We start from the raw sequence: 144,179 nt of genomic DNA on the forward strand, positions 1-144,179 counted from the left end.
AGTCATAAATCATGCAAATGTGGCAAAAGTGTGGGACAGAAGGGAAAGCAAAACACTATCATGGGATACAGAAAAGGATATCAAATGATTGCCTCGTTATCAAGCCCTTGACAAGACTCCCTACTCCTGTGTTAGGTTATTTAGGACTAGGATTAGTCTTCAGGACATGCGTACTGCGGCATCTAGTGGTGGAGCAAGCAGCACCGGGCAAGCATCTACTGCTGAGTATGTGCCGATGGGAAGTTCGTTTAGTAAACCGTGAACACAGCGAAAGTTAATGTCTCAACCTAAATGACATACTATTACACTGGTCTTCATACTGCCATTCCCGAAATCAAAGCCAGTGTAAATGGTTAAAAAAGAATCTGTAAAACATGTCATTACTTTTGTCGTTCTCCCATTACATGAAGCTTTTTACAGTGACGTTCAGCAGCACTGTTTGCTGCGCTCGTTTTTTCCTTTTCTTTTTATGAGCATTAGTTAGAAAGACATTGGGGAATATTCTACAAAACAAGATGTGTAACCAACGACAGAATTGAATTTGTTCTAATCAAACTAAAGCTTAATTTTTGGAGTAAACTGCTCCGTTTCAGCTGTCAGATTTCTACATTGGGTTCTGCAAAGTCATAAGCAGGCTTTATGTTCTTTATAGCACATACTTGTTTAGACAAAAGCAGCCTTTTCCAGTGCAAGCACAACTCGTTGCATTTTGTAAGGCTCAATTTTGTTACTGGGATCTTGTTTAATGTATTTAATATTGTGTGATTGCGGGTCCCCCCTGTGGTGCCATGATGTTTAACTCTGTACCCAACAATCATCATTATAGCCTAGTTCACTAAGAAACATTATAACCCATTACTTACAGTTCAAAACTTTGAGCTTACAGCTTGTTCTTCTTCTTGTAAGTGATTCAAGGGACACTAAAATAATCCAGTTGTTTATCCACTGTAAATATTTTACTTCAGAGATCAAGGTTTTACATTAGTGCCTATCAAAAAGTGTTGATTTCCGAATTAATTTGAAACATTTAATGCATTTAAAAAATGAATTACTGTCTTTCAGACGCTGTGGAGGGCTCAGTTTCAGGACTAGGGGCCAAAGTCAGGCTAAAATTTGGCGAGGAAAAAGGGTCCCTTTGAACTCTTTGTGTGTGAATCAGAATCTTTCCGTGTTCCTTTTTCATATTTGCATGGACTATTGTGGACCTTGTTAAAATTCAACTGGCACTTGAACATAGAACACATGTATTGTTGTTAATTATCATTTACATGAGTGCATATAAGAAATTATTGCCTTCTAAGCTGATATCTAATTTTTATGGTGTGGATGGTTTTGAAATTCAGCTGGCACTTTGGGCCTGGGTTTTGTTATTATTTCTGTTACTTCTGTGGTGTTGATTCTACATTAATTCAGTGATTTTACATTTTAATATCCATTTTCACAAGCTTCAATATTAAGAAGAATATAGCGATTAATCGTGATTAATTTTCTTTTTGACAGCCCTATTTTATATGCAAAATCTATTTTCAGTTTACAGAATATGATGCAATCTTAAAGATAGCCTAGACTGTAAAAGTAGCCTAGTTAAAAATAGCTTTTCTTTAACCAGCCACAACATAAATGTTGCATATACAATAATGCATTTGTAATAATAATCTAGTAATGTGACACTAACAGGGGTCATTCTGCTGCCAATTGAGTAATTTTACTTTAGATATTTTAAGTATATTTTAAGTATATTTTGCTGCTAATACTTCTGTACTTTAACTATTTTGAACGCAGGACTTTAACTTATTGTAATTGTACCTAAAGGTATTGGTAGTTTAACTTAAGTAAAAGGCCTGAATATGTATTCCACCACTGCTCTGTACATACAAAAAAATTGTTACACTTATTTAAATATAAACTCTGAAAGTTGATTTTGTAGTGAACTGTAATCATACAGTAATTAACTATGGAAAAAAAATAAAAATGTGCCTCCTTTTAACTCCTTTCATCTTTGTTTCTTATTCCCCTCCTCCATTCTCTTGTCACATTTAGACTCACAGGAAAGTGTTCTTCTATGCCATGTAAGTAATTAGAATTTAATGTTTTACCATGTGCGAGTTTCCCCCAGGATATTGCAATCAGATGGGCCGTGACACATCTTATCTCATTACTAATGTAGAACTTTGCAGTGTTTGAGGATTGTCTGAGGGGTCAGGTGGGCTCAGTAGTACTTCTCGAGGGGTTCACTGCTCCATAAACGGCGGACAACAAACAATACTGTGAAAACTGTACACCTTAGTATGCTGTGGGATGTAGCGCCACTGCTTGTTTTAGGGCTGAAACTATATTAGAATTATATTCATCATTTATTTATCTGCTGTTTATTTTCATGCTGGCCCACCGCGTCATCATTACCAACAGCGTTTAGGCTACTTTTAGTTTTTTCATGCCGTTCTAGTCATAGAAAGAGTTGTCCCATGAAACACGCACTTGCTGTCTTTGTGTCTGTGTGTTTTTTTTTTTTTTTGGGGTTGCGTGCTACTCCCTGCTAATCAAAAATCACTGTCCCAAAATACAACGCGGTGATTGGACTGCTAAATGAAGCACTGCTCATGGTCACCACTGCTGACCATGCTGACTAGTTCTGTGGTCTCCTCTGTGTATTTTAGTGAAATGGATTACCTTCATGGCAATCCACGTACAAAGAGGAGGAGAATCAAAGCCAGAGTGCAGCAGCATTTAATGAGCCTCGCCATGGAGGCTGTGGAACGAGCAGATCAGGCTATCAGAATCAGAATCAGAATCAGAAATACTTTATTGATCCCCGAAGGGAAACTCTTTGTTACAGCAGCTCGCCTTTACGTCAGTGCACACAGGGATGGGACCAGGCAGTGCAAAATATCGAGGAAGATAGTGATGACCCTGATGAAGATCCTAGCTGTGATCTTGCTGAAGAGCAACCCCATTCTGACACTAAGAGGAAACTGGCTGAATGGGCAGCTAACCAAAATGTGTCTCATTCTGCGCTGTCAGAGCTATTAAGTATACTTTTGGAACTAGGTCTGGATTTACCTAAGGATACCAGAACGCTCCTCAGTACATTGAAAGACTGTGAGGTCAAAGATATGGGACAAGGAAGCTACTACCATTTTGGGCTTGCAAGAGCAATCATTTCAGAATTGAAAATGAAAAATGAGCATGAAATGACAACAGATACATTGACTGTTCGCGTGAATGTTGATGGATTGCCTCTCTCTAGGAGCTCTAATATGCAGCTGTGGCCTATTTTATGTCAAATAGTTGAGCTACCAAAATCAAATGTGTTTATCATAGGTGTGTATGCAGGTCCCTGTAAGCCTGAATCAGTAAACGACTACATGTATGATTTTATAGAAGAAAGTCATCACAACAATCGGTGTCATTTTTAATGGCAAACAGTACAATGTACCACTTCCAGATGCTTTTATTTGTGACAGTCCAGCAAGAGCTTTTTTAAAATGTAGCAAAGGTCACAGTGGCCGCAGTTCTTGTGAGCGCTGCACACAGTATGGCATTTTTGTTGATGGTAGAGTTGTGTTTCCAGACATGCATTCCAGCCTAAGGACAGATACTCAGTTTGAACAAATGTCTAATGAAGACCACCATCACTCTAAATCACCTCTCCAGGTGCTAAGCATTGGCATGGTTTCCGCTTTTCCTCTGGACTATATGCATTTAGTTTGCTCAGGCATTGTCCGTAAATTGATTGCTCTGTGGTTTAAGGGACCATTGCAGTGTCGGGTTCCATCTTCTGTTCTAACCGCCATCTCTGATCACTTGAAACTGTGTAGAAACTTACCACAGAGCTTCTCCAGAAAGCCACAGTCTTTGACCGAGTACAGCCAATGGAAGGCTTCAGAATTCAGGTAGTTTTTATTACATACAGGGCCAGTTATGCTCTTTCAAAGATTGCTCCATCAACAGTACAAAAACTTCCTGGTTTTGTCACTTTTGTCTCCTATGTGAGTACTGTGGTTATGCTCAAAAATTGTTAAGATGCTTTGTTACCAACTTTGCTAAGATATATGGGGCAAAATTTCTGGTTAACAATACACACAATCTTTTACGTTTAGCAGACGATGCTGAAAAGTATGGCCCTCTGGATTCAGTTTCATGTTTGCCATTTGAGAACTATATGGGACAGATGAAAACAATGGTGAGAAGACCAGTGTTCTGTGCAACAAATTGTCAGGCATGTCTATGAAAGGCAATTATTTCCTCGCATGTCTCAAGAAATGCCTGAAGGTGTTGAACTGAAACAGCCCCATGCATTTGGACCAATGGTGACAGAATTTCCCATTCATCAGTATTTTCAATAGAAGATATATAAACACAAAGACAAAAAAATCTCAAACTCCTGTTTTGAACTTGAGAGCAGAGTTGTGATTGTGCAGAACATTGTGCATTCCACTGGAGGAACACATGTAGTGTAGGAACAGTTTGAGATGGGGGAATGAACTACCCCATTGATTCGACATCTCTGGGAGTCCGTATGCTATCAAAACTGTCTGGTCAGCTTGCCAGTGCTCCAGTAACAGACTTCACAAAACCTCTTCTTTTATTGCGTCTTCGGAATATGTTTGTGGCTTTGCCTCAGCTACACAACACATAAACAGTGAAGAAAATGACCAGCCGGGTCACCAGCCCCAGTGTCCAGCGAGTTGCCAGCCCTACTGTCCAGCCGGGTCACCAGCCCCAGTGTCCAGCGAGTTGCCAGCCCTACTATCCAGCCGGGTCACCAGCCCCACTGTCCAGAAAGTTGCCAGCCCTACTGTGCAGCGAGTTGCCAGCCCCAGTGTCCAGCGTCCAGCCGGGTCACCAGCCCCAGTGTCCAGCGAGCCCCCTACTGTCCAGCCGGGTCACCAGCCCCACTGTCCAGAAAGTTGCCAGCCCTACTGTGCAGCGAGTTGCCAGCCCTACTGTGCAGCGAGTTGCCAGCCCCACCGTCCAGAGGGTTGCCAGCCCCACTTGTGAAGCCATGTTCTATAAACTTCTTACAATTGTAGAGTAAGTGAAGGAAACCCAATGGTCTCATGGTAAGATGTTAAATGCCCTGCTGAAGAAGCATGGATTGGCAGTAGAGGTCCCTGAAGGAGTGGTCTTCCCTCTGAAAACCCAAGTTGACGTTGAGACTCTCGATGAGAAGAGGGGGGACCATAGTCTCATTTCTGCTGTTGTACATTTATTTATTTATTTAGCACACACTTTTATCCGAAGCGACTTGCACATAGCCTAAAAAGATTTGATCATATACAAATACTGTATGTATTGCATACATTACTCTAAAATACATAAAGGTTACAACTTCAAATGTTTAGTCAATCATTACCAAATTTTTCAACTGAGTCATGACCCTAGATTGTACAAACCGAATTTTGTACAAATCTATGTAGCCGATTACGAGATATAATGTTTTGCATTTGTAGCACCACGTAGTGGCCGATTTGTGCCAAATTAGCCTCTGTAGGGTGTGGGAAAGTACTGGCCCAAGTTTTGTGTTAATCGGACAATCCGTTGTGGAGATATGACATCATTATAGCGCCAAAGAAATAACAATCTGAACCCAAATTTGTTTTACAGAGGTTCTTAAGAATAACACACTGATGTCAAAGGTCAACCAGCAAGAAGCTGAGAGGGCTCTGTCAAAGTGGTTCACTGGGGCAAGAGACAGAGGAGGACACAGGGCATCTAGAATGCACCAAAGGCTGTCTGAAGTGTAAGCAGTATTGAGGAAATTATAGCTGAAGTTGCTGCTTCTAACTGTCCACAATGTATTTCCTATTCAAAGGCTTTCAAAGCTTTCCAAAACAGGATTTTCACTGCTAAGTTGTGTATATCTCCCATTGTTATGTTAAAAAATAATTGCTTATAGACATATTTTTTCACAGTAAAAACTTCCGTCACACCATCACTAAGAGTCTTTTCTGATTCGCTTCGATCTATTCGATCTACAGGCACAATCCGTAATCCGTACATCATTAACTACATTAAAGTGATGAAGTGTTTGCCACACAGTTACACGTATCGAATGGCTGGGTGCCGCGGTTTACCATTTTCATCTTCTCTGTGGATGGCCTAAAGCTACAGATCTCTTCTTTTACTGTCCTTCACTCTTTGGAGGAAAAGATTTATTGTAAACTGGGTTTGTGTTGTTTTGTTTGACGTACAAAACACGACGCAGCAGCTTTTACGCATGGTGCCACTAGTTTTTTCAATTTGGCGCTGGCACTTTTACAGCGCTTGTTTTTACCCAAAAGGGGGCGTGGTCTTTCTGAAGACAGGAAAGTGACGTGTGCCTGTTCTCATCTATGAAACCAACGTCTACAGAGTGACTCTACAGAGTATGGGGGCGTGACGTCACGGCTCTAGCGCCGCGATGGCTGATGGGAAAAATCGCCATATTGTGAGGCCACCTGTTCTGAAGCGCCGACGAAGTTTTAGTCATGGGAAGAACCTGCTGTGTTGTTGGATGTCCGTTCACACGATCGACGTGGGAGAAAAATAGACAATGGTCTTTCTTTTTATTGTTTTCCGGCCTGGAAACAAAATGAAGGGAGTGATGTGTCTGATGTAACAAAGCAGAGACGGATGGCCTGGATATCCGCCATAAGACGTACGGAAATACATTTCACAGACATCCCAAGATCACTTAAAGTGTGTTCCAGGCATTTTCATTCAGGTAAGTGTATAAACCTCACTTAGCAAACAATTGTGTTCTCATTTTGTTCTGTTACCGAGAGGAGTAGTCATAGGTCCCTCTACATTTTGTAACTAAACACTAGAACAAGAGCAAGCTAAGTTAGGCTAGTTCAAATAAATGCATGTGATCAAAACAGAGCACTCAGCTGAGCCACTCAGATATTACCAGGTGTAACCCAGCCACATCACTGTGACTGAAGCACGAGAAATTCTCTTAATAACACTTAAATATGTTGCCACGAGTTCAGTTGGAACTGAAGGCATAGTATCTAGTACGTAATTTATTTATACATATATATATATATATATATATATATACACATATATATGTCTGAAATTTCAGACGGCACTTAGAGGCTTTTGCATCTGAAGTCTTCATATTAAATAAATATAAATAATTACATTAGAACATAATATGTAGTATTGTATAACATTACATTTAGTATTTCCACTGTTGATTGCAATAATTTGTTTCAATGTGGATACTTTTGTCTTCCCAAAGGTAAACCAGCATATGAGATGGACGAGTCTCATCCAGACCGGGCTCCAACCCTGCACCTGGGTCACTGTGAAGTCACGGCCACAGTGTCAGATCGGCATGGCCGCAGACAACATAGACACTGTTTGAGAGAATCTGAGGGAGGAGGCCAAAGTGGACAAAACAACATGAATGAAGATGAGAGAGATGGAGTCCTAGAACATGCAGAAGCTGCAGAAGAAGAGGAATATGTGGATCAAGCAGAGGCAGGAGCTGTGGAAGAGGAGGAATATAGTGAACAGACAGAAACAGACAAACCAGCAGCTAAGAGACTTAGAGTAGAATGCCAGTTCTGTGAGCAAAGCAGTGCAGAACTAACCTGTGTTTTGCAGGAAAATAGGGAGCCTAGGTCTGAGTTGAACAAGTTAAAGATGGATGGAAGGTTTTTCAGAGATAATACAGAGAAGGTACGATATTATACAGGATTTCCATGTTTTGCAATTTTGTTGTCAATGTTTGCTACAGTTAAGCCCTTCCTGCCAGTTTCAAAGAAGCTGTCACAATTTCAAATGGTTTTACTTGCACTCATTCGTCTAAGGCTCGATCTTCCAATCCAGCATCTTTCACACATATTTAATGTGTCACGTAGAACTCTTTCAGCTACCTTTGCCGACACCATCGATGTGCTGTATGCACGCCTTTCTCCGTTGGTGTACTGACCTGAGAGACACTGTTTACAAGCCACAATGCACAATCAATTTTTGGAAGCTTTTGGAAAGCGTGCTGCGATTAGTCGACTGTTTTGAAATACGTACAAAGAGGCCATCACAACAAAGGTACACACACAATGAAATACTTGATCGGAATTACATCCCAAGGCCTAATTTCATTTATTTCAAAGGGATGGGGAGCATCTGACAAGCACATAACTGAGAATTGTGGACTTCTTAACAAACTGTTGCCTGGCGATTTAGTGTTAGCGGACCGAGGCTTTGATTTTAAAGACAGTGTGGGAATGATGTGCGCGGAAGTTAAAACTCCTGCATTCACTAAAAGCAGATGTCAACTCGATGCTAAGGATGTGGAAGACACACGTGCTATAGCACACCTTAGGATACACGTAGAAAGGGTAATAGGTAGCTTGCACAATAAGTACACACTATTACATAACACAGTACCAATTAGTTTGTTGCTTCCCTGTAAGGATGAAGAATTTACCCTTCTTGATAAGATTGTTAATGTTTGCTGTATTCTAGTTAACATGTGTCCAAGTGTTGTAAGGCCAGATGAAACCGAAAAATGTGCATGCTGAACGGTAAAAAGACCCCAGGAGAAATGTTTGTTTTCTATTTGGTGTGTGTGAATGTGTGGTTCCCTCCTGAGATTGAACATGTTTGTATTTTTTGTGGGGGTGTGTGTACCTGCCTTAGAATGAACATGGTATGCTATTTGTACATGAAATACTTCAGATGACAATTTGATAATTAAAAACTTGCAATGTTTAGTTTCTTGTGTTGAACTACTTTGAAACACTAAACTTCAAGTAACAAACTAATACTCTTTGAGTCAAGTATAACACTTTAAAAAAAACCTCTTAACTGAGTAGGCCTAAGGGCAATTCTTTCATAAACAACGTCCACTTCTTTACTACTGCTCTTTTTCATTTGGAACATGAGGCTGCATGTTCTTTGAGTAATGTTTTGCCACAAGTTCTGAGACACACACAGACTAAATATACAAAAATATCTGCAAATGTCAGAGGAGGTAAATCGTCAGGGTCTCGACTACATTCTCTTGCAAGCACCTCATACGGATCCAGATTTCCGATCAATGCCATCTTTTAAAGGTACCGTTTTCTTGCGTCCGGTAGAAGTTTGTCTCTGTATAGTACATTTCGTTCTTTTAATTGACTTTTCAACATATTTTTACAGATATATTCATATTTTAATTCTCGCCTGCTGTGGCCTCACAATATGGCGCGCCCTCTTGTTTACGTCCCAGAATGCACTGCGCAGTGACGTCGGTTGCCAAGCTCTTAACTGTTAGTATTTGATAGCTAGTGGCCAGAATGGTTCGGCACTGTAGCTTTCCCAGCTGCAAAGCTTACTCTATTTTTTGCCAACCCTCTGCTTAGTATTTTTCAATTTTGGCGCAATGGTTCGCACTTGTCCTTTTAATGACTGTAGAAGCACCACTGGACTGCATTCTTTCCCTTGATAAATTTTATAAACAGGAGGGCCACGGATAACTTACGTACTGACACTCCCCCCACAGACACACACTCACCGGAGAGCCTCTCAGAACCACTAACGTTAGCTCAGCTACAACACAGGTACCACACAGAAACTTTTACAAAGGGCTTTGAATGTGCTTCTAGTGACTGTCAAAGCTCCCAACGGACGCTCCAGCGCGGACACGGAGTGGCTGACAGTAGCTGCGGTGGCCAGTCAGTCTGTCTGTCTGTCTGTCACTCTGGTCGGTGTCTCCTTACCTCCCGCGTCACACACTGACCACGCCCCCTACAGCGGTTGAGCCACTTTGCTGCATTTTTTAAATATGCTGGGAGGCAGGGAGCTAGCAAAATTTAGGGGTTTAGTTACACTTTAATATAATACTATAAGGATAATTGCCAGCTGTTTACTTATATGTATATTTTTCTCTAAATAGAAACCACACACTACTTTAGACATGCCCTGGTGAACCTGTACTTGTGATAATGCATCGTTGGGAATAAAATATTGGAATTGGAAGTAAGCTTTGTTTGTCTAATTGGAAATCAGGCCAGCTTGGATTCAACCAGCAAATGGTCATCATCAGTCACCACACTTTCCTTCACAGATGTTGAAGACTAGCCTGCTTCTTGTTATATCTCACACCCTTGATAAATACTATATTTTATGCATTAGGCTTGTATGGTTAATGTTAATGTTAAAGTACAGAAAAGTATCCAACCAGTGTAAAATAACATGGCGCTGTGGGTTGGTTTTCCTCCTGTCCTCAATTTTTTGAGTCACCAGCTCACTGAAACAATACATAGATCTACATCTTCGACATAACGATAATTAAGTTCATTTTTAATGTTTTAAACTTTTATATCTGTTAAATTCTAAAATCCTAAAAGGTTAGGCAAGCTATTACAGAGGAATTGAAAAGGTTCACATAAGTGTGACTGCACTGGGTAACACGATGCAGAATAAAAGGGCTTCAGTATAACCTAATTTAAAGTTACTTGGAACCTGTTTGCTGGTATTCATTTTATCTCGGCCTCTAGTACTACCTGCTGGATAAGTTCGGTACCACATTCGCCACACGGCGCCATATTAGATAGACATTATATTGCTGCAGTCGAAGACAAGGAAGGGGAACAGTACTCCAGATGACGAGGGTACTCATGCCGCAGTAGTCATTTCGCAAAACACTCGCGGTAACTACTATATATGGTTGACAACAACTAATTAGGTCAAACATCTCGGGCAGTGTAGTCCGAGGCGTGTTGTTTTTGTCGTTGTTTAGCTAACTTGCTAGCAGACATGACTTCCTTGACTCTGCGGAGTTCGGGCCTCGTGCAGAGACGGACCGAAGCCTCGCGCAACGCCGCTGACAAAGACTACCCGTCCGGTCAGGAGGACCATGAGCCCCGACGGGGAGACGAGCAGGACGATGACGATACCGGAGACTCCAAAGAAACACGTCTCACCTTGATGGAAGAAGTGCTGTTGTTAGGACTGAAGGATCGAGAGGTAATGGTAGATAAATCCTGGTCTCTAACGCTGTTAAAATTAAGGCAACCGACATAGCTTTAGTTAACGTTAGCATCCTTGTTTGCTATAACGCTAGCTATAGCTAACAACAACAATGGGCCCCATCTCTGCACACCGAGTTGGTTAATGTCTTTTGACGAAACCCGGTTATGTCGAGAAGCGATCTTTTAGGTTCAATCAACGGTGGTGGTCATTGAATTAGATATTGTCTTGTGACAGGTAGTTTTTCTTGTGACTAGTGCACTATCGTTACACTAGTGAGTTAACAGGTTAAGGTACACAGAAAACGATTTCTAATAGAGGTCCTTGATATTCAAACAAATAGGTTAATGATCTGTAGGTAATATATATAAATAGGTAATATTTATTTCTCAGGGACTGTGCATATTAATAAACACTCCTGTAAATATACAGCACAGTAGCACTAATGTAAGTCAAGCAACATGGCAGTTTAGCAGCATACAAGTTGTATAAAATGTAAGTTTCCAGGAATGCTGACTAACGTTGCATTGTGGAACTATTAATCTGCTGCTGTAGGGTCATTCTGTAATGTGACCTTATAACTGATTAAACAGTAGACTACTGAGAGAGAGGAATCAGAAATACTTTATTGATCCCCGAAGGGAAACTCTTAGTTACAGTAGCTCACAAGTACAAGGTACAGGGCCAATTTAGTATTAGCACCCCCCTGTACTGTTTGCTGTCTTTTTTCTTTTTTTTAAACACATCAAATCCAAGTTGAGTTAATTAGGATTTGTAGACATTGATTAAAAAAAATAAATCAACTTTTAAAGCCCAGATGAAAACCAATGTTTGAGTGGAGATCATCTGTGTCTAACCAAGGTGTGACAAGTGATTTTAAGTTATATACACACATGTCTGGAAGTTTCAACAGGTGACTGGTCTATTTTAATTCAAAACAAATATGTGACAAGTTTACTGCAAATTCCCAATCAGGGGAAGAATTGTTTTGATCAATGTCAACATATTGTAATTAATCCTTCTATATTAGATTTTGACTGACACATTTCAAGCTTACAATCAACACTGATACAGTACTCCAGAGAGAAGTCCTGAAGCTAACCAGCATTTCTGCATTTTACACAAAGAAGTATCCACCCCTTCACCACAAATTGACCCAGTAAGGTGATAAAACATTGTTTGATCTATACCAGTAAACGTAAGGTATAGTTTGGGTAGGGTATAGTCCTGGCAGGGAAGCAGAGCAATGCGCTGCTGGGTACGTGGGCCAGAGATAGAGATATATATATATATATATATATATATATATATATATATATATATATATATATATAATATAATATTAAAAATCCTTTACATTCAAGCCCTTGCCAACGAATTCACACAATGCTGATTAAGCCTATCACTGCCAGGTAAATCTCTCTGTATGTGGCAGTATACCAGAGTCTTTAAATCTGGTGTCTGTGGCGACATTCCTGCGCTGGCGCACCAGTAATGATGTGTTTTACGCCAACCAGCAATGACTGGCTTGCCAGAGCGGAAGCAGGGAGCAACCCAGAGCCATGTAGAGAGCTCCGCGATCCACCATTGCTGTAAAAGGGAAAGGAAAAAAAAAAGGTCCATTGGAGAGAATGTTTATTATTGAGTATTGTTTATTTTGTTAATTATGATTGTATAGTTTTTGTTAATATGCTTTGGCAACGTTGTATTGTATACAGTTATGCCAAGCCACTTGAATTGAAATTGAACGGAGATGATGCAACTCTCTCTAGAGAGTAGGCTGTAGCATCTAACGCTAGGAGTAAAACCTAAGAAGCGTCCAAGAAAAGTGTCTGATGCTCCAGATAAAAGAAACTGACGGCGAGGACAAACACAGATAACCATTGGTGCAGCTTTAGCTTTTCCTTGTTGGAGAGCGCTGAGAGACGGGACTGAGGGCAGACGCAGATGTCACGTTACTGCTCTTGGACAGGTTGGTAAAATATTGGAGTAGGCTACCTAATAAATGGATTATTGTCTTGGAACTGTGGAAATTTCTGAACACGAGCTCACTGTAGGCATACGTCATCAGCACGCATCAACAGTGTTTGTGTAATTACTCCCACTGCCAGAAAGACAAAAAGTTCCACACTCCAGCCTTAAGTGTATGCTATATTAAGAATATTGGGGAATTGGGCTTATGCATAGGAGTATGTGAGTTCTATGGCTAGTGCCAAAGAAAAGGGCTGTCTGACAGCAAGGTAAAGCGGTGAAAATATTCTTAATATAGACACTTAAACAGATTTTTTTTAATTCAATTTTTTTTAAAAGGTGGCTAAATAGTTTTTTTGCTGCCCCTGTCCACAGCAGTGCATTGCTCTGCTTCCCTGCTGGCTTTACTGTAGATAATACACTGACTATGGTTAAGTACCTCATACAGCCTCACTTCAAAATACTCAAACTATCCCTTTAAGTTAGCTTGGCTTGCATTTAATAAGTATTTCATTTCTAAACTGACAAACAGCTTGCACAAGGCACAGCACTGCTGGAGGTGAGCGCATGTTTGTTTGCTGCATCAACACAAAACTTATTAGATTAATGCTAGCTACATTCTAGGTTGCTTTCCTATCAACATACAGTGTTCAGAAAGTAACCAGGCCCCTCGACCTCTTCACATTTTATTTAACAGCCTTATGCTGGAATCGTTTAAATACATTTTTTTCCCTCGTCAATCTACACTCAATACCCCATAATGACAAATCGAAAACAGGATTTTAGAAATGTTTGCAAATGTATTAAAAAGGGAAACTGAGGCATCACATTGACACAAGACATTAGACCCTTAACTCAGTACCTGACTGAAGCAGCTTTGCCAGTGATTATAGCCTCGGGTCTTCTTGGGTTTAATGCGATAAGCTTTGCACACCTGGATGTGGGGATTTTCTGCCATTCTTCTCTGCAGAGCTTCTTGAGTTCTGTCAGGTTGGGTGGGTACTGTGGATGGACGGCCATTTGAAAATGGTCTCTCCAGAGATGTTCGATTGGGCTCAAGTCCGGGCTCTGGCTGGACCACTCAAGGACATTAACAGAGTTGTCCCTAAGTCACTCCTGTGGTTTTTGGCTGTGTGCTTAGGGCCACTGTCCTGTTGGAAGGTCAACCTTCGGCCCAGACTGTGGTCCTGAGCTCTGGACCAGGCTTTCATTAAGGAGATCTCTGTACTTTACTCCGTTCAGCTTTCCCTAAACCCTGACCAGTCCCCCAGTCCCTGCCGCTGATAAACAGCCCCACTAGGGTTGTGCCGATGAATGATGCCATCGTGTCTCATAGTAAAACACACTTCATTCAGACTGGACAGAAACAAAACTCACCAAAACCGTCTTTGTTAGTCTTTCCACTGTTCAAACAATCACCAACTCTGGTTTGGTTGAAATAAACTCTTAATTCACAGAGTTAGATGTGAAAATATTCTGGCTCTGTTTGCTCTTTTACCCTGCTGCCTCTCTGTGCCCTTGCTGCCCTCTTTGTGCTACTGGGTTAGCTCGCTGAACTAGATTCTGTCGCTGAGCAGTGGCTCTCACTTGTTGTTCAGAGGCAGACCATTAAATTAGCCGATATATTCGTCCAATCGCCCAACCCTAGTGGCTGCGTAGGATTGTTTCCGACTCATGTGATCCAAACATTTCCAATAACTCCAATCAAAATTGATTGAAAAAAGATAGATGTAATCATTTCCAAAATTCCGTTTTTATCTAACAAAATATTCTGCTTCAGTCCATATTTGTTTGCATTCAGCCTTTCAATTCAATTTTATTTATACAGCGCCAATTCATAACAGAAGTTATCTCATTGCACTTTTCCTACAGAGCAGGTCTAGACCGAACTCTTTATAATATTCACTTTTCTTTCAAAAACAACATTTTCGCTGTGGTCAAACAGCCATTTAAAACTTCATTCGAAAATCTCAATAGAAGCTTTGAATGCAAAAAAATGACATTGGGTACAGCCCTACTAAGTAGGCTAATTTCATTGTAGGCTAGGAAATGTCATACATGCTACAATGACTTCTATCACCAGCAGCTCAGCTTTTTACTGTTTTTTTGTTTGTAAATTTTTTTAAACACAAATACCATCCTATACCGTATACCCCGGTGAAACGGCAAGAAGAAATGAAAAAATAGATACTGCCCAAGTCTACTAACTATTGTCATATAACACTAATTGGCAGTTTGTCAGTATCAAGGATGAGGCAATGTCTGTTTCGGAGTTCAGCTTTTAAGCCATTTGCTAATGGCCATGACTTGCCTTCTGACTTGAAGTAGTGTGTCTCCATTTTATATTCAGTCTGTAGACAGACGCCTGAAGGAACACACACGCATACAAAGGCGATGTTGTCAGAATGTAATGCCAGCTGTAATGTTTGGGCCAGTGAGTACAGATTTGGTGCCACAAGTGTTGTTTTTGATTTACCTGTTTTAATTTTGCATGTTTACTCTGGCCTTACTCACTGGGCCAATCAGCTAGACCATCAGGAATTCTCCTGGTAATCCTGATAGCCAGTCTGGTCCCAGTGAGCCCACTTGTTAGTATATACTGGACTGTTGCAATTGCATGGTAACTTTTTGACAAACCAGGATTCTGATGTGTTTCCATGATGTAGGGCTACACCTCGTTCTGGAATGACTGCATTTCATCAGGTCTGCGAGGGTGCATGCTGATTGAACTGGCCCTGCGAGGACGCCTTCAGCTGGAGGCCTGTGGCATGAGGAGGAAAGGTCTGCTGACCAGAAAGGTAGGACACGTGTTTGTGCTTTTACTACATAAATAGTTCGGAGTAGTTAAATTATTGTTGCTTTTCTCACGCTTGTGGTGTTTTTTTTGTTGTTGGTTTTTTTTGCCACCTCCTTAACTGATGATGTTGTTATTATAATAATAATACATTTTATTTGTGGGCGCCTTTTAAGACACCCAAGGTCGCCTTACAGTGCGTAAAAAGAACCAGGCTCATACAGATAAAAACAGCGAAACATGGCAAAACACCAGCATAGACAAAACAAAACAGGAGGCAAAGTAGGCAGACACGTGTTGGTGGGGGGATAAAACGGTAATTAATCGATGTTGGTTGGGGCATGAGCATGTAGCATTAACCTGTACAGTTATTTGCAAAAGGCAAACTTTTGGACCAACTCCAAGAAACTCATAACAACAACCTCTACACACCTAAACTCTTAACTGTTCCATATTCATCATTATGGGCTACATAAAAGTGAAGTGCAGAGTGAAAGTGAATGAGGGAATTTGCTTTGGGGCAAAGTAGTTTTCCATTTATTTTCATAATGTCCACACATCAACAGAAAATTAATCGACAACAGGTTTTGAATTTTGATCAAGCAAAAAAGGCCCTGCATTCTCTGGTTGCAGCATCTGCAACATGAGGATTTTCTGCTTTTCTCTGTTTCATGTCATTGTAAATTGAATATCTGGGTTTTGGACAGTGGGTTGGACAAAACAAAACATTGAAAGATGCCAGCCTGGGGCTCTGGGAAACTGCTTTTTCTTTTTTCTTAAACTATTTTCTCATGCTTTATAGACCAAACAATTAAATCATAAAAAGTAATTGACAAATTAATCAATAATGAAAGTTAATTTACAGTTAGTCATAATTGAGTGAGTGAACTGCAAAGCACACGATATACAAATTAGCTGTCTGCAGTTTCAGTGTCTGATGTGACAATGAACATCAGTCAGTGAGAGTTGATTGAATTAAAATATAAGGCGACTATTTCAGCGACTGTCCTCTGATAAATACACCTTGTAACGGGCTGTCATCATTCTGAATGAAATTTGCAGGTGATTTGTAAGTCAGATGCTCCAACAGGTGACGTGCTCCTGGATGAAGCCCTAAAACACATCAAAGACACCCAACCACCGGAGACTGTGCAGAGCTGGATTGAACTGCTCAGTGGTGAGTTCAGCTGCTTCATCGGCCCACAGCCGATGGTATATATATGTAAACAGATCTATAAACAAAATGGATCCATGCTGCCTCATTCTGTTTGTACCCAACTTAAAGGTTATATTGATAACATTTTTATGTAGATGAATATTTAAAAAAAAAAAAACGCACACAAACATCCACAGAGCTTTTAGAAAGGTGCAGAATAAAAGTAGCACAAAAATATTATAATTATGAATTAATCAATGCTAAAATGAATGCTTTGTTAATCTCTGTGTGAGATGTCTGATGTTTAGTTCCTGCTTCCAACAAGGCTTGTGAGCCAATAGTATAACGACATTGGTATCATGTGATATAGCTGCCAGTAAGTGTGGAAAAAACTGACACTGACAATAGCACAAATTAGCAATCTTATCTTAATCATCCGAATAACAATAATCCATAAAATTACAGTTCTGCATATTTAAACAAAATAAACAACAAGTACCAACAAGTTATAGTCCTTAAAACCTTAACTGTGTTGTCACCGGTTAGATTGTCAAAATTAGAAAAATAACAGCTTCAATCCCTGAGGAGCTAACAATGTAACGTTATAACGAAGATGCGTATCAGAGGGGATTTAGAAGTGGGCCAGAGACTGACATAACTGCTGGCCCGGGGCCAGTACAAGTTTATGCAGGGCAAGTTGATTGTCACCGGTCCGTCCGGGTCAGTGGCGGACTGGTCCGCTTAAAGACAGTGGCTCTTCTTTAAGAACGTGGGCTAGCAGACTTTTCCTTTACTCATAGCTTAACAAATTACACATTATTTATACTTTTCTTACTCACCGTTAGGTTTAAGGCACTGCATCTCTCAACAGAACACCACGGTTGAATTTCAGCATTATGTAACTTAACAAGTTACATAAGCTCCGAGGCATACGATCGTGATGGATTGGACAATTTCACACCGGTTCTGAACTGGAACTGGTTCTCGATTCCCATCCCTACTTGCCACTGATGGCAACCAAAGGCCAAGAATTGGTTGCCAATTTCTCAGAATGGTTGCCAGTGGCAACCTGGCTACCGTTACTGTTGAGCCCTGCATGGGGTTTGAAAATGCAGACTGTTTACAAGTGTATGTCTACAATTATAGCATAGATGAGCTATGAGTGCTATTTGTATGAATTATGAAATTAAAAGTAGAAAGTTTTGTTTTAAATCTCATCCACAAACCACCTGTCAAACAGAAGCTGATGTCAATATACATTTGGATAACTGGTTTTTGATTAGGTTGACACCCCCTGCATTAAAATAGGAATCTGCTTTCAGACTTTGTGGCGATACTCAACTTGTGGCAACAACAATAAAGCCCTTTGGACCAAATAATACCAGGAATTTAGGAGTCCTAGTCCTCCAAAAACGCAATGATGCCACTCGGTGGGGATGAAAGGTGTGATGTCAGATAAAAAAAGTGACACCAATGGATAACCTCTATAGTGCACAACATGTTAGTCCAGGCCTTCAACTGTAATGTGTGCAGTGTCTGAGTTACTGCTACTGACTCTGTTCTTTCTATTGTCTTTGTCAGTTATGGTTGCAAAATTCCGGGAATATTCAAGGTGGAAACTTTCCATGGGAATTTGTTGGAATTAACGGGAATAAAATGGAAGTATAGGGGTTATTTGCTCAGGCTGTATTTACCATGTCATATGCATCATAATAACAAACCTTTTACCATATCTTAAGCAGACATAATTGTAAACCCATCTAGTAGAAATGAAACAATCAACAATTTAGTTGTGTTGAACTTTAATTAAATGAGTTTACTCATTTAACATTGTATTTAACTTTCATTGAACAACAAAAAATCCCTATGACCCCTCTTCTTTGAAGACAAAAATCCATGAATTTGTTAAATACATACAATGTGAAATGTGCCATGAGTTGAGTTTGCTAGCTAGCAAGTTATCTAATCAGGAAAGGTACTTTGAAAATTAGAGCCGACAATGTGGGCTGTGTGCAAACTTAGAACAACTAATTTATTAAAAGTTTTACAAAACAGAATGGATGAGAACAGATGAATTAAAACTCCTCAATTAGCATGCTCAATCAAGATACATTCCACACGGTAACAGCTAGCTAGCAAAAACTAGCAGAAGGTGTTAACAAGTTATAAACTGTGTACATTGCCCAAACATGCTATAAGACCTAGTATTGCTTTCTTAAGTGTGTTTCCCCCCAAAGAAGTTCACTATTAAATGTTATGACTTTTGTTTTGAAATTGTTCCAAATTCCAGAGCTTAACTTTCCTTCGAAAGATTTACAGACCCTTTCCAACCCCAGTCCCAGAACCTTGTTATAGATGGAGATGAGCACGTCCCTTCTTTGTGACGGCATTAACTGTCTTGTTTTATCGACTCATCTTTAGGAGAGACATGGAACCCCCTGAAGCTTCATTATCAACTGCGGAATGTCCGTGAACGGCTGGCCAAAAACTTAGTGGAAAAAGGTGTCCTCACTACTGAGAAGCAGAACTTCCTGCTTTTCGATATGACCACACATCCTCTGACCAACAACAACATCAAGCAGCGCCTCATCAAGAAGGTCCAGGAGGCCGTACTTGACAAGTGGGTGAATGACCCCCATCGAATGGACAAGCGGCTGCTTGCGCTCATTTTCTTAGCCCATTCCTCCGATGTCCTGGAAAATGCCTTTGCCCCGCTGCTAGACGACCAGTACGACCTGGCCATGAAGAGAGTGCGGCAGCTGCTGGAACTGGAGCCTGAGGGGGAGAGCATGAAGGCCAACACCAACGAGCTGTTATGGGCTGTGGTGGCCGCTTTCACCAAATGAGCCTACCACATAGAGGACAGAAAGCAGTTATGGCGTTCAAGTGGCATTGTACATTGGGGTAGGAATCAGAGTACTGACCCCAACATGGAGACTGAATTACAGTTTACCCCTGCCTGGACTTTTGGAATGGGCTGCCCTCTTTTCTTGTCCCTCATTTTCTTTTCCTTCCAGATAAGTGTTGATTCTTCATGGCTCTGTTTCCCCCCCATGTGTCATTTCACTTTTGCTAAAAATGATAACTCTCATTGAACTTCAAATGAAGTGGTTGGTGATGATATAGGTGAGGCCGCAATTAGGATGTCAATTCATATCCTCTTTCTTTTCTGCTGGGTATATCTTTTGAAAATGTTTCTTCGAGGTACATCATTTATGGCACAGGTTACTCAAGGTACCATCCTGACACACCTGAGAATACAATAACCATGATGTACATGTACAAATCCATGTACAGGGCAGTGATGCTCTGTAGGAATGAAAGGTTAGCTGATGATCCTGACAAGTCTTTAAATGGATAAATGTAAATGGATCTTCTACCAAATGTGGTTGAAGTGTATGGATATGATGTATTGGTGTCACAGCCTTCTTTGACTTTCATATCTAGTACTAGAAGTTATGTGGTCATATCTGAGTCCACTACCTAGTACTGAGTGCTGCCAACATTAAGAACTAATTTCCAAATTTTCACTCAGTTGATGCCTCTTAACCCACCCCATTCCTCTATTATATATTCCCTTTTTATCGTGTGCAGGGATGCAGGGGGCTGGAGACTCTCCCAGCTCACACTGGCCAGGGGGAGGGGTACACCCTGGACCCTGTATATTACAGGGCTGACACATAGAGACAGACAACCATTCACCTGCAGGAAATTTACAATTTCCAGTTCACCTGACGTGTATGTCTTTGGACTATGGGGGGTGGGGGGGGACCCACACAGGCACTTGGAGAAACTCAAGAAAAGCCCCAGCTGCCTACTGGATTCAAACTGAAGATTCTCTTGCTGTGAGGCTACAGCGCTAATCACTGAGCCACCGTGCCGCATGACATTCTATCCTTTCTGGCCTAAAGTTGTGTGGAAGATCATTCATATGTCAGCAGGACAATAAGCCTAGACATGCATGGAAGATATATACAGTTCTGGGAAGATGGAGTGCTGACTTGTATGACTTTCCCTATCAGTTATGTAATCCTCAGCCACATTGAATATTTTGGAAAAACTTTTAAAGTGAAAAGCTAAAACATGATGAACATCATTAGAAAGACTTGTTTAGGGCATTGTGTAAAACTAGTGCTGGAATAGTACACAAATTCCTAAATTCTGCAAACACGTGTAGAATTGATGGGGCTGAAATAAAAGGAAAAATAAATATACTAAATATTAATGAACCTTTCTGACAAATAAGTGAAAACAGGTCAATACTGTTTTTTAAATATCCTCTGGCCAGTAGTTTTTTGTTTGTAATGAAACATGAATTTTGGTGGAGGACTCTGGGATTATATCTCATCTAGGTGCACTGTCAAAATGGTGCATGTCTAATATAAGCCAGGTTACATTCAGGATTCCAGTCTGTAATATCTGAATGGTAAACAAAACTTATCTTAGTCTGGGTCCAATGTCATGATTTTTGCTTGTATCTCCTTGATAAAACAAATGGCTCTAAAAATGTGTTAAATTTGATTTGCTGTACTGACTGGGGTAAACCCCCTCTTTGCTGGAGTGGCTGTTGAGGATCAAACTGAAATATTGTAGTGTCAGGAACTAAAGCAGGCCCAATCAATGCCAGCTACCTTTGTTAGCAAAATTCAAATAAACATAGTTTTTCTTAATAGTGAATTTAAATTTTTATCAAAAATGAAGTAATCCATGGGGCATAATGCAGGATAAATGCATTCATGATGATCTCCTCAGCTTTTGAGTTTGTGTATGCTACCTGGACTTTATTTAGAAACAATAAAACCCCTTCAAATCATTCACTCAAGACAAATATGAAATATGCTTATGTGAAGATGAATTTGAATTCCCAGTCTTCTTCAGTACAGGGTGAGGTCCATAACATGTCAAGTTGCTTTAAGACAGACTGGATCAGACAAACTGCTACCATAGCTCACTCGAACATGGAAAAGAAGTAATTTACATGAATATATTTGATATGATATGACATATTCCAGACCTATCACTGTATTGGATGCACATATCTGAAATAGATATTGATCCTCTCATGTGAGGGTGGGCTTCATGCCAAACAACTGCATTTCCTAAACTGTCAGTGATGCTTTAATGTGCAGACAGTCTTACTTTGCAATTACTTGTATTTATTTTGAGAGCATTCACATTTTATTTACTAAACTTGTAAAAAATCTAATGGATTATCTAACACGCTCACCAAAGTCTAATCAGAAGAATCAAAAGATGGGCTCACATTCCAGAAGTTTATGCATATACTTACTGTGTATTTGTATGAGGCATAAATTCAAAGGTCACTTTGTCACAATTGCAATTGCAATTTGTCAGCTTGCCAAAATCTATCATGGTTTAGCTGCACTGTCTTTGAAAATAATGGACATTGTGCTCTAAAACATTCAACAAAGCCTTTTCACCACGAACCATTCATTGCTCTTAATTTTATATTGCCTCAATTTTATGAATTTTATTTTCGCATTTATTTAAATGTTCTCTGTTTTAACAACCGTTTGCTACTCAACCACATGGATCTTGTGAAAGACATTGCTTTATAACAGATAGCCTCCTTCTGATATTGTATGTAGCAAAGGGCTGGGATTGACTAGTCAGTGATTGTGGGAGAAGAGAAGAGGTGACCAAGAGGTTTCTTCGTCAGAAAATCACCTTGAATTGTGGAGTGAATATGAGAGATTATATATGTTATCTAAATGAAGGGACCTCTAGTCTGTGTACTTTCTTTGACCCTAGAAAATAAACCAAGAGCTTGGAAGTGCCTAATCATACAATTGATCTTAATTTTTATTTGAAGCATTTGAACACAACTTCTTTGTCCCATGTGAGGACTCAGGTTTAGCTCATGCCAATTGATTGATTTTATGAGGTCATAGACTCCAGTCTTTGTGCAGTTGTGTGTGTGTGTGTTTTCTTATTTACCAGTTGGATACATTAATTTCATTGTGGAAAACAAATCAACTAGGCTAAACTCTGCTGAGAATAATTCCACACTGAAAGAAGCCACACTGCTATATGATGTGATGTGGTTCCCACCACAGCAGACTTTTCCTGTTTTTGAATTCTGCTTTTGTGTAACACATGGAATCACAGTGGATGTAAGTAGAATTTATAAAAACAAGTCTGTACAAATTGACCATTAATTTAATTATAAATATAAAACACAAGATAAGTGCTTGCATATTCGCCTGTTACTGTGACACAAGTTCATATCATTAAGATGTGACAAGTCATTTAAAGTATATATACACTTGTGTCCGGAGGGTCCAGCAGCTGGTTTGGTAAATTTCACTGTAGATTAAAGAATTATAACAAAGCAAAACTAAACATTCCAAACTATTCTGACATATTTTCACTCAAAAATGTCAATTAGAAGAACACTCAGTAAGGTTAATTAAACCCAAAACCCACATTACAAAAAGCATATTTTCTCACCCCTAGTGAGGTCTAGCCATGCAGACAATCATTCGATTAGAAGTAGTCTCTAGTGTAGAAACAGTTCCTGTGAAAACTGTTTCTACACTGTGGGGTCTGTGACGGTGTGGTCTGTGGATTATCCAGAGTAAAAGGGACACTTAACTAGAAAGATATGTACCTGTTGGATTAAATGTCATTTTTCAATGCTATGGGCAGCACAAACTAAATTTAATTTACCTCCATTGTATTGGTCAGAGGCAGAAACCTCAGAGATTTTTATCTCAAAATCTGGAAAAATAAAACCAAAGCTATCTGCATGGACAGATATCTCCAGAGGGACGTGAGAATCACAGCACTCAGTTTTACAAACAGCAAATAAGCAAACAGATGATGCCCCAGCTCCATTTCAACAGCACAGTTTGAGCTGTTTTGCAAAGAAGAATGGGGGAAGTTACGCACTTGAAAGAAGTGAGTATTTATGATATCAAATATTTTGAATTTGCAATTGATGTAGATAGATGTGATTAGATTTGTTTTCAATTTGAAATGTATTTTTTTCATTAATCAGTGTCAAAATCCTTATTGCATCTGCTGTGATTCACTAAATTCAAAAATTAAGAATGAAAAAGTACATGGGAGTGAATAGTTTGTACGTGTATTTATGTGCAATATAGTCATACATGTATATTCTCTCTCTCTATCTATGAAATTCATAGGAGGTAGTGGATTTTCTGATATGCACCCAATTCAACACAGGGCACAATATGTTCAATTAGACAAAAAAAAAAGCAGGAACAAAATGTTTTACATTTACATTTTAAACGGTTTAATCGTGAGCCAAATAAATTGACATGCAGAATATAAACTTGAGTCATTAATTTTAAATTCTACAGTACACTGAAGTGACTGTGGGTGAAATAATGTCATACTGCAATTGCAGCTACAGTGCATCTGGAAAGTATTCACAGGGCTTCACTTTTTCCACATTTTGTTATGTTACAGCCTTATTCCAAAATGGATTAAATTCATTATTTTCCTCAAAATTCTACAAACTATACCCCATAATGACAACGTGAAAGACGTTTGTTTGAAATGTTTGCAAATGTATTAAAAATAAAAAATGAAAAAAAATCACATAATTATTCACAGCCTTTGCCATGACACTCAAAACTGAGCTCAGGTGCATCCTGTTTCTACTGATCATACTTGAGATGTTTCTACAACTTGAGTGGAGTCCACCTGTGGTAAATTCAGTTGATTGGACATGATTTGGAAAGGCACACACTGGTCTATATAAGGTCCCACAGTTAACAGTGCATGTAAGAGCACAAACCAAGACATGATGTCCAAGGAATTATCTGTAGACCTCCAAGACAGGAATGTATCAAGGCACAGATATGGAGAAGGGTACAGAAGAAAATCTGCAGCATTGAAGGTCCCAATGAGCACAGTGGCCTCCATCATCTGTAAATGGAAGAAGTTTGGAACCATCAGGACTGTTCCTAGATCTGGCCGCCTGGCCAAACTGAGCGATCGGGGGAGAAGGGCCTTAGTCAGGGAGGTGACCAAGAACTCGATGGTCACTCTGACAGAGCTCCAGCGTTTCTCTGTGGAGGGAGGAGAACCTTCTAGAAGAACAACCATCTCTGCAGCACTCCACCAATCAGGCCTGTATGGTGGAGTGGCCAGACGGAAGCCACTCCTCAGCAAAAGACACATGACAGCCCGCCTGGAGTTTGCCAAAAGGCACCTGAAGGACTCTCAGACCATGACAAACAAAATTCTCTGGTCTGATGAAACAAAGACTGAACTCTTTGGCCTGAATGGCAAGCGTCATGTCTAGAGGAAACCAGGCAACGCTCATCAGCTGGCCAATACCATCCCTACAGTGAAGCATGGTGGTGGTAGCAGCATGCTGTGGGATGTTTTTCAGTGACAGGAACTGGGAGTCAAAGAAGCCATTTTTGTGAAAAAAGAAAACCTCTTTTTAAACAGAAATGGTGGTCTGAGATTACCGTTTACCACAGTGTATTAACACCATGGTCAAGCCAATCATATGCTAATCAGGTATTTAACAGTGATGAGGGAGGTGCAGCCAGAAAACAATAGGCCTGATTACTGGGCCATCATGGAAACAAAAGAAGTTCAGTTTCAGGTGAAACTAGGCAGGGTAAACTTCAGACACTCAGGAAGACTCCTTCCTGAGAGCAGGGCTTAAGTAACACAGAGTAGCTTAAATTTCTGAGTTCTCAGACCATTTTCACAATTGAGAATGACTTCCGGATGGGAGCCAAAATGTCTTGATTCTGAAAACAGTGTCCAGATGACTACGACTGAAACGTTTTCTACGATATAACAAAATGTGGAAAAAGTGAAACGTAGTGAATACTTTAAGGATGCACTGGATACAACTCCCAGTCCCAAAGTTTCTCCTCATGCTGTGTTCAGACTACCGGTGACAAAGCAACAGGCTACAAGTCATTTTCAATGGAAGCTGGTGACATGAAGTTACAAACTGACACTTGTTGCTGCGTGATGCGCTACAAATAAATGTTGAGCAGCGCTCCAGTGATATAAAGCGTCAATCATGTTATTGTTTCACCATTTCCGGTCCCCTTCTCTCTCCCCACAATTCCTGTTCTGTTCAGTCTTAAAAAATGGAAGAAAAACTTAACTACGTCACCGAGCGCTTGAGCAACAGCGACAATGTAGCTGGCTGCTTTGTAGCTCGTAATGTGAACATACCGTCAGTTATAGCCCGTGTTTGGAGTGACAGTCACCAATTAAAATGAAAAAATAAAGCTAATAATGCTGCAAGCAGCGATGACAGGCCCTCTCACCCCCATGTAATAAGTAAATACATATTGTAAATACAGTCCAACTAGAAACACATTGGGGAATTGAATCCACAGAAGATGTGCACCAACAGCCAACACTCATCTGTCTACCTACTGTACATGGAACTTTAATTGCACTTTATGAACTTTCTGGCTCCTTCCTCGACAGCAACAGAGCCTGCTGAAAATTGTACAAGTGACTTAAGCACAGCCCTTTCTAGTCTCCTGGATTCAGTTGCACCTCTTTCAACAAAAACAAGACGGTCAAAGAGGTCTACACCCTGTTTTACAGATGAAATACACGCTCTAAAGCAGGCCTGCAGGAGATTGGAATGTAAATGGTGAGTGAGAGTGTATTGAATTACAAGTGTGCTCTGTCTGCTGCCAAAGCAGCCTATTTTTCTTGCTTAATCATTAACAACAAACACCGTCCTAGATTTCTTTTTGACACTGTAGCCAAATGTACTCAAAAACAGCTATCTGTTAGCTGCTCCCCCTTTACTGTTTATAGTTTTGATTTTTTTCTGCAGAAAAATAGATTAGATGAGATTAGATACAAAATTAGTTCAGGATTTCGAGTGCATCATAGCATAGAGACAACACTGGTGAAAATTACAAATTACTTTTTAATTGCATTGGAAAATGGACTTGTCTCTGTACTTGTCTTGTTAGATCTTAGTGCTGCATTCGACACCATTGCCCATCACATCCTATTACAGAGGCTGGAACATTTAATTGGCATTAAAGGAACCGCACTAAGCTGGTTAAAATCAGATCGATCTCAGTTTGTACATGTTAAGGGTGAGTCCTCTGTGCACTCCAAAGTTAGTCACGGAGTTCCACAAGGTTCTGTGCTTGGACCGATTCTATTCACCTTATATATGCTTCCTTTAGGCAATATTATTAGGAAACACTCCATAAACTTTCATTGTTATGTGGATGATACCCAATTATATCTATCAATCACGCCAGCTGAAACTAATCAGCTAAACTTCAAGCATGCCTTAAGGACATAAAAACCTGGATGACCTGCAATTTTCTGATGTTGAACTCTGACAAAACTGTTATTGTACTTCGTCCCAAACACCTCTGAGACACATTATCTAAAGATATGGTTAATCTAGATGGTATTGCCCTGGCCTCCAGCACCACCGTAAGGAACCTCAGAGTTATCTTTGTTTAGGATTTATCCTTTAACTCCCACATGAAACAAACTTCAAGGACTGCCTTCTTTCACCTACGCAACATTGCAAAAATCAGGCACATCCTGTCTCAAAATGATGCTGAAAAACTAGTCCATGCATTTGTCACTTCTAGGCTGAATTATTGCAATTCCTTATTATCAGGCACCCCGAATTAGTCCCTTAAGACTCTCCAGTTGATCCAGAATGCTGCAGCACATGTGCTGACAAGAACTAGGAAAATGGAATCAGGTCCCAGTTTGGGTTCGGGAGGCAGGCACCATCTCCACATTTAAGAGCAGGCTTAAGACTTTCCTCTTTGATAAAGCTTATAGTTAGGGCTGGCTTGGGTGAGTCCTGAACCATTCCTTAGTTATGCCACTATAGGACTAGACTGCCGGGAGACTTCCCAGGATGCACTGAGCTCCTACTCCTCTCCTTCTGTATGCATTTTTATCCCATTACTGCATGTTACTAACTCGACATCTTCTCTCTCCCGAAGTTTTGTGCTTTCTCATCTCTCTCCTCTCTCCTTCTGTCACTTTCAGCAGGTATTTCTGCCTCTGCAGCTGCGGAGTCTGGATCTGTGATTGTGGGGCACCTGCTACTACAATTGTTATTATTAATCTTATTATTATAATTATCCTTATTATTCCTATCACTATTATTACTTTATTAATATTAATATTACCATTACCATTACATTATTACTTATTACTTACATTATTCTAGGTAGAATTTGCTTTTGCCCCCCCCAACCCAACTGGTGGCGGCGGATGGCCGCCCACCCTGAGTCTGGTTCTACCCGAGGTTTCTGCCTCTTAAAAGGAAGTTTTTCCTTGCCACTGTCACTAAATGTTTGCTCATGGTGGGATTTGTTGGGTCTCTGTAAATATTATTACAAAGAACAGTTTAGACTTGCTGTATAGGAAAAGTGCAATGAGATAACTTCTGTTATGAATTGGCGCTATATAAATAAAATTTAATTGAAATACAGTACAGTCAGCGCACAACTCAGATGGGAAACAAGTGTCTCTTAGTCCAAAGAGAACAGCTCCTTCAGAACCCTTGAGAAAATCAATGAAACAGATCTTCAATGGGATACAAACTGTGCTCAGAACAGCTAACATTACATTTTATTTACATACAGAATTTATAGGCAACACACGCCCTTACAGTTTTTATGGCCTTTTTATTGGTACAAAATTTAACAGTTATGTACTGTTCAAAATCTTTGTAAAAAACAGTAAAAAGGGGCATTTGGTTTGCAAACTTACACTTATGTATATAGAATTTGGCTAGAATAATAATTAGATTCATGATACATACCTTTTCCTCAGGATTCCTGATAGTTAAAGAATCTGAATATAACATGTTCATAAAGTAATGCAAAATCTGAGTGTTGACAATGCCAGAAAAGATGGGGCACAGCTTCTGGTTGAGCTGTGCAAAAAGAACAATTTATATTTTGATCATCCTTAAATTTCCTGAGAAAATGCTTTGCAGGGTGAAACTTGTATATAATTTTAAAGGAAACCTCTCAAATCTTATTAGTAATAAAGTAGTTGTGAGGCAATGACCAAACTTTTATCCAACGAATATTCTTAGCAAAGTTACTCCAATATGTAATGACATAAGGCTTTGTGACAACCTCACTCTGAAACAGAGAGCGAATAGCTCTGTTATTATTCTCACAGGGTGGGGAGAAACAAATTTTCCCACAAGGAGTGTCAACAGGATTAACCAAAGAAACATGAGCTTGATGTGAAAAACCCTTGCACGTTGTGGTGCAAAATGGTGCTTGTAAATTAGATTCCACACCAATAAAGCCTGTTTGTGAAAATCTGACAGTTTATCTGACATTTTATTTATTTTATAATTACATACCAGTAGGAAGGCGAGTCCACCAATCTGATCAAAAATAAATTTGGGAATGAAGTTCCACATGTAATTTTTCAAAAAAACAAAAACAAATGCTTTAACCAGTTAATCTTAAACATGTTATTCAAAGTGGAGAAGTCAAGTCAAGACCACCATTTTTGCAAGAATTGATGACTACAGATTTTCTAATGAAGTTTATGCGATTTTTCCACAAAAAATTAAATAGCAATTGATCAGTTTTTTTAATCAAGAAATAAAGAAGATGCAACATAAACAAGCCTAGATATGCCTTCAGCTTTTGAGCTTTGTAACCAAAGATTACATTTATTTACTGCTTTTTTAATCATTGGACTAAAGTTAAGAGAACATCTATCTTGTTGATCTATGTTATCAAGGATGCCTAAATAATTTACTTTTTTCTTGACAGGTATTTCATTAATTGAGGTTACATCACAGTTTTTTAAAGCATTTGTTTAAATTTAGACAGAGACCTGAAGCTTTTGAGAATACATCAATAGTTTTTCAAGAATAAAGCTGTGTCATCTGCCAGTTGGCTTAATATAATATTTCTACCAGCAATAGAGATACCTTCTAAGTTACTTTTATATAGTGACAAAGCACTTGTGCAACAATTAGGAATAGGTCAACAGAGACCGGACAACCTTGCCGTATGCCAGACAGAATCTTTTAGTACCATCGCTTAATTTCACCGAGCTTTGCATAGAGGGTTTTCATTGCATTGTGAAAATATGTTCCAAATCCACATCTTTCAATACAATAAAAAATGAAGGGCTGCTTAACTGTGTCAAAGGCTTTGTAAAAATCAAGAAAAAGTATAAAACTATCCACAGTGATCAGTTCAGAGTAATCAATAAGATCAAACACCAGTCTTATGTTATTGAAAATATGCCTGTTACTCCAGATTGAGTTTCATCTATAACTGAATCTAGAACACTTTTAAATCGCTTGGCAAATACAACAGCAAATAATTTATAACCATTATTGAGTAAACTAATGGCTCCAATTGTCAATTATAAGCTAATCTTTTTTCGGTTTAGGTATTCAACGTTTGGGACGTATATGCGCCCAAGCCTGTCGTGAACTTGGCATTAGCTTTATGAACAATGTGATAGGTATTATAAATTAAAAGTGTGAGGTGTTAATTAAAAACAGGATGCAATGTTCTATAAATGGTGTGTCAAATTAGAAAGAAGTAACCATGGCTGTTCTTGCGTCATTGGAAGACATTAAAAACTGTGCTTTTAGACGGGAGAGAGTTTTCAGAGACTGGAATGACTTTCTTGCGCATGATGATCCATGGCTACTGCTGACTAAACCCTCATTAATGCTTGCATTATATAAGGGGAAACAGCTGATTGTAAGGCAGGTGCCATCAATTCTAAGTTAATTTGAGATTTATAGATCACAGGTGCGTAAGTTACAAATGGGCTTCTTAGAACCAGCGTAAGCAAGATTTTTTGCTCAGTATCTTTTATGAATTGAACATAAGCACACTGCCTGAAATTATCTTAAGACTAAGTTCAAGTATAAATCTAAGAACATTTTTAAAAATGAGGCCCCTGCTTGTCAGCTGTGAAATCCTGGAGGTCACAAAATTTCCTGCTCCTAAATTCTGATAAAACTGAGATACTGGACATTGGCTCTGCTCAACATGGACACAAGTTTGATCAAGTAACAGTGACTCTTGATAACTCTGTCATTTCTCAAAGTTTGACAGCCAAGAGTCTGGGTGTTGCATTTGATCCTACTCTCTCTTTTGATCAGACATTAAAGAAATCACCAAGATGGCCTTTTTCCACCTACGCAACACTCAGCTAAAATTAGGTCTTTTCTGTCCTCGGCTGATGGAGAGATCCTAATTCACGCCTTTGTTTAATGTAGACTTGATAACTGTAACCTTTTGTTGCCTGGCCTACCGCACACTACTACTAAAAGGCTTCAAATGGTTCAGAATGCTGCAGCTAGGATCTTAACTAAACCAGAAACCATATTTCACCAATTTTAGTTTCCCTTCATTGGCTCCCTATCCATGTCAGATCAGACTTTAAGGTGCTTCTGATGACTTATAAAATTGGAAACGTGCTTGCCCCTCCTTATCTCCCTGATCTCCTTAAACCTTATATCCCATCCTGTGCTCTCTGCTCTCAGAATACAGGCCTCCTGTCTGTCCCCAGAGTTAAAAAGAAGGCAGCTGGCTGCAGGGCCCCCTTCCTCTGGAATAACCTCCGTTGACCTCAAACTTAAAACTCATCTTTTTGTCTTAACTTTCAGTTAGCTGCTTATTTTTGATTACCCTGTACATGTTAACATTATCCGTCCACCGGGTCGGTCTCAGTCTCAATTCATCTATTAAGCCAAGTACTTACTGTAATTGTCCATGTTGTACAAGAAAACTGTAAACTTTCTGAAAACCACTGCATCTCTCTAACCCTCTGTCTGTCTGTGTCCCACGAGCACAGCTGTGTGCCTCTCTCTCTCTCTCCCTAGTTTCTCCTCCTTGTCCTCTTTTCACTCCGGCTTCTCTGTGCTGGACCATCAGCCGTCCTGGGACGTCTCTCTCTCTCCTGGCTGTCCGTGCCTCCTCCAGATGTTTTAGATCTGGCTCTTCGTCCTCCCGGAGATTCAGCCTCTTGTGTGTTTGTGTAGTCTGTCCTCTTCCAGGTCTCCATGGTGGAGAGGAGGTCCTGTGACTCCGGTCTGTTGGGCGACACCTGAAGTTGATCAACATCCAAATTCTTCATATATGTTACGATCTATTTATAATTTTGTCATCCTGATTGTCCATTATGTAATTTTATTATGTTGGTCTATTCTGTACATGTGACATCTACTTCCTGTCTGTCCGTCCTGGGAGGGGGGTCCGTCCTCTGCGGCTCTTCCTGAGCTTTCTTCCAGTTTTTCCCTGTTAAAGGGGTTTTGGGGAGATTTTCCTCATTCGAATCGAGGGTCTGAGGACAGAGGGGGACGTATGCTGTACAGACTGTAAAGCCCCCTGAGGCAAATCTGTCATATTGGGATATATAAATAAAACTGACTTGCCTACATCTACATCTTGAGGACAAAAATGTCCATGTTTTGGACTGAGAGGAGCTGGGCTGAATGAAGGCTGAAGGAAGCTATATCCAAAAGGATCTCAATAACTCATGTGACAACAGTAATATCTGTCAAATGTCTTCAACGACATTAAAAACTAAAAGTTTGTGAATTGTCATGGTCACAGGTTGCCATGTTACAAGAAGGTGGGTCTTATCTAATATGATTCTCCTGTCAGAGGGCAGACGCCGGAGAGAGGAGACTAGATGATAGCAAGCAATTTTCATTGAGACTGTGATGAACAATGAATGATAACCCTCATCCCTGAAGATTTTGGTTCAGTTTCAAAGTAAACACAAAATGCAGTTTTTAAAAGAAGGTTGTTATTATTAAGGGAAAACAAAATCCAAACCTACATGGCCCTGTGTGAAAAAGTGATTTCACTTTTGGTTCAGTTTCTGTCTGCTTCTATTTGTTGACCTAAATGAGCTGAAAGACTTAGTGGTATTTAAATACCCAGACCTAACAACAAATCATCTCACCGGTAGTGCCTGTGCCATGACAGAATACAATGAATTGAAAAAATGTATACAATACACAAGCTACTGTTGTTGTAAAATTCTAAATACTATATACAAGAGAGCCCAGTTAGCTCTTTGCCTCACCACCAAATTAGACTATTAATTAATTAATTTTAAAGAACCTTCAACAGACAAATAAGAATTGACTGTTAATTTTCAAATCAGTTTTTCCATATTTAGTGATTTCATACATAAATAAAACAAAATAAGTCAGCAAACAATAATAAAAATCAAAAACAGAAAAAAGACAGTTGAAGCTATGGTTGATTAATGTGATTAATTAATAATTAATGTCATTATTTATGGAACATCAAATTACATTAAAATGATATTAATTATCCTTCCTGGTTTGAAGTCCTCTGCCATAATCCCTTACATCTGCTTTCATGGGTGCATTTTAAAATGGGATAAGATGCTTGTACATAACGTTTTCGAGATAGTTGTGCAATTGAATGTCATCTTAGCTCTACATTCATGTGTTGACAAACTTTAAAGTGACTCATTCAATTCCCTTGACTTTCAGTTCATCTCGAACTCGGCTGAGATAATCGGGATCTGGGTATCCATAGCTGAAAACACAATGACAGACATTCAGTGACTTCAAATGGACAGTTTCATACTCACAATCAAAATCCATACAGTTATACTATTAGTGTGCATTAGCCCTGTAATGTGCCTCCTGTGAAATCATATGGGAATTCTGCAATGATGATTACATTTATGTTACATAAATTTGTTTCTCTTGCCATTAATACATAGATAAAAAGGAATGAATGCACGCCAATTCGTTGTACAGGGAAGGAAATATTTTTGTGGCAGTAGGATATGAACATCCTGCTCAGTGGCTTGTTTGGTAAGTTGCATAATGGTTTATGTCTGTGACTTATATACAATCATCATTACAGTCTTAAAAGTAGAAATGATTACATGAGGTGCACAAATTGGGGCCGCAGGTACATTTAATGGTATGTAATGCAGTCCTTACTGAGTTGGTCCTCCATGTGTTGAGGTTTTGTGGTGAATATCATTCCATGTGACTGTATTGTTCCTGCCACTGGTGGTGGACTGACCAACAGTGAAGATGAGTCTCTGATCAAAGGCTCGCATCAGCAGCTTCAGGATCCCTCTGCCCTCTGAGGAGTCTGGGAGATAGGCTGTACGGGATACACCTTCATATGGCTGACCCGGGTTAGGATGCTCCTCCTGCAGACAGAGAGCAGAGGTTTCTCTGCTTAATGATGTTTTGTCAATTTGAACATGGGCATTCAAGTGACTGGGGGTCCACAGTTCTTAGGCAACAGTAGCTTTTTTTTAATGATAATAATGCTTCTGAGCACAGGAAGGAGAGAAAAAAAAAAAAGAGAAAAACGATCTAAAAAGACAATGGGAAAAAAAATCAATACAAACAAAACTTGTAAAATATGGGAATTCCAAACCCTGTCCTAACCCATCAAAAAAACTATAAAAACAAACACAGCAACAGCACATACGTACGATAGTTATGTAGAATGGTCTTCATCATAATATAATAACATGACATAATAATAACTATTATGATCAAAAAGACCATTCTAGCATTCATTTTGCTTTATCTGCTATGTGACCCAAGACTAAGATATTGGAGTTCTGAGCTTGGTGCATTCTTGCAGCCACTAATTCCAAACACAAAATATCAAGAAAGGCAGATGACCAATTAGCCATAAAAATGGAGTGGGGTTATTTACAGCAGCAAATGATCAATTCCTTGGCTGCTGTGATCTCCGCTAAGAACTCTCTCTCAATAACTGACAGATTTAAAGAGCAACTGTCCTTTAGCAGAACAGATTGAGAAAAAGGAATAGTTTCCCCAGAATCCTGGATAAAAACTTGATACCTCTCTCCATAAAAAGAATACTGCTGGGCAATTCCAGACCACAAGGAACAAGAACTGCCATCTGGTGATGATCTGGCCCTCATTAAATGTCGTCTATGAGGAGAGATTCATTCTGTGAATGAATTTCAAGTGTATATATATATTGATGGTTGGGTTTACGTGACAAAAGAGATATATTCTTCCAAATGATGTGCCAATTAAGACCTGAATTATGAGACTGAATATCTAGGCAACAGTAACTGAGAACAGATGAGTGCATTTTAAAGTGAACAACACAATTCACTCCAAAACATGATGGCCCATGAAATTGGCCCATAATACAGCAGCGGTGTGTGATCTATCTGGTCTTAGCAGAATCCCCCATTTGTGCCGGTCCACATCGCCATGCCATGCTGGGTGTGTTGTTCCTGATTTGGCTGTGTTATGAATATTCCGTCTACACTCTTCACTGTTCCCTGGTTTTGACCAGGGAAATAGCACTTGTGACAGAAAACTGACCCCCATGTTATCTTTGGAACCACTGGACAGGACACACAAACTCCTTCTAATATTATACTGATATCAAGAGAAACAGAACTACATGATTTAAAGGCACTATTGATAACATCCGGCCACTAGAGGACGCACTCCCCCTCCCCCCTTCCATTCCATTCCGGTGGTTGCCAGTTCGTTGCACAACCTGCACATTTCATGGTCGAGTGGAGTGAGACTCAGACTCAGTCATATCAACTGATGAATCTTCTGTGATAAAGTAATTAATTCATTTTACATTAGCTATAGATTTAGGCGACTTTGTGCGGTGGTGTTTCATGAAACGTTATCTATGGTAATCTGAGGCTACGGCTAGCTAGCTTTAGCTAACCCTTTCCCCCCTCATTTAATAATTATAGGGGCCGTATATTGCAACACTTACCATAAAATGACATTTCAATCATCCTTACACTAAAAGACATTAGGTAAATATGCATATTTGAATCCAATCGAAGAGCACACTACAGCACACTGTAGGGATGCTATTAAAACCCACAGCGTTCCACATTAGACAGACAGCTACAGTAAAAGTTGACGTTAGCTAGTGTTAGTGTTAGCGTAGCGTTGACCTAACATTAGTCAAAGTGTTTTCTTGCTGAAATCAAATCTCATAGCGGATTATTAAAAAAACAGCCGAGTGCCACACAGCAACAATGGCTACAGGGAGAAAGGACGATTTTTATATTAACGTGAGTACCTTAGCTGTTGAGCTCAACACAGCTGGCTACATGGCTAGCTAGCCACAAGTACCTCAGCGTGTGTCTCAGAATCGGGCTAACGTTAGACTGCTATATGAGATGACACCCTCAGTAACAGTCACGTTTTGGATCTGAACAGTATAATGAGCAGATTTACAGTAGCTCTGAACTTTAATTTACCTTCGACATGACACATTGGTAATATATTGGGATCCCACGTCCACTCCGTTCTTAAAGAAGAGCCACTGTCTTTAAGCGGACCAGTCCGCCACTGACCCGGACGGACCGGTGACAATCAACTTGCCCTGCATAAACTTGTACTGGCCCCGGGCCAGCAGTTATGTCAGTCTCTGGCCCACTTCTAAATCCCCTCTGATACGCATCTTCGTTATAACGTTACATTGTTAGCTCCTCAGGGATTGAAGCTGTTATTTTTCTAATTTTGACAATCTAACCGGTGACAACACATATGCTAATATGTGGTAATGTCAGTGTCCGTTTTTTCCACACTAACTGGCAACTATAGAAGTCGGAACCAAATGTAAGACATCTCACACAGAGATAAACAAAACATTCATTTTGGACCTGTCAACATTTTTAAAATGATTAATTCACAATCATATTTTTTTTTTTATAGGAAAAGTGATACTTTTATTCTGCACCTTTCTTAAAGCTCTGTGGATGGGTTTTTTTTTAAATATTCGTCTACATAAAAATGTTATCAATATAACCTTTAATGGATTAAAACTAAAATTAATATAGAAGTATAAATGCAAAGCTGATGACCAAGACATTTGTCACATTACCATAAGGAATATGATGATAGAAATGACCAAGAATGTATGTTAAGCTCACTGTAATGTAGGAATGGGACGATATGAGCATTTCATGTCACAATTATCCTGGCCAAAATAATTGCGATTCATGATATTATCATGATAATCATCAAAATATGCTTACAACTCTTAAAATGGCACTAAACATACTGGAATCACTTTACCTTACCTTTTGTTAAGAAACAAATATTTTGATTGCATCACAGAGAGGACACATCTTTTTAGTGAAAAACAAACCATCTCAAATAAGGTCATCATAAATCCTAAGGTCCCGCTGCATAAATAAAGGATGAATAAATTAATAAAAAATAGCAACATTGTGTGAGTCTGTTCTTTCTTACATGATAATTCCTGTATTTTTTCAATCATTATTTTTCACTTCTCTACCATGATGTCAAACAGTACAGACAACAATTTCATCAGTTGCATCAGTATATATTATTTACCCCTGACTGAAGAAATACAGGAATTATCCTTTAAGAAAAATAAAGTCCCATTGGCACTGTGGCATAAAGTCCAAGTGTACTACTTTGGACCTGTTTTAGTAAAAAAGCCTGAACAACACTGTGGCACTTTTCTGTCATCAAACAGTGCTGCCAGCCTTGTGGCCTAGAGAGTGAGACGTGCCAAACCTTGGCAATTCAAAAGAAATCAGCAAATCAATATAGGACTGTATGTTAGCGAGCTAGACAGATTTTCAGTCACTCGTGTGAGGACATTCACTATTATCCCGATAATGGAAATTCACCACGATCAACTTATCTTGAGTCTTTTTAATCCAAACCAGAAATTAAATCTTATATAGTCCCATCCCTATTGTAAAGTTGCATATGTTATAACTCACTATAGGAATTTGGGAATTTTATAGGATTATTGGTTTAGAATTGGACATTTTCTTATGACTGGTAGACGGACAACCCATAAAGCTATTATATTAATATTTTATATGTTGCATCTTATTTTTACTTTCTACCCCGTCCACATTATTCTGCTGCGAGTTCCTAACTCATGTAAACACTAGTGCTCAGTGATATTTGCTTTGTAGTGCTTAAATTGCCAACAAATTACATTTTAAACAAAATATCCAAAACCTTTTTTAATGACACTGATGTCTGGGATAAACCGCTGTGATGAAAATGATGTTACGTTTTATTTCAGTCACAGGCCGTGTTTCTCTTCTGACGTCAGCAGCGGCCTGGTTGCTGCACGTCTCTGTTCTTCGCTCATTTTAGCCTTTTTAGTATTGTTATCTGTCTTTTCATATTGTTTTACCTGATTTAGTATAATTTTGTCTGCAGCTTTTGACTTTTGAAAGTTGGCCTATCTCAAACACGCATGAGAGCTGAATTTGTGGAAAAAATCTGTTGTTGCTTCTTTGTTAAGATGTATCAGATTTGGTTACCAGTTTAGTAGCTATTTAGTACAGAATGATTAGCTGGACAGGAGACCCCCTGAATCATGGATCAGCTTGTGAGAAAGAAAAACAGATTGTGAAACAGCGGCAAGTGGAACAGTGGCTACACACCATGCGTCAGTGAGTTTCTATGTAACCAAAACTAGATACTAAGTCAAAAAAGGATACAGGCAGGTTAACAACACTCAGCATTTCCAAATATTCTGTCTTGCTGTTTGAAGCCTGAGTGCATACCTGGAGACTTTTATTCAGCTTCTAGGAGTCTTACATGTATGTACCACCCCTAATTAAAGCAGCTACATGTAAAACTACTAACATGTTGACCTCCAAACCTAACATTGTTCAATATTTTGAAAAAATAATCTTAAATCAAATTACACTTACTTTTACTTTTTCTGGAGCTATCAACCACATCTCACAGTCTTCATAAATGAATGGAGTTGACTCAGTTGTCATCATGTGGTTCTTCACACTTCCTCTTTCATGTGGTAACAGGTGGTTGTATGGGGGGAGAGGGTAACCCCTGTCTCTATTCAAAGATGCTCTGTGGTGTTGGATGTGAACGCCCACCTTGATCTCTCTCCAACCGTCCCCTGACTCCTGGTTGATGACCTTTGAACAGTTCCCAGTCGATGTAATGTCATACACCACTCCAGTCTTCCCCTCCGGGCGCTCTGTCTTTAGGGTGTACCAGCAGAGATCTGAAGGGACTGAAGGGTTTGTGGTTGGGCTGGGCGATATCTCAAATATATTCGAATACTGATTATCTGGAGCACCTCCGCTGTGAAGAGTACAAGAAGACGGCGTAGCACCGTCACATAAACAGGGTCCTTATGGCTGACTGAAGGAACGTGAAGGGACCGCTGGCTACCCACAAGGGGTCAGGTGCAGTCAGGCTGTGGGTGAGCTAACTGCTAACCAGAGGTGGAAGAAGTATTCACGTCCATTACTTACGCAAAAGTACTAACACCAACCCCACTGTGAAAACACTCCAGTACAAGTAAAAGTTCTGCAAGTTCTCATTGCACAGTAAAAGGTTCCCTGTCAGTGTTTTATTAGATCTGATGTTTCTGGATTCATATTCCTGCTGCATTCATGTGTGTGTGTTGCATTTTACTGCTGCAGATGTTTCAGGTTCAGCTCATTTTAACTGCTTTATATACTGTTGGGCAGTTTAACCTGCAGCAATGCATCATGGTCTATAACATCAGTATATGCTTGCAGTATTTGAGAATTTACGGTGTATGTTATTTTAGGAGGAAATGTGTATACAAAGAGATGTATATCGTATATCGCGGCATAGCCTAAATATATCGAGATATTATTTATAAGCCATATCGCCCAGCCCTAGTTGGTGGCCTAAGTGCTGACTCTTTGTGACTTGAACACTCTGGCTAGATACTCTGACAGACCAGCAATGTAAGAGTCTCACTGGGATGCTTCTGGTGGTCCAGTGTTATCATTTGGCCAAAGTTCCATTCTTCAGTGATGACAACTGAGACAACTCACTTCACTAATGAGAACTGTGACATGCAGTTAAAAGCTCCAGGAAAAGCTAGTAAGTGGACCTTGAGTTAAGGTTATTTTGTCAAACACTGTATCCAAGCTTCGAAAGTGAACTCTGAATCGTTCAGTATCTGTAGTCTTACCTTTTGGATGCCACTTGGAATGTAATAATGGATCATTATTGTTCCATATTTCTCATATCCAGGCAAAGATGAAGAGGTTTTGGTGGCATTCATTCTGCCTCCGTCAGGTTGTGTCCCAGTCAGAATGCCGTATACCTCTCCACATGTCGGGCATACAGGTTTGTAGTCAAAGGCTGTTTTTAGGCAGTTTCTGCAGAACGAGTGCTTGCAGCGCAGAGTCTCTTTCTCTGTTGTTACTATTGGTTCCATACAGATTGGACATGATTCATTTTTAGGATCTTTGCTGTGTGTAGATGAAGGACCTGAGGTTCTGCTGCTTGGAGTGTCTGCTGGACCTTTGTTCACTGGACTCTTGCTTGAGCTTGGCGTATTTTGTAAAAGGAACTCTTTCAATTTAGCAATGTGCACAAAAGGCCCGGTCGATGTTAATTCATATTTGTTGTCGCTGGTTTTAAAAAGGAGGTGTGGAAATCTCCTCTGCAGGTCTTCGTGGTCATGTGGACTCACAGGGACAGATGTGACCTGCAGGTCGGAGGCAGTTCTCTGGTAGAATGTGATGAATCGCTGTCTGACAAAGTCAGCATGAACAGGATTTACGGAGGCATGGCGTGGTCTGAAAGTCACGCGTACTGTGCTGTTGGGTTTATCGTGTACTGTACTGAGGTCAGGCTGTGTTTCAAAGACAAAATTGTTGCCTTGGATTTTGCTAAGTTCTTTTGCACATTTTTGCTCAATGTAGGCCATAACAACCCCAGATACATCCACAGATTTGACATGAGCTGAAGCAAGTTCATCGTGCTGACAGGTTAGTGCATGTGTGGCTGGACTGGAGTGAAGCCGCGCTGCTGACAGTCTGAAAGAAAGGTTCTCCAGCTCCTCGTAGGTTCCTCTCACTCTGTAGCAGGCAGCTTTTTTCTCAGGACTGTAAGACTGAAGAATCTCCATTAACCTTCCAGGGTCTTTGAAATCAGCTCCATCAATGATGATAGTGATGTCTGTGATAAACTGCAACAAGACATGACAGCTGAAGTTAGCTATTAGCGACATACCTCCATCTGAATGTGATATGCTACATAGTTCTATTTAGAAATTTGTGGCAATCATATTTCATTCTATCAATCACAGGGTGTCTGCACAGTACAAATGTAATGACTTTTAAGACCTCTGAGTTTTATTGAATCTGAATGACTGAAATATTCAGTGCACATTAGCTAACATAACTACCTTCTCATTAACGAAAATAAATGTGTATGGCAGCTGAAGGCTTCGGCAGAGCGGCAGCGCTGGAAGAAGTCCTCCGATCCTCTAAGTGAAAGAACTGACACCACTCTGAAAATACTCCAGTACAAGCAAAGGAACAGCATTCAAACTCACTGGAGTTAAAGCATGTGAGCATTATCAGCTAACTGCACTTACAGTGTTCAGTGAGAGTCGTCCCTGTGCAGTGAAACGCTTCCTGTCAGTGTTTATTATATCTGATGTTTCTGGATTCATATTCCTGCTGCATTCATGTGTGTGTTGCATTTTACTGCTGCAGGTGTTTAAGGTTGAGCTCATTTTAACTGCTTTATATACTGTTGGGCAGTTTAACCTGCAGCAATGCATCATGGTCTATAAGAGCATCACGTGTTTGCAGTGTCGCCGTCCTGCGAGAACCACGTATCAGAGAAACAGCCTGTTTCCAGCTGATCCGAGGGGGGGTCAAAGAGTTTATTCAGCTTCGGGAGGAGGAGAGTTTCCTCAGCACATGAAGGAAACTCTTCACCCTGCAGCTCGTCACTAACATCAGACAGTAAAGGATCTGTAAAGTAACTGCAGCCGTCGGGTAGACGCTGGGAAGGGAGAAGTGCAGTGTCTGGCGCTGAGATGCGCCGTTAGCGGAGTAGAAGAAGAAGAAAGACTCAAGTAGAAGTTGTCCTTAAGTACAATAACGTTACTTGAGTACATGTACTTCGTTACATTCCACCACATGTTGTCTCGTCATTAACGCCGAGGACAGGCTGTAGGCCTGTAACAGGCCCTGGCACGCCTCGGGTGCTACGGGGAACAGGGCGCTCCTCGCTCCTCGTCCAGGCCTCTGACTCTGCTGGTTTCATTCGAACTGACGGGCTTGACGCCCAAAAGGAAGTCTTATTTAATCATTCTCCCCGCCGAAAATCAAACACGTTATAGCAGTTTGCTTTTGTGACTGAATCAAATAGAGAGAGATCAAATCGCAGCCATTTCCTCCGTCTTTTTCAGAAAAACAGGCGCTTCCTATCAGAAGGGTAACCGTCAAACCTACACCGACAGCACACCGGCTTCCTTCAGCCTAGTTAAGCCGTGTTAAATGTAAATATGTGGAACGTACCTCCATTCTGCAGAGTTCTTCTAAAGTGCAGCAGCACGCTGTTGTTTCTGGGGACACAGTGAAGACCTGGCTGCTGCTTGCTTTCACTTTCAGCTCCAGGGCCTCCGTGCTCAGCACGTGCCCTTTAGCGACCTCTGTCGGGGACCAAGGAAATAACATCCAACATACCCACTGCTGCAGGCTCCTCCACAAACCCTGAGCTGGATCAACAATGTACCCAAGTAGGCTGCTGTATGCTTCTGAGCTACTTCTTCCATCTTATGCTGCTTTATACTTCTGCTTTTCCGAGGGAAATGTGCTCTTTACTTCTTCTTCTGCTCTTTACTCCACTGCATTATTCGACAGTAAGCCTACCTGTACTCGGTTTTGATAAGACATATGTGGGTCATAATTAGGAGAACACCCTTTCCTCGATTACATACTGTCCTGTCTAGGATATTCTAATAAAAATGTTGAGGTGTACATGTAATTCACCCATATTTGTGCACAGTTGTGTTACATAACGCATAACAACAGAATGCCTTGCAATACTAATGCAATGTGGTCAACTTGTGCTGCTATCACGTTACGTTGGTAATGAAAGGCTACAGTTGTGTAATCACATTATTCTATAGTTGTTACTTTGCAAATTCAGATTTTCCATACAAAACATATGATCAGCTTTTACAATATGTTGCATTGTTATGGATTAAGCTACACATCAGTGGCTATGTACCACAAAGTAATCTAAATTAGCTCCGCCAGCTGTTAATGTATGAATAATAATAATCCAGTAATATAATAGTGTAGTGAGGAAACAGGGGAGGGTTCTTCATAACGGCGAGCCTGTCTACCTCCTCCGCCGCATTACTCACAAGATCTCTTTCTTTAAATATGTGAATCACAAAAATCGAATTATCATCCCTACCACTGGCGGGGGTGTAGTGTCCCACAAAACACTCCTGCAAAACAGAATATCTATCTATATCCTGGACGTTTGAAACAGTTTAATATGCCTGTTCTTGTGTTGGTTTGCAAACACTTTTATACCGTTTGATATTATTATATAAATGAAAGTTGACTGTCTGACTTTGCAGATAGCCAATCGTAGTTTAGGATAATGGGGTGGCACCTGGGGTGGCAAATCAGATTTCAGGGATGGTCGAGCCAGGCCACTCCCAGATTGTCTATACTGTAATTCAATCATTTCAAATAATAGTAATAAACTTTATTTATCTAGCACCTGTACAATGAAAAAAGAGTATATTTAAAACAAAAAGATAATAAAACAAACTAAAAGCCATACAACTAAACACATTATAAAACACAAAGAGTAAAATTAAACAAAATGCCATAAAACATCAATGAAAACAACGAAAAGCCATTTTGAAAAAGTGGGTTTGACAGAGGTTGCAGCCCTGCTCTCCTCAGGCAGGCCCTTCCACAGTCTCGGGGCCCTAACTGCAACATTTAGCTGCAGGACACCACAAGTGGATGTCACAAAATGTCCTGTCAACCTGCTAAAATGAAGGCAGTTTAGCAGGTTGACATTGTGCTGATAGTTGTTTGCAGGGTCACAGCTTAGGCAGATCTGAGTATCGTCTGCGTAAAAATGGGAAGCGGTGTCTATGTATAAGGTGGCCAAGAGGAAGCATGTAAATGGAAAAGAGGACTGGACCAAACACTGAGCCCTGTGGCTCCCCACAGTGAACCCCTGTTGTGGCTGACCTGGCATCAGACGCAGACGCAGAAACGCCTGTCTGTTAGGTAGGAGAGAATTAATCAACACCTTTTCCACACATCAGCTGTGACAAATTAAGTTGACAGGTCATGAACTCATTAAACTCCCATCCGTACCTACCTCCTTCTACGGCATCCTGGTGGTGTTGGACCCCACCAAGCGCCTCACCACCAACATCATCAGATCATTAGATTCCACCCCCTCTTTCAGTCAGCCCTCCCCCTCCTGAAGACGCTGCCTCATCTGGCCACCATTCAGACACCAATCAGACAGATCTGGCAGAACACAACCCGGAACAGAGCGATGAGCCAGACGGGTCGCTGTCCTCCTTATTTCTGGATTTGGTGAAATCTGCGGTGGTTCGTTTCCTGAGTTCTGTTTTTTTTTTTTTAGGTTAGAGGTTCCAGAGCCAGGGCAAATATCAGAGGAGAGAGGGAGCAGCCCTGTCTGGAAAGGGGTATAAATATTCCCATTTGCGAGGACAGATGTGTCTTACTTGATTAAAGTCACCTCCACTTATTATATCAGTATTATCCATATTCTGTATGGTTATATTTAAGTCATTCAGGAGGGCATATATATTTACCAAAGAGCACCTTCTTCCCATTAGGTCTATGTCAAGTGCCACCCATCTTCCCTCTGCATCCGTTTTCAGATCAGACACCTTAGTGGTTATATTTTTGCGAATCAATATAATAACCCCTCGTTTGTTGGAAGAGAATGTGCTGTAAAAATCTGGACAACCCAGTCCCTCTGTAGCTTTTTTGATTCTGCCTGATCCAATGTGTCACTTACAGGAGAGCCATGTCTGCTTTCTTTTGTTTGAGATACATTAGGAGTGTTGTTCTTTTAGTGGCAAGGTTAGCCCCCTTCACATTGCAGGGAACTATTTGAAGTGTTCCTGTCATATTAACGGTTCAGTTTTATGTCCCATGCCCTATCCTGATATCACAATACCAATATGCCCCTCCAAATGATGCTCTGTGCTTAAGAGTGCCTGGCCGCCAAACACCCTATTACCCCTCATCTGATATGTGCCCGTTACCCAAGTAGTATGGCATATCATATCAGATAGTTTACTGTAATTAAGTCCAATGAGATGCCCTTTTTGTGTCAACCCCTGCGTTATTCTACACCCAATGTAAGAATTCAAAATAAATAATAAATAAATTTAAAAAGATCAACCTGAGCCATCAGAAGTAGTGTAGAACAGTAGTGTCAAAACTTTATATCCCAAAATCACTCAGATAGCATCGGGCTATTGCTATCCCAATTTTGACCATGGAGCACACAACCTAAATGCAAAATTTAAATGAATTATATTGTGCTGAAATTAAAATACCTCACATTATCAAATATTCTTGTAGGAAAAGTACTGTCCCTTCTAATAACTGTAAAAAGTTTACGAAAAGTTGGCCAAAATTAAAGATATGCGTCCTCAGTGTGAAGCGGGGTAGCAGCTTCTCACCCCTGGCTTTAACCTCTGCGTTATCCTCTATCGCCCCTTAGTGGTTCTCTGTAAGTGCAGCTGTCAAGGCAGTGTGGAGATGGAAGCCTGCGTCTCCGCGGGGGTCGTGAAGAAATTATGCTTGTTATTCGCTGATATCTTCAGTGTGTCTGGATACAGCATGGCATATGACATGTCCTTCCTTTCGGAGTTGGCGTTTAACTTCCGGACGTCATCCCACGTGAGTCCCACTGAGTTCTGTTTTAAGTAAATATAGAGAAGAAATCCGTTACAGCTGTCAAGTCAACCACCCGAGCCAAAAACAGCACGAATGCCTGCTGGAGTTGCCTGAGTATTTTGACAAGTTGATACAGAGACTTTGGACGGGCCATCCAGCGACTGCTCGGCTCACACTGTATCAATGCTTCTGAATCCAGAGTACAAGCGCTACAGAGGCCCTCCTTCATGAATTAAAAACAACGATCTGTATTGCAGAACAGGATTGAGGAGATTTATGAATCACTGATCGGAGAAGACAACAATAAAGTTGAAAAACTGGAAGATGCTGTAGAGTTTTGGAAAGGACCTGGATAATTTACTTGATTAAAACCGACAAAAATGGGAAATGTGTGAGAAATGTTTTTAGAGCTGTAGAGGACTACCTTTTAATTTTAGAGTTACAAAGTATTTTAGTTCAAGTCGTATAAAACAAGGTATTTGCTAATTCTAGACTAGAATTCGAGACTTTGAAGTAACTAGACTTTAAGAGATTTTGGATACTGTTAGATCACAGTCTGTAAACACACCTTGGGATCTGCTTGTACAAACAACATTACGTTTAACCGTTTTGTAAAATCATTAAAAGCCTGGCTGTAGATTCCTCAAAAATGATTTTGTTTGTTGCTGCTGTGTGTTATCACCTAAAAAACAACCAGCCCATGAAGACCTTGTGTGAATATTGCACAGCCTTATCCGATGTAAAATTGGGACCACAGTATTAACTCTGGCCTTAAAGGTGGTGAAACACAACTGATGTTGATGAATTAATATTTAGTTCTTTTTTTTTTTACTCATATCAAAAGTTGTAGCTTAGTGTCTGTTGATTAAGTTTAGGCTTAAAGCAACTTTGTGTTTGATTTAAACTTATAATGTGTAATGATTCATTTTACTCATATCAAAACTTGTAGTGTGTAATGATTCATTTAAAAACCTGTAGTGTGTAATGACTCAATAAAAACAACAACAACAAACTCTTCTTCTTCGCTAAAGTATCTTGCGATTTGAGCCTTTAAATTTAGTAAATAAAAAGCTTCTCCCTCCTGTGTATAAACTGAGAGATTACAATGATGAACGTATTGATGGGATGGTTTACGAAGCAGAGTCACAAAAAGTGATGGCTGCTAAAGACAAAGCCTATCAAGTAGAAGAAATTCTGGGAGAGCGTAAGCAAAGGGGTGAAAAGTACGTCTGGAAAAACTGGCTGGAGAAATGCAGCTGGGTCAGGACTCATGGTTAACCCTTTCTGGGTTTTACTCTGGATCAAATTTGACTACATTATGGATCAAAGGTCCAGCGAGGGGTTTTATGTGACTCTACCCTCCAACGTCAGCCTTGATGTTTTATAAAAATAATACAAGTTGTAGTTTCCGTGTGGATTCAGTGCAGCATATAGATTTAGAGGGCCCGTGGCAGGTAGCCTTAACGGAGATTTCATACCTACACAGCTGGTTTAACATCCCTATAGAATCAGCCTATTTTGAATGGAGTATAAAACTTATAGACCCGTCAGGTGCAAAAGTGCTGACCGAAATTGCTCACCAAAAGTTTTGCGGCGGATACTACACAGATGTGAGCCAGCTCAGGACAAAACTGGATGCCTTTTGTAGAAAAATTGGATCTGATATTCATTGGAGCTATAGTTATATTAAAAATAGATATGAAATTCAGATGGGAGGACTACACCAACTGGGTCAATATATAATTGTGGGAGATTTTGAGTTTGAATAATTCTGGGAAAAAATATATTTATTTACAAAATATTATTATCTTCCCTGATAAATCATCCCTGAAATATTTTGTTTTTAGTAATTGCCAAGCTCAGGCATAATTGATTTCAGATATTTAGTTTTAAAAACAAGAAGTTTACTCATTATTTGGTCAACTATGTTACGGACAAAACCTATAAGTTTTAACTTTATGTAAATGGCAGACATTTAAAAAAATCATTACTCTTGGAAGAATATGTGTCTATTTACCTACCTTTTCAATTAAAATACCCAATTAATTAAGAAAATACACATTTTGTTCAATTGAAACCCCAAATTTCAAGTACTTAAGTAACCAGTCTGTATATTTTGTTTCCAAACTGCTTGATTCATGATAATTTTCTTGATTAAATTATGCTGAGGTATATATTTGACAGCTACTCAGTTTCTAAATATTTACTTGGAGATTAGGGAACCATTGAAATACATATATTTTTTAAAAAACATAATGGTAACTTAATTGACAGCCCAGTATCATAGTTGACAAAAGTAACATAGTTGACTGGACATGACAAAGTAGGATGATGTATTTAACAAACACAATCCTAAACTATATCAATTATTATATGTTAGCTAATCTTTTATTGCATTTAATCAAGACCTGTTGAATATTTCATGACATAAAGGAGAAATACAGACGCACATCAGTTTACAAGGATCAATCACAACTTTATTAAAAAGCACATATATCATAAGCAAGAGATCCTAACATAGAAAACAACAACAACAAAAGTATCAAAAACAGCACTTACACAAAAATTCCACCATGTAAACATTTTGAAAATCTTGTTTGTGGAATGAAATACAGTAGTGCATTGTATTGAACAAAAAATAATATTGCACTGCAATAAGTAACAATAACCAAATAGTGTTTTATTCTGTTGGTTAACAAAATAAGTGTGCTGCATTGAATCAAAATTTTAATAGTGCAAACAGTTGCATCTCAAAAACATTCATATGTCAGAACCCAAGTAAAACATTGGCATACCCTCCAACTTACAGGCACCCATGAAACCGGCGGAGACAGAACACACTCCCCATTTTCTAACCCCCCCATTTTTCAATGACTTTGTCAAGTTCAATCAAGTAATCTTTGAGTGAGTGTGTGTGTGTGTGTGTGTGTGTGTGTGTGACTGTCTATATGTGTGTGTGCTTGACCGTGTGCTTGTGCCACGTTTGTTAGCGTGTGTGTGTGTGTGTGTGTGTGTGTGTGTGTGTGTATGTCCTTAGCCATTAAGATATGATTTGGCAATATCTTCCCACACATCTCTTTTTATTTCAACATGACGTGCTGTCACGTGCTGTGGGGCAGGAATCAACCTGAGCACATCCTCAAATGGATACCAGAGCGCATCCTCTCGCATTGGCCAGAAGTAACGATTGTGTCCCACTCTGTGCATGCACTTAACATGAACATGTGTCTCACTCACTTCAACAATGGTTCCAGGGTAAACCTCATCATCATATCTGATGACACACCACTGACCAACAATGTCATCTCTATCCCACTGTACTTCAAGGTCTGGTTGTTCTTGGTGAAATGCAGGAACAGCTGAGTTGACTTTGAAGTCGAAGGCCTGAGCTTGGTAACACTGACATTGCAGAATCTGCCTTGTTGAACACAGGCAGCTCACATCACGGTATGTCAGTTTCCCTGGTGCTTGCGTGATGACCTGGTGAATCCGCATAGTGCATGGTACAGCGGGGAGTCGTTGTGGCATCTGCTGTATGGCCTTTTCCACTGTAGCCTCTTCAATGTAGAAGATCTTGACAGCTGTATTGGTGTTTACCAATGCATTGAAAAGATGTTTAGCAGTGGAAATGTCTTCACCTTGGCTCACCAATCTGTCAGCTGTTCTCTTCAGAAGGCCTCCTACCCCATCGGGGGCACCCTTCCCGTGGCTGGCCTCAAAAAAGTTCCAAGTGCCCGCAGTAAAGCCCTGGTTGTACAATTCAGTTGTCAACATGTAAAAGTTGCCCTTCTGCCTGTATTGTGAGCAGGGACCATCACTGAAAAAGTGGATAATTGACACTGTTGGGCATGTTTCCTTGAGATGGTTAAGTACTGGGGAGAGGTGTGCCCATATGGCAGGTGGACCCTTTTCTTTGCATGGTGAAATTGTTGTGAAGCACAAGTGGTCTTCCTCACCACCAATGTAGAGGACCCCTGTATGAAGAGTTGCTTGTTGATGAGAAGAGGCAAAATGGACAGCTTGAATCTCTTTGTGAAACTTGCAAGAGTAGTTTTCAGAGAAATCATGTAATCATCGTGTATGAGGCATTCATTACTCTTCATGTTCTTTTTCAATTCCCTGTAGTAGTTAAACTGGGTCTTGATGTTGAACAAGTGCCTTTTGAACTTTTTGAGCTGTTTCTGGAAAGTCTCAATCAGGTCCTCCAAAGAACTCTCCATTTCCCTCTTCACGGTGATATTCACAGGCAACTTTTCTTTGCTGTCACCACTTTTCTTCTCTCTGAGGACAGTTTCAGTTGTCCACTGCACATAAGAAACTTGGGTTTGACCATCATAGCCAGACTGAATCTTGAGGTCTTGTAGTTTGCAGTTCTTGCATTCCGCATACATGCATGGCTTAAATGTTGGATTACAGCAAGTTTCCTCAGCAAGAGATTCCAACTCTGTTCTCTCCAGAAGTTTAAGTCCATGAAGTTTCTCCACGATAAATTCCAAATTTTCATGCACCTTACATAGACACGTATCTCGGTCTGCAATGGTTGGATGGACTACCCAGTATGGGCGCATTCGGCAGAAGAGTGTATAGGAAAGTTTGCTAGAGACGTTTTCCAGCAGGAATTTCCTATGGAGGTTTTTCATGGTGTCAGTCATAAACCGCTTCTGCTTTTTTACTTTTCCCTTTGTTACGGTCTGCTTTTTACCTGCTGTTGAACGACTTACGTCATCCCTGGTGTAAAAGGCAACAACCTGGTCTTGCAGTTTTGAGTGTGTGGATATGTATTTCTTCCTGGCAAAACAGGCTATTTCGTCCCCGTTTGTGTTCACATTCTTGCAGAATCGTTTGGCTGAGACCCCCAGTGTGTCATGAATGATTTTCTGGAACCTGCATTTTTTCAATATTTTTCCAGATACGATTCTGGCGATTAGGTTCCTGGTCTTTTCTTTTGCTGCACACTGAAATTTTTGTTTGAGGCTTTTCACAAGTGCATGATGATAGACCAGAGTTCTCCGCACATCCTTACTGACTGGACTTGTTCCGAGCATCCTTTTTGTTCTTTTCCTAGGAGAGTCGACACTGCACAGTAGCCGTTCATAGCGCTTACGGTATTTGTCTGATATTTTTGTTTGAGCTTTAAGCTTTTCCTTGAGTTTGTGATTCTCAATGTATATTTTCTGGTACTGTCTTCTTCTAGTCCTTCTTCCTTGTATTCTCTGTCTGAAATTACATGAAGACATTTTTAAATTATTTTTTAACATTGCAGGTGTCATTTAAAGCATTTGAAATTAATTGTCACCATGCCACCATGTAATTTTGCATTTTAATCTAACATTATAATCTAACAAGTACTTTTTCATGAGACATTGTTCTGTTTAAGGTACTTTCTACATAGCCTGCCTACATAGTTCTGTTTGAGGTTCTTACTACATAACCTTCTAACCTTCCTGGTTGTGGAACTGGTTGTTCCTCGCTGTCAGGACTCAGTGGTGGGGTAACAATAGCAGAAGCCTGTTTCTTTCTGCGTCTACTCTGTTCCTGGGCTCTTCTCCAGGCCTTTCTCTTTGCACGTTTTTCCCTCTCACTCTGTTCAGATATGGGCTTATAGTATGCACCTTGCTCCCTCTTTTCTCTCCATTTCTGCCGGCCTTTTGCCAAGTATGCCTCCCTTTTACGCAGGATCAGCATCTCGCCGCACACGTAACGGCGCTGCTTTTCTGCAGCAGATAATCGTGGCATTTGCCTGAAAAGAAGTTTACTTTTATAATATTTATTGCAAAGTATTTTATAGTTACTGTACAATTAGAATATTAAATGAACTCCTGAAAACTATAAGAACATGTCATGAATGTCAACTATGTTACTCTTGGTCAACTAAGTTACCTTTGCAGAGTAACATAGGTGACTGGTAACCTAGTTGACATTTTTGCTGTTTTTAGGGATAAAATCAAAATGGTTGCCTAGCACCAGACACCACATGGCATTTTACGGAGAGGTTCTTCTAAATATTATATGTACAACTGAGTGGAATTGAAATTCAAAGTTATTTATGAATTCATTGTAGTAACATTGTTGACATATGATAAGTACACATTTGCCCTAAGCACTACTTTAGGTGAAATAACCGAAAATGTGGAGGGAGAACATACCTTGGAGTCTTGCTAGTTTTCTCTTCAGGAGGAAATGACATCATGTGGAGCAGGTCATGTGATTTGGAAAACACACTCTTCCTTGAGGGGTGTATTTGCTATGGGTAACTTAGATGACAGCGACTTCTCGGACATATATTCAATTTGTCAATTTCTATTGAAAATGTGACAATAAATGTGACATATTGCCCAAAAAGACACATTGTTCACAATTACTTCAACTTAATGTAAATAATATAATTATTATAATAATCATCTGCATCAGCTTTACCTGATCGAGGCCCTATCAAATTCTTTTTTCCCGGAGATGGAGAAAAATATTTACATCTCAATGATTCATTATTACATCTCCATCTGAAAATCATCAGCGCTGACGGGACAAACCTGGCTCAGGATGCTGCTGTGGGGATCATTAATTATCCTGAATACCATTTTTTTCTCAATGCAAGGACATTTTGGGGGATAGAGTGATATCTCAACGCGCCGATGCTATGGACTCTGTAGTGATTAATAATGGACCAAATAAAGGACTAGTTCAGAGAGCTCGGTTCAGCGCAGACTCACCTGTTGGGCCCCCTCCACTTGGACATATTTTTCTGTTAGAGGTTACTTTTGAACTCTGTGGATTTGAGAACTGACCTGGGCAAATGACGCCTTCTGTCTCATGGTCCCCGCCAACGCTAATCACAGTTTACAAATACTGGGAGCATCCCTGTTTGTCAAGAAAGCCACAGTCTCCCCCGCTGTGCATCTAGGTCATTCAGTGGCCTTGTTGAAAGGTAAGGTAAGGTATTAATGTGAAAACATACTCCATCCCAGAGAATTCAAGCTTATGTACCCAAGAAAATTTCTTTTTGGGAAGCCTGTATGACATCGACGGAACAGCCTTCTAATACGGCTTTGCGTCACCCCGAGGTGCTCTTCGGCAGTGTTCTCAGCAGCGGGAGGTTTCTTTTTAATCATGCAGACATCTTATTTTTTCTTGGGTAAATACACACAGGACGGTTCTCCGGGTAGTAGACCCGTTCTTAGTCTAAACTGGTCTGGACAAACAGGAGTCAAGTCTGTCATTAAATATCCAAGGGTTTTTGGTAGCGTCGTCATAACTGTCCTTACAAAAGTCTTTTTGTCTAGGAAATATCTGATGAGCCAAGATATTCATCTACGATGAAAATCTGTTTTTGTATTACACCAAGGTGTAACATTTTTAATTATTTTTATTACTCACTTACTTTAATAACCAAAGGGTAAAGTTTGACTGTGGGATGATTGTCATACACCACCCTGTACACCACCCTGAACTTTTTGTGAACTGTCGATTTTTTAAGATAATACCCATTTTTATCACGCACAATGTTTTGCTGTGGGGCTGTAATGACGCTGTGATGAGTTTTTAATGTAACCCTCCACCAGCTCTCTGATGCTATCAAAATGTACCCACTGACAGCTTTCATGCGTCTGAGTGATGGCCTTCATGCGTAGTAGCACTACTGTTTTTGGTTTGATAGGCGTAACTTTTGGGCCCTGCCGCAGCAAATTCCTGTACGCTGTCCCCTCCTAGTTCATCCATTAACTGCCCCAGATAATTCCCTAGTTCAAGCTGCGTCTGCCCCTCTTTTGTGACATAGATCAGACTATCAGAAATCAGGACAAAGTCTCTGGCACATTGACCCCCCTTAGCGCACCACATCTCCCTGTGCAGCATTTTTGTACTCACAAAAAAGGGATTGTGCGTCCCTGATTTGTTGGCAAAGGTTTTAAAGTCATAGAATATTAACTTCTGGTTATATTCTTTGTCAGGGGCTAAAGGCTGTATGCAGCACTCATCTGTCTCGTCTCTATCATCAGTGTTATTCAGTAGTTTCTCCCAGCAGATTTTACATTTTTGTAATAAATACAGACGTACAGTTTGGTGTTCTTTGTCAGAGCCACATAGGATATCTTTATGCATTTTTCATATTTTTTATTGAGTCGCTGTCATATACTCTGGCATTTGGTTGCCATTTAGGCTTTTTGTGTGCATTCAAACAGAAAAGGGAACGGCATGTGCGGTTACAGTCACTGCATGCTGTAAGTCTCAACTCTTGCTGCGCACAGTCAGAGTTGAAGCATATTCTACAGTGCTTGACGCAGCTGTGATCCAAAGCCTTGTTGTAACCTGTGTGACAATGCTCACGTACTTATCTAGCTCCTAGAAAGGCTTTGAGATTTTTAATACTGTAGTAGTGATTTTGGAAGAGAAATAAAAACTGTGTTTTGGGTTTGTTTTGGGACAATGTCTGGAATTTACAAAGTGTTTTCAAGCCTTCAGTTCTGTGAAACCCGATAATTTTGCAGTCCAGAATTTGTTCAAATTTAGGGATGTCATTAAAGGTCACAGCTGTCTGATCACTCAAGCCCTATTCTGAATCTCCCCACTGTGGCGTTCCTGTCAGTGAGATTTGCATGCTCCAACTGAGCCAAATTTATGGCAAAACATAGTTGATTGTCAGGGTTCTCTAGACAAGCTTCAAGTTCTTCCAGATACTCCACTGTGTGATGAGACAGAGAAACGTTAGATTTAAGCTTAGAGTAAAATTTTATATAAAAAATTAATTCATAATAAGATATTACTCACTATAATCATCTACAGGAATTTGAGATTGTGTAGGGATTTCCCAGTTATCAGGATCTCTGTCTGAAATAAATAATAAGAAATAAATAAAACAATCACAATTTCAAACATAATAACCTAAAATAAAATAATTTATAACCTACCATCTAGACCCTCATGGTCTGTCGTTGATGTCCAGTAGCAGGAAAAACTGCGAAGAAAACAATATTAAAAAAAAAAACATATAAAAAATGTTTGCTAAAAGTGAATGTTACAACTAACATAAAACTCTACCAGGAGCCAAGGTTTTCTGTCTTCATTACTGACTCATACAATTTGATTTTAAAGGTATTCTCAACCCTCCTTATAGTGATAATAATAATAATAAAACTTTATTTATAGAGCACTTATCAAAACAAAGTAAAAAGTGCTTCACAACAAGAGAAATAAAATACCACAAGAAATAAAACACATAATATACACAAAAGCAATAAAATAAACAATAAAATAAACAGCCAGTTCAGGTAAAATCAGGATCTGCTTTCAGATAAAAATGTGTTTTGAGAAGAGACTTAAACGAAGACACTGACTCAGACAACCTAATGTCTTCAGGCAAGTTGTTCCAGAGCCTCGGGGCCCTGATAGCAAAACGCTCTGTCCCCCTTAGTTTTCAACCTGGACAGACAGGAGAGCCCTGCCCTGAAGATCTCAAACTACGTGAAGGTTCATAAGGGATTACAAGGTCTAAAATATAGTCTGGAGCCAGGCCATGGAGAGCCTTAAAAGTAATCAACAAGATCTTAAAATCAATCCTAAAACAAAAAGGGAGCCAATGTAAAGAGGCTAAAACAGGTGTTATGTGGTCGTACTTCTTGGTCCTGGTTAACAGCCGAGCAGCTGAGTCAGTCTGCAGTCGTGTCAAAGTTTTTTGATTAAGACGATTGAACAGGCTGTTACAATAATCAAGGCGTGAGGAGATAAAAGCATGTACAACAGTTTCTGCATCATTAAGAGTTAGAATAGATCGGATTTTTGCAATGTTTCTGAGGTGATAAAAACATGATTGGACAAGCTTAATGATATGTTGCGCAAAACATAAATTGTTATCAAACAGAACACCAAGGTTTCTTGCAACAGGCTTGATATGATATGATAGTCAGGCCTAACATACAAAAACCTGACCTGTATCGATTTTAGCCCAAACTCTTAGGTCAGGTCTTCCTCTCTCTTCAACGCGTTCTTCTCTTCAATACTTTGCAGACCCTTAACAAAGTTCTGTGACTCACCGGGACAGCCGCCTGTGGGCCGACTGGCGGAGCTCAGCCCTTTTCTGCACGTGTCTACTCTGACTCTGCAGTCCACGCTTCCCTTCAGACACCGGGCGGGCCCAGGAGAATCAACTGAATCCGCACAGAGCGTATTGAAGGCTGACATCCAGCATTCTTACATGATGACGTTAGAACTGAACGAACTGTGAGTTATCACATTGGAATCGGGACTGCAAGGCAAGGCAATTCAATTCAATTCAATTTTATTTATGTAGCGCCAATTCATAACAAAAGTTATCTCACTGCACTTTTCCTATAGAGCAGGTCTAGAGACATGCTGCATGCTGGGGCAGCAGGTTGAGGGTAGCAGACGCTAACAGACTCAACAAACTGATCCGTAAGGCCAGTGACATTGTGGGGGTGGAGCTGGACTCTCTGTCGGTGGTGTCAGAGAGGAGGATGCTGGCCAAACTACATGCCATCTTGGACAGTGTCTCTCTTTTAAAAAAAAATAAATCTTTATTAAGTTTCAACAAGTTCAGTACAAAATTACAAAACAAAAGCACAACATAGATACTTCAATACATATCATACATGAAAATTAAACCACCAGGAAGTTATTCCTGCCTGTGGCCATCAAACTCTTTAACTCCTCCCTCTAAGTGTTAGTTTATCTGAGCCTAAGTCATTAAACTGGACATTGGACCATTAACGTCACTGCAATACTTGAAATAATTGTGCAATATTCTCTGTTTAATACAATATACTCGTTTAAGTTTAAAATTATCTATTTATTGATTACTGCTGTGCAATAGCCACCGTCTCATAATCATCTTAATAAGCTACACTTAACTTGACAGTACTCATTATTGCACTATTACTTATTACTTATAATATTACATTGTATTATACCATACATACTTATCATCAACCGGTAAATCCACTTTGTACTTCATTTATCTTACCTGTATTACAGTGTATTATATTTGATTTGCTTAGAACTTCTATTCCTGTGTGCACTGACGTGGTAGTGAGCAGCTGTAACAAAAGAGTTTCCCCTCGGGGATCAATAAAGTATTTCTGATTCTGATTCTGACTTTCTGATAGACCGTACTCTTTATATTATTTACATAGACCCAACAAATCCCAAATCCCACAGGCAGAAACCTTGGGCAGAACCGGACTTTTGAGAGAGAGAGAGAGAGAGAGAGAGAGAGAGAGAGAGAGAGAGAGAGAGAGAGCGAGAGAGAAGGGGGTTGGGGTGGGGGAGAGGGAGAGGGAGAGGGAGAGGGAAGCAAAATGCAAATTCCACCTAGAATTTTAAAATAATAATAATGTAATGGTGGTGGTAATATTAATATTAATAAAGTAATAATAATAGGAATAATAATGACAATAATAGTAAAGCCAGTAACAATAACTGTAGTAGTAGTGGTAGCAGTTGTCGAGAAGGTACATGGGGGCAGCAGGTGGCCCATAAACACAGATCTGGTCTCTGCAGCTCCGGACGTAGAAATACCAGAAGGAGACCATAACAGAAGGAGAGAGGAGAGAGACAAGAAAGCACAAAACTACAGGAGAGAGAAGATGTCGAGTTAGTAACGTGCATTAATGGGATAAAAATGCATACAGATGAAGAGGGAAAGGAGGAGAGAGGAAAGAGGTGCATCATATGAAGTCTTCCGGCAGTCTAGGCCAATAGCAGCATAACTAAGGGATGGTTCAGGACTCACCCAAGCCAGCCCTAATTTTAAGCTTTATCAAAGAGGAAAGTCTTAAGCCTACTCTTAAATGTGAAGATGGTTTCTGCCTCCCGAACCCAAACTGGGACCTGATTCCACAGGAAAAGGCAAGTAACCCTGCATTCTGAGAGAGCAGTGTTCTAATTGGGTAATAAGGTATTAAGAGCTCTTTAAGATACAGTGGTGCCCGACCATTAAGAGCTTTGTAGGTGAGTAGATTTTAAATTCTATTCTGGATTTACAGGGAGCCAGTGCAGAGAAGCTAATATTGGAGAAATATGATCTCCTTTCCTAGTTCCTGTCAGTCCACGTGCTGCGGCATTCTGGATCAAGTGGAGAGCCTTAAGGGACTTATTTGGGCAGCCTGATAATAAGGAATTGCAATAGTCCAGCCCAGAAGTAACAAATACATGGACTAGTTTTTCGGCATCATTTTGAGACAGGATGTGCCTGATTTTTGCAATGTTACGTAGGTGAAAGAAGGCAGTCCTTGAAGTTTGTTTCATGTGGGAGTTAAAGGATAAATCCTGATCAAAGATAACTTTGAGGTTTCTTACGGTGGTGCTGGAGGCCAGGGCAGTGCCATCTAGAGCAACTATATCTTTCGATAATGTGTCTCTGAGGTGTCTGGGGCCAAGTACAATAACTTCAGTTATGTCAGAGTTTAACAATAGAAAATTGCAGGTCATCCAGGTTTTTATGTCCATAAGGCATGCTTGAAGTTTAGCTAACTGGTTAGTTTCATCTGGCTTGATAGATATAATTGGGTATCATCTGCATAACAATTACAGTTTATGGCGTATTTCCTAATAATATTGCCTAAAGGAAGCATACATAAGGTGAATAGAATAGGTCCAAGCACAGAACCTTGTGGAACTCCGTGACTAACTTTGGCATGCACGGAGGACTCACCGTTAACATGTGCAAACTGAGATTGATCTGACAGATAGGATTTAATGCCAATTGAATGTTCCAGTCTCTGTAATTGGATGTGATGGTCAATGGTGTCGAATGTAACACTAAGATCTAACAAGACAAGTACAGAGACAAGCCCATTGTCTGATGCAATTAAAAGGTCATTTGTAATATTCACTAGTGATGTCTCTGTGCTATGATACACTCTAAATCCTGACTGAAAACTGTTGTTATGTAGAAAGTTCCACAACTGATTGGCGACTGCTTTTTCGAGGATCTTAGAGAGAAAGGGAAAGTTAGATATAGGTCTATAATTGGCCGAAATCCCTGGATCAAGAGTGGGCTTTTTAAGAAGAGGTTTAATTACAGCTACTTTAAAAGACTGTGGGACATAGCATGTTATTAAAGACAGATTGATCATATCCAGTAAAGTGCTAAGGGTCAAACTTCTTGAAGCAGCCTAGTTGCAATGGGGTCTAAGAGACAGGTTGATGGCTTAGATTTATTAATTATTGAAGTTAGTTGAAGAAGGTCGATAGGAGAAAAGCAGTCTAAATATGTATGAAGTTCTACAGCTGTTTCTAAGGTTCCTGCATTTGAAGATAAATCGGTACTGGTTGAGGGCAGGACATGATGAATAGTTAAACATTTATCATTAAAGAAGCTCATAAAGTCGTTACCACTGAGGGCTATAGGAATACATGGCTCAATAGAGCTCTTATTATCTGTCAGCCTGGCTACAGTGCTGAAAAGAAACCTGGGGTTGTTTTTATTTTCCTCTATTAATGATGAGTAGTAGGCATTATGGAGCGTTTTCCTATATGTTTTAAGACTATCTTAGTCATCCTCGGTCATTTGGGCCAGTCACGGGGCTGGCCAGGCGCTTCCTCCTCGGAGGAGGTGTCCGAGTAGCAGGCAAGGGGGCAGATGAACTCTCGTCGTCTGGAAGTTCGCATAGTGGAATGAAGAAATTTGACAGTGGGAGGACAGTGTCAACCTCTGAGAATTCAAACAGAGGGAGTGACTGTCACTATTTTCCTTTGACTACTGATGCCCAAGATGACCTAAAGGGAGACTTTGTACTGGGGTGACCAAACTTTTCTCCACTGTCATCAACGGCAAGGGGTGTTTCTTCATTACAGTAAGTAACTATCTGCTATACATTTAAACGTACACTAGTTCTGCTGAAGCAATCATAGCTCTCTCCTTCTTTTAACGACTTTCTCGCTAATCCCACAGTTTACACGCTATTCAGTTTAGCTAGCTACCGTTCTTTAGCTTAGCAGCTAGGCTAGCAATGGCTTCTCTCTCCCTCTCACTCTCCTACTCTCTCCTGCTCGGTGTGTCAAATGTTTAGCTATTCCTCTGCCTCCTTTAGTGATAATGGTACATGCAATAAATGTAGTTTATTTGTAGCGTTGGAGGCAAGGCTTAGTGAATTGGAAATGTGGTTCCGCACCATGGGAACATAATCATTAGCTGACGTAGTTAGCCAGCCCCCAGTAGCCGGTGCGGACCGACAAGAGGTAGCTCCTGTTAGCCATCCCTTGGCAGCTCCCGAACAGCTGGGAAACCAGGGAGGCTGGGTGACTGTCGGAAGGAAGCATAGCCGCTGAGAAACCAATTCTGATTTGGCAGTTCCATTTTGAGAAACGTAAAGTTAGCGACACCAGTGACCATAGTCAAATGTATTCTTGGGGCCAGAGCGGGCGATGTTGAATCCTATTTAAAACTGCTGGCTAAGGATAAGCGTAAATACAGATTGTTATTCAAGTCGGCGGTAATGACTCCCGATTACGCCAACCCTTAAAATAATGTTGAGTCGGTGTGTACATATGCAAAGACAATGTCGGACTCCGTAGTTTTCTCTGGGCCCCTGCCAAACCTGACCAGTGATGACATGTTTTGCCGCATGTCTTCATTCTGCCGCTGGCTGTCGAGGTGGTGTCCAGCAAATGATGTGGGCTTTGTAGATAATTGGCGGACTTTCTAGGGAAGACCTGGTCCGATTAGGAAAGATGGCATTCACGCACTTTGGATGGAGAGGCTCTCATATATAGATATCTGGCGAGGAGGCAGAGTTACAGTCCTACATGCTTCTCTGTGCTGTCAGAGCAGTTACCCACCCAAAACTCCTTAGTGACGGTGTCTGCCCCCCAACCACTTAAATTAATAAAATCAAAAGTAAACATAAGAGGAGTTATACATAAAAACCTAAACAAATTACCACAGCTGAAACAGCACAACAAAATATGGGAATTAAATGTGGACTCTTAAACAACAGATCTCTGGCATTGAAATTGAGCATTTAATAATCTTTCCACAGAATCCTTCATTATTGGACCATTATTCAATAACTTTTCAACTCCTATTACTGGACTGCACGCCATTAGGCAAAAACTTCTACTCTAGACTTCTATCTGATAGTGCTGTAGCTAAATTTAAGGAAGTGATTCAATCTGCATTTAAATTTTTATCCCATTAATGCATGTTACTAACTCAACATCTTCTCTCTCCCGTAGTTTTATGCTTTCTCGTCTGTCTCCTCTCTCCTTCTGTCGCTTTCAGCAAGTACTTCTGCCTCCGGAGTCTGGATCTATGATTGTGGGCCACCTGCTACCCCCATGCTCCTGCCCGACAACTGTTACTATAATTATTAGTTATTATTAGTCTTATTACTAATATTATCATTATTATTCCTATCACTATAATTCCTATTATTATTATTATTATTATTTTATTAATAGTACTACCACTACATTATTATTATTTTAATATTCTAGGCGGAATTCTTTCTCTCTCTCTCTCTCTCTCTCTCTCTCTCTCTCTCGGCAGATGGCCGTCCACCCTCAGTCTGGTACTGCTCAAGTTTTCTGCCTCTTAAAGGAAGTTTTTCCTTGCCACTGTTATGAATTGGCACTATATAAATAAAACTTGTATTGAATATTCAGTAGCGTGCTGGACCTGAGGGCTGCCACAGACACACCTGAGCCACGTCAGTCAGAGAGGTTGAGATTTTTGTTGAATGAACGTTTGGAGAAAGAGAAATGTCTGGACCAATGCTGCAAGCGCTGTGAAGACAGACCTTTGTTTCCTTTTGATCAGATAATAAAATACAATGCCTGATATGTTGTGACAGGTTACCAGTAGATGGCAGTATTTGTTTAGTGATGTGTTGGGGCCCAATAACAAGGATTTCAGTTTTATTTGAGTTGAGCTGAAGAAAATTTATTGACATCCAATTTTTTATGTCAGACAGGCAGTCCTGCAGAGAACTCAGCATACTAAAGTCAGTGGGCCTGACAGGGAGGTACAACTGCGTGTCATCCGCATAACAATGAAAATAAATACCATGTCTGCGGATGACATCGCCCAAGGGGAGCATGTATGAGAAGAACAGAATTGGTCCCAGAACTGAACCTTGAGGCACACCGTACTTGATATGGGAGAAGGATGACATGAAGTTATTAATGCTGACACAGAATTTCCTATTGGACAGATAAGATGAGAACCAGTCTAGTGCAGTGCCAGATATGCCCACCCAGTGCCTCATTCTCCATGATCAATTGTATCAAAGGCAGCACTTAAGAATTGAACACGTGCCTGCATCTGCATTCATTAAAAGGTCATTGGTGACTTTGAGAAGAGCTGTCTCAGTGCTGTGGTGCTGACGAAAGCCAGATTGGAACTTTTCAAAGGTATTATTGTTTTCCACAGCAGCAAGAAGCTACTTAGATACAAGTTTTTTGAGAATCTTGGAAATAAAAGGCAATTTGGAGATTGGGCGATAGTTATCCAGGAGGGTGGGATCAAGCCCAGGTTTCTTTAGGACTGGCTGGACACAAGCTGTTTTAAAGAAATCAGGGATGCAGCCAGTAGACAGCGAGCTGTTAAAAATAATTTGTAAAAGGGGCGCAATACAATCCATAACTTCCAATAAAAACTTAGTTGGGATTTTGTCCAGAGGGCTGGAGGACACTCTCATAAGAAACATGATGTTTGCGAGTTCAGGCAGCGTAACAGCAGAAAAATTGCTCAAAGAATCCCTGAGCGGGTGATCCACATCTAAAAATGCAGGATTGGGGCTGATACCAGATCTTATTAACTCCACCTTTCCAGCAAAGTGCAAAAGAAACTTTTCACAATCAGCATCACAATCAACAGGGGCACAAGGAGAGGCTGGGTTAACTAACTGATCCACAGTCTTAAATAGGAATCTGGGGTTGTGCTGATGGGCAGAAATAAGTGCAGAGAAATGACATGTTCTTGCATCCTTCACCATCCTATTATAAAAGCGTAATAACTCTTTCATGGCCACAAAGTGGACCTGGAGACTTGATTTCTTCCATCTGCGTTCTGCTCTTCTGCATTTCTTTTTACAGCTTCGAATACTGTCATTTAACCATGGCTGTTTTCTAGTCTTTGGGTTTGGTCTATTTTTCAGAGGAGCTATGAGATCTAAGGTTGAAGAACACAAATAGTTAAAATAATCAACCAAATTGTTGGTGTTGGAGGAATCAGGAAACACATTCCCAGGAGAATTGAACAGTGGATAGAATTTTATGCTCATTAAGGACACGTGTGTACTTAGAGCGGGATACGACAGTACTAGCAGCCTGTAAATCTCAGTTAAAAACAATGCATAGGTGATCAGATACAAACATGTCTCTGATTTCCACAGATGGGGTTTTCAGGCCCAGACTAAAGATTAGGTCTAAGGTGTGGCCACGGGAATGAGTTTGGCCAGACACATGTTGTTGAAAGTTGAAAGAGTTAGTGATATTTAAAAAATCAGCAGCAAGGGCATTAGAGGAGTCATCAACATGAACATTAAAATCACCACAAAGAAGAATTCTATCATAATTTAACACAAGACTGGATAAAAACTCAGGGAGTTCCAACAAGAAGGAGCCAGCTGTTTTAGGGGGGCGATAAATAATAGCAAATATGACCGGGAGGGGGCCGCCAAGTTTAAACATGAGCACTTCAAAGGAGGAAAAATCATTGCAAGCTATGAGGTCACACTTAAAATTCTTCCTATAGACAGTAACAAGGCCCCCACCTCGACCACAGACCCTAGGGCGACTAAAGCAGTCTTAATCAGGAGGGCACAATTCAGCCAGCTGACTGTGATCACCAGGACGTAACCAGGATTCAGTTAAAAACATAAAATCAGTAGAAGAAATAAAATAATTTAAAATAAACGTTTTGTTGTTGAGAGGGATCTTACATTGAGAAGAGCCATCTTAAAAAGACTGTGCTGCTTCAGATTTGAGGTTGAGACTTGAGGTAGGGTTCTGGCCCAGATCTTTATTAAGTTATTATTATTGCTGTGTCGGCTGTTTCGCACTAAGGACGTATCCGAAATTACCACTGAAATGTTAAAAGTGGCACTAGAGGATAGCAGCACTATGATCAGTCCACAAGGGGGAGGTAGTGACAGCAGAGGGTGCATGGCTGTTTTTGGTGGGCAGAGAAGAGGAAGAAGAAGAGCGAGGGGAAACAAGTGATGTAAATAGTCAACTATGTGAGGAGGACAGCACAGCGTGCTGCAAGTTAGCTGCCAGCATGCAACTACCTGACTTGTTTGGGTGAAGACCATCTCATGCAAACAAGGAAGAACGATCCCAGAATAAGTTAAAATTGTGAATAAAACCAACGTCATGGGTGCTGCAGACAGACTGAAGCCAGGTATGAAGGCTGAGGATCCTGTTAAAACGGCCAATTCCACGACCCAGTGTAGGAATTGGAGGCGAGATGAAAGCATGGTTTCCGGTGCTGTAGAACAGGTCAAAGAGGCGGATGAAGTCTGCTTTCGTCAGCTCCGATTGCTGATGGGTGGTGTCATTGGTGCCGGACTTGGGCTATGATTTTCGTGATAGTCGTCGGGAGTGCAGCCAGAAGTCCGGGGAGCTTTTCGAGGATGTCGGGGGTCATAGCTCCGGGAAAGCAGTGTGTGACCGCATTAACGGATGCAGATATTCCTCACTATGGAGTCTCCAACTATCAGCGTAGTTGGGGGATGAGAGGAGGCAGAGTCGATGATCGTGGAGACCGCCGAGTTCCATCAGCCGTCGCTGGGATAGTTGTGGCCAGGGACTGCTGCAGCGAGGGGGCGGTGTCCTTCTTAGCAGAGGTGTTCTCTGCCGTCTCAGGACGAATGAGACCTCCAGAGCCTCTCCTGATCACGGCCTCTTTCAGTAACTTGGGGCGAGAGGAGGAGGACTTGACCGCTGGAAAAAGGGAGCATTCCTCTAGTGTAGGAAAGTCCTGCATATCCAGGATGTCAAACCTGTTGGCCAGCGGGAGGTCCCGATGTGAAGGTGGAGGAGGCAGGCACCTTGTCTGTCCTTAGAGGCTTCAGTCCAGTCTCGTGATGTGGAGTCGAACTCACCGGAGCCTTCTCACCACCCCTGCTGACAAGTGACTGTGCATCCACTGGGGCTCAGCAAGGAGTCGAAATGGCTATTGCTTTGGGCTTTGCACCTATGAGGAGCCACGGATCTTCAGGCTTAGCTGAAACAGCTTGATGCTCCGGGGCGCCAGTGATGATGGAGCTGAGCCACGGAAGAGTGTTTGTCATTGTCAAGAGTGCATTGTCCAGTTCTGGAGTGGAGCAGTCAGGGGAGTGAGAAGGGATGGTCGCATTCCGGTTGCCGCAGCCAGATGAGCTGAGGACTGCAAGGTGTTTTACCTGGGCCGAGGCGACAGTGGAGAACTCCAGGATGAGCTTGTCTTTTTCTCTGAGGCAATTTCCACACAGGCAATACTTTTCTTCAGCTTTGAGACGGTAAGGTGACAAGATCCACACTCAGCCATCAGGCTTGCAATTAGTCCGTGAGAGTGCTTCAAAGCTTCATATCCACAGTAAAGTCCATAAAAGTGCTAAAGAGCTTAAAATCCTTAATAAAAGCAAATTGTATATTGAGAAACCTCCCCCTTTCTGTATTTGGACATCAACTTCCTCTTTTTACACAAATTGAATGCTGTTCCAAAATGTTTGTGTGTAATCTCAGAACCTATTCCCGCTTTCTGGGAATCCATTAAACATTACCTACACTGTATATGGTCCTATCAAACAGTGTTTTTCTCTTAAGAGGTCACTTTGACCTCAACAGAGGATGCATGATCTCAAATGTCAGATATTTGCTGATATCCTTAAAACACTGGTGTGTATGTGTTTTTTTCATATCACACGGTAGATATGCTTTCAATAGAGCAGAATAACCAGTTTCAACAGGATTTCAGCAATATCATTAATCTTACTCTTGTTTTGACATTCCAGAACCAATCAGGAGATTTCAATGTTCCTTGACAAACTTCCAATTTCCATGTGTTACACAAGTCATCATTCTCTTATATAACTTGTTATTCTCAAAAGGAACACAGTTCAAAATAAGGACAATTAAATGACAAGTATAGAATCTTCATACAGAGGATTTTAAAGAATATAGTTAGAAAAATATAATATGGATACATACGTAAAACCTCTACACTGTAATTTAAAAAAAAATCTTCATAACTCTCCATTATAATGACCTGTTCCTCTTTACTGAAGTAGGCGGCATGCGATTTGTCCATTTTGTGCGGAAGAAGAGTCAAATGATGTGCCAAACGCCCCCCTTTTATGGGAATGTGCACAGAGCCTGATGAAGAAAACCTGGGTTAACAAAGAAAGTTGATAACCACCGTCGTGATATCCATTATCTCAGTAGGTGATTTGAGGGGGGATGCCATCCCCCTTGTTAGCAAAATGACCAAAATCTACCCCCCTTGTTAACCTGCTCAAAAGATGCTCTGTGCTTTGTCTTGTAGTGTAGTACTGTTGTATAGTGTAGTGGAGAACAAGACAGCACTTCTCCCTCGTAGAGCCTGTGGTTACATGGAGTATCTTTCTGTCGGAGAATCCATGAGGGCCAATGCATATGCTGGGGAAAGGAAAAAAAAGTTTATATAATATAAAACACCTGACCATCACAGCAACCTCTCAGCTGCAATTATGGTTGAAATGCAGGGCTGCCAAGAGAAGCCTGTAGAAAAGGCAGATTATGCTGTTCACAAGTTAAACATGAATAAACCCAGAAGTAGAGACAACATAAAAGACATTTGTAAAACCATTTTTTTCTTGTAGAGTGTAGAGGCAACGCTGCCACCCTGTGGCTAAAAAGTGCCATTAGCCATTGACGGGACATAATATTCAAATACAATCAATCTTCTTTTCCTTTCGGCTGTTCCCTTTCAGGGGTCGCCACAGCAAATCATGTGCCTCCATCTAACCCTGTCCTCTGCATCCTCTTCACACACACCAATTAACTTCATGTCCTCTCTCGCTACATCCATAAATCTCCTCTTTGGTCTTCCTCTAGACCTCCTGCCTGGCAGCTCCAACCTCAGCATCCTTCTACCAATATATTCACAGTCTCTCCTCTGAACACGTCCAAACCACCTCAATCTGGCCTCTCTGACTTTATCTCCGAAATCTATCTATATATATCTAACATGAGCTGTCCCTCTGATGTACTCATTCCTGATCCTATCCATCCTCGTCACTCCCAAAGAGAACCTCAACATCTTAAGCTCTGCTACCTCCAGCTCTGCCTCTTGTCTTTTCTTCAGTGCCACTGTCTCTAAGCTGTACAACATTGCTGGTCTCACCACCGTCTTGAACATCTTTCCTTTTATTCTTGCTGATACTCTTTTATCACACAACACACTTGACACTTTTCTCCACCCGTTCCAACCTGCTTGCCCTCGCCTCTTCACCTCTTTTCCACAGTCTCCATTGCTCTGAACCGTTGACCCTAAGTACTTAAAGTCCTGCACCTTCTTCACCTCTGCTCCCTGTAACCTCACCGTTCCACCTGGGTCCCTCTCATTGACACACATGTATTCTGTCTTACTGCGGCTAAGCTTCATTCCTCTGTTTTCCAGAGCAGACCTCCATCTCTCTAGATTTTCCTCCACCTACTCCCTGCTCTCACTACAAATCACAATGTCATCCGCAAACATCATAGTCTATGGAGATTCCTGTCTAACCTCATCTGTCAGCCTGTCTATCACCAGAGCAAACCTCCACCTTGAACTCCTCTGTCACACCTACAGCACACCTCACCACGGTCTTACGGCTCTCATACATGTCCTGCACCACTCTAACATACTTCTCTGCCACTCCAGACTTCCTCATACAATGCCACCTCCTCTCTCGGCACCCTGTCATACGCTTTCTCAAAATCTACGAAGACACGATACAACTCCCTATGACCTTCTCTGTACTTCTCCATCAGCATCCTCAAAGCAAATACTGCATCTGTTGTACTCTATCTAGGCATGAAACCATATTGCTGCTCACAAATGCTCACCTCTGCCCTTAGCCTAGCTTCCACTACTCTTTCCCACAACTTCATTGTATGGCTCATCAGCTTTATTCCTCTGTAGTTGCCACAGCTTTGCACATCTCCCTTGTTCTTAAAAATTGGCACCAGTACACTTCTCCTCCATTCCTCGGGCATCCTCTCACTCTCCAAGATCTTGTTAAACAAACTAGTCAGAAACTCTACTGCCACCTCTCCTAGACACTTCCATACCTCCACAGGTATGTCATCAGGACCAACTGCCTTTCCACTCTTCATCCTCTTCAACGTCCTCCTCACTTCACTCTTGCTAATCTTTGCTACTTCCTGCTCCACACCAGTCACTTCTTCTACTCTTCGTTCTCTTTCATTTTCCTCATTCATCAACTCTTCAAAGTACTCCTTCCATCTTCCCATCACACTCCTGGCACCTGTCAATACATTTTCATCCTTATCTTTAATCACCCTAACCTGCTGCACATCCTTCCCATCTCTATCTCTTTGTCTGGCCAACCTGTACAAATCCACCTCGCCCTCTTTAGTGTCCAACCTAGCATACAAGTCCTCATATGCTCTTTGTTTGGCCTTTGCCACCTCTACCTTCACCTTACGCTGCATCTCCCTGTACTCCTGTCTACTGTCTTCAGTCCTCTCAGTGTCCCACTTCTTCTTAGCTAACCTCTTTCTCTGTACACACTCCTGCACGTCCTCGTTCCACCACCAAGTCTCCTTGTCCACTTTCCTCTTTCCAGATGACACACCGAGTACCCTCCTACCTGTCTCCCTGATCACATAAGGTGTAGTGGTCCAGTCATCTGGGAGCACTTCCTGACCACCCAGAGTCTGTCTCAGCTCCTCCCTGAAAACTACACGACATTCTTCCTTTTTCAACTTCCACCACTTCGTCCTCTGCTCTGCCTTTGTCCTCTTCATCTTCCTCACCACCAGAGTCATTTTACACACTACCATCCTGTGTTGTCTGGCTACACTCTCCCCTACCACTACTTTACAGTCACTGGTCTCTTTCAGATTACAACGTCTACACAAGATGTAGTCCACCTGAGTGCTTCTACCTCCGCTCTTATATGTCACCCTATGTTCCTGCCTCTTCTGGAAGAAAGTGTTCACTACAGCCATTTCCATCCTCTTTGCAAAGTCTACCACCATCTGTCCTTCTGCGTTCCTGTCCTGAAGACCAAATCTGCCCATCACATTCTCATCAACTCTGTTCCCTTCACCTACATGCCCATTGAAATCTGCACCAATCACCACTCTCTGCATCACTTCATCTAACTCACTCCAGAATTTCTCCTTCTCTTCTAACTCACATCCTACCTGGGGCATAACCACTCACAACATCGAACATCACCCCTTTAATTTCCAGCTTCAGACTCATCAACCTGTCTGATACTCTTTTCACCTCCTGAACATTCCTCACAAACTCCTCTTTCAGGATAACTCCTACTCCGTTTTTCTTCCTATCTGACCCATGGTAGAACAACTTGAACCCTGCTCCTAAGCTTCTAGCCTTGCTACCTTTCCACATGGTCTCCTGGACACACAGTATGTCCACCTTCCTTCTCTGCATCATGTCAATCAACTCTCTGTAGGTCAACAGCACCGGGGGCAGTCGTTGTTAACCCGGGCCCTGACCGATCCGGTATGGAAGTAATTTTCATGATTCGCATTTTTAATTTGGCATGTGTTTTACGTCGGATGCCCTTCCTGACACAACCCTCTGCATTTATCTAGACTTGGGACTGGCACAAGAAGACACTGGCTTGTGCCCCCTTGCGGTTGCATTATTCAAATACAATCAATACTTCCAGTTTATTAGGTACACCAAGCTAAAACTAATGCTGTCAATACAATAGCCCTGCAATCCATTCTATCTTCATGAGGGTTGTAATGTTTTTTGTGTGATTTGTATAACACCTTATTCATGTGTTTTTACTCTTTATCTTGAAAATGGCTATTGGACTGAAACAGAGGATGAAAAGATTCATACATGATGGAGCTAGAGAATTTAACACATTTTCAAAATATCATTTTTACTCTACAGAATTGCCTGTGATTTACTTAAGTAAAAATTTTGGTGTGTTGCATTTCCTTTATAAAATAACAACGCAAGCAATTCTTGGCACAATCTGGGACATTTACCACCACAATATTTTATGGCTGGAGTGCACTGGAACCAAAATAAACCAAGCACCGACCAGCACCACTGATTGGACCACTAATAATTTTCAGCCACATACTGTGCAAGGTATGTTGTACCTGGTTCCAGCGTGCTGTGTTCATGGATGTTCTGAACATGGTTCACTATCACATCTGGATCTCTACACTGCCATTATTGAGTCCATCCTCTGCTCCTCCATCACCATCTAGTACTCTGCTGCCACTGCCAAGGACAAGGGCAGACTGCAGCGTATCATTCACTCTGCAGAGAAGGTGATTGACTGCAATCTCCCTTCCCTCCAGGACCTATACGCCACCAGGATCCTGCGGTGGCCAGGAAAATTTGTGGCTGACCCCACCCACCCTGGACACAAACTGTTTCAGACACTCTCCTTGTGGCTGCGGTCCATCAGGACCAAAACCTCACACCATGAAAACAGTTTCTTTCTGTCTGCAGATGAAACTCATCAACAAGGCCAGGGACCCCATTGACACTGACTCTCATACCCCCTTAAACCCACCTTATACTCATACTGTAAACTTTTGCACGTTCCCATATAAATATTTTGCACATTGCTCATCCCTGCACAACCATTTAAATCATTTAAATAACATGTACATATTTCTTATAATATTTTTAAATATTCTTTAATATCTTATTGTCAATTTTATATTTTATATTTATGATTCTTGACCTGCAGTACTTGCTTTATCTTTCTTTATATTTTCACTGCTGGTATGGTTTTACACCAAAATACCAACGCAAATTCCTTGTACGTGTAATCCTAATTGGCAATAAAGCTGATTCTGATTCTTATTAGGGTGGAAGCTGCAGTCCAGCACAGGTGGTAAACACTGGCTGGCCTCCACAGCTTCAGGTCCTCCCTCTCCTTTGCAGCAGTATCCAAAGTTTTCTGTAGACCTGTTTCATAACAGAAACAAAATATTAAAAAAGAAAATGTAATCATAACAATAGCCAACCTAAACGAAACTACCAATAGCCATGCCACCAAATCTACCTCTATTAAGCCTTCAAAGCTCAGTTTTTGCTGATATTCAGTCTGAGATGTGTTAATTCATTTATGTTAATTATTGAGGTCATAGTGTTGAGTTGTATCAGACTGCATAATACTGAGGTATTTCTAATATTTTGCCCTTCTACATTATGTAAATGCAGTGGATTTGTTTGCTATGGAACATGCACAGCTAATACTAGACATATGAGTAAAGTTACACTACCTGATGAACATGAAAAGGTCTGAGGTCACACTGTGAAGCCCAGATGGTGGTTGAGGAGCCAGTGGAGAGAAGGCCTCTTGCTCTGGATCTATAAGCACTGCAACACTGAGTGTAGGCACATCTGATTTATCCATTCATTACTTGTAGTATCTCACAAAACCTGAAAACACACCAACATTACACCATATGAAAATGAATTATAAATGTATTAGCTATTATCATTATGTTGAATGATCTAGAAATTAGTATGTGTTAGAAAACAAGACTTATGGTGCACAGCTCACGTTTTCAGCCGGTGGCAATAAAGTTACCAGCCACCTGCTGACGGTGGACTTGATGAAGCAGCTGTGTGTACTGAAGTAACTGCAGCAGCTGTCATACAGTCCTGGCTTCGTTATCCCATCCTGAATTCCATCATGTCAATGGGAACATAATCCTCCTGTCTAAAATGAGCGCTGACCATGGCCGCGGTTTTCATTACAGATGCAGCAGTGAAGTAGTTGCTCTTCACCTGCAACACGCACCAGGCACCAAAGCTAGCTAGCTAGCAAGCTTTTTCTGTTAAGAAACGGTGGACTCGATGTCCTGACAGGCTGAGTTTGTGAAATCTGCACAAACACAATAATTCACCATGATGTAAAATGGTGTGTAAAACTACCGAAAAAAGCCTGGCTCAGTAAATTACAGGCGCTCAGACTCACTACTACCTACCACCGCACACTGAACTGAGGCAGTCAATGAGACGATGTCGAAAAAAAGCATTTCTAGGAGCTTTGCTCAAAACGGCTGCATATAAAATACTGCATTAACTTTTCAAATCGGCATTTTCAGACAAGGTTAAGAATACATTTTGTGAAAAAATCACCTTTAAGTTTCTCCTTTCATGAATAGACTGCTGATTTGGAATAACAGTTTTCCTGTTGAAAACACCACATTGTCTTTAGAAAGAAATTCTTATATATGCAGCCTACACAAATGGACTGTCCCAAGACACGTGATAGGTATGTAGCCCAAACGTACCCACTAGCAAGAGCCCACATGACCACAGCTTAGGCATATGTACAGCCAAACGCTGCCAAGCGAGTGTGTAGACACCCTTATCAGTAATTTCTGCGTTGTTGTTCAACATCATTGATGCCACCTTCCTCATGACTTTGTATGAGCGGCTTCATTCTGGGTCCCTCATTGGATTACTATTTGATTTGATTACCGACTTCAATATGAAAATAGGAAAACACATAGTTGTGCCCACAAAAAACGAAATTTTGACCCTGATTCTGTTTTTTTGTTTTTCCAGATTGAATGAAATAATTGAATAAACTGATGATACACGGACCTGTATTTTCTAAACGCTCCAAAGGTGTTGTCAAATTGATGAAGATGTTTTCTTAATTGCTTGTGTTTTGTTATCTTGCAGTGCGTTGAGCTCTCAGGGCCACCGTGCCTCCATTTTCATCCAGTCTGGGTTGTATGTTATTTTGTCATCATCTGACAAGTTAGGAACATCCTAGGAACTCTAGTAGCTAAAAACACATTTGTACATCAGTATCGATACAGTGCCATCACCAGCGTGCAGGGTAGATGGTTGAGTTGTGGGCAAATAGACCATGCTTTAACAACCTTCATGTTAATGATTTGTTGAAATTGGACTGTATCCATGACATCATCCATCAAGCCAACTTGGCAAGGATTTGGATAACCCTCTCTGATGTTTCTGATGATTCACCTTCATATTCTTCTGGAAAGACTAAGGTTGCAGCGTCTTCTTTATCAGTCTGCTTCCAGCACTCTCTCTTTGAGAGCTTCATAGAGTTTAGGTCCATGCGATGTGCTGTTGCAGCTAGCATAACAGCATCATTTTGCTTCTGCTGTGAACCAAAATCCTCCATCAAAGATTTGAGGTCATTGATGACAGTGAGGATTTCAACATTTATATGTGGATTGTTGTTTTCGTCGTCTTCCTCTTTTTTGGTAGTCTGGGAACCAGACAAATCTGCAGAGCTCATGTTTCATTTGCTCTGGCAGATACGTCTGGAACCTCTCCCATTCAAACAGATTTCCACCCTTCCCTGATTTGGTCGGGCCAATCACAGCCGTTTATCTAATATAGGGCAAGTTTGATACGATGACTGTCACTGTCAAACGATGACTGTCAAAGTCACACATTTCACTGCTCTGATTGGTTGATACAGCGTAGGCAGTGCTGATCAAATATGAATCCAGATTCTGTACTGCATTGTCTATTTCCCGCCTCACATGTTTTCAGAGACACATTTTAGTTTACTGTTTAGCTGTAATTAGAGAAAGTTTGTGATCAGGCTGCCATTTTTTTTCCTGCTTGAAAACAGACCAAGCACCTCTCCAACTTTTGTGTGCATGTGTCGCTCAGCACATTTCATTGCTCTGATTGGTTGTAGGTCCTTCCAATTGTGTCCAGAGGCATTTTGGTCTGCGCCCGTTGATAACGCCCCTTGGAAATCGAAAATGAACTGAGAGGTTCCAAACTGATACACGTAGTGTGGCGATGCCAGGTGGGTTTTTGTTGGAGATTCACTTAAAGGGCACCTAACTCCCCCAGGGACAGGGTGCGAAACTTCCATTGGTGTGCAGGTGGCATAGTTGTGCATGTCCAGGGGGTTGTTAGCCACTAGCAGTGGGGGCAAATTCTTGTTCGAAGTTGGCATTGTTTTTCCTTCCAGGATTTAGCTTTCGAAGGAATTTAAGAGTTATTGATAAGAGTTAGGATACCAACTATATCAAGTGGAGGCTCAGTTTAAGTGAATTTAGGATTTCAGTGGCGCCGTATCCAGCTCTCTTAATGCATCCATGCACACAATGCATGCCAGTTAGATTTTTAATTTTTGAAAATAAAATTTAAAATAAAATAGAAAATAATACAATTTAATCTGCCTTGATTTTATTTTATTTTTTTGCTAGTTTGGCTTTATTGAACCAATACGACAATATTCTCACCATTTATAATCATGAGTTTACACTGGCCTTCGGTGGTCTGGATAGATTTAATCCTAACTTACTTTGGCTCACATTTATAGAAACTTTTTTCATTTTTTGTATAATTGGAGAGATTCTGATTTTATTAATTTGATTTTGCACTATGAAGGTTTTTTCTGTTTTTCTGTAACAGTGTGGTCGATGGTGACTTTTATCAGTCACAGAGGCTGAATGCATTCAGCTTATTACAGATAGTTCTCATAGACTGCATACAATCTGATAGTTCTAGTCTACAAAATTATTTTACTTGTTTAATTCTGGAAGTATCATGTTCAAATCAAATCAAATCAAATTTCTTTAAAAAATCTTTTGTTTGAGAATTTTCATGAAAAAATTTTAGTGATATGGAGGTTAAACCATAAATGCTGTCATGATGATCACAGAAAGCCTTTACAGCAATGTAATTAAGACAACAGTTATTGGAGTACAAGCTGAATAGATTGGTCTGATGACATTTTATTGAATCAGGATGTGATCTAATAGGATGAAAATATTTCTTTGACTTCGCTGTTGGAAAGTGTCTGCCGCCACCTGCTCTTGTCCACTTTCCAGGTGAGGCACAGTTCATCTCCAACAAGTGTCTTGATCGCTGTGCATTTTGATACTGAGACTGAATAGCGCGCAGTATTACTCTTAAATGGTGTATGCTGAGATTTGCCTCACTCACTTGCAGGGCTGTGTGTTGCTGGGTTGTGGGCTGCCTGCCTGCCTGCAGAGTTGTCGTCTGTGGGAATTTTCTATCCTGGGTATCCATTCATAGTTTTAATGAATTGCATCTCCAATAAAGGCTTGTATATTGTTGTACTATAAACCTGTCTTTGTGGTGAATATTTTCTTGCCTCACCGGGTTAACATAGGTGGTGGCAGCATCACGCTGTCTTTCACTAAAGTTTATTACAATACAGCACTGTGAGAGAGACCATTATGCCCAATGAATACTTTTACTTTTCGTACTTTATGTGCATTTTGCTGCTAATACGTGTGTATTTTCACATTATGAATGCAAAACTTTTACTTGTAATAAAGGTTTTACACTTAAAGCTTTAACACCTTTAACACTGTAATGCTGCTTATAGGCTACTTAAGCAAAATATCTAAATAGCCTACCTGTTCCACTGCTGGTTCTGCAAATATAAACAGTCAACTACCATTTCCCTCCTTTTTTCTTTAATCTCCAGCTACAGGCATTGAAAGCATTGAATATGTATAGCTTGAAGTAGCCTACAGAAAACGGGCCTAAGCAAAACAAAATAGGCTACCACCACAACCAATCACAACGGTGTGTTTAACCATATACAACGCCGTGTGATCACGCAATCGGCACTTTTAAATTTCACTTTATTTCATGTCATGCACAAAGGTTTGGTGCAATCTGCACTGTTTCTAAACATGGAATTCATATAGCCCATCACAATGCTGTTACAGAAATAGTGACATTTCTTTTGCATGAAAAACAACACAAGTTTGAAGCCTATAAAACATAAATTGCATTTTCCTTGAGCTCCCAGCCATGGTAACTTCTAAATTCTAAATGGTTATAACGGTGTCGTTCGTTTGACGCCAAATGACGTCTCACAGATGTAGAAAAGAAAGTCATGGATCATGACTTAACAGCAAAGGCGAAGTTTCCGAGCAGCGCCTGAAGGCAGCATCCCTGCTCGTGTTGCAGTGTCAAGGTTTGTCCAGCAGAGGCCACTGAAGCTCCACACACTGACTTGCGTTGGTTTGCGGCAGTCCTCACGCGCCAGCAGCGGGGCTTCTCCCGAGCGCGTGCTGTTGGCTTAACAGTGTGTGTGCTCTGTACTGTCACACTGCAGCTTTTCAGCCATTTCACTCAGCTAGCAGAGCTCAGGGAGCTGGTCGGGTCTTGTCGGTCTCGAAAGGCGGCTGTCCTGTTGCTGTTTCTAGTTTTCATCAGTGACTTCAGTTGAAGTTGGTCCAGCCGATGCAGACTCCGGCATCCCGGTCTCAGCACAGTACGTACGGACAGAGCAAACCGATGACTGGGTCACGAGCTGAAGCTTTAGGATTGTTGTAATTTGCCTCTCGTGCTGTTTTTATGTGCACTTATATGCTAGTGTAGGCCGACATGTCCTTTAAAGGTTTCTGAGTTTCAAACTGGGACTGTGTCTGATCACAGTCCGCAGGGCTCGGGTTACCGTGTGTGGAGGGAGACTCCTCTATAATGAACAAAAATAAATAAGGCAAAAAAAGAAGAAAATGCGTAACAGAACATGCTCAACATTTTTGTTCTAGTTTATTGCTTTATGGTAAATTATTATGGCGAATGATTCTGAGCACAGATGAGCACATTAGGCTATTGTTGCAATGCGTCAATACTTTAAAGACTAAAATAACAGGAATTGCAATTTGTTAAAAAATGTCAGCAACCAGTCATGAAATAGGATTAAATAAATGAATATTATACAGTTGTATTATACATTTCTTAATAATCCGAAGTTCCCCCTTTTCGCAAGGCTCATCTCTTGTCAGATTGATTTCTGTATGTGAACGTATTGTTTCAGATAGACTATGAAAAAATGTATTCTTTTCCCTCAGTCTCTGGAGAGCATCCGGAGCGTGTCAGCATCACGCGGCTCGGACTGACAGCCATCTGTCAGATCCAGCCAACAGGACGGGCGTCAGGACTGCTGAAGACCGCAGTGCGCGCGGATTAAGCCCGTTTCTAATCTGATCACAGAAGTCAGATGGCCGACACAGCGTCAGTGAGCAGGGAAAAGGCCCGAAGTGGGAAACCATTTTCTTTCTAAACGTGCTGAATTCCACTGTTGTAAATGCCTTGAACATCAGCTGCGCAGCCAGGATCCGTTCAGAGCTGGCCTCTGGTGTGAAGGTCGGGCTGCTGCAGATTACAGCTCCGGCACGGGTCCAGAATATTCTCCTCCGCTCTGACAACGCGCCCAGTTGTCTAGAAAAATCCAAACCATCAAGCTTAAAACTCGTATGTTTTCTGAGTTCCTGGAAGCGCTTCGCTCAGGCAGACGGACTCAGTGCGGCTCTCTGATGCGGCTCTGATGCGGCTCTGGGCTGCGCGTTGCAAATCGGTGAAAAACACCTGTGTTCTGCTGTGTGGTGACAAATGCTTCCATGCAGATATCATGGTTCACAGTTTTTGGTATAAATAAATAAGTTACATTTGAAGCAGAATTTGTCAGCGTTAGATGTACTTCAAAGAAGTTTGGAATTTTTTTTTTGAGTAAAACACAAATACAGTTTGACTATTTAAACCAAACATCAGTAGAATTTTTACCACGTGATTCCGCTCAATAATGAGAGACAATGCACCTGTTAATTATTGTAATATTTATTTGATCCATTTCGCCCACTAAATGGAATAAAGCCGAGGTCAGCCTTTGCCAGGCTCTTCTGGCCTGCGGTCTCTGCTCGCTCTCTGAGCTGTGGTCAGGAGCTCCACATCATGTTCTGCACTAGTTTACAGTATTGATTTATTATTTACTATTTCTCCCCTCCTTATTATACCTCAGGCGGCTGCCGAGCCAGTGGCAGACACATTACATCCCTGTCCATCATTTCATTTCTAAAATTCAAGAATGATTTGCTCGTATTTCTCTGCGTAGCCTTTGTTGTTCAGTTTTGTCTTGTACTTTGACTTTGTTATTTGTATTGTTATCGGACCGTCCTCATTATTGATTAAAGCTTTGTGTCCTAACCTGAAGGCTTAGAGTTTAGTGCCATTGTGAGTCTTTGGGCTAAAATCCTCTGAGCCTTAAGATGCTTTTGGGGAATGGAGCCCAGGTTGTTAGTGCAACAGATAATTCACAGCTAACTAAACTGGTTAAATAAAGTGAATAAAATGTAGTCATCATGTAGTTTTAGTTTCATAAGAAGAACATCAAACATTGTACAACGGCCACATGTAGAAAATAATGGATCTGCTGAAGGAAATGCCACAACACACATCATAGTCTGCAGTTTGCTTACATTGCTTACACAGGTTCTAACCTCAGGAGAGGTTAGTCAGTGCAAAGCTGCACTGAGCATTTCATTAGCCTTTGATGTACAGGATGGTAAGATTGATTCATTGACATTTTTCAATTCTGTATATGAAGGGAGTGACAAAGAAAAAACCATAAATATATGGATCAAACCTCATCCATCGATGTGATGACACATACTGTCATATTCACAACGAGTTTCAGAGTGTTAGAAAACGGGGTTGGCATCACTGACTCAGTGTGAGCTGTGACTCACATGCTCACACACTTTGGCTTAAAGGACCCATTTGTGTTGTTTTTTTACCGTATAAATTCTACATTTTTATATATTAGAACATATTTAGATTTGCAGGTTATATATTTCTCAACTGATTATAAATGATATATTTTAATATATGTTAAATATATATTTTATAACAAGGCTTTTCCAGCATCAGTTGTTGTCTAGTTAACAACTTGAGTATTTAAAGCTTGTCAGTCACTGCACACTCCACCGTAACACATTGTCAAGGTTTTGTTCCACTGGCTATTAATGTTTTGAAAGAAAAAAGAACATGCCCATAATTCACATTTCATCCCTGTATGTCCAGCTCATGTGCAACGCAAACATGCTGTGTTTCATATGGAACTGTAATTATTAACTATTAGAGAATGCTGTATATAACACTATTCTTTGTTGCTGATGCCACTGTCATACTAGCAGCTCTAACAATAGTTTCCCCCTTTTTGCCAGAGACAGGGTGACTAACAGGCTGCTGGTTGCTGCTGCAGGCAGCAGCCATTATTCTGAAGTGTGGCTGTGCTCTTTCACTCAGCGCTGCTCATTAACTCATATTCATAGAGCACTAATTGATGTTATATGGGTATTTGTTTGCAGTGTGGGCCACATGAGTGCTTGTACATGTTTTTCAAACTCGGTGCCCTCCCACCAAAACACATGGCAGTGCTAGGATCACAAATCAGAAGGTGACACGTTTATGGCAGAGGCTGATTCCAGATCTGCTGTGTGACGTGAAGCTCAGCGCCTCCTGGACTGACAGGCTGAACGGCCTGTGTGTGCTGAACAAGTGGAGCTTCTGTCGTTGTAGTGAGATGTAATCCTCTTGTTTGATCTCCTCCATGCTAAACTGACGCACGCCGTACAATGGTTTAGGACAATTACTGGGTTTAAAGTCCAACTGAAATCACATTTAGTCATCCTTTTTGCTGTCAAAAATAATGCCATCGGTAACTGAAATACATTGTCAATATTTTTTTATTACTAAAAGGAAGAAATATCAGAAAAGCTCCCTTTGCTCTCAGCGGCTGGAGGAGCGTCAGTGTCTGTGTTTGACTGACAGCAGCTGGCCGGCTGAGCCCCGGCAGGGCAACAAGAGACGCAGTAAACACGCTTGTGATGCATGCTACAAGCCACAGGCACACAGCGTGCTGTTAGCAGGGTGCCGAGGCCCACGCCAGCATCTTAACAGACCAAAGTGAGACTCGAGCTGTTGGTCAGTGCGACCCTCTGCCAGTGATAGAACAGGATTCCCACAAATGAATGCAAAGACCATTATGAAAACAAAAATATAAAATACACATTTCTCCCTTTTGGTGTCTGATTTTTTTCTCAAAGGCGAACACAGGACGAGTGATTTATGGAGCAGCATGTAGCTGTAGCAGACAAAAAAACTTCAGATGGACTTAAACTCTAGAGGCTGAAGCCTTCTGACCTTCACAGTACTGTTGAGTAGGGCTGCACCAAACCTTGATTACCAAATGAGCAAAACTGGCAACTGCCCCAGGGCCCCAGACCCTCAGGGGCCTGGGAGACTCCAGGTTCTCTGTGTGGCAGTTAGTTTGTGGTAATTTAATGTCTTGCCAATTTGTCTGTAAATACTGTATGCACTACAAAATGCCAATTTAAACTGGAATGAATGTTGTCGAGGCATGGGGCCTTAAGGGACCGCCTGTTATTGGCACTATGCCACTGTGCGTCTGCTGGAGACCCTTCCTCAGTCGAACCGCATTCCCCCACTGGCTGACACGCTTCCACAAGAACACGTCAGCATTCACTCATATCAATTACAACTATTTATTTATTTATTTTTCTTTCTTCCCTTATTATTACCTATTTATTATTAATGGCTTGTTGTTGTATGCTGGGGATTATAAGAACAACGGTTATATAGAAAGGATGTAATAATAACAACAAGAAAAATAAGGAATAATGTTTTGTTATATTCTTTTTTGCCTTTATTTGATAGTGCAGTCGAACACAAACAGGAAGGGGGGGGGGCACGCAGCCGTAAAGACTCAGCCTTGGTAAATGGTGCGTGCTCCTCCAGGTGACCTACTGGTGCATCCTGTTTTGTTGTTTTCTATCATATCATTATTATTAGAATTATTATGACTCTACTTTCATCCTTGTTTGGTTGGTTTTGTTTTATATATGTATTTCATGGCTATCCCGTCACTATAAGGGTATAGGGTGGTCAATAGGGGCCCACATGCAGCTCGTGCTTCCCCTGGGGCCCCGTACTGGATTAATCTGGCCCTGGGCTGTGTTTGCCATCAATCTTAGTCAACTAATAGTGATAGGAATTCTGTAACTATTGGATTAGATAACTTCAATGAAAAATCTGTCAAATTCTTTCTCTGGCTTTACTGAGTAGCTCATTGCCCATAAAATGATCATATAAACACTAATCAGCTACAAAAGTCACCTTAGTGATGGATTTGATAGGTAAACTACTTACGAAGGCATTCTTAAAATTGAATTATACTTATGATTTCAGGCTGCAGAGGAGGTGTAGGGGCAAAGTACTTGCCCACTACCGTAGCCATGCTTGGTGGTACTGTACATGCTTGTGTGTTTTTTGATTGATTGGCCAGTGACAGAGTTCACAGATGGGAAACAGGTGAGGGTTAATATGCTAAACCTAACGGCTCCTAGTTGTTGGTCAGAGCACCGGCAAAGGGTTGGGGTGTAAATTCTGCTGTTACCATGAATCTCTGCTTACAGTAAAAGGGCAACTCAAAACTAAGATGAAAAGCTGATGATATGATACGATAAACTCAATAAAAGATAAAGTTGGATACATTTAAAAGCTATAAATACAGCACTAAAGATAGATAAAGACATTTAAAATGTGTCGAAGTTGGTAATGATCCTTCCACATCCTTATAGGAATATCACTGAAGTGATAAACGAAGTGAAAGCAGTGCATAGGGCCTGAATGTTGCACCTAGCGCAACTTTTGCAGCAACATAATACGACGTCATCCGACAAGGTGTTGCCTTGACCAATCACATACGTGTATGTGCACATTCCTGCAACACGAATGGCATAGTTGTTTACCTGATGATTTTCAACATGGAGGATAAAATGATTGTCTCTGTGATAACTTTCTGCAGTTTAAAATCCTGTCTTCTAGTGTTATCAACTGCTGTGAAGTGTTTTGGTGTCTGAGAAGTCTCTAGAATCTCTAATCTAGATAGATTGATGGACAGCAACCAAGGTAGATTCATTTTTTATTTATTTTTTAGATTTATAAAATACAGAGTGCAGGACTTTTACCGCAAAACCAAGACCACGATCTTTCCCTAACATTAGGCGAGTGCTGCAAGTGGCTAAACATAAAAACGTTTAATAATGCTGTAGTTGCTACCAGCAGATATAGAGCTTTTTCACAGCAGACATTTTGACTTGTCATAGCAGGAAAAGCACCGGTGTAGCTAATAACATCAATGATGGCTCTGTTCCATTAGGTGTCCCGGTAAGCAAAGGTAATGAGCCAGCATGTGTATTACCAAGACCCTGAAACTTGCTCACCTAAATGGAATGCAACCAGGATTAAGCTGGTCTCTTTCTGCTCTGACAAGTCAAAATGTCTGCTGTGAAAACGCTCTATATCTGCCGGTAGCAACTACAGCATTATTAAACTTTGTTATGTTTAAAATACATTGTTAGTGAACATTTTACAGATGTGTTCAGTATTACCATTTTGTAGATTTTGTTAATGAACAGCATTTCGTCATTATGTTAATAAAACTCATTACGTTTCCTCCAAAATGTATTTGCTGTTGCAAATTAGTTTCATATATAGGCTAAATGTAATTTCTAGGAGACAGGGCTGTGAATAGATGGAGCAGGTGGTGTTCGGTGTGAGTATTTCCTTCCGTTTTGAATTGTATGCATACGCTTCATATTTGTTGAGCTGAATTTTCAGCAGCGTTGAGCATAATGTAAATGTATTCATGTATTTATCTTCAGAATCAGGTTGGAAATCTTTATCCTTCAACAATCCACCCATATTTCCCTCCGTAGTGTTTGCGCCTGTATTCCAGCAATATTCTAAACCTGTACTTATACAAGTGTGCATGTACTCCCTGACTGTACATTACGTATGGAAAACATACATTTCCATATCACATCCTATGAAAGTAATGACCCTGTTTTTATGTAGCATTACTATGTATTTCTGTTTTGTCACGTATCAAGGAAAGTGCAGACACTTGCACGTGTTTAGTTAGGGTGTGTATCTTTGACCCCTTAAAATCCAGTGTCCCCAATTTATTTCTTTAAAAAAGTATCTTTAAGGTTGTTATAATCTTATTCAACAGAACTGTTTTAACCACACAATGAAATCATTTGCTTTTGAGCATAGAATTCTGTCATGTTAACTTCTAGGACATACAGTTACCTGGTTACTGAATGTTTGTTACACACAAACAAAATGATGTGTCATTTCATGTACAAACAATTAGATATTATAATTTTAAAGTAAAATTAACCAAAAAATATTTAATTGTTCAGCTAAATCCCCATTCGCTCCCTCTGCTCAAAGGTTTCATGGAAACAGCTTTCGCTCTAACCTTCCCAGTTTGGTACATGACAGTTATGAGTTTACCTGACACAAAATAAATGTATTTTCAAAAATATTTGAAAATATGTTGACACATTTGTAATTGTGCATTTTTACTATATATTTTATGTACTTTAATGTATGTGTGTTTTGAACCTAAGATCTATTTGATTAAGTGTTCAGACGGTATTATGTCAACATATCTACTCCTACTGAGGTGAATATACTCAAAAGTTGAACCAAACTCATTATATTTGGTTGTTTTTGTCTATCTTCTCCAAATGTACTTACTAACAACGTTAATGTTGATGTTGGTTTGTTTAACCATGAGCCCTTTCTTTAACCTCAACCCGGTAGTTTTAGTGACCCAAGCACTAGCGCTGGCAGAGCAGAACAGAGACATGGATCATTTTTCGGTTTGGAAGGCACTGTAGAAGTATGTCATCCTTTTGACAGGGATGTCAGGTCACAGAGCGAGTCATTTTGGAAGGAAATGTCAAATGAGCTGTTTTGTCTTTTAGTTTTAGTTTGTCTTTAGTCTTCTTTAGACTAGCTGGGTAGTTGGCTACATAGCCCAAATCTCATTTAATCGTTATGACATCAAACAAAAATCATTTCATTTAGTAACATTATTCATGTCATTCATCAAGGTAGACTAGTGTCTGATTCAACTTGAACCCATGTTGGCAGATCATGATGAATAACACACACTGAGAACATCTGACTGACTGCCAGTGTAGGTTTGACCTGCATCAGTCTGAACGGGTTATAAACCAATTCAGAAGTGATGATTTTTAACACATGTCAGCTGGGATTGGCTCCAGTCCCTCACGACCCAAAGGATGAGGGGGTATAGATCAATGGAAAAATAATTCTTTCGCATGTAGGGTGTGCACAAATATGCTTCTCCTGCTGTGCAGTGATCCAAGTACCAGATCCTGAATTTCAGTAAAACCAGTGCTGTTGTTCCACATGTGAGCCCCGCTGTACTCTCTGAAGTCATTTGTGGGATTTTTTTGTGTAGTCGGAGTAATAACTGATCATTTGTTCATTAGAAGAACAACAAGCCAGTTCTGCCTGCCAGTGTTATTAACATCCTGTTGACTCATTAACAAGAGGACAGGCAATTTCTTAGCTGCAAACTTCCAGTGAAGCGTCAGTCAGTGAAATGAGTTGAACCCGCACTGTTAGAAAATGGTTGTTAAAACAGCAACTTACTGGCAACAATTAGCCAGCAGCAGTCTGTAATTCATATTCCAGCAAATCTGCTGCTGTTTCATTTGCAGTCATTGTAGCCATGCTGTATAGTGTACAGTACCGTGGTGTCATTGGCAGCCTTAATGTAATTCATATTATGGACACTGTGACTTTTATTGTTGTCTATATTACCAAATCCAAGTGTTTAAGTTGACTAACCTTAACCATAGTTTATAAACTGTAACCACAACCTTTCCCTAATTTAAACATCCCATAATTCCCATGTGCAGATATTGTAGAAAGGGATCATTTTAAAAACATTGGCATTCATCATAGTCCAGGATGCAGAGTGGTCCCACATATCAACCCAATCGCCAGAATCAAATGTAGCCATTTTACATTTCTGCAAACCGCGGATACGTTGAATCTCTCCGTTTCAAACGCTCTGGTTATGTTTAGGTACAAAAACCACTTGGCTAGGCAGGAAAAGATCATGATGTGGGTTCCACGAAAACCGCTACAAACGTCCCAGCGTCTCGCTAAAAAACCCAGTTTTCTCGGTTGAAACAGGAGGCGAACAGTGGTCTCGAACAGGGGTCTCCAGCCACCTGACTACCGATCAGGCCTCCAGCCTCCATGTGCGGCAGGCCTCCCTAGAGGATGTCATCTGAACTACGTCACTTTAAACATGAGAGGTATTGTGGAAATATTGATACGATACGTATTATGCATATCTGTGGTTTGCAGAAACGTAAAATGGCTACATTTTATTGTGGCGACTGGGCTGCACATTAACATTTGATCCATATGCTGTATGTAGATGGTCTTTACTTTTTCAAGATCTTTGTTTATTTTTTCTCGTGGTATCACAGCGCCACCCATTTATAGCAGCCACCTGTTGTCTTGTTGATGTTGTCTCTAATAAATACTGAGGATTTCCTGCCTGACATCTGAGCTGTTGGAGCCTTTTTGAATTGTCAACTAAATATCTTCAACTTGTCAATTCAAATCCAGTGAATTGGTCTTATTGTGACCCGCCATTTTATTACCAGGTGAAGATGAATGACGGCAAAACTATGGAAATAAGACCCAGGTTTACATCTTTGATATTACTTTATACTGTACATATATTATTTACAATCTAAGTTTTACTTAGCCTCCATTTAGATTTGACACTAAACAGACTTCTCATAACCTACCCCAGGGTTTGGCCCAGCCTAAAGAGAAGCCATTCTTCATGAGCACTAAGCCTCTGCCTGATGGAAACTTGAAGACATCACTTAAAGGTGGCAAAATGACAATCTGACAGATGCCCTGTTTAGACTGCCGGCCTGTATGCACTGAAACATGCAGGCAGAAGATACAGTTACTAATGGACTTCTGTCAGGTAACTGCTTTAGCAAAGACCAAGGAGATAGTTACCATGGAAACAGGCATAAATTAAACCCCTTAAACGAGCAGGGGGGATGTCCTTGTCCTTTATGCTCTACTTGTTTCCCCTCTAAAAGGTACACAATTTATGACGGTCTAAAAGAGGAAGTAACTTTTCAAGTAACATTTGACGTTTTGGGCTGAGATAGTGTATAAAGATGCCAAGATTGACAAATTGAGACAAAGCCAGTGCAGACGTTGAGGAAGGCCTTAAACATGGCACAGCACTCTGCCATTTTTCATCTCAACAAACACTGTGAGAGCTCAGCAGCCCTTTAGAAACTGCAACAGATAAAATAGGAAGTTTGGAGAACAGTGTAAATAGCTCTCATTATCAAGTCCGTGCTCTCTGCCAAAAGGGCAAACAGTGTTTTGTGTGAGAGGAGAGAACATGGTTTACATGAAAGCCGCCAGCCTCTCTGGAGACAGCAGGCTGTGCATGGAGTGAAATCTCTCCACAAATATACATCTGCTTATTAAACGGAGTTACACTGCTGACTTTGTACTCAATAAGTCGCTTTAGACAAAAGCATCTGCTAAATGAATGTAATATATATTAATATATTTCAGAAACTGTCTGCGTGTTCTGCGTGTGGAGCTTGTTCTTCTGATAAATCAAAAATCCAGCAATCTTCCCGCTCTAACAGTTTGATTCTTTGTCCTTTTCAAGTTTTTCAAGTCAAGACATTTTTTTTATGCCATCAGTTATATTTTCTTTCAGTTTTTCTGAACATTTTGTCTCCCCCCCAATAAAGCTGTTTTCACACGAAGCCTTTTAGAATATTATGCCAAAAAGCTACTTTCACACCAGTTCATTGTTGTTGCTGACTTAAAATTAGGCATTCATGCCAACACATAGACGTTTGATAGTATTTTCACAATCAAACTTGGAGTGAAGAACAAGCTTTTTAATTGTTTGTTATTCTTTATTTGATAGTTACAGTAGAGAGAGACAGGAAAGGCAGGGCATGCAGCAAAGGACCCAGGCCGGACTCAGCCTTGGTACGTGGTAAGCGACCGGGGCGCCCCGGTGTGAGGCACAAGCTTATCTCAAACATATGCTGAATTAGAACTTTAGACTTTACTGTGCCCGAGGGGAAATTCCTCAGCACTGTACACATCAGACAACAACTTCACACAGTAACAACATACAACGACAGACAACAGTTCACACTCAGTTCAGCGAGGCCTGTTATTTAAGGTGGCTATGTCGGTGGGGATGAGGCTTTAATTCAGTTTTAGTTTATTTAAAACATACATGTGGTTTTAGATAACCAGAATCCTGTTTTATAAGCTCTACTGATGGGCAAAATGTAAATTCTCGTTCAAACACAAACAGTTGGTGATCAAATACTCTAGTGCAAAGTGCAGTAGTGCTGTACTATGCTGTCTACTATGCCTACTGAAAACGTACTCTCCATTTTTTAAAAATCATATTTGTATCAGTAATTTACAACCACACAGGAAAAAGTCAGTATTTTGGATGTTGAGCTGACCTGTTGACCCCTGAGTAAAACACTCAGCCCATTTTTACTGACAGGTCCCCTTGCTAGATTATATTTAGTACCAAATGACATCATCTGTTTTAGTATAATGAGGATGAGATTGTGCAGCCTTGGCAGAGGTGTGCAAGTTCTGGTTGCATTTTGCATCCAAATGTACAAATGTTACAAGAACATTAAATTCAAGGACACACATTTAACAGAAATGACTTCCATAATCGCTGAAAGTAACTTCTTCATGGGGAAGGAAAGCCTTCAGATCACAAAGGGCCTCTCCTGGTGCAAAGCGATATATCTCTATGGTGAGTGCACGTGTATCACAGACTCTTACTTTGACACCATTAACGATGACCCAATCAGGAAACTAAATGCAAACACTCATAACCTGTTTACAATGATCTGTAAGGCTGTGGACTGAAACATATCCATATGTTTTCCATTTCACTTACAGTACAGCCGTGCTGTCCTGCAGGGCTTCCATGGCCCTGTGTTCTCCACGTTGCCGTCAGTGTCTCTTTCCATTTCTGCTGTCTGCAGCTCACTTTTAATCAAGTCTTTGAAGTGATTGGCCTCTAGTCGTTCACTGTCCACTGGTTTATTCATTTAAAAAGCGTACGACTGACTTACATTACTTACTAAAATATGCTACACACGTCATATCCTGAATATAATATGACCAAAACCAGGATGCTAGTGTGCATGTAAACGTACTCTCTGTTAGCCTTTAAATCATGACTTTAATTTGCTTTGTGCTGACTCTGTAGTTTTGTTATTAATATAATTCCTTATAATTCCACACATTATGATATCGTTGTTTTACTCCGAAGGGCTTACGAAGGTCTTACGACTAAAAAATGTTAAAGTTTCAAGTGCAGACAGTGTGTGGGAGTTCCTCACCGTTTCCTGTTTAATTAATGAGTTGTCCTTAAAGATTCCTGTGGATAACATGATAACAGATGACATGTTTATTTCACAGCTGCAATGAAACATGATGACTTTTTTAGCAGCCAAAGTGTAGAATGTCTTCCAGCCAACAGTAGCCCCTCAGTGGCTCCTCAGCTTTGTTCAGCAGCTTTGACTTGTCCCAGATGGTGAATGAGCTTGCCCTCAGTAACAGTGAAGTCTGCTCCTGAGGAGGAGAAAGCGGCCTTGACCAGCCGCCCTCAGCCTTTCACATGGACATGTCGCTGTGATCCCAAACTGAAGCAGGACACTGCATCTATTCAGCAGGGAGCCAGGCTTTTGATTTGGTTCATGGGGATCACTTCTAACTGCAGACAAGCATTAACACTGAGTGGGTCATCATCTTTGACTTGATCAACCAATGATAGGGGAGCAGCGGCGCTCTGGCTTTAAAATGAGCTGAAGTAAAAAGGGTCTCTGTGCCACCAGCGCCAGGCTGAATCAAAATGTTGTCTTTTATTCCAAACCCATTAGCAACCTCCCGACACATGCTATAATAAAAATACACATTTATTTTTGTCAAAATGGGATGAAAACAGCACTTAAAAGCTCTTGGAGATTGAAGTAGCAATTTGGATGTTTCATTTTTTTCCTCTTTCAGTGCATTGGTGCGGTTTTGGTCATGAGGAGACCTATTCACAAAGCCCGGGATTGTCCATTCAGAAAGATGATTCTTTAATGAAGAGATATCATTTCTTCTATTAATGTACAGACTCGTGTGGGTGTGCTCCTATGTATGTGTGTAGGATTCAGACAGTTGTCAGTCAAAAGAGGCTGAAAGTAGGCTAATGGAGGTTTAGGCAGCTAGACTCTCATTATGAACTAATTTCACCATGACTTTAAAAAACAACAACAACAAAAAGAAAACTATTTTCTTTCTGCCGATACATGAAACTGTGGATTATCTTGAGTAACCGGTTCATGATTTCTGGAAAGAGACTTTGCTGTTGAGTTTTTCAAATGTATTTTTTGGATACTTTGAGCACCACAAGCTGAGTGCCATATAGTCCCATTGTATTAAAAAATGCAGACATCTCACAAGAAACTCACACCAAAGAGAGGAAAAATATGTATTTTTGATTTGGGGCTCTCACATGTTTTGGTCAAATATGTTTTGAATTTAGCTTAAAACCTGTTCTAGAAGCCTGGAGTCAGGTCTGTAAGTAATGCCTCTTTTATTGCTCATCATTTTTTGGTGTGTTTTCATGGAATTTACCTTACTGATTACCAGTTATTCCTTTATTGTAACTACAATACTTGATGAAAGCAATGTGTACTGTGCAATTTGCATCTCTGGTTAGAACATGACAATTGCCCAAAACTGGAGTTGGAGGTTTTTTCCCAACAGCAGCTATATGCATGTGTGCATCTCCTTGTAGCTGCATTTTAGCAGTCCCAGGCGCTGGTAGTGCATACCTTTGAGTCTTGGTGTACAACAGCCATTTTAACAGCATCAGGGTGATGTTAGCGTATGTAGCTTCAAGTCCCGGTGGGTCTAATTCAACACTTGTTTTTGGCACTGTGGCACCTAGAGACCAGCAGTCTGATGTCTGACATGCTGTTGCCCATGGCTGCTTTCCAGCTCAGCATCAGTCGGGGATCAGCAGCCGTGCAAAACAGGCCCACGCGACCTGAAACTTTAATGCCGACACAAAGGCTACCAGGATCCTACTCATCCCCCATCCTGATGTGCCGTGGGACTTCCTCCATGTCGGTAATAGTAATCAGCATCCCGGACCTGTGTGGTGCAAGTCATGATAGTGTATGTGGTGGTGGGTCCCACCTTAGCCTTCATCAGAGGGACATGGTAATGAACAAAAGGGACTCATTTTCAGATGTCGCAACAAGTAAGCCATATCACAAGAGGGGTGTATTCAATGTTATCCCCTCATCCCCCCATACACACACACACACACACACACACACACACACACACACACACACACACACACACACACACACACACACACAAAGTGCTCATGCTGTACATACACCCTGCTCCTAGCTTCTGCTTGACTTCCTCCACCACACCACCGGCACTCTGTGAGCAGCATGCAGTTAATTATTGAGCACCTGAAGAGCAGCACAGCTCTTTGCCTTCTGCTGTCTGGTTGTTTAAAATAGCTCCTCACCCATTCTGTGTGCAGCGCGCACACACTGTTTACACCAAATCACATATGATACTGCATTTTCACCATATGTCACTGTGTTCTTTGTTGGCCAGAGTAGCAGCAGCAGCTTCTATTCAACTTGTGTCAGCCTAATAACAGCAATTATCAACATAACAATGTTGGAATTCAGATGAAATATCAGATCACAATTCCCTTTTCATCATTTTCACTCCATATGCCAAGTAAGTGGAGTATAATGAAAGATTACCATGTCAGGTGCCCAGAGTACATGGATTCATAGTGAGCAGTGATGATCTGTATTGATCTGCTGTTGAGCAGTAGACAAATGAAGCATTGTTGTGATAGATAGAGTTCAGTCCTTTGCTAGAAAACACTCGTTTGTTTCAAGATTCAATATCTTTAAGTATGACCATATTATGCTTCCTCAAGTACAAGAATTCAATGGACTGTACTTGTATAACGCCTTTCTATTCTTCCAACCACTCAAAATGCTTCACACTACATGTCATTCACACACTGATGGCAGGTGCCAACTGCTCATCAGTACAAAGAAACTAACTCATTCACACAATTTAGAGTTCAGTGTCTTGCCAAAGGACACTTTGACATGGGGGCTTGGGGAACACGGGACTCGAGCCACCTATCTTCCCATTAGGGGACAGCCCGCTCTAGCTCTTAGCCACTGCCACCCCTGTTTCTTTTACAACAATTTTGGTATCAGGGTAGAAAAGCCTCCAAAACCTCACCCCATCACATTAAAACTCCAAACAGTGCTGGGATAAATTATAATAAGAAAGCTAGACAGAATGAAAAATATACTGACAATTTTGCTCTTCATATGATGATACCAGTGGTGTAGCTAAAGAGGTATTTTGTTCACAGTAGGGAAGGATTCGTCTTCCGGGCAGCATGAATGTGCGCTGTAGATTTCAAGGCTATCTTTACATTTCAGTACATACAAGTGCAGATGTTGCTGTGATGGTGGCTACGGATGGGTACTGGTGCCGGTCTTAATTAGTACTGGATCCCAATAGTCCAGAGCCAAAATACCACTCCTATATTATTGTTTTTCCCTTTTTGTCTAGCTGTCCACTTTTCTTATAGTTGTCTGTGTTGCTGCAGTTTACAAGTGTTATAGCAAAGTATTTTGTAAGTATGTTGTTGGAGGTCGTTCCCTAACCTTAAGCATGTGGTTATTATTGGAACCATGACAACAATGATCCCCTAACATTAATACATTAGTCATTTTAAACCGTCGCCATTTTGACACTCCGGCTAATCCAAAAATGGGCAAAGAGGTGGAGCTGAGGCGGGCCAAAGGAAGCCTGGTTGATGAAACACCTAGCGGCTAGCCACCTGATAGGGTACCAGCCTGTCACTCAAAGCGGCCATGTCCTTAATTATGTATAACTTTAAGCCTTAACATAATATACACAAGTTTTGTTGTAGCAGTAACGTGTTTATTTCTGCTGTAAAGTTGGGCGTTTTAACATGGGGCTCTGTGGGGACTGACGTGCTTTTGGAGCCAGCCTCACATGACCATTCGATAAACTGCAGTTTTTGCCACTTCTGGATTGGCTTCATTTTTCAGCTCTGGAGGTTGCCGCTTGGTCGTTCTAGAGAGCATAGACAAGCAACGTATTCTGTTGTTTAATTTGGAGGACCAGTCTGGTCTCATTCCCAGGGCGTCAAATACTGACGTTTTGTACGGTACAAGGTACACTTTAGTGTTTGTGTGAGACGCACAGGGCTGCCAGAAATCATTAAGGAAGTCAGGTGGCGTAGAATAACGAGTGACATAAAGCGCGAGAGAGTCCATCTTTGGAGGTGGACGGTGGGTCAAACAAACACAGGACTTTCACTCAGTGTGAGTTATTTTAAGTTTTAAGTTATGTTATCGAGACTTGTGTCACTTATGTCACGTGACTTCTTTTGTGCCAAAGTCAAAGAACTAATTTTAACAGATTTTTTTCTAGAAATGTTTCAGCTTGTTAAAGCTAGGGTAGGTAACGGAGAAACTAGCAAGAGACAGCTAGATTTTGAAAATATCCAACTGAAATAATCCCACCCCCTCCCTTCAGGCCTCCCTCCAAAGCCACTGCCCTGAAATACAACATGTGCAGTGAGTTCATGGCAGAGTCTGCACAGGTAGGCAGGTAGGCAGATAGATAGGTAGACAGGCAGGTACGCCAGCCAATCAAAGCATTTGATTTATTGATTGCTGTCCGAATGTAAAGAGAATTTCAACAAATATAACAAAAAATTCTTCTGAAATACATATTACCTACCCTAGCTTTAAGGAGTCATACATGTAAAGCACATACATGTAAACCAATCCATTCTGAGTTTTAATGCAAAATCCCATTCCCATCCCTAAGCCCTCACCACTGTGGTACCACAGTTGTACAGTAAAAGTATGTACAGTAAAACTGTAAATAAGCTCTGTACAATGTTGTGTAATATTTTAAGTGATATTGCAATGGAAGGTGGTGTACCAAAAGTACTGCTACTACTATTAAGCATTTGTGCTTAAGTAACATGCTCAAGAAACACCTCGGTTTTAACTCTGCAATGTGCAAATGCGCAGAATGAAAATAAATTAATCTGACAAAATTAAACCATATCGGTTTAATACAGCTTCATTCTTATGGAAAGTCCACACATACAAACAGAACAAGAAAAAGGTAATCCTGGTGAGCTTGGCAAGACGCTTTGTGCTAACAACAACAAAAACAGGAAGTCCATCCAACTACATTCACTATCAACTTCAAACTTGGGTGCCACTGGTCCCAGGTGAGCGGCCACACTAAGACCGATGCTAAGACTTCTATGGATCTGCATCTTTGGAACATCTTTGGAGACTGGGGTCAGCCTCCTGGAGCTAGGCCTGGGAGGGGAGCCTGCTGGTGAATGCCTGGTGGCCAGGCCTATAACCATGGTGCCTGGTTGGGCTCAGCCTGTAGAAAAAACATGGCCACTGTGGACAGCCATAGGGATCCTGTGCCATGTTAGTTAGGTGCCACGCAGAGGTGACGGCCTTGACCTGTTGACGCTGGTTGTGTAAACCTTATACTGTGCAATACTTAATCATGACAATTCATTTTAAAATGAACAGAGGAGTTGACATTTTTGAAATGTTTGTTGGCTGCCCCCTGGTTGGCATCGAGGCATACGCTACTGTGTACTTTGCTTCTGCCAGCTATGATTTAGAATCTAAAACGGGTTTGTGTTTCAGTGTATTTATGAATATTTGATAATCTAACCTTACCCAGCTTAATAAAGTGTTTATTTTTTCTAAAGGGGCATTGTTATAATATCAGCAGTAGCTTTGCAGTCATAAAAATGCAGTAACAGATAAATTATAGAACGTTCCACAACATTGCAGTGTCATTTTTCTGTCCTGGTCTTAGTTCGTTCTTTTCCTGTAGGGAAATGTGCTTATTTTTTTTCCATTGGTTTCTACAAGAATATGGATATGCATGCTCAAACCATAGTGCAAATTTGTCAGTAGTGGTCACTGTCAGAGTCAGACACCACGTCCATAAAGGAAGAAATGGATCATCAGGAGCATTTGCTGTGACAGCCTTTAAGCAGGTGTTGACTCTGTGCTGAACATACCCCGCAGATACTTCCCCATCAGTATGATAATTAGCTGATTTCTGCTAGTAAATCCTGGCTGTCCAACACAGGACTCAGCTTTACTTCATAACAGGCTGATGGCCACTGTCAAAACAGCCATGGAGTCTGATCAATAACATCACTCTTCTCATATTCTGCTAAGTGTGCCTTCATGTATTATAGAGAGAATCATAAACTGTTAGATGGTGTCAACATGTCATGTCTTTGACCTCCTGCTATAAAATTTGTTGTCCAAAACAATGATTTCTTTCTACAATATTGGAGCAAGGCAACTTTGGTATGGTTAAGATGGATTATAATGCAATGTGAACTCTCATGTTCAAGAAACTTGGATGCGCTACACACCCACCCCCTCCCCCGACTTCCACACCCTCACTGTCCACTTCACTTCACTTCCTGCACTGGCACTGGACCATGGACCATGCACTTTAAAATTGTCCAAAATGAATGAAATGTTCAAACTAAATGACGGGCTGCGTCTGCTATTTGTTTTTCACGCAGTGATTGTTTGTTTGTTTGTTTAGACCTGTTAGCTGCGGCCTCGCAGACAGTGAATTCCATTAATTCATCAATTCACATATGACTGTACGCTGGATTGAGTTTGTTCTAGTTTTAGGCAATATAAAATGCTCTGCTACTGCATGTCTTGTAGAATAGTTATGCATATCAACACTGAAAGTAATTTTTTTAAACATATAACATGGAGTCTTTGTTATTATGATATTTCTAATACAAAGCGCTTTACAATTCTGCCTCTCATTCAGCCATTCACACACACCGATGGCGGCGAGCTACCATGCAAGGTGCTGGCTGGACCATCTGGAGCAATTTGGGGATCAGCGTCAGTGACCAGCCAGCCCTGTGATCAGTGGACGGCCCACTCTACCTATTTGAAGGATTACTGTGTCTTGTCCCTCTCTATGATGGCAGGCTTTTTGTACACCTTCGAGTTTGTCCGTTGCGAACGAGGAAGAAATACTTTTGCGTTCAGACATGGTTCAAACACACTCCGGCCTCACAGATCCTTAATTTTGGAAAACCTATCCAAACGTGACACAACCCCCCCCCAAAAAACCGAACACACTCAAACAGAGTGAGATTGACTCGGGGCCCAGGGTCTCAGATACAAGGAACCAAATGGACCGAGAGCTTTATTACAGGCTAAGAGCTCAAAGATACTAGTATAAGGTGTTTCTAGCTAAAAATGCTCTCAGTGAAACTTTCTGGATAAAGACAGGTTAAAGAATAAAACATGTAATTGTAATTAAAATATATTTAAATAAAAAAATCATTCACTATTTACTGAATCAGAGCCCATCAGATGTGGTCTGTTTACAGTGGTGCGTGTGCAAGAATAGTTAACACTGATATTCACCGGTTCATATTCAACCGATAAAGCTGAAATTATGCTTTTTCAAAGATACACAAAAACGTCTAACTGTAGCCACTGTGGACACCTCCGACGCGTAGGGCGGACGTGTGCGTCAAGCAAGCTGATTGGTTGATTCAACTGCTGTTGGGAGTGGGGTCCAAACAGGAAATGAAAACAAATGTAAATGTAGTTCATACAAGTGTAAAAGAAAGATCCACGTAAATATATTCATGCAACCCCTGTGCACATTCGCCTACGTGCAGCCCGGAGAAGCATAATTCCAGCTTTCCCCCTTTGTTCACCTCTCCATTCAGTGTGGGAAAAAAATGAAAAAGAGAACACAATTCCAGGCAAAAAGCTTGTAGCCCGAAGGCGTGCTCTACAGCCATGCCTGCTTCCAGAGGGGCAATAAAGTGAGCTTGTGCATCTAATTGTCATTTTCACTTTATCATAAATATTGTGATAATATTTACAGGGATACTGCTGTCTATGACAATCATACCATGAATGATGTACAGAGGTCCATGTCCAAAGTCTTTGTGTGTGCGTTATTTGTGTTTGCTTTATGCTCTTTTGTGTTTTCTTGTTTGTTCACTGATCATTTGTGTACTAGTGTGTGTGTGTGTGTGTGTGTGTATGTACATGCATACTTGTATGTGTGTGTGTGTGTTTGTCTCTGAGGGTGGTGCTGTCTGTCTAATGTTTTAACTAGATGTGACACCCAGTCTATTCCAATCAGTGTTTTCAGGAGCTGCTCTACTGAGATCTGGGCAGATGCATATATATATATATATATATATATATATATATATATATATATATATATATATATATAGATATAGATATACACACACACATATATATATATATATGTGTGTGTGTGTATATATAAGACAGCATCATGCTTACAGCCTCCAAAAGGAAAGAAGATCTTTAATGTTGCATTTAGAGTAAATCAGGCAGGCAGAGAAACAGGCAGGCGCTCCCCAGTGACCTGAATGGGGAGTCATGAGAGAATACCCATACGAGCTGCTCTCCGCTAAATGCACTCTCATATTAATATTTTATAACCACCCATAATGCTGCTGGAGAAAAAAGAGGAGAGATCCAGAAGGAGGAGGAGGAGACATACATCAATTTGCCCAAGGTCCTCACTCCGAACTTGAAATAGAGGGATATTTTGCCATTAGATGAAATAGTTTGTGCTTCTGAGGAGCATATAAACTCCCACTCCTCCCTCCCTCTCTCTTTCTCACTCACTCACACACACACACACACAATGCAAAGACTGGCATTATCTGTCACAGCTCAGTGAAGAATCGAGCCACACCTTGGTGCGAGCAGGAAAACACTGGCCTGCTCATCAGAGCACAGAAAAGTCATGGTTCAAACTCTTTCTGCATTGTGGGTTCATGCTTTGTTTTCTCATGAGCAGGAAATATTTCTCAACATACCCCACTGTTTTCTTGTGGCCATTGGATGAAAATGATGCTGATGTGGTAATCACCTGCGTATGATCAGAGAGATACAGAACTGCTGGCTGCTCACATAAAACCTCAGCAAATAACACCATCAGCTGTAACAGACTGTTGCAGCTGCAGCCAAGCAAAGTCTCTGTGACATTTCTGTACTGTTTCTATATAATATTCCTATGATGACTCATTGTGTTCTTGTGGCTATTGTGATTCCATCAGTTACACAGCGGTCAGTTATTCAGCTGATGTGAATACTTTTATAGGCCATTCTTTTTTCTAAACAAAAGTGGGAAAGCTTCTCATGGGGATCATTGCGTATTTTCACATTAATAGTACATTGAGCAAGTGTCCAAATGTCAATCAAGATATCAAGCAGCATCTCCTGCACTAGCTTATCTCGGAGTGCTGACTCCACAGTTGAGAAACCCAGTTTGCAATGTAATGACCAAATTAGACATATGGCCCTGCCCAGCCCTGTCTTCTAAAAGGACAAGGGACACTTTGACACCAGAGACCAGGATTCCAGGTTCCACATCGGTTTAAGCTACTGAAACACGTTAGATTAGGGAACGTTCAAGATAAAAAACAAAACAAATAACAAAATCAGAATTATTAAAAAAGTAAAAATATCCCGTGTCATGCTTCAAGTCAGAGCTGTTAGCCTGAAAAATGTAATAGTCATGAACAAGCCATGAAACCAATAAAGGCTTTTTATCCTCCTCCTCTACTCATGAGCCCTTTTGCACATGTCTGATGTTGCCAATACTAAACCAAGACTACCTGGTTTCCCAAACCTTAACCACGTGCTTTGAGTTGCCTAAACAGAACTATAAAAACGTTGATCATGCTTCAGTTACCTGGAGCGGACATTATAGGAAAACAAATCAGCATGTTGACAGTGAATGATTTGCAGATATGTTAAACATTAAAGATGTTTCCTTACTATGTTAACATTGCCTATGTATATATGTTTCTTTACTAAATTTAAAAGTAAACACAGTTTTTAGGAGTCAGGGTGACCCAGTGAAAGCCCTGTCAACAGTTACTTGTAATATGTAATATTTATTATTACATAACGGTAGTTTCTCCACATTCAGTAGAGGTGATACTGCACTTCAAACCAAGGACACCACTTTTTTTTGCGCTAAGCCCAGCTCTGTCGCCTGTATCTGAACTCTGGAATAAGTAATAACAAAAACAGTAATGATAAAAGACAGTTTATTAATAATGCCAATAATGATAATTATAGCAACTGCTAATGCTAAAATGAATGTGGGGCTGCTTGATAAGATCCAGGCCAACTAACTGAAACAGAGTGTCTGGTCCTCTCAGTGTGTTGGCCCTCCAGCCGTTACCTTGCTGGATAGTTACTTTTACACGTTTCATGTGAAATTCATTAGCATATCATTGACGGTGACCGTAATTGTTTAATGAGTCGTTAATAACTAACACAGTAATTAGCATCAGTGGCATAATTATGTGTAGTGGGTGCAGCATTTTGTTTGGAATAATTATCACCATTGACGGCTTTTCCCACAAACAAGCAGAACCCCGAGAGGCCGTGGAAGGTGTACACAAACCGCTGCTGCAAACACAAACAACACACTCCATCCGAGAAGCAACATGACGAAACATAACACACCAATAGAACAACAGGCACAAACATTCTGAGCCCAGTCCAGGGCCAGAGCCAGGATTTTACAATACTGAGGTCATGAGTCCAAAGCCAGCTCCCCCTGCCGGCGCTGACTACTTTGACCAGAAACCAACAATTTTTACAAACGGGGACATTTTCTCTATCAGTCTAGGTTTCTGTAAATTTACTGCATGGTTAAATTATTCTGTAAATTTACTATTCATTTAAATGCAGCAATGTGTCTCTGAGCCCTCTCCACACTGCAAACAAAAACCCTCAAGTTCCCTCATCAAATTCACAAATAATCAGTATAAAATAAAAAATATTGGTATCAGCCTCAACAGTAAAATAATGCCACTGTGCCACTTTAAATTATAGAGATTAAACTGCTCCTAAACCCACCATATTTCCCTAATAAATTAAAAATATATATGTTCTTATATGTTCTATAATATATATTTCCTGCAGCTATTGTGTTTTCTGTATTTCAAAATCAACACATATTATTTTGCCAGTGTTGTAATGTTGGAGGATTTGTGGATTTCCAGTACTGGAGTAGATGCTTTCTTTTGGTTTGTTTTAATAAACGTGTGGAAATGGGGGAAAGGGAGCTACCCAAACCCAGTGAGAACACTGGGTTTGTTCGTTTACATAAAAAGATAAAATCATTTGAGGAGAAATGGATAAAATAAATACATAATACAGGAATAAAACATTTACATGTAATATGCACAATTAAGAAAAAACATTACAGGAACCACAATAATGTTATGAATGAAGAGACATGAAAACAGAACGTACAGACATGCACAGAGTGTAAAGAAGCAGAGGAGATGTGAAAAGATACTGTGCAGCTGCTGTCTATTCACTGAGGCTTTGATAAAAATGTATACAACGTGCCATCGCCTGGACTCATTTGGAAATGCTATATTTGATAAATACATATCTATACTGTGCATATGTACTAGAGGTGTCGCGATACACTGGTATGGACGATAACCGTGATATTTAAAAATGAAATATTGATATCATGTTAATAATACACACATACACATAATAATGAATTAATTTGGTCACAATAATCGTGTAGTGAAAATTTGATAACATGTACACCCACATACTCCCGATTTAAAGTTATGCAACATTTTGAAGCTTCAATTATTTTCATATTTTGTATGGTTGTACTTTTTCTGATTCATTTATTAATCATGTAAATGGTTTTTGCATTGTACACAGCTTTCCTTGTTTTAAATGAGCCTATCATACACTTCTTGCTAATCTGTTTTTTGTGGTATATTGTTGTGTGTATAAGTTTGTATTATATGTCCTATCCTGTCCGTTTAGTGCTGTACATCCGTGAGTGTATATTTGAACTGTGACCTGCCACGGGACTGCAGATAAACACTAGCTTCAAGCTAACTCGGGCATTGCACATGGCTCCATATAAATAAATGAAATAGAATTGATAAATAAGCCCAGTATTTATTTGACCAAATAATACAGATACTGTGTATATTTACAGATGAAATGAAAAATGTGATGATATTGAGAACATCAGAAAACATTACGTCGGTTTTAGTTATATCTATCTGCACTCAAACATAGGCATACATGGATACATAATAATATACATGCATACATACATACCATAGATGCAATATCAAACGTTTATGACTTCTATTTAATTGTGGTCCACTGCAGTCTGTGTCCATGAATCTGGAAGGGGTTTTGGTTGTGTGTGTTTTCTTCAGTGCTATGGACTGTGCCTTTAAAGAAACAGGGAGCTGAAAACGTTGGGGGGAATACCTGTGAGAGAAACATTGTGCAGCCTGGTTTATTTCCGTGGGCCTGAAGCTCTGTGTGATCTGTGAATGTGAAATTTATTGTCCACAAAAACATTTCTTGAAAAAATAAAAAAGACATTTAGTGAAGGAAGGCCCTACTGTAAACGGATGAATACAAACACCAGGATGTTGGCTGAGCAGACAAAGACATTGGAAACATTCTATAAAACCCACAGCACTTCAGCTCAGTGTGTCTGCTATCTGCCTCCTCTCCTCTGAAACACAATTATGTGACCATTGGCAAACACTGGCGCCAAACACAGCCATTTTTCCTCCTTGCCACCAGATGGTTCCATTGAGAATAGATGCACGGCCACTGTTTGTCTTCTACTTAGCGCTGGGGTCGTAATGGAGTCGCTAATGATTATAAAACACCTGCTCTGAAAATAAAACAAACAGAAACACTGGCCAGGGCCGAGAGCTAAATACCTATGTGATCAGGTTGAAAAGGTGCTAGGCTCGTGCTCGGGGGGTGCTTATCCAGGGACACAAACCCTCAGCAGATGTCCCACCTATAGAGGTAAGAGGCTGCAACCTCATCCACAAAAAGCAGACCCACACACATCCTCACAGTCGGTCTCCATAATAGCTAATTGGCTGTTTGCTCAATGGAGAGAAAGGCTTGTTTCCACAAAGGGGTCATGTCTGTGATGGTCTGTGGTCTCTTCAGATGCCAGGCTAGGGTTTCATGTGGTTTGAAGGTTATCAGTGCCCCAAAGCTGCTTTACAATGGAGATGTTTGTACAGTGGTATGACAAGCACGAGACGAGACACGGGACACAACAGGCAGAAGGGTTGAGCAATAAAGTGACATGCTGCAATCAACAAGAATTCCATATTCAGTGATCTATTTATTGGTTTTCTATTAATGGGTTTATCATTCAACATGTTCTCATAGCCAGCAAAGCCCCAATCATTTAAAACCGTGTCAATTACGTTTTATTGACATAATAACTTTAGAGTTTCACTTTATCTCAGCATACCTGCTTTGTCAAACAGGCAGGCCAGTGTTTGCATGATTTTTCACCAATAACTTAAACTCTTCAGTTATATATGTGACCTGTAATTTCTATGATCAAAAAACATGTATTATATATTATTGTAGAAAATATATAGTTTAAAGGCACAATCCATAATTCAAAAAGTAAACCCAAGTTTGGCCCCAGCCTCTGAACCCTGCTTTCAGTCCCAAATGAATGAAGGTTTATTAATACAACAAACACAAAAATACATGTTGATACTGTTAAAGAGCAACATCACCAAGTTAAAAGGAGTATTTCACTGAACTTTCTGGTTTAAAGTTTCATGTCTGTTGTCCCTTTGACCACACCCATCAGTGATGTCAAAGTGTACTGACACACCCTGGAGAACGCTTCTACATCACTGCAGCAAGGTGTCCAACTACTGCAGGTCAGCAAAAACAAGATTGGAAGCTGATATTAAGTTGCTTTTAAAAGTTTGTTTACATTGGTAATGTTCATAGATATTTTCTGTTATGATTAAAAGAGAAACGCACAAATTGCTTCTTTTTCTTCAGTGGTCAAACAAATAACAGGTTGCTTTTTATTTTTTAATTACTTTTATGTTTCGATCCTTGTTCTGTAGAAAGTCCAGAGGGACTGAAACGTTAGTATGATCAATAAATAGCGATGCTGAGCAAGAGCAGTGTGTGGGATTTTCTTTTTTCTCAAGACTGAAGTGATACTTTCCTACACGCCTGCATTGGAGCTAGTTGGATGTGCGAATCTCTCCTTGAAATATATGGCCTCTTAAGTGTTAAAGAAGATCCTGGCTGGACTGCACAGTCCACTCCTTTTCATACTTATCAGACAAAACGCCATTATTTATCATGCAGTCATATCATAATTTCAGACGCTCACGACCAATGTCAGTGAATGTGACAAACATCATTTTTTTGTCAGGTAAATGTGAACGTGGACTTTTTAGGCTTTTGAACAAATGAGTGATGCTGTTGTTTTTTTTGGGGGGGGGGGTCTGGCACCGCAGAGACGTGGGTTGTGCTGCAGTTTCTTCACTGGGTTGCTGATTTAATTGGAGCTGACCACACTTGCTGTTCTTTAAAGTAGCAAGAGACAAACGTTTCTGAGCGACCTTGCAGAACAGCAGTCAGTGCTTAAAAGGGTTTAATGAGTATTCCTTTAAATCATCATCAGTCAATTTTTTTTACATATTCTGTATTTATTAAAATATGTATTTATTTCATAATGTCATTTTTTATTGATTTAATAATACATAAATGTTAAATGTCAATGTATCTTTAACATACATAATATTAACTAAATGGAATATTAAAAACATTTACTTAATGAACAAATACGTTCAAAATGGTGTCTTCCAGCTGCTTATTCTGTGTGATCCAGTCAGACAACAAAAAGTCCAATAATGTCATAATGTAATTTTATTTTTATTTTTCCCTATATCACAAGACTGCGGGAGTGTGGAGAAGCCTTTGAAACAACATTAGGCCATTAACTGAATGAAGAAAATGAGAAAATGTCACACTTTTGGTGGCTACTTGAGCATTTCTTAGGGAGCTGGAGTTGCACTGGAGGAGTCAAAAACCTGGCACTGGCCCATGTGACTATGTGAGTACATTATTATGTGAAATATTGTTTTAAAGAGACTTCTTAGCCATTATCAGTGTTTAGTCATTGTGATAGAAATATATGTAATATTTGAGTGTAAATATGCATGTAAGATATGTTAAAATACGAATATTGATTTGTTTTATTGAGTCCTCAAAATGTATGAACAATATGCTATGATTAGCTTCCCTAATGTGAATTTTGACCCTACACAGCATCAGCAGGTATAGAGACTGGATGGATGGATGAAGAACAATGTGCTATCATTTAAAATCATCATATGAGATTTATTTCTTAGAAAAAGAGGAAACCCATTCCCTTTGAATATCTTTTGTGGCTGAAAACAAAACCTCCCGGGTGTCTGCAACCACGAAACATACAGATTAACAGGCTGCAAATCTGCATGTGGGTGGGGGTGAGGTGGTGCTGGAGCTTTCCCTCCCCTCTGGTCTTCAACATCTCAATCACGTCTCCCGGGCCCCGCCCCATTGTATTAGCCCCCAGAAAGTGATGGAAATCCTTTCACTGGCTGCCTGACCTCTAGTAATCCTGTTTCACAGACCAGCTCCCTGCTGAAACCAACACAATGGCAGGCGCTCAGCCTCCTCCCAGTCGATATTCCAACAGACTTGATCGAGCAAATTAGTATCCTTTGGTAAGGGCATGACCAAAGACCTTTTCAGCACCCTACCAGAATCAATAAAGAGCAGTGAACAGCATGTCTCTTTCTTTTTTGTCCTTTTACATCGCTTCCTTGCCACTGTGTGTGACTTCTATCCAGGGTTCAAGCTCCTGTGTGTGTTTCCTACAAACTGCCTTCACTACTGGGTGGAGATCAAAGGTTAAAATGGCTGACGGTCAGTGTGTAATCAAGATTTTACCCTTGCTTGTAGTAAAAGAGTTGTTACATGATGTCATGACTGAGGCTGGTCAGTGGCCAAAATAATATATATTTATTTTTTTTTGTATTTCAAGGGTCATTTGTGATTTTTTTCTTTTTGTCAACAATCTCATGAAAAGGTGAAATCCTGCAGTGAATTGATCCTGCAGTGAACTGAATGCAGTATAGTGTGTGTATCAAAGCCTGATATATCTTATCCCTCTGTGTAATAGAGCGCCATTGTTGTCCAAAAACTATTACAAACATTTTAATCATTTTAAACGCTGTTTTCTAAAATAATAATAACACAGTACAATGAATGCCTATAAATTTCAGCACAAACATCAGTTTTCAGTATTGAAGTGTGTGCATTTAAGAAAGTCTGCACAATCTGAAATCTCTTTCCAGCCATCTCTTCTCAACATACTGTAAATGCTGTGTGAAACTTTCACTATGAGGTTTTATAACATTAGAGAACATTATCACTTATAATGCTAATCAAGTAAAACTTCAAAATTGCAGATAAAGACAAAATATTCATTCCAGGCTTTTTGAGGGCCCTACCCATATTGGGGCCCTGGAACTCAGTTCCACTATTTCTGAGCAAAACAATCAACATTTTCTCTGGTTTTATTTCGTGTCAACATTTGCCAAATGACCAAGCACATGTATGATCATTAAAATAACAATAACAAAATGCTAATGAGACCTGATAGCAATTCATTTAGGATTTATCAACAAAAACAAGAACAGATCACACGCTGCATTGAAATTGGCAAATAATCACATCACTACTGTAAAAACGCACAGAAAAAGCTACCAGATAAAATGCTGATTGTTTCACTTTCTTTGCTGCCTGAAACAACAACAAAGAGAACAAACTGGTTCCACCTGAAAATGATTGGGAGTCCTGCTCTGTTGTTTTGATGTAGCTGGATTAAGTCTGCCGTGCACAGACAGTGCATGAGTCCTCGGCTCCCTCTCCTCTCCTCTGTGTGGGCTGATCCATTTTCAGCCAACTTTTTACAAACAAATCTAACCCTCTGTAAATTAACTGTGCCTGATGGAAATTATTATTATTATTTTTTTAATAAATTCTGCTTATCACTACTGTTTTCCTTGGCAGAGATGTATCTCTCTGCCATTTTAAGTAACATTAATTGCATCGAGCCTATGTAACCAACACATCATCACCAAGCTATAATTGTAAATTTTTAAGTGCATGCATAATTTTATTCTGCGTGGTAAATAGCACTCTGTCACTGAAGCCACAGCTGTTGTTGCAAAAATGTTTCAGTGTTAATTAACACTCTGAACCATCCAACATGCAACATTATCATATGCAGAGAAAAGGTCTTCTGCATTATATCTAAGACAGTGAGGTGATACAATGCAGCAAAGAGCAAAACATGTTTCTGATGATGTTTCAGCACAACACTTTTCATTTTTGTGATAAAAAGATTTTAGGAAAAGGGTTTCATAATGTCTACTGGTTTTTGTGAGGTTAAATTCAATATTCATCAGAAATGCTACAAAGCCCTATAAAGCATGAATAGACAAACAAGCAGCAGGAATCATGCACTGTGTTATGTTCTGCTTGTTGTTCATGAGTCAAAGTCCAATTCGCCATCGTTTCAGGGGGAAACAGAATCAAGTGACTCTTCTCATTATTTTTAATGTGGGTGCAAGTGATATTTTTCCTGTTTTAAAGGACCTTATGGCTGCATTTGCATGTTTAAGCCCATTCGCTACTAAACAAGTTGACATTATTGCTTACCCTTTTCCAAAACACGTTGTAGTGTGTTCTGATGTTGGTTTAAACATTGGAGGCCATTCATTTCCATATGCTATAGTAATCAACTTGCAAAGACCTGAAACATGCTTGAGTTAAGTAACCTTAGTTAATCTCAAAAAACAATAAATAGAGTTTAAAAAGGTGAACATTAACATTATTAAATATTATTATTACATATTAAAACATAAAAAAACATATGACAGAATATAAAAAAAAACATCACTGGATTAGCACTGAATGTTGACATTGGATGTAAATTGTGCACTGCAGAATTGACAATGTGAACATAATTGTTCAGTTCATGGTCTGTAATGAAAAACTGGTCATGACTTAATATGAGCTAAAACATACACTGTCCTTTGGTAACGGGTCATGGTGGAACTGATTTTCAGAACTAATGATAGTTTCCGGGGGACCAGTTACACATACTTTGGCCTCCCTGACACATTTATGACACCTCCCACTGTTCAGCTCCTTTGTCCCTTGAGGAATGTCTCTCAATTGTCAATATTCAATAATCACCAGCATGTGGGAGACTAGCAGAGACTAGCTCACTCTGTCAGCCTGTCCTTTGCTGAGCACCATGTTCAACCCTGCAGCTCCACCAGGCCTCAGGTGTGTGTGTGTGTGTGTGTGTGTGTGTGTGTGTGTGTATACATACACCAGTGGTGGGTAGAGTACTGAAAATCTTTACTCTAGTAAAAGTACAATTACTCCCATAAAAAATTACTCAAGTAAAAGTATAAAAGTACTTGGCCAATAAACTGCTAGTTACTTTGTGTGTTATATTTTTTGTGCGGGCCAGAGATCTTCACAAGTCACTCTATGCAAGTCCAAGTCAAGTTTCAAGTCTTTGGTAAAGAGTCTGAGTCAAGTCTCTTTTTGGAATATTAAGTGTTACAGTGCTGTCCGCTGTGCAGCAGGTTAGAAACAGCCACTGTGCAACGTGGTTATTTCTAGGGAATGCACTTTGCTTTGCATGGTGTTTATCTCTCATTTAGCTGTTTCTGTTTAAAACAATTATTTTACTTAGGCAATTTTTCTACATGAAGGTATCGATAAGATCACTTTAAAATATGCTTGCTAGCTGCCTAGCCTATATTGTTGTCTGTATCTGTTGTTATCTTGATATGGACATGTAGCCAATCAAACCACTTGCTTTGATGTGAAGGGTGCTGCATATGATTTGCCTTCTCCAATAGCACAGGCACCCAGCTCAATATGATTATCCCTAAAGCATCTCTGAACATAATCTTTACAACGTAAAGAATTATTGTGGCAATAACACGGGAGCAACCTATTGTTGATGAAGCAGGGTATGCCTATATATAGGCCTGTGCATCACGCGTAAAGCCCAAAAATGATTGTGTCCCGAATAAATAATATTCGGTAGCCTACCGGGTGGAAGCCAAGATCAGTTTCACCGGCGACACTCTATTTCATGGATTCACCATGGGGCATCGCTGTGAACCAAATAGCAAACATGCAAACTAGAGAAAAGAAATAGGCTAATTTCCTTCAAAAGAAAGCCATGCTCTGCGTAACAAGAGGATTTGGTTAATATATCAGAATCAATCCAGTGAGCATCTGCCTTAGATGTTTATACAGTGTGTAGCCATTTGTTCTGCAACACGCCATTAATGGCAAGTGAAAGTATTTCTGCCGGCAAGTGAAAGGGCGATGCAGGCTGCTGTCCAACACGGCCACCTGCGGCAGTGTGCGTGTAAATATGTATTCACTATACACTATATATATATATATTTACACTTCATTGATAAACAGTCGCTACATTAAACAAAAAGATTGCTTATCCTAAGTCTTGCACTCACATCGTTATTGTTATAATTCTGAAGAGATTTATGTACTGCCTTAGCATCCAATTATATAGTCAGTGGTATTTCCAAACTTATCACTATATTGATATCGGATGATTCTGCAAACGCTGGATTATGTTCAATGACAATGTTTTTTAATCATTCAGTGCAAACATTTTTAAAATAATATTTTTTCTACAACATCTTGCATGGAAGCTAGGGTATGGTTAAGGTAAGGGACAAAAGCAAACATTAACTGTTGGACTGTGATGGAAGACAATCTCCAGTCTCCTGTATGAAAGGCAGACATGCTATACATCCTTCCATCACACCGACCTGCACACCCTCACTTTTCACCTCGTCGTATAAAGGGCACACTACTTCCTGCATTGGCACTGGAAGTAAATCTTAGGCGCTTAATCATCCGACATGAATGTAAGTCCTAAGGATACTGGGCTGGTAATCCTCGACTGGAAGACTGCACAATTGTTATGTTCATAATGCTCAAAAAGTCAGAAAATTGAATTAACACAGACTAAATGTCAACAAAAACTAAACATTGTAAGCTTCGTAAAGGTAGAATTTATGGCTGGGCTGTTGGTACTTGTTTAGCTGTTGTTTTATTCACATTTTCTTTCTTCTTGTTTCTGTTGTACAACAGGTCTAGGGAAAACTTCAGATGCTGCTTCAAAGTAGAGGGAGTATGAGGACCTGAAGCCGTGGATGCCAGCCATTATTAACCACCTGTACTCGACTCAACAGCTTCCACTTCTAATACAGATCCAGATGTGATGGAGGCAAAGGGGCAAAGCATGGCAAACCATGTTCAGGACATGCATGAACATGGCACTCCTGCAAAGCCATTGAAAACAGGTCCAACATACAGTACGTTAAACAATAACGTTAGGTTAGGTTTATTATATTTTATAAAATTGGCACATAAACAGTTTAGCAATGCTGGTAAACCACTGTTTTTCAGGTTACATCCAGGAACTGATGGAAGTCCTTTTTGAACAGGCTTTTGACTACCCTACACTATATGCTGAGGATGTGCCAAGGACCTCCCAAGGATGAAGTCATCGCTGGCTATGCGTCCCACTTCAGTGGAGGGGCGATCTAAATCCAACATCAGCATCAGGGAACTCTTGCCGTACATTTAGTGTGCTTAATAGATCTCAAAGGATGCCAACAGCAAAAGCTGAAAGTATGGCTGTTTTGAAGAAGCACACCTGTCATTAAAATAAATCCTAAAATAACAGTTGTCTATTGTTTTTGACTATTTTACGATGTGACCTTTAACAAGCAAGGCATGTAGGTTATAAAGCAGATTCTAGCACAGAGGTATGTACTGTACGTGTGCATTGTTGCACTTGGCCTATTCCTGAGTGTATGGTGAATGCCACTGGGTCAGATATTTGTGAAGACAAGCAGCAGAACATTGACAGTGTTTAGTGGCTGTACTTTGTCACAACAGATAAATTACACCTTTCCCTGTGAGCAGCTGGCCTCTGTGAACTCGTCTGCTCTGATAAAGAATCAATAGTGTTGTTGCTTCTCACAGGAGGCTGCCTATGGACCGATCACTGTCACACAGCCATGCTGTTCATGTCAGTATTGGACTTAAGTAAACAAAGTGCCATTACTGCCTTTGTAAATCTTTTAAATAATGGCCATCCATCCATCCATCCATCCATCCATCCATCCATCCATCCATCCATCCATCCATCTGTCCATTTTCTGCTGGGTCATGGTTGAAGCAGGCTAAACAAGGTAGCCCAGAGGTCCTTCTCTCCAGCCCAAGATCTTTCCAGTCCAAAATGTATACAGTATATAATCCCTCCATCATGATTTGGGTCTGCCCCAGGGTCTACACCAATTTGGACGTGCCAGGAAAACCTCAGAGGGAGCCATCCAGGAAGCATCCTAATTAGATACCCAAACCACCATAACTGACTGATTTCAACCAGAAGGAGCAGCAGTTATACTTGAGCTCTCCAAGCTCCCTACCCTATTGCGTTACACTGATAGGTGTTTCTATTATTTTTGCCCACCCCATTTATATCAATGAGGGTAGGCTAACAAACAGAAAAAACTCTCTGTATAATGCAATGCATTTAAACAGCACCACAAACTACATCCTCCAAAACAGTCATACAGCTGAATCAACACCTCTCTAAAACAGTTTCAAAACAAACTGAACATTATAACCTTCATGAAGGTAATATTTATTGCAGGGCTGGTGTATTAGATTGCATTAGATTTAGCTATGTGCAGATTCAACTGTCTAGCAGACATTTTGAATACCTCCTTGGATAACAATGCACCGGTATTACCTTGGCCCCACCATGCTATGTAGATGAATCTCATTACCTGGTGTAGCACAGTTAAGCCCCCGGCTGCTCTATATTTGTTTGTATTTGCTTCATGAATAAAGCTGAAAAGCTGATGAGTGCCCAGGGAACTTCTATATATGTCAGTGGCAAAGGTCAAGCACCTATTGTTTACTGGGAGCACAAACTGGGCCTGAGTGAACAGCACTCTGCTCACCACTGGGAGGCCATGGACCAAAAACCAATGTAGTCATTGATTAAGGTACTCTACAAACAAATTACAATTTCAACCAACAAGGGCTTTTCTAATATAGTGTAGCACCATACTTAAACATGTGATTTTGTTGAATTCAAAAATAATAAATTGCTCCCATCTATGTAAAGACTTTTGTAAAAGTTATTGGCTAAAAAACACATTCTCGTCAGAATCTATTCTTCGACAAGATTATGACACTGGCCAGATATTCAGTGCCAGCTTTCAGTTTTTGATGCGCTCTGTTATATGGATACATTTCACTTGATACCAAAAGAGTGCTGAAGTTTGATACCCTGCACTAACAGTATGGGATGAATATCATGCCATATCTCGAAACTGCCATTTCTAAAAAATCTAAATCTAAAAAATGTTCACATCTCTGCAAACATTATTTTGTAATTGAGTTTTCCTTCTTCACAACTGCAGCACTCTTTCTACAGTGTATCTTGAACACATTTTCAGACTTTCAAATTTGTCACTGTTCTTCTGGTGTATTAGTTTGTTTTCCAGATTTGAAACCTTGTAAATGGTGTTCTGAAGACTGGTGTGCCTATGTTGGGAAAAAGCTTTGAAATGTTGAAACTTGAGTTTTGAAAGGGCGAATCTTTATTATTATTATTTCTTATTTTTTGTCGATGTACATTTGCACTCGTATTGCAGACTGTTCTTTCAGAGCTGAGTTTACCACACCCACTTTTCAGAGATCTGCCCACGCAGTTAAGAGCTTGTGAGTCACATGATGTCTTGCTGTGTTGTCTCGCGTAATGTAAATTCGAATATGCGAACAGGATGCATGAACAGGCACAGTTCTATTTCGTATAGGCTTCGCCCTCTAAGGCGATTGCTAGTGGTTTATCCCTCACGCGCACGTGCAGCAATGAAAAAACTTTAGTCCACGGTCACCTGTTGTGTGGGCCCCACCCCCGTTCACACCTCCGGAGGTGGGTGCTGACTGATGCCCGACCTCCCTCTCGCTCGTCTGCCGCTTCACGCCTCTGCTGTCCTCGCCTGAACCCGCCGTGTCTTTGTCGTCATTGGAGTCAGAGTCCTGGAGTTCGGAGCTGCTGTAAATCACCTCGGTATTGTATTCCCTTCAATCTAGCCTCCATCGGTCTCGGAGGCTGTGTTCAGTCCTGGTCCAACCATGTTCACTGGGAGGATGTTGAGTCTTGTTCCATTGCCCCCATTGTAAGTGATTTCCATATTAAACCAGTATACAAAAGGGATGCCAAAATTTCCTCCCAGCTTCCTTGTCTTTTAAAAATAGCAACTACAGTTTTTTCAGTTGTGAAGAAAGGAGCCCTGTCCCCAGTCATACCATGAGATAAAATCAATTCCTTGTCATGTCTATAAGCAGCAGTTCCAGAAATAAAATAAAAAAATAAAAAAAAAACTAGAGGAACCCCCTCAGGAGTTTTATCAGAGCCATTCTCTGGACTTGTCTCCCTTAAGAGGGTCAAGAGTGGTGAGCAGACACTTTCTTTTCTGAAGGAGGACAGCCAAACAAACTCAGCTAACAGAGAGGAGCTCTCCAGGGAGCTAAGAGGGAAGAGATCATGGATTTATTGTCACTCCCTGAATAAACACTGTTGCAACAGTTACAACAATGCAGTGAGATTTTGGAGTGTGTGTTTCAGACCAGTTTGAACATTTTTGTTGACAGAAAAGGATCTAGATATCAAAATCGTCCCTCTTCCATTCTTTAAAAAAAAAAAAAAAAGTTGGTTCTGGTGATGTTGGGATTAGGCTCCAGGCTGCACTGGGTTTGTATTTATTTAAAACCCTGTAAAGTGGGAGTCTAAAAAATCATGTGGTGACCTTGGGTCCATTTTCTGCTGGGCTGCGTGCAGTGCCAGTGAATGGCCGGACGCAGCGGGGCTTGCAGGCACCTGGCCGGACGGCCCGGGCGCTCCACAATGCTGTCTGGGGGGTAATTACCACAAGGTATTCTTTAAAAAGACCAGATGGAGATGAGGTCCCACCCCACCCCATCATTTACAACCGAACCCCATTCAATGACATACTTAATCCACCCACCGGTTAGCTCTTTCAGAGTCTGCTGTTGTTGTGCTTGTTCCTTTATGCTAATTCAGCCTCACCCCACACCTCCCTAACAAATAGAGAGAGAGCGAGAGAGCGAGAGAGAGAGGGAAAGTGAGAAAGACATAAGTGCCTCAAGGGACTCAAAAAGCATTATTCATTTTCAAATCGTTTCCGCCACAGCAAGTACAGTAACATTTGTACCTCCCCTCCTCTTTTTTCTGTATCTCTGCTGCCCTGAAGTGCTGTTTGGCTCCTTGAGGAAGACTCACTGAGGGGAAGCTGAGTGACAGCGGGAGGAAAACAAAGGGGGAAGGGTGAGGGACCTAGGCGGAGACAGAGAGAGCGGCCTTTATAGACAAGGTCAAGTCAGGGTTCAGGGTTCACGGTGGCACCAGCTGAGGTTGGGGGGGGGTACCTGTTATTTTGTGGGCACATATCTGTTTCGTTTCCAGCTGGACTGCTCCCCCTCCCTCCCTCCCCAGTGCTACCCCAATCTAGTTAACCAGGACCCCCTCACTTCCAGCATCCCCAGAGAATACATAATCAGATCCTCCCTCTTTTTATAACCGTGTTCCCTTCTGCTCATCGCAGGCTAATGTTTCATCAGGTTTCCTATTAAGTTTTCTTCATTTGAATAAGTAATAAATAGATTAGTAGTTCAAATTAGGATAAACACATTTGAGGCCTTTTGACAATTTTGAGAAAAAGTGCATACAATTGCAACAGCATGTCTGCTTAAATACCAAAGAAAAGTCTGGTTTAAGCCAATAGAACATTTTTCAACAAACAACAGTTACAGGAACAAAAGTTTATGATGCATAATTAAGTAAATACAGTTTATTACTATATACACCCACTGGTAATAACTGATAATGCAAGTACATACAATAAAAATACCAAATAAGAAAGAGATATAACCTTTAGTTTATTAATGTAAACAACACTTCCATACATTTTGTCACTGCAATAATGCAAATGATGCAGATTGTTCAGTAAAGAGTTGAAAGTTGAAAAGTGATGTTCCGGTCAATTTTAGAAAAAGCTAACAGCATACCAGAAATTGGGTTAATCTGTTTACTCATAGTATATGAAAGTTTCAATACACACAGAGATAGCAAATAACAAATAGCTCCAGCAGGGTTAGCTCAAAGAAGCAAGAAAAAACTGAACTGAATAAGACCAGAAGATAAACACAATGATATAAAATAGTTTGTATATGAATTTTGTCAATAGATGGACCATGCATCATGTTTAAAGACTATCCTATAAGTTTCTTACAGGAATATGGAAATTGATATGTTAGCTGTTAGATCTGCAAAAACCTATTAGTTCATTAAATTTTGTAACACACAAATTCATTGTGAAGAGACAATGTAATCATGTTAGAATTTGAATATTATCACATTTGTATTCTGTTTTTTGCCTTCTTTGTATTTCTCTAGCAGTGAGCAGATAAAAAATTAATCTTATCTTAATATTTAACATCAAAAACTAAAACTGCGGTAATAATTATAAATTCAGGTAAAGGACGACAATTATTGAATTATTTCCAGTAATTTAAACCCATGTTTGTATAGAATAGAATAAAATACAATAAACTATAAAATGCTCCAGTTTATTTAACTGCAGCAAATTCTGTCCTCTCTGAAATGTCAGGGTGGACATTTTATGAGTAAAAATATGGACATAGAATAAAACTCTGGTTTAAAGCTTAGTTTGTTTTGAAAATATATTCACTTCATTAATTTTCAAACTTATTTAAGCCCTTCAGTTTTTAATGACAGCTACTAAATTTACTGGCCAAACCTACTAGGCACAAGACATGTGTCTTTCCCAGGGTTGAGTCAAGCGTTCTTGTAAAGGGAATACTCTAGGTATCATCATAGGTATTTTCATTTCAAATAATGTCCCCTGTTCTCAGTACCATTTTGATTGTTGGCCTGATGGTAAAATCTCATAACATCCAGTCACAGGTAAGGTTAAGAATTAAGTCTGAAGTCATTTTAAATCAAGCATGTCCTGTTGTTGAGGACTTTTTGCTTTTTTACCCACACAAATCTAGTAATTGACCTCTTAGATTCTGATTGCACAAGATGCAGTGTGGGTTTTCAAATATATTTGATTAGTGTCTTTTCACAGTTGTCCCACTGAGTGTTGAGATTTCAAGGACTCCAGGCCATGCTCAGTTTTGGTGGAAGTGCTCCCCAAGCACAAACATTTCAATCTGATCCTTGATCAGGATCAGGATGGCGATGTTGGTCAGTTTGTCCATCCAATCCAACAGTTTTGGTTCAGAGCAAGATATTTTAACAAGTAGGCCAGAGTGCAGTGAGGTTTGCTGTATGTATTCATAATCCCCAGAGAATTATTTGTAATGATTTTGGTGACCCTCAGACATTTCCTCTAGTGCCACATCAGTTAAAAATTCCCTTCATTAAACAAGGTCCATGAGAAGCTTTCTAAACGTGGATTTAAAAAATGTAACCTTATACATTACATGGTGCCAAGCTCTTTCTTGCATGTATTTGAAAATTGTAAATCACTTGCAAGAGTAAAAGTGCCTGTAAGAAAAATGGGGAGATATTTAGCAGTTTATAAAATGAAATGAGAGTGAAAACAAAGACTGCTGCAGCAGTTGACAAGCCTAAGCATCCTATGTACAGTACAATTAAGCAGCTTCTTCTCCAGCCAGGGTATTTATATTCTGATGATGAATATTTTATTGTTTTCGAAGTGCTGTTCTAAAATCAAGCCATAAATAAATATCCATAGTCAGTGTTGCTCTTGACTAGCATTGTATTGACTGCCAAGTCACTAAGAGCCTTTCAAAAAAGACTTTTATATGAAAATCAGGAGCTTGGGATGAAAGGCAGAAACGCAACAATATCCTGCAAATTTTGTCCTTTGTCTGAGAGGGATTACTCCATTAGGGAAATTTATGGAAATGCAGCCGATTTTACTTTGTTGGACTTTCATTTATGTAGCAATATCATTTTAAAGCCTGAACAAAAGTAGGTGATTTATTTGGAATTAAGATAAGCAGAGGCAGTTATGCATTTGGATGGGTGATTTTGTGTTCATTCAAAGTAGCAAACCTTTTGGCAACAACTTCCTGTCGTCAGATAACAAGGCTCACCCTCAAATCATCTGCTGCCCCAGCAGCTACAACTGAGAGAAACATGGAAATGTGTTTCGATGACATCAATATGCTGAAATGAAACACTACATTTACTGGCTGTAATAAGACCCTATGCTACTTTCACTGCAGTTATGTGGCCCAAATCTGATTTATATCAGATTCTTTCCCTCACATGTGACACATGCAATTCTTTTAATGACAAGGTGAACAGAACCCTGTTTTATAAAGCTCAAAACCACAGGTGAAGACCCTCCAGGACATAAAAAAGGTCCCTAAGCCTGCAGGAAATCGTGTTGAATAGTGATGTAATAAAATAGCAAAAGCAAGTCCAGTTGAAGCACATTTACTATGGATCAACTTGGAAAAGGAGGTCCTGCATTTAAAATAAAATGAAAGAGTTGTAGGTTTCTGGATGTTTTGGCTGAAAGAGCAGGAGAGCCCATCTGTGGCTGAGCAGGCTGACTTCATGCTCACATCCTGCGTACCAAAATCATTTGCTGATTCAGCACCTCAAAACATTTTGATGTTATTGGACCTGATGGCTCAAATTGTAATAATACCAAGGGTTATTCTACAGTTTGACAAAACAACCCTACATCAAGGTTTGAACTGTATTACATGGCGTTCTCAGTGGATGGAGTTTGCCCAGTGGTTTTGTATAACTGAAACTGAGTTTTTTATGACACTCACAAACATGTAGACATTGTTTTACAGGTCTACAGTTTCTCTTGTAAAGAATGTGGAAAAGTCTTTTGGAGCTACTGGGTGTCACATGACCTGCAATTCTGACCGTGGTTGGTCTACACTCTTCCCAGGCCAACAGCGTGAGTTAGCAGTGACAATGACCACAGTACAGGAGGAATTCACAGTTCCAGAACTGGAAGAAACAGTCTATCCGACACACACACACACACACACACACACACACACACACACACACACACACACACACACACACACACACACACACACACACCCACACCCACACACACACGCACACCACACACACACACACACACACACACACACACACACACACACACACACACACACACACACACACACACACACACACACACACACACACACACACACACACACACACACACACACACACACACACACACACACACACACACACACACACACACACACACACACACACACACACACACACACACACACACACACACACACACACACACACACACACACACACACACACACACACACACACACACACACACACACACACACACACACACACACACACACACACACACACACACACACACACACACACACACCCACACACACACACACACACACACACACACACACACACACACACACACACACACACACACACACACACACACACACACACCACACACACCACACACACACACACACACACACACACACACACACACACACACACACACACACACACACACACACACACACACACACACACACACACACACACACACACACACACACACACACACACACACACACACACACACACACACACACACACACACACACACACACACACACACACACACACACACACACACACACACACACACACACCTCACACACACACACACACACACACACACACACACACACACACACACACACACACACACACACACACACACACACACACACACACACACACACACACACACACACACACACACACACACACACACACACACCTCACACACACACACACACACACACACACACACACACACACACACACACACACACACACACACACACACACACACACACACACACACACACACACACACACACACACACACACACACACACACACACACACACACACACACACACACACACACACACACACACACACACACACACACACACACACACACACACACCACACACACACACACACACACACACACACACACACACACACACACACACACACACACACACACACACACACACACACACACACACACACACACACACACACACACACACACACACACACACACACACACACACACACACACACACACACACACACACACACACACACACACACACACACACACACACACACACACACACACACACACACACACACACACACACACACACACACACACACACACACACACACACACACACACACACACACACACACACACACACACACACACACACACACACACACCCACACCCACACACACACACACACACACACACACACACACACACACACACACACACACACACACACACACACACACACACACACACACACACACACACACACACACACTGTTTAGTGGACAAAAGACAATGACTGTGATTTGTCAAATGAGTGAAAATAAAATAAAACTTGGAGTGGTACTCTTGAACAAGAGAGGAAATGCTCCAACATTCAAAACAGCCTCTCTGGTAAAATGCATCCCTCTGCTAACGTATCCTGATTCAGACTGGTATCAGGCCCTGGACCCTGCAAACAAACAGTAATGGAAATGTCTCGGATTTTAGCATTAGGGCTTAGAGTGTGAACACGACAGGTTACAGAGCTTCATTATTACTGTTTAGAGCTGTGTACAGTTGGTCATAAGGTCTTAGGAAACTGAGCAGAAGGGGGGTGACTCTAACCAGCTATATGGGCACAGAGTTCAGAGGTCACTTCGCAGCCAGATCACTGCTGACCTCAGTCTAGGAGGAAGATAAACACCCTGAGTTGCATTTTAATAAAATAGGGACTTGACACCAGAATTTTCAGTATGACATGTTTGGAGAAGTGGTCTACTGGCCATTATATAAAATGATGTATCTGCATAGGAGTAGAGTGTTTATTGAATTCTATGCTACAATTTGTTTTAAATAATTTGTATTCAGACAAAACTCCTTGATACTCCTGTTGGTGAGATGTTAATGCATTTGGATTCAACTCATTGTTCAGTGCGCTGCTCAACAGCAGCACTAAGATTTCAAGAAGCTGTCAAGTTCACATTCTCCTTTTCACCATGTCCACCTGTGTCACTGTGTGTCTTCTGGGTTTGATTCTCACACAGAGGAACTCGCCAGTGTAACATTGTTCAACTCTCTCTCATGAACGGAAGCGGCTTAGCGGTAGAGCGCGTCGTCCACCAATAGGAAGGGCGGCGGTTCGATCCCGGCTTCCCCTAGTCCACATGTCGAAGTGTCCTTGGGCCAAAGTGCTTTCGGTGTGTGAATGTGTGTGAGTGATTAGTGCCTTTAAGTAACTGTGTGAATGGGGTGAACGTGATATGTAGTTGAAGCACTTTGAGTGGTCCATTTGCAACAATAAGGTAAATCTGACAAAAATAAAGAATATCAATCCTTAAACAAAAGGCATAATGACACTCAAATAAATATGTAAACATACATAAAATCCATAAACTAAAATTGAACTAAATCTCTGGATTATCTTGAGTAACCGGGTCATGATTTCTGCTGTTGAGTTTTTCAAATGTATTTTTTTTATTTATTTTTTGAGCTCCACAAGCTGAGTGCCATATGGTCTCTTTATATTCAAAAAATGCAGACATCTCTACGGCCGATATCTCCAAGCTCACTAGAAACTCACACCAAAACAATCTAGATGGATAAATAGAACTACAGGTAAGAGGAACAATCTGAATTTTGGATTTTGGGGTGAACTGTCCCTTTAATTAGAAATTGAACTAAAATTTCAGTGCCTATTAAAGGAATTCGCCCTCTTAGAAGGTTTCCTGTTTTGCTGTTGAATCAGTGTAGAATTAATGTGGCTTTTTTGACACTGACCAACAGTATGCCTACATGTATTTTATATTTGTAATTATGAGATCAGTTGGTCTCATCTTTCCTACTAACAGTCAACATTGGCTTCTCTAATCATGACCACCCTCCTTGCCTAACCTTCACCAAGCAGTTTTTGTGCCCACACCTTACCAAACCCAACCCTAACTATAAAGGTGGCAGATGAGGAAAGGACCATATGAAGCATTCTTGGTCACGTTCGGTGGCGCTGACAGATGATGCTGTCCTGTGATTTTGTAAGAAATGTCAAATGATCTTTTATGTTGTTTAGTTTGGAGGTATTTTTTAAGGATAAATACATTCAGAAATCTTTTACACTGTTTTCTGCTTTAGAAAATGTTAGTAAGTCACATCAAATATAACTGATTTGTAGAGCTAAAACATGCAAAAACATCTGTTTATCTTTGGAAGAAAAGCAAGACAGATGTGTTTTTCAGTGGATTATAGCTGTGTTGTCACCACATGCCTTCCAGTATAAACACTGTAACACTGAACACATTCAGAAAGACATAAAACAACATTTGTGCTTTGCTGAATATTGTATTTAGACTCCTTCACACACAACCATCCCCACCCCAAATAGCCGGCAGCGAGGGAGGGCAGATACCCCTGTATCCTCCCCCCGTACAACTGCCAGCCGCACCCCCCGCCCCCCATGTTCAGCCTCCCCAGCAGGGTGTTTACCCTGCCACCTACTTTATCAGTAAATAAATAATGGCAACATAAAGTGCAGTGTGGAACAGGAGCTGAGATTGGATAACAGTCTGGAAGGCGTGGCGGACTGTAAAATATTAATGATCCTGATTACTTTCTGCAGTGGTGACACAGGCTTCCTGAAATGCGTCATGACAGAGACGGGCTTTGTTGTGGATGAGCTGCAGCAAATTAGAATACAGAGTTGTAGAGATCAGAGAAATGTCAGCAAAAATATCAGCATGCAAATGTCAAAAACTAAACAGAATAAAGATGTAGTTGTCTGGACTGTTCTAATTGGCAGTTTGTTGTTTTTTGGTTTATTTGAGGGGTTTCTGTAATTCAACTTCAGCTGATTTCTTGAGATATTTCTTGCGATATAAATATTTCATCAAAAAGCAGTTAGTCATGGGCAAATACATTTTGGAGGAATCCTAATTGCATCTTGGATTGGATCGGCAGAATTTTGTTGCGAAGCATGCAGGAAGTGTGATGTTGTTATACCACAGTGAAGTCATAATGAGGAAGTCTGTGTTAATGGTTTGACATACAAAGTACATGATTTTGACACTGGAGATCAGGGTTCGTGTCCTGTCTCATGCTTCAAGCCAGCACTGACTGTTATATTATATAAATCCTTTTAAAATAATTTTTTATTTCAAAGTGAAAAAAACAATATCAAATAGCACACAAGGTGACATAAAAGCAAATTTAAACAGCAGCACAACAGAAGGCACAGACCAAAAGGAAACATAATTACAGTGGTACAAATATGTCAAAGGCAGGAAAACAAGAGCACAAGTTGATTTAGTACTGTGTCATATTAACTGGAGACATGTATATTGCTGTGTATGTAAATGGCAGGACATTTGTGTTTGTGTGTGTGTGTGTGTGTGTGTGTGTATTTTATTTTGTTTTAAAGATTTGGGGCATTCGTTTTTGTTCGATGGAATCCGAACTGTTGATTCTATGAGATCAACAGTTCTTCTTTTCAGGTGCTGGCATGTTGTTTCTGACTTTTGGAGAGAGGTTCAGATGATGTGCTTTAAAGCCACACATCTTCTCTGTGGTTGCGTGATGAAACAAACAGTTATACATATTTTTAACCTTATTTGTTAGATAAGCTTAGAGAAAAGCTACTGGGGTGGATTCCTTCAATAGCAATCAATTAGAATGTTTCTCGAAAGTTAGTAGTTTGTTATTTTGGATATATTGCAAATAGAAATAATGACACTAAAACATATTGAAAGAAGGGAGAAGTTTATAAAGCTGGGGTTGCTCATAAAAAACATGGTGTGATGTATTTGGAAATAAGGTCAACCTGACTACCTGGAATATTGGCTAATGGGGTCTGGTTAAACAAAATCCCAATCTCTCCCTATCCTAAACCATGTGGTGTAGTTGTCTAACCTTAACCTACCAAGTGTTTTTCCAACCTGCCAGCCAACCAAGCTCACATAATATCAAAATCTACTGGCAGACTTGACATTATTTTTGTGTGATAATGCCTGGCAAATGTGCATGGGCTCACTGTGCAACAATTATCTAACAAAACCAAGTTTCAAGTCTCAGCAGATTGATTTTTATTCTATCCTAAAATAACTGCAAATTAATGGCAGCCTGGTGGGTAGAACAACATGCATACAACAATCTATAACAACATAATAGTATGCTTTTGAAAATGATCATTTTATGTATGTGTGAGTGTGGTCCATGGACAGAAACATGCAGGGAAATCAGTAGTCCCAGACGAGCATCCTCAGTATGAATATCACTTTAGCTGAGGGTGTTAATGTGGAGGAGGTCCCTACATTTCATTGTGTGTCACAAGTAGTTTTATCCTCAGTAGACCTTGTTCGGGGCCCCGCTGGAGTCTCCAGATGCCTGCTGAAAGGAGAAACACAATGTAGACAAGCCCCCTGACAGAACAGGGCCCCTCTGAATTATCACCCCACTCCCCCTGGCTAATTAAAATTTTGCTTGTAACTTATGTCAGCCATTTGAAGGCTGACAATTCCCTAACCTCCCCCTCATTTTAATTTGTGGCACGTGTGCATAAATTGTTAGAGAGGGGAGTGGCAGTGATGCCGGACACAAACTGAATCGCGTTCTTTAGCCTCTCTGAATGCTCTGCCTCTCCCTAGGTGCCTCTGGCTGGGTTTAGAGGTCCTCCACTCCGCTGAGGATGACTTGATTGATAAATGCCAGGGAAGATTTGTCAAAGCAACTAGACTGCTCCCAGTGGGATGTCAATATGGTTCATTTAGACTCCCACTAGGCTTAGACTGCCTGTGGAGAGGAGATGCTACAGAGACCAGTAGGGAACTGTGGGTTGAGCCAGGCAGGCACTGCTTCGGCTGTGTACAGGCTAGTGCAAGAAAGGAAATGGCTAACTCCTGTATGGAGGGATAAACCAGCAGGGAACAGTTCACCCAGTGTGTGTGTGTGTGTGTGTGTGTGTGTGTGTGTGTGTGTGTGTGTGTGTGTGTGTGTGACTGAGAGAGAGAGAGAGAGAGAGAGAGAGAGAAGAAAAATGGCGAGAAAGCCTGCTAAAAGTGGGAGATATGTGTGTGTGTGACTGAAAGACAGACTGTGTGTGAGGCTAGAGTGCTCAAAAGGAGGAGTGAGGGTGATCCAGGGTTCAGCGTGTGATTGGCTCGGCTCAGCTGGAGGAGCTTTTAGTCCATTTCCCAGCAGCCTCTAGGACAGATGCACTGCCCTGAGCCATAATCTGTGTCTCGCTTCAAATGACAAATGGCACAGTGTAGAATATTGCATTATATATTAAGTACCAGCAGTCAGTAAGTTATAGGATGCTGCTGCTGCCTGCAGCACTTGTCGCTCACTAAGCAGACTCTGTTTTACAACAGTCAATTAGATCCAGACCATAACCTGCTACTAAATCCTGCCCTGCTTAGATCAGTCATTTGTCTTTGGAAATGTGGTAAAATAAACATATCTGTTTAAACATGTTTGTCTGCTTAAAAATCCTTAAATGTTTAACTTTTTAAAGGCTGACCTACACCTTCAAACATTTGATGAAATCTCTACAGTAATTATGATCTAGTGTCTACTGAGTATTGGTTATTAGAGTGGTGTAAAACATATTAACATTCATGGTACGAATTTATTGTTATCAGGCCCGTAACCATAGATATAAATACTGAGGTTTTTTCTGTAAATTCTATCTCTTTAAATGATTGTCTAAATCTGTTTCAAAACCTTTTCCAAACTGCCAGAAATATTGTTCTGTCAGGAAAATACTAAATCACTTAATTTTATTCTATTTATGTATTGCCTAAAAACATATTTCAAGATATTGGGTAGACTAGAAAACTACCACGCATAATTTTTGTGTAGTTGTGGAAATAAAATTCACCAATTTATCCCAGAAACAATACTGACCTCAATTTCCTTTTATGTCCTCAAATATTATATAATAATGAATGTCACACAATAACAGCAATGACAAAATTTAGCAAAGCAGTGTTAGTCCATGCTTAATTTTCCACTGCTTTCAACCACATCTCACGGTCTTCATCAGCAAATTGAGCTAGCTCAGCGACCAAAGGCCATCTTTGAAGAAAGATACGCTTACAATCTCCCCCCATATATGACCACTTGTTATCATGTGACAGAAGTTCTGAATGTTTAGGTAATATGATGACAATTAAGCCTTCGCCATCTCCAACTGCTGATGAAAACCATGAGATGTGGCTGAAAGCTCCAAAAGCTTGTAAGTGGACCTTGAGTTAAGATTATTTTGTCAAACTACTGTTCCTGGGTCATACGTTAACTCTCATGCCAAATGTACACAGCATCCGGCTGCACGGCGGTCTAACCGCAGAGGGGTAGAACCGTACTGACTTTGTGCTGGTTTATTAGGGTTGGATTTTTTGCTAATTTGCATAATCTGAAAAACAGTAATGTGACATCTACTTTTTGGATTTTTGCTGTATCATCACCAAATTTGGTATACAGTCTTGCAAGACTAAGATACACAATACTATAAATTAAAGACGCAAGCTGCAATGATCGGGGTCCAAGCAGATTGCAAGCATTTGGATGCTTGTTTCTTATTTAATTGAAAAGAACATCCTGGTCATCCCTATATGCTGATGCTCTGTTGAGGTATATAAATCTACTTTCAGAAACATTTGATGTAGCTTATGAAGCAGTGAAGAGTGTTTCACATGACTCCATTTGTTGCTATTTTGCTAAAAATTGATTGGCTTGTATAACTGAAACGGATTGGTGTATCGAAATTTCTTTAACAACTTAAGATCAGTGAAGTCTGCAGATGATCCTGACTAAGTTTTGGGATGATTGGCCCAGTGGTTTCTGATGAGATGTCGAAAATAGGATCTTGAGAAAATTGAGAAAAAAATCTCAAAATCTGATATTTTTAGACCTGTGTCTTTAAGTTCAATTTTACATAAACGCTCATAAATCAAAATTGGCTTAAACTATTGTAACCAAATTTGGTGCACATGTTCGGATGCTAGGTCAGAGCTTCGTTGTGCAGTCCTGGGATATTCTGCCACTAGGTGGCATCGCAAATGCAAAAAGTTTATGTCTCGTAATCAGATGCATGGATTCGTACAAAATTGGGTTTGCACAATCTAGGGTCATGACTCAGTTAAAATTTGGTCATGATTGATTAATGTGGGCATGGCTTATTACAACAAATGTAAATTTCAAGAGATTTCACATTCCAAACTTCAAAAAATCACCCGTATGTCCTACAGAGCTTAAATGTTTTCAGCACATCCACTGCTGTGTGACAAAAGTTTCCCTCACTGCAACCTATGGTCCATTCAGAAGTCCATCACTTTCAAAATATGCAAAATCAATTAACATCTATATCTCCACAAGTCTTCATTCAAAGGCTACCACAATTGATACAGGCATTCTCAGTGATATTCAGTGTCTTACTGTACTGTATGCACATTTTCTTTTTTGCTCAAATGTCACCAAACTATGTGACAATACACACAAAACCAGCAGATTGATGAATTTGATGAATGTTGTCACCAACATGACTGTTGTAAGTGTTTTAAGTTTAAACAGACAAATATAGTCAGTCTGCCAGTCTGGCACATGTCATTGCCTCAACTTGTGAGAAGGTGTGTGGAAGCCACATCTCCACAGTGGTGCAGCCAATAAGGCTTTTCTGGGGATACAAAGTTCCAGGGTTCAAATCCCCAGGCGGTCCTACTTGCCGACAATTCATGCATGTGGTGTGTTTTCAAGTGCTCATTGAGGTCATATTAAGTCGAAGGTTGCCTATTGTGCTTGCACCCCATGAACATTTCTTATTATTATTTCTTTCTGCTAAAAAGTGTTTGTGCAGCAAAAACCATAAGATCTAGAAATACAAAAAATAGCAGGTGGGTTGCAAATTCCACCCACTACTCAGGCACATATAATGACACTCACTGACCTCAAGGTGACATTGTAATAATAAAGTTTATGTTTTCGCAATTATCTCGAAAACGGCTTGGCCTAGAGTCAAAATGCTTTCATCATTTTAATCTCTCACGCCTAGGGCAGAGCTTAGCAGGAAATTGTCCATAACTCATTGACCATATGTCAAATCATTAGAAATCTTAGTAGATGTCTTCATTCCTTGTGTGGGAATAGGCGTGCCAGTATATTTGCTGCTCTAGCTCATCCCAGATAATTTTGTTCGATTCTTCATTACAGTGGCTAACTATCTGCTATACATTAACGTACACTAGTTGTGCTCAAGTACTCATAGCTCTCTCCTTCTTTTAGCGACTTTCTAGCTAATCCCAAAGTTTGAATGCTATTCAGTTTTGCTAGCTACTGTTATTTAGCTTAGCAGATAGCGATGGCTTCTCTCTCTCCCATTCCTGCTCTCTCTTGCTCGGAGATGTTTAGCTATTCCTCTACCTCCTTTAGTGATAATGGTACATGTAATAAACGTAGTTTATTTGTAGCATTGGAGGCAAGGCTTAGTGAATTGGAAACGTGGTTACGCACCATGGGAACTCAATCGTTAGCTGCTGAAATTAGCCAGCCCCCAGTAGCCGGTGCGGACCGACCTGAGGTAGCTTGGGTTAGCCGTCCCTCTAAACCAGAAACCAGAGAGGCTGGGTGATTGTCCGAAGGAAGCATAGCCCTACCCCATGGTTCACTACCAACCTGATCAAGTTTCTAAGTTCTCCCCCCTCAGCAACACACCCGCTGAGAAACCAACTCTGATCATTGGCAGCTCCATTTTGAGAAACATAAAGTTAGCGACACCAGCAACCATAAGTCTAATGTATTCCTGGAGCCAGAGTGGGCGACATTGAATCCTATTTAAAACTGCTGGCTAAGGATAAGCATAAATACAGTTAGATTGTTATTCATTTCGGCATAATGACTCCCGATTACGGCAATCGGAGGTCACAAAAATTAATGTTGAGTCGTTGTGTACATATGCAAAGACAATGTTAGACTCTGTAGTTTTCTCTTAGCCCCTGCCAAATATGACCAGCGATGATGTGTTTAGCTGCATTTCTTCAGTCTGCTGCTGGCTGTCGAGGTACTGTCCAGAAAATGATGGTGGCTTTGTAGCTACATGGCGGACTTTCTGGGGAAGACCTAGTCTGATTAGGCGAGAGAGGTGGCGTTGCAGCCATTTAACCAACATTTAATAGTCTTTCCACAGAATCCTTTTTTATTGGACCATTATTTTATAACTTTTGAAGTCATATTACTGGACTACACTCCATTAGGCAAAAACTCCCACACTAGATGTCAATCTGATAGTGCTGTAGCTAAATTTAAGGACGTGATTCCATCTGCGTTTAATTCAATGCCATATAATTTCAGTCCCTCCAAAATTGATCATCTTGTTGATGGTGCTGCAGGCTCACTGCAAACAACACTCAACGCTATTGCCCCTCTAAAAAAGAAGATAATAAAACAAAGAAGGTTAGCTCCATGGTATAACCCCCAAATCCACAAATTAAAGCAAACATTGCGACTTGAAAGGAAATCTGGATGAATCTCGTTTAGTCTGGCAAGATAGTCTTAAAACATATAGGAAAGCCCTCCGTAATGCCAGAGCAGTCTATTACTCATCATTAATAGAGGAAAATAAGATAAGAAATAAGAACAACCACAGGTTTCTTTTCAGCACTGTAGCCAGGCTGGCAGAGAGTCACAGCTCTATTGAGCCATGTATTCCTATAGCCCTCAGTTGTAACATCTTCATGAGCTCCTTTAAAGACAATTCAACACATCCTGCCCTAAACTAGCAACGATTTATCCTTAAAGACAGGGTAATTAGAAACAGCTAAAACCTGATATATATTTAAACTGCTTTTCTCCCATCAACCTTCACCTAAACCATTCTAGGCTGCTTCAACAAGATTTACCTCTAAGATCCTTGAGAAAGCAGTTGCCAATCAGTTGTGTGACTTTGAAAATTCTCAAATAAAATCATTTCAAATCATAGCACAGAGACAACACTGGTGAAAATAAACAAATTACCTTCAATAAAGGAACCAAACTAAGGTGGTTTAAACCTATCTATCTTAGTTTGTACATGTTAACGATGAATCCTCCATGCACGGCAAAGTTCTTGGACCAATTCTATTCACCATATATATGCTTCCATTTGACAATATTATTAGAAAACACTCATAACTTTAAGACATAAACTTTCATTGTTATGCAGATGGGACCCAAATATATCTATCCTTCAACATGAAAAAAATCAGTTCAAGCGTGCCTTAAGGACATAAAAACCTGGATGACCTGCAATTTTCTGATGTTGAACTCTGAAGTTATTGTACTTGGCCCCAAACACCTCTGAGACGTGTTATCTAAAGATATTGTTACTCTAGATGGCATTGCCCTGGCCTCCAGCACCACCATAAGTCCCTTAAGACTCTCCAGGTGATCGAGAATTCTACGGCACATGTACTGACAAGAACTAGGAAAAGAGATCATATTTCTCCAATATTAGCTTCTCTGCACTGGCTCCCTGTAAAATCCAGAATATAATTTAAAATCCTTTTCCTCACCTACAAAGCTCTTAATGGTCTGGCACCATTGTATCTTAAAGATCTCATAATACCATATTATCCGACTAGAACACTGCGCTCCCAGGATGCAGGTTTACTTGTGGTTCCTAGAGTCTCCAAAAGTAAAATGGGAGCCAGAGCCTTCAGTTATCAAGCTCCTCTCCTGTGGAATCAGGTCCCAGTTTGGGAGGCAGACACCATCTCCAAATTTAAGAGTAGGCTTAATACTTTCCTCTTTAAAGAGGAAACTTATTAACATTTAAATTATATGCCGTATAATATATGCCAATCAAGGGGCCTGGGGAAGTGGAAAAAAAGGTCAAACATTTCTACAGAGGAGCTGGAGAGGGTGACCCCAGGTGTTAAAATCAGTGCAAACAAAGATGAGCTGCAACCAGCAACATCATAAAAAGTGAAGAACTGTTTTCTGCTGAACATGTTTCACATCACACAAGTGTATTTCATCAGGGCTCTGACCCTGCGTCCCCGTTGTGACCCCACCACGGTAGGATGGCCTGCATCACAGCTCCCTTCCAAACAATTAGGCACAGTTGTTGTCACCTTAGCCTGAAAGGGCACTGCAGGATTTGAGGTAGACAGACAAGCCGAGGCTTTCTCACTGAGGGTCCCAGTAGGTGGATAAAGTGGGCAGAGATGTCTAGAAAACTTCTGACCTACATGAAGGTCTCCTCTGGTCATGCATTACAGAGCTCTCAGTAGACCTGTGAAAACCTCCAGAGACCCACAGGAAGCACAGCTCTGTTCCTTCAGCAAAAATGGATATCTACCTGAAAAACAATCTACTTGCTCATACAAAGGATAGTGAAATATTTATGGAAAGTGTTAAATGTTAAGTGTTTAATGTTAAATTAATAGATATTGATAATAATAGTGTACAATGAAACAAATTACATAATGTATTATTTAAGAGAACTTTGTGTGACATATAACAGAATATATTAAAAAATACCCTCAGTTGCAAGGTAGCCCAGCCATTCTTCTCCTCAGCTACATCCTCCCGCAATTAGTGGGAGGTCCTGTGGTGTCCCCACAACAGATGGGATATGTAATCTCTCCAGTGTGTTCTGAGTCTGCCCCGGGGTCTCCTCCCAGTTAGATGTGCCTGAAATACATCCACAGGGACGTGTCCAGGAGACGTCCTGATCAGATGCCTGTACCACCTCAGCTGCTACTCTCAGTTCAGAGGGGCAGCGGTTCTACTCTTTTTTTTCTGGGTGACTGAGATACTTACTCTGTCCCTAAGGGTGAAGAGCTCAGACAGCCTATGAAATAAGCCCATTTTGGTTGCTTGTATCCATGATTAGATTTTGACAGTCATTACCCAGTGCTCATTACAATTCCTGCATCACTGTTGATGCCACAGTAACCTGCCTGTTGATCTCACGCTGAGTCTTACCCTCACTTGTGAACCCAAAAATACTTTTACTTTCACTTGAAGCAGCAACTCGCTTTCAACCCAAAGGGATAAACCATAAATCAGTTTTCTAGCAGAGTATCATGACCTCAGACTTGGAGGTGCTGACTCTCATCCCAACTGCTACACACGTGTGGAGGTCACAGTTTGATGAAGCCAACAGAACTACATCATCAGTATAAAGCAGAAATGTAATCCTAAGGTCACCAAACTGGTACACCATTCCACTTTTCAGTTGTCCGTGAAAATCACAAATAGAATCGATGACATGGCACAACCTTGACAACAGGGTTGGGTACGACATACAGCTGTATTGTTTTATCATTCTACAACTGTTTTACTGTTCCCTTGATTCAGCTGTTATGTGGAAACAGAACAGCCCCATTTACACCCACAGTTAACCCTAAAGAGTAAATAAAATGGCCATTGAGGATATTGATATGTATAGAAACCTTGTCATTAACTTATATATTTATTAGAGCTGTCCCGAGTCAATCCTAAGTATCAATATCTGAGCCAATCTGAAAATGAAATTGAAAATTAGAGTGTGTGAATGTGAAAAATGATTTGATTGCACTGTGGGGTGGCAAAATTTGCTAAACTCCGATGGTAATGAATCTGTTCTTTCTCCTCTCTCTTTCTCCTTAGCAAAGACAAGTGAAGTGTCTTCTCTCTACTTCATCACTTCATGGGAGTTTTAGGGGTTGCATCCTTTCATTAAACTTTCCTTAATATCAGATCAATAATTTAAGCTAATCAACTTTATAGTTTTGAATCAGGGTCTTCAGTATTTGGATCAAGCAGCACGTGAAAAACAAGGTGTGTGAAATTTAGAAGGCTGCGTATCTTATGTCAATATGTCAGATACATATTTAATCAACATTTAGGTAAATATAAGTATCAGATCGGACTATGTATCGGAGATACCCATAACAGGACTCTGATCTTGATTGGGGCCAAAAAAACACGATCAGGGCATCCCTTATATTTATGTTTTTATAAATTATTTGTAAATAAATGTATTTTGGAAGAGACAGGGTTGAAAATGGAGAAGTCTACAACCTCAGTAAGAGGAAACTTGACTGAGTGTGAAAACGGGGTGCTTGCTGCACAGGTTAAACCAGACAGGCTGTATTGTTTGGTGGTTATAGTTGGTGCATCCAATTAGAAAAAATCTGTTGACTGGCAGCATGTCAGCAGTGACAGCTGCCAGCTAAGAGAGCTAAACCACTCCAGAAATTAAGAGGACGTAGTTAGATACCAAAGCTGATGCCAAGAATTGTGTTGCTGTGCACCAACAAAGCATAGGTGCCACCTGAGGAGGTCAAAAGACAGCAGAGCTCACCCATTTTGGCGTGTGTCTGGCTTCTATAATTGGACACTAGCTTGTTTCAGAGAGAGAAGCAGCAGAGAGAAGCAGACACAGATCTGGCACTGGATGAACCAACTGTGAGTTAAATAGATAAACTGTTCTTTCAACAAAGGTACAAAGAGCACACCAAATCATACAATCTGTAGGCTACATGCTATTGCATACAAAGCTTCTGAAACACTTTAAGATTCTTTTTTCTAATGAGTTTTTATAATCACACCAAAAATTTTATTCCATTTACCTCCATTGTACTGGGATAGAGGCAGACATTTCGAAGACTGACATCGCTAAATCTGGATGAATAAACATTGTTTGCGGGGCTGGAAACCACTATAGGTACGAGAGAACATGTGATTTTTGTAATTTGGGTGAATTGACCCTGTTAAGGACAGTCCTTGTCTCCCTCTCAATGTACCAGTTTATTAGGAACACCTGTACAATCTAATGCAAGAAAGCATTGCAATAAATCTGAAACTATGTCGGAGAGCTGCTGTTAGTGCTGCTGTTGAATTGTACTGCATCACACATTTTTCTATGATTTTGTCTTCCCACATTTACAAACATCTCACTAAAATATGCAATATATGGTTGTATTGAAATAAAATCACAAAGACAAATATAAAATAAAAATATATATATATATATTTATTAATAAAAATATTTTTCTGTCTTGACAAATGCAGATACACATATAAATAGTGATGAATGGTGATAGTTTGTGAACTTAATGTGCTTTGGCAATTCTGCACACTGCACAGATGCATTGAAACCAACATAAGACCCACCACCATTAAAGGGTCAGCCAACTCAAATGACAAAAAACAAATTTTCCTTTTAACCCATAGTGGTATCTAGCCATGTGGTCAGTATCAGTTTTATTTGTCGAGGTTTTGAGATCTCTGATGCTGAGCCTTGAATTTAGAAAATGGACGAATGGATGAACATCTTGCTATCCTCAAGGTATCGTCCATAGTTATTTATCACAGTATAAAGTCCTGAAAAAATAAATACTTTGACTAATTTGACTATCTCTCATGTACACAACATAATATAAGTAGTCAACATAATGCTGTTTTGGAAGTAACTTAATCTCAGTTTTTTTCTGTCAGTGGTTGTCAGATCAAAGAGACAGACTTTGAGAAGTTGGCTGAAAAGACATGAAGTGAAGCCTCCAACTCCGCCCAGTCTAATTCTGTTTGCTGTCAGACCGAGCCGCACTGCAATTATCGGACTGAATGGTGCCTGTGGACCATAATTGCTTTGTTTTTCAATGATTTCATGAGGCTCTAGTAAATTACTTCATTCTATTAAAATATGCCAATTAGACATTATAATTACAGTTTTCACTGTATCACTTTTCGCTGTCACTGAAAAGATGTAATACTGCTATTAGGGTAGAGCATGGGGACAGTTTAATATTGCCCATGCAGATTCACTGCTGTGTTGTTTTATCTGCTTGAACAAAAAATATGAACATTGTTATAATATTTAAAAATCTGAAATTGTTCACTTAATAACTAAGATGAAATAAACAGGCAAAAATGTGGCTGCTTCTCACATCCATCATTGTATACAGTGTTCAGAGGCACTGTTTTTTTTTTCTTTGAGTGAATGAAGCGCTACATTAATGTACAGCACCAGAGTCAGGGTGGATTACTTTGACTTCAGAGTCTGGGGTTCACTTCCACAGTCACGTTTGTGGTTTAGGCAACAAAAGCACTTTGGTTAAGGTTGGGAAGAGAACGTGGTTTCAGTTAAATGTTAATAAACACATTGTGTCTGAAGTCACTGCAGACGTTTCTGTATTAAACCAAACCAGGATCTTTCCCTAACCTTAACCAAGTGCTGCCAGTGTCTAAACATAACAATAATAATGTGAAATAATGCATACACTCACCACAAGCGGATATAGCTTATTGCAAGATTGGATATTGGCTGCAAACAAATGGAATAAATTGTCAGTGAACACATACTGATACATTCTGCATCAACATTTTTGCAACTTGCTAGATATGTTAAACATTTTTTCATTATGTTAACAGAAAACATAATCCAGGCAGCATTACATTTCCTTCAAAACATATTTGCTGTTGCAAATTAGTTGTTTATAAATGTAATTTGTAAGGAGACAAGGTTGGTGTGCAACACCTCTGATGCAAAATTGTTGTCAATATGACACATTGGTTTATATGTGGATTATTTCACTAGATATCAAGCTGATAGTGTAGCTAAATTTATGGAAGTGATTCCATCTGCATTTATTTCAATACCATGTCTCAACATAACATAGGACTTCTGTGCTCATTTTAGTCCCTCCCAAATTGACCATCTTGTTGATAGTGCTGCAGGCTCACTGCGAACAGCACTTGACTCTATCGCCCTCTAAAAAAGAAGATAATAAAACAAAGAATGTTAGCTCCATGGTATAACCCCCAAACCCACAATTTCAAGCAAACATCGCGAAAACTTGAAAGGAAATGGCATTCCACCGATCTGGCAGAATCTTGTTAAGTCTAACAAGATGGTCTTAAAACATATAGAAAAGCCCTCCGTAATGCCAGAGCAGCCTACTATTCAACATTAATAGAGGAAAATAAGAACAACCCCAGGTTTTTTTTCAGCACTGTAGCCAGGCTGGCAGAGAGTCACAGCTCCATTGAGCCATGTATTCCTATAGCCCTCAGTAGTAACGACTTCATGAGCTTTTTTAATGAAAAAAATGTAATAATTAGAGACAAAATTCATCACATCCTGCAATGATTTATCCTTAAAGACAGGAACCGTAGAAACAGCTGTAAAACTTAATATATATTTGGACTGCTTTTCTCCCAGCTACCTTCTCCAACTAACTTCAACGATTTCTTCATCCAAGCCATCAACCTATCTCTTAGACCCCATTCCAACTAGGCTGCTCAAAGACGTTTTACTCTTAGCTCTTCTTTACTAGATATGATCAATCTGTCTATATTAACAGGCTATATACTACAGTCCTTTAAAGTAGCTGTAATTAAACCTTCTTAAAAAGCCCACTCTTGATCCAGGAGTTTTAGCCAACTATAGACCTATATCTAACCTTCCCTTTCTCTCTAAGACCCTTGAGAAAGCAGTCGCCAATCAGTTGTGTGACTTTCTAGATAACAACAGTTTATTTGAGGATTTTCAGTCAGGATTTAGCGTGCACAGAGACATCACTGGTGAACAAATTAAATTGTTACAAATGACCTCCTAATTGCATAAGACAAAAGACTTGTCTCTGTACTTGAGACTTGTCTTGTAAGATCTTAGTGCTGCATTCGACACCATTGGCCATCACATCCTATTACAGAGACTGGAACATTTAATTGGTATTAAACTGGTTTAAACCTATCTATTAGATAGATCTTAGTTTGTACATGTTAATGTTGTGCATCTGTGTTTTTTCACCTACGTAACATTGCAAAAATCAGGCACATCCTGTCTCAAACTGCTGCAGAAAAAGTAGCCCATCCATTTGTTACTTCTAGGCTGGATTATTGCAATTCCTTATTATCAGACTGCACGAATAAGTCCCTTAAGACTCTCCAGGTGATCCAGAATTCTATGGCACGTGGACTGACAAGAAGTAGGAAAATAGATCATATTTCTCCAATATTAGCTTCTCTGCACTGGCTCCCTGTAAAATCCAGAATAGATTTTAAAATCCTCACTTACAAAGCTCTTAATGGTCAGGCACCATCGTATCTTAAAGAGATCATAATACCTTATTACCCCACTAGAACACTGTGCTCCCAGAATGCAGGGTTACTTGTGGTTCCTAGAGTCTCCAAAAGTAGAATGGGAGCCAGAGCCTTCAGCTATCAAGCTCCTCTCCTGTGGAATCAGATCCCAGTTTGGGTTCGGGAGGCAGGCACCATCTCCACATTTAAGAGTAGGCTTAATACTTTCTTCTTTGATAAAGCTTATAGTTAGGGCTGGAGCAGGTGAGTCCTGAACCATCCATTAGTTATGCTGCTGTAGGCCTAGACTGCCGGGAGACTTCCCATGATGCACCTCTCTCCTCTTCTCCCTCTCCATCAGTACGCATTCCTATCCCATTAATGCATGTTACTAATTGGACATCTTTCTCCCGTAGTTTTGTGCTTTCTCGTCTCTCTCCTCTCTCCTTCTGTCGCTTTCAGCAGGTATTTCTGCCTCCGGAGCTGCAGAGTCTGGATCTATGATTGTGGGCCACCTGCTGCCCCTATGTTCCTGCTTGACAACTGCTACTACATTAATACATTAATATTAGTCTTATTATTATTATTAGTATCATTATTATTCCTATCGTTGTTATTACTATTATTATTTTCTTAATATTAATATTACCACTACCATTACATTATTCAATTCAATTAAATTAAATTTTATTTATATAGCGCCAATTCATAACAGAAGTTATCTCATTGCACTTTTCCTATACAGCAGGTTTAGACCGTACTCTTTATAATATTAATTACAGAGACCCTCTCTTTCCTCCTGCTCTCTCTCTCTCTCAATCCAACCGGCAGCAGCAGATGGCCGCCTACCCTGAGTCTGGTTCTGCTCGAGGTTTCTGCCTATTAAAAGGAAGTTTTTCCTTGCCACTGTCGCCAAGTGCTTGCTCTCGGTGGGCATTGTTGGGTCTCTGTAAAGAAAATTATAAAGAGTATGGTCTAGACCTATATATACCTCTATAGGAAAAGTGCAATGAGATAACTTCTGTCATGAATTGGTGCTATATAAATAAAAGTGAATAGAATTCAATTGATTTTGGCACAGGATTTTAAGTTTCCTCAAGAAATGCAGCTGTTTCTGAGCTTGCTTTACCAGGGTGGAGATGTGTGATGCCCATGACAGGTTCTCTGTGATACTGATTCCCAGGAACCTAAAAAGGTTCTCCTCCTCCACCTTAGCTCCACTGATGTAGACAGGGGTGTGTATCTTTTCCTCCCTAAAATTAACAATCAGCTCCTTGGATCTGCTGACATTGAGCAGTAGGTTGGTCTCTGTGTACCACTCTGCAAGATTTTTGATTTCCTCCCGATATGAAGTTTCATCGTTGTTTGTAATCCAGCCGATGATGGTGGTGTCATCCACAAACTTCACAACAACAAGTTCTTTCCATGTCGGGGATTGTAATCATGGGTGTACAGTGTGAACAGGAAGGGGCTGATTACACAGCCCTGGGGGGCTCCGGTGTTGAGCACTAGAGTGGAGGAGGTGTGACCGCCAATATCCAGTTGCAGAGTGTGGTACTCAAGCCCAGAGTGCTAAGTTTTCCAATCAGTTTCATGGGGGAGATTGTGTTGAATGCTGAGCTGAAATCAACAAACAGCATTCAAATGTGGGTTTTGTTATTTTCAAGATGTGTGAAGACTGACTGGAGGGCAGTGGAGATGGCATCCTCTGTGGATCTGCAAACTGGTGAGGGTCCAGGCTCACTGGGATGTTGTTTTTGATGTGCTGGAGAAGCACATCATCAGAATAGGAATGAGAGCCACAGGGCAGTAGTCATTTAGAAGAGACACTGTAGACTTTTTAGGTACAGGGACAATGGTGGCTGTCTTGAAGCAGGTGGGAACAATCTCCTGAGACAGTGATATGTTAAAATTTCAACTAGCTGGTTGTAACATGTTCTTGTACACGGCCAGGGATGTTATCAGGCCTAGCAGCTGTACTCATAGTCACTCTCAACAGGATTCTTCTCACATCCGCTGTGGATACTGACAGTGGCCGGTCTTCTGGAGGCTTTACAGCTGACTCTTTGATCAAAACAAGCATAAAATGTGTTTAGCTCACCTGGCAATGTGGCCTCACACATATTGGGGGTGCTCCTGCTTTTGTAGCCTGTGATGGTCTGGATCGCTCGCCACATATCTTTGGTGTTGTTGGTTGTTGAGGTCTCTCTCCAGTCTCTCCTGATGTCTCAACTTTGCTTCCTTGATGCCAGCTTTCAGTCTTGCTCTAGTGGTGTTGTAAGCTTCCTTGTCTCCTGTCTTAAAGGCAGCTTTTTTGGCCCTGGATAAGGCCCTCACCTCTCCATTCCAGGCTCCAGGCTTTTCGGTTGGGGAATGATTTTATTGTCTTTGTGTTCAACACATCATCAACACATTTGCTGATGTATGATGTCACTGATGATGTATATTCCTCAAGGTTGATGTGCTTCTCCTGGGTTGCGGCATTTCTGAACATGTGCCAGTGTGCACTCAAAACAGTCCTGTAGAGCTGCTGTAGCTCCATCTATCTACTATTTAACTGTTTTTACTGATGGTTTGACCCTGTTTATCAGCTGGGTGTACGCAGACAGGAGAAGCAGGGAAAGTGACCAAAATAGGAGCTGGGGAGGGCTTTGTAGCTGCCAGGAATGTTTGTGTACACATGGTCCAGTGTATTTGTTTCCCTGGTGTGGGTGTGTAAGAAATTTGGGTAAAACTGTTCTGGTCTGTTTGATTAAAATCACCAGCTACAATAAAAATACCATCAAGTTGTTTTGTCATGTGACTGCTGATGACCTCATACAGTTCCTGTTCCATTGATGTAAACGCAGAGTCCACCTCCCCTTGTCTTACCAGAGTCTTGTGTTTTGTCAGCGTGGAACAAGCTCCACTCGTTGAGTGTAATAGCTTCATCTGGGATGTTGTGATGCAGCCAGGTCTCTGTAATATGTGGGCACAGCAGTCTCTATTTCCAGTTGCTGAGTTAGCTTGAGTCTTCTTTCATCCATTTTATTTTCCTGTGAACGGACATTAGCCAGAAGTAGGCCGGGTAGTGGAATAGCCTTAGGTCCAAGCTGGGTTAGCTTAACTCTTATCCCGGCTCTCTTCCCTCTCTTTCCATCGCTTCCTTTTCCAACGTTGATGACTGTATTTCTGTCATAGGTAATACATCCTTCATTAAGTAATACGTGCTTCAGTAATAAAGGTGAAAAAAATAACAAATTAAAACAAAAATGGAGAGAAATTTGAGGGAGCTACTGGCAGCTGCATCTACATGTGTCGCTGTCACCATGGCAACAATGTGGATCAGAACAAATATTTTGCCTGTGAATTCTCTATAAATCAGAATCAGTTATTAAAATCTTGTTAAATCGTTACGAGTAATTTTAAGAGAAAAATCAATAAAACATTTATAAATGAGGGCAATTGTTCCTGGGTTTATCTGTGTGCTTTGACAGGTGAAATATTATGAAAATCCCTGTGGTGAGTTATGTCTATTAATCAGATTGAGAGGAGTACTGTTCTGATTCATTTCCTAAGGCAATCTTTCTTTCTCTTTTTACCCAGCTTTCTTATTTTGTTTCTTTCTCCAAATGTGGATGTCAGAGCTGTGAAATCATAGAGTTGATCCAGGTGTGAGTGTCAGATCGGAGTGGGGACCAAAACCTTTGACGCCAAATTTCCAAATACGACCATACTCATCCTCTCAGCTGCTCATTTACACCACGGCACTTCCTGGGAGGTGCCTGCTCTGTTATTGTAAGTGATGCATTAGAGGAAATTCCGGATTAATGAACATATAAATATTTGGATCATTTTTGGAGTGAGGTGGCAGTTGGAATAAACATTATCCTTGTGGTAACCTTTTAGTGGGAGAGTCATGATAAGAATTCACTGCTGGGCATGGGAATGCAAAGTTTAATGGATGGCAGGCAGAGCTCTCTATTTCACACTTTACATATCATTTATGTATTGAACTGCATGACTATGATGAGAATCACAGGTCTGGTCAGAGGTATAGGGGGTTGATAGTGGAGTTTATTTCAGGTGGGAGGTAGAGTGCATTTACCTAATTGGAACTGTAAAGTTTTGCTTTGTTTTACTGTGCACTGCAGCTGTAAGCCTGGGTGCATCCCCTTTAATGTGACCTCAACTTGGCCAAGACATATTGACATTTTGTTGTGGAAAAGAGGACATTATGGTCTGATGGTGGTTATAAAAAAGGAACATTGTATGATTTTTACACAGATACTACAATATGTGCTTCCAGTTAATGACTGGCCTTTGGGATTTAGTTTACATTTAAATTAAAACTGTAAAATTAGGGTTGGGCTCTCATAGCCGGTTCCATTTTGGATCTGGTTCCCATTTCTCTGTGTTCTGCGTTCACTAAACTCTGACACTAACAAATTTCTTACAAAATATTTTTTCTCTCTGCCTTCTTTTTGATTAGTAAAGAACAATGCAAGTAGATGTGTAAAGAGCAATGCAGAAAACATTTAGGTAACACTGGCAGGATTCTTAGTTTTAGCCGGTGATTTGAGGTGCAGACTCGATACTGGACTCAGATTTGATTAAATTCGGTAGAAACTGGTGCTTCAACATTTCCAGTCCTATTTTATTTCTAATACGCAGAAACTACCTCTGTGGTTCCAAGTAGGAAATCACTGCATTTGAAATTCAGTTATGTCTGCATTACCAAGGTTACTTGTTCTTGTATTTTAGGCAGATTAGATGCTTGAATCATGTGATTGACAGAGCATAACCTGAAAGGACAGAGGACTGATTGATTCCATTCAGGCTCAACTGCTCATCCTTGGTAGCCTGAATATTCAAGTTTGAATTTTGGTGTCTGAATTTAGCCAATCTAATTTGAGAAACCTGATTTTTAAACTTCACTTAATTCTTTAGATCAGAATTTTTGAAAACAGGACACTTTTCTACCTGAATTTGTGAACTCTTAAAATATTGTAAAATATGAATGCAATAAATTCAGTGGTATTTAAATGTCAACATTAAAGGCAGAACAAGTAGGATTTTCAGTTGCTGTTTGCAAACACACAATTCAAAGTTGGCCCCTCCTCTCCATCTCAACAGGCGAGAGAGAGAGAGCGAGCTAGATGATGAATGAAGAGAGGGACGTTGGCGAGAACAAAGTAGTGAATCAGAGAAATAAAACGTTATTTTCTTATTTTTTTACGGCAGTTATGTTCTAAAGCAGCATTTTATACAAGCCTCATTGAATAGAGCTGAAGCCAAGCTCCATTCTGTCCGCTCTGTGGCCTCTCTATGCGAGCCCGGCACAAAGACGGAGCAGAGGAGAGACAGAGACAGCGATGTCGCTACGTTTTTATAAAGTCCTGACCTCAGGACTGATGTCTTTAAAATAGGCTCCACTATCCATCTATTCTTTGGTTTTGGTTATTTGCTACTCAAAGTGGAGGGATCCCTGCAGGTATCGATACATTTAATAATGTGTCCATACACCAACACATATATCTAAAAACACCAAGCATATGAGTGGCAACACAGAACAATAACAAGCTCACAGTGTGTTCAACCTTTGAGAAGCAACAAGAATGTAAAGGCCTTTACTTATAGCTTGTCAACACCTGTCTTGATCCTTGGCCTCTTCTCTCTTAAACATAAAATGTAAACAGTACGTGTTAACCATCATGTTTTGGCCAGCTTCCTCTGGATACCACTGAGTCCTCTCCTGCAGCATGATGAGGGGACAGGCCTATGTATTGCTGATGCAGCATGAAGGTGGTCATGGTCACAGAACCAGGGAGGCGCCTGGACTGTCAGACTGAACTAACTGGGCTCTGAGGAGCCACCTTCACTTTTGGACTCCCTACCAGGGGGGTGTTCTTATTTATCATAATACCTCCATGTTAGGTAGGCCAGCACCAATTCACTTAGTGAATGGGAAGGCATGGTTGGAATTCCATCTATGTGTGTTGTGAAGTGGTACAGGCTGGCTGACGCCAGGAGATTTAACACAGGTACAGATCGAATTACCTGCTGTTTAAGCACTTATTTGGTTTGTAATCCAAGATTCACTCCAGAAGGTTTCACCGAACAGGCTAAACAGAATGCTGGCCTGCTTTTTCACCAACTGAAAAAATAGCACCTAACTTTCAGAAACCTTTATGATGTATCAGACAAAGATTCTGTTAAAATCTGGCACAAGTTTAAACTGCAACTTGTGCCACCATGCAGGTTCAAAGTCAATAATAACCATTTTTATATGAGACTTTTCTTTACAGTACAATATGTTATAGGCTTAATATTAACAAGAACAAGGCAATAAAACAGTTGCTTTGCTGGAAAAGATGCACTCTATATTAAATATTATTTACAGAGACAAGGACAAGGTTTTTCACACTTGGCAGTTGTTATATAGGATGAATTCTTTTAGATTTCCTCCATGCTATTTCTGGACCTATCTTCCTTATTTATGAGCACTGAGGATAGCCTGGTACTTAAACAGTGTGTATAACATCACATGGTGGGATTGGCTGTCCACACAGGAGTAGTGTGGAAATAGTAAAAACACCTGTGTTGGACACATGTAGGTCAGATTAGCGAACCGGTTAGATTAGCTGCTGCTGCCTTTTGGAACACCAAACTCTTTTGTTGTCGAGAGTGTTGGAACAGATTGTATCTGCTGGCTCACTGGCCTAAAGTTAAGTAACATGCTAACGTAAGTTAATCGTTTGTGGATCCCGCCTTGGTGCAGTTTGGATATTGGACACTCATCGGAGAGCTGCATGACTTTCCAGTTCCCACGTGTGAAGTGACCATGCTTTTCTTGAAGACAGTTTAAATATGTATACAGCACAACACCTGGAGCACATCCCCTTTGAACATGAAGTTATCCCAGGACAGCACAAGCTGCCCCAGCCCACGGAAAGAGAAGTCGAGAGAACGGCCGACCATGATGAGTGATGTTCATACCACTGTCCAAAGCATCTTTCCCCATTTTTCCCTTTCTGTCTTACTACACACATAGCTATAATTTAGTTAAGGGTTGTTGCCTTAGCTTACAAGATAGTTCGTAACACAGTCTGAACACAGACGTAGCTATTATTACAGTCTTTAGGCCTTCTCTATAAGTTTCTTTGATGAAAAAAATAGTGTTAGTGTTTGGGGCTTGCAGGCTTTCTCATCTTTGCTACCAGCAGACACCCACTACTTTCTCTGTACTCACTCTTGAAATTCTACTTCAAAATAAAAGCACTCTAAAAGAAATTTGCCACTCTTCAAAAGATTGTATAGAAAATGTTGGATCATATTTGGGTACCCAGCAATTTGACTGAAATTGTCATGATACACTCTCGAATTATCCTGCGTTCCACTTTTGGTTCCAGTTGGTCACCACTGCACTGTACCATCGAACCATGCATTCCTACACGTGTCAAGGACATGATGCCTTTCCACTGTAACTCTTAACTTATTCTTCAAGGCAGAAACACAGAAAAGAAGGGTTAGGTCTTCAAGTTACTATTATTATTTTCTTAATATTGATATTGCCACTACCATTATATTATTATTACTTTAAAATTCTATTTGGAATTTTCATTGTGCTACTGTACTCTCTCTCTCTCTCTCTTTTGATTGCCGCCCCGAGTCTGGTTCTGCTCAAGGTTTCTGCCTCTTAAAAGGAAGTTTTTCCTTGCCACTGTTGCCAAGCGCTTGCTCATGGTGGGATTTGTTGGGTCTCTGTAAATAATATTGAGAGCATACATGTCTGAGACTTCTGCTGGCTGAGCTGGCTTCCTGTTGCCTCCCTGCACGTGATTGAGATAAAATAATTTAATCATACGGCTTTTCTAGACTTTCCAAATGTTTTTAGACAGAATGGATCAAATTGCGATAATAAAAAAGTCATTTTGGGGGGTTTGTGACATTCAGAAAAATGTATTCAGATGCTCCGACTCAAATGATTGTTTATGGGTAAAATGCTTTTGGGGCCAGTGTGCGTCATGAGATGATGACGGAAGTTGCAATGTCCCATGTGGCCACTACGCCAAAAAAACCTATTACTTACCTCCAACTCTAGCTGTGTAACGAATGTTACAGATGAGAAAAATAGGGACGCTTCTTCGTGACTTCCAGTGTGTATTCAATAAAGGCCTGGGTCCTTTTTCAGTTCAGGTAAATAAAAAAAACAACCACTTTTGGTGTTGTTATGGTATTTAACGTGGCAGTAGAGTGTTGGAATTCTACTCATTTGAAAATAAAAAACTGAAGCTCATACATACAATCTGGGGATTGGTCGAATTCTTGTGGGGCCAGCTCTGACCTGTCTGTGGATTCCAGGCAAAGTGGAGGGTGTCACAGTCAATCTTTAAGCCTGACCACCATGCACTGGCTCAGACAGACAAGCTGAGCAGAGAAAGGCTTTGAGAGGCTGTGGCACCAGAGAACAAACACCAGCTAACACCCCCCCACACACACACACACAAGAGCATCCAACTTGTTCGGACACACTCTCTATATCCATCCATCCTCCCCATTTACTGGCTGACTAAATCTCTTCTAATCCGATGAGCAGAACAGATTTGAATCCATTTTATGACATGATGACACCCATCGGACTAACAAGTGAGCATCTCTCTGAACAACAGACTTCTTCACTGCCTCTCCTGCTTGGAGAATATCACAGTGTGTTTACTTCAGTTTAGCGTCTGTGAGTAATTTTCACACCCGCCAAGCTTATGACTGTTTCGTTGTTGCAGTGACAAATTATTGATTCACAGAGATCTGCCCAATATAGGCTACGTCTATACATGTAAACACAGCATTGAGAATTGACAGACGGAGGTCATTGTTCATACTGTGATGCATTATTGCATGTCCTTTTTGATCCAAGGGAGAAAGACTGTTTGGAAACATTGTGGAAACATTAACACAAAGACGCATTAAGGCAAATCAGAAAAGTCAAATGATGCATCTGTTTAACCTCTTTTTTTGTTTTATAGTAAGTTTATATTATATTAATATTTTGTATTTATCGAGTGGGATTTTGGCAGTAAATATGGTTTAAAAATTAAGCTTGATTTGTTGTGGATTTAAATACTTTTGGGTGCAATTATGGAGGAATTAAACTAATCTACTAACAAACCTGACATGTTTGGTCCAGCTATGTCACTCTACTTCATGAATGATGACCCTCATCCCTGTAGTATTTTTCTTAGTTTCTATCTGTGTCTATTTGTTAATAAATGAACTGAAGCCAACATCAAGCTCTGTGCACAGCCGGTGACACGAGAAGGGGACAAGAGTGGACCTGAGCGGGCTGGCTCACCCATGCAGTTGAGTGGACGACACTGGGGGAAACAACTTGAACAACTTATACCTCTATTACTGCTGTGCAATATCCTCCGTCTCATTATAATCTTAATAAGCTACACTTAACTTGGCAGTTCATGCACTATTACTTTATACCATATTATTATCATCAACCGGTAAACCCACTTTGTACTTCACACTTATTTTATACTTATACCCACTTGGTACTTCATTTATTTTCTGACCTGTATTATAGTGGATTATATTTTTTGCTCAGTGCTTCTCTTCCTGTGTGCACTGACGTGACAGTGAGCTGCTGTAACAAAAGAGTTTCCCCTCGGGGATCAATGAAGGATTTCTGATACTGATTCTGATTCTGACAGTGGAAAGCTAGTTCAGCTCATTGTGGTTCTGGTAAGGCCTGCATCCTTTCCTTGTTAATTAACAACCAAGGCATTTCTCATAGGCATGGCCTGTTAGTAGCTGGTACAACCATAGGATTTAGCGGTAATTAAATCCCCTATACCTAAAAACATATAATTTTCCCTGTACTACATGTGCCATAACACTAACCCAGTCTATCCTTCATTCTCCTCATTTACCTAGCCCACTTAACACTATCTTTGCCACCTCCCTCCACCAGGGACATCACTTGACCTATCTACCTGTTACGTACCTCCAGCTGAAGCTATGTAACTAACCTAAGAGAAGGTAGATAGGTAAAACAAATAATTTTACCAGTACTATCTGTGCTGTGACATATAAATGGGAAGCACTCGAGCCATATTGGGCACGTTATAAAGGGCTCAGTGCCAGGTTTAGATAGAGGAGTGTGCGCTTTATGAACGGATAAGCCGT

At 40.4% G+C, this 144,179-nt stretch overlaps 2 protein-coding genes and 1 long non-coding RNA gene across 4 annotated transcripts; 2 read left to right on the forward strand and 1 right to left on the reverse strand.

Annotated features, from left to right (window-relative positions):
- Positions 1 to 10,499: 10,499 nt before the first annotated feature.
- golph3a (golgi phosphoprotein 3a) lies at positions 10,500 to 22,675 on the forward strand. The gene is made up of 4 exons (XM_044196071.1): positions 10,500 to 10,944; positions 15,585 to 15,716; positions 16,775 to 16,889; positions 19,290 to 22,675. Exons 1-4 carry the CDS (start codon positions 10,735 to 10,737, stop codon positions 19,712 to 19,714), a joined length of 882 nt encoding a protein of 293 aa, XP_044052006.1. The 5' UTR covers positions 10,500 to 10,734; the 3' UTR covers positions 19,715 to 22,675.
- A 5,773-nt stretch (positions 22,676 to 28,448) lies between these two features.
- Positions 28,449 to 42,608, reverse strand: si:dkey-3h3.3 (uncharacterized protein LOC100144568 homolog). 2 transcript variants are annotated; one of them, XM_044196213.1, is made up of 4 exons: positions 42,207 to 42,608; positions 39,857 to 40,861; positions 33,841 to 34,058; positions 28,449 to 33,424 (listed from the first exon to the last, which is right to left on the reverse strand). In XM_044196213.1, exons 1-4 carry the CDS (start codon positions 42,363 to 42,365, stop codon positions 33,355 to 33,357), a joined length of 1,452 nt encoding a protein of 483 aa, XP_044052148.1. In that variant the 5' UTR covers positions 42,366 to 42,608; the 3' UTR covers positions 28,449 to 33,354. The 2 variants fall into 2 exon arrangements, with proteins under 2 accessions (XP_044052148.1, XP_044052149.1); XM_044196214.1 differs by lacking the exon at positions 42,207 to 42,608 and adding an exon at positions 41,081 to 41,200.
- LOC122876190 lies at positions 42,317 to 108,576 on the forward strand. The gene is made up of 5 exons (XR_006378028.1): positions 42,317 to 42,427; positions 102,517 to 102,675; positions 102,891 to 103,532; positions 107,826 to 108,049; positions 108,144 to 108,576. It is a non-coding gene; the product is annotated as an uncharacterized LOC122876190 (long non-coding RNA).
- Positions 108,577 to 144,179: the final 35,603 nt, after the last annotated feature.

Source organism: Siniperca chuatsi, linkage group LG5 (genome assembly GCF_020085105.1).
Source record: "Siniperca chuatsi isolate FFG_IHB_CAS linkage group LG5, ASM2008510v1, whole genome shotgun sequence".
NCBI classification, from domain to species: Eukaryota; Metazoa; Chordata; class Actinopteri; order Centrarchiformes; family Sinipercidae; genus Siniperca; species Siniperca chuatsi.

Coding starts and splice junctions, on each gene's coding strand:
- golph3a (XM_044196071.1), top strand. CDS start 10,735: ATGACTTCCTTGACTCTGCGGAGTTCGGGCCTCGTGCAGAGACGGACC. Junction 15,717..16,774: donor AAGGTCTGCTGACCAGAAAG/GTAGGACACGTG, acceptor TGAAATTTGCAG/GTGATTTGTAAGTCAGATGC. Junction 16,890..19,289: donor CTGGATTGAACTGCTCAGTG/GTGAGTTCAGCT, acceptor ACTCATCTTTAG/GAGAGACATGGAACCCCCTG.
- si:dkey-3h3.3 (XM_044196213.1), bottom strand. CDS start 42,365: ATGTTATTTCCTTGGTCCCCGACAGAGGTCGCTAAAGGGCACGTGCTG. Junction 34,059..39,856: donor TTCCAAGTGGCATCCAAAAG/GTAAGACTACAG, acceptor CTCTGTCTGCAG/GAGGAGCATCCTAACCCGGG. Junction 33,425..33,840: donor ACACATGGAGGACCAACTCA/GTAAGGACTGCA, acceptor TTGTGTTTTCAG/CTATGGATACCCAGATCCCG.